This window comes from Salvia hispanica, chromosome 1, assembly GCF_029641045.1.
Source record: "Salvia hispanica isolate PSC_SH4W2 chromosome 1, Shi_PSC_v1, whole genome shotgun sequence".
NCBI lineage: Eukaryota > Viridiplantae > Streptophyta > Magnoliopsida > Lamiales > Lamiaceae > Salvia > Salvia hispanica.
In genome coordinates, this window is record NC_142692.1 from 37,379,395 (window position 1) to 37,490,495 (window position 111,101).

Sequence of the window (111,101 nt, forward strand, 5' to 3'; positions counted from 1 at the left end):
CATAATATTTAGTTGTTGTCGTCTCATATGCAAAAGTGTCTTTCCCATCAAATTTTTTTCGGCTCAGCGCATCCATCCTGAAATGGGGTTGAGTTGAGATGGGATTAAAGGATTTTTAAAAAAAAAGGATAATAGCCAATTAAATCATAAAACTGAAACTCAATATTATATCACAAAGATTCTATTTTTTAATCGTCTCCTTTATATAAAAAATGACTGGCTTTTTGTGATGCTCGAAATGTCATTGTTTAATTAAAATGAGGAATTTTTTTTCCCCATTTCTTCTCTTATTTTAACTAAACAACGTGATGTTGAACATCACTAGAAACATAATCGAATACTCCAGTACTTATAATAATGAAACAAGTGATAAAAACGGAAAATTTGCAATTTAACATTCTATTTTTCAAATTTCAAGGGACTAATCACAAAATTTGCTCAATCGGCTCCTCACTCATCTCCCCCCGTATGTAGTTGTGTAATAGGAAACACGCCATGAATAATTGGGACTGGGTCTGGATTGGGTAAAAGCTAGCGCTGCGAAGTATTCCCCAACGCATCTTCACTATTGCAAAGGCACGTTCAATTACATTATGTGCCATAGTATGGCGCAGATTGTACAGTTCGCGAAGAGTGCTCGGACGCTGCTGTTGCGGACCCTATTCCTTTAGATGGTATCTAACCCCCTTGTAAGGGGTCAAAAACCCCTCGCTGTTGGCGTATCCGTTGTCGCACAAATAGTAACATCCTGTGGTAATGCCCTCCCCAATTAAAGTAAACAAACAAATTCAAGCATGGGTTTTGTCAAATGGTGCTTACCTTTAGGAACTTTGAGACCATTGGGATGACTCACAGCATCACGAAGCACACGGGAATCAGCAACCGATCCTTCCCAGCCCGGTAAGACATACACAAAGCATAGGAACCTGTCGCATACTGCAAGCGTGTTTGTAGATATTTGCCCTTTGCGTGATCTGTACCGAGGTGCATCAACAGTGCTAACACAGACGTTTATGTAAGTCTCGTCCAGCGCGCCAAGGCATCCCCGAGGACGTGTGATATTCACCGTTAGAGAAATAATAATAACTACAAAATGTGAAATAAAAAGTTACCTGAAACCATTTCCAGCGCGAGTCATCACATGTTTCATCAACTGGGGTAGGCTTCACCAGTAGCACGTTGTGGAGATGTATAACCGCACGCATGACCTCGTGCACGTAGTGGCTGACGTTATAGCCCGACCTAATGAACTCGAACCCAACAATTCTGTTCTTCTTGTGATGGGCAAGTGTACTCAAGAACATGGCTACCGTTCCTCAACGGTCACATATCGTTTGTCAGCCAGCCCCGACCTGTCTCTGAGGATGCGACAGAGCTTACCAAAGGTGTTTCGATCCATCCTCAGGTTACTTATGCAGTCGGTGTCGGACACACCGAACAATCTGTCCATGCGCTTCATTTGTACAGGGACTTTGTCGTTGAGGCTGTATCCGATTGCAGCCCGACCACCCCATCCCCTATTTTTGGACGAAATCATGAGCCGAACCATGTTCAATAACGCAACCAAAGCCTGTTGTTGATTACGGACCGTCTCCTCAACCGTTATTATTACAGCCTCGCACTCCTTTCTTTTACGCTGCCTGTCGTTCACCATCCTAAAACAACAAACTTTGAGGAAATTCTAAAGACTGGAGGTAACTTATTGACCGACAAATCCAAATGATACCCTCCTAAAAAGTACACACACATCTCAGTATGAAACACGCACGAAGCAACCGTAAAATGTTTTATTGGAAACCAGCCAAAAACGAGCAGAATAGACAAAGGGTGTTCAAGAATACAGAGGCTTGAGCCGGGTGGGTGTGAATAAGCAGTAGAGTGACAAATACTAAAAAGCGACACCATTAACATGTAAACTACTCGGCAATGGCTACAGCTCGAGAAAACCCTATTACAACAACCACAGATTCCCCAATACTGAAACAAAATCTGCACTAAATATTGAAAAAAAATCGGAAAATTATTCCAGAAAAAACTGAAAATCTGTCACCGAATTCGTGGAGTTATTCCGCACAAAATTGAATACATAATTCTGAAATGGACACATAGAACGCAGGTTGCTATTTCGTACCTGGGGAATCTGAAATGCTGCAAATTGGGTTATCGATTTACCGACCTTGATGAAGTTCCTGCGCAAATCGATTTACCAAAGTATGGTGGTCTTCCTCAACTGCCGCTGTGCAGATGCCAAAGAAAAGTGAGAGGGCAAATTGGGTATGTAGAGGCAAAGAACGAAGACAGAGATTTTGAGAAAATATAATACCTCAAGTTTTGTGAGATAGTGCAATGCTACGATCCGCGAATCTTGTATGAAATTCCACGAGATCCGGAAAATTTGTGCCAGGTCGGCCGATTAAATCACCTTCTACCAAACTGTGGACAGTCGGAGATAACCACAGACTAAATCCCCTTTTGCGAGGCTGTAAGAATTTATACGCCCTACCAAACGAGCACTTACAATATAAAGCAGCATGCATACTATATAGTCCATTCTTTGACATTTGTCCAAAATAAGATTAGTGGCACTATTAACTAGTGACCACGTACATACTAGCACATTTATATTTCAAGATAAGCTAGTACTATTATTTATATTGTTTAGTTTTGATCACTATCATTATCTATTTAATTAATATCTATATATAGAGTCCTATTCTAATACTTATAGCACCCTAATCCAAAATTAAGACTAAATCTTCACCCTTGGATTTTAAAATGAGTGGATGAGATTAAAGCTCACAAATCTCAATAAATAGTAGACAAAATATCAACAAAATGGTAATATCGTCATTATGTTATCATATGATAATTTTCGTGGGTGTTCTTTTATATCAATTACAAATATCAACAATATGACATTAGAATATCAACACAAGGACAAGAAAATATCAACACATTTTTATTGAGATTGGACATGCATAATATTGAGATTTTGCCTACAATATATTGAGATTTTTTGTTGCATTTGTTGATAAAAGCTGCTTATCAACATGTACGAAAATTGAAATATAATTTATCAAATTTCGTCACCCGAACATCATCGGAACATATGCAATTGAGATCTCGTTGGAATCCTTATTAAATTATCTTTAATTTGATATATTTTTTGCGAAAAAATAATTTAAATTGAGAGAGTTACGTAAATTTAAAGATTTGAGATGATTTTGAGGAGAGAGAAAGTAGTTAGTTATAATTACTACGTAGAAGATTTGACATTAATACCCTTTTAATTTAATTAATAATTATTTAAATTTAAAATATATTACACTTGACATTATATCAACCACAAGATCTTATAATCTAATGGTTAAAAATTGGTCTCAATTTTGGATTGATAATTAATTAACAATTGATCACATCCCTATATATATATATATATATATATATATATATATATATATATAGGGATGTATTCATATCAAAATGCTAAGTATGAGTAAAACTTAAAACACTTGCAGTCCATTGGATCGTGTGATCTAACGGTCAGATTAATGCCATGTGTCATCTAATAATGTAGATTTTTAGCATAATAATGTACATATGATAATAATAATAATGTAACATTTTAGTCTAATAATGTACATTTCCATTCTAATAATGTACCTCGGCGAATAATGTACATTTTTAGTATAATAATGTAGCTTATCACAGCCATCCAATCTAAGGATCCAAGGGCTGTGATTTGTGTTGTGTTTTACACTGAGATGCTGTTATGACCCTAACATACCCCTATATATATATATATATATATATATATATATATATATATATATATAGAGAGTTGTGATCAATGTCGAACCATTCTTAAGGGCCGAACTAGAGACTTAATTATGGCCCTCCATTTTTTTTATCTTGTGGTTAGGATTAATTTACCATTATTTAATTATTTTATTTAAAAAAACCTTGTTGAGGGGTATTTTAGGAAATCAATTTATTAACTCTCCTAAAATAAAATACGTGTTTCATCTCTCCCTCAAATCTTCGATCTCGGTTTTCTTCAATCTTCGTCGATCTCCATCGATTTTCATCGATCTTCTTCCTGTAATCTACTTAAATCTTCATTTATCTCCATCGCCGGACAATTTTGCTTCCTCAATTCACGATCGTTTTGCAATTTCATCAATCCACGATCTGCATCGCCGGACAATCGCGATCTTCATCAAATTCTCGATCGATTTGGAGGTGCGGAGGAGCGATTAGGAGAAGCGTTGTGGCGGAAACGGAGGCTTCATCAGATCAGCCGGAACGGTCCTCTTGCGGGTGATCTTCCGGTAGAGGACGACGGATACAAATATAAGCGCCAGCGCCGCCGCCGCGGCGAGCAGCGGCATGAGAAGGCGGTGGTGCGGCAACGGCAGCATTGTCGTGAATCTGGATACAATCGGATAGAAGCAAAAAAGAGTATATAGAGGTTTTCGACAGAGACTAGTGAGAGAAGAAAGATGGCATTGTGTTTTTCACAGAGAAGGGGGTGGTGAAGCAGCTCATATTTTGACATTGTAAACATGGATCAAACAAGTAAAGGGATCATGTCACATGGTTGTATGTTGTGTGTAGTAGGGTGATAAAGATTTTTAGTCATGTAATTTAGATTTATACCTTGGTTCCATCATCCTTTGGCTCATTATCTATATGCGATCTCACATTTGATCCATGTTGAACAACACATAGTGTATTCAAACCCTGATATTGATTTAGAAAATGATTCATTACAAGGACAAGCTATTTCATTGTTTGAGCTGTATACTTCTGAAAATTCTGATTTTACCTTCTCCATTATATTAGCTTTTAAGTTTTCCATAAGACCTGCGTCAACACTGAAGTTTGATGACGATGTAACATCTGCCATTTGTACATGAAGACCCTGCCAGTAGTATTATATAAAAAATAGTTCATTCAGTAAGATAGTTACTTCATCATACTGAAATATTACTTCAAACAGAGTCTATAAAAGGCAAGGTAAAAAATAGTTCATTCAGTACGATAGTTACTTCATCATGCTGAAATATTACTTCAAACAGAGTTAATAAAAGACAAGGTAAAAGATAGTTTATTCAGTACGATAGTTACTTCATTATACTTAAATATTACTTCAAACAGAGTTAATAAATAGTGCATTCAGTACGATAGTTACTTCATCATACTGAAATATTACTTCAAACAGAGTTAATAAAAGGCAAGGTAAAAAATAGTTCATTCAGTACGATAGTTACTTCATCATACTGAAATATTACTTCAAACAGAGTTAATAAAAGGGAAGGTAAAAACCGTTTAAACAATATGTGGAAGTTGTAAACCAAATCATCCTCACTATATAAACCCCATAACCAATACAAACTCTCCATTACAAAAAAAAAGGAAAAAACACAAACTTGTCCAATACAAGAAATCATCCAAAATTGACACACAAGCACATCTCAATCGGCTGAGCCGTGATTCTGGGCACCACCCATTTGTTAGGCGTGGGAACGGACTGCACAAATGTCCTCATCAGCATGTTACCATGACTCAACTACATCTCCCGAAACTCTTTATCTCACTCCTCAAATTTGATTTCTCACCCAACTGTGAGTTAGAGGACCCCACTGTTTTCTTCACCTATATACAAGAAACACATAACAACAATTCAACATTTGAAACATAGTTTATGTTACATCATTAAAATAGTTCGGAACTTCATGATTTAGGTTCTTTAGTTCATTAAAGGTATAATTCACAACTAAATGTACATACAAAATAGGTCAGTTTATATTACTTCATTCCATGAGATTATTACTTCGTCAAATAGCTGAATTGGTTCATTCAACTGTTATTTCTTCATAAAATATGCATACAACACAGTTACTTCATCCTCTGAATACTACTTCATCAAATAGGTTAGTTAGTTCATTCAATGTTATTTTCTAGCAAAATATGCATACAACACATTTAATAAAATTTATACTAACATCAGACGAACTTTCCTTTGCGATTTGATCTCCAAATTATGAAGTAATAAATCACATTAAGAAGATGCATATTAGTTTTTGCCACATATTTCAAATGATTCAAGCACCAAACTCATAGCCTCATCAAATGAAGTAGCCTTGTGAAATGAAGTAACATCCTCATGAAATGGACTAAATCGATTTACACAGCCACATTTTTTTTATACATTTTCTCCCAAATATCAAAAGTATTGTGAAGTAATCGATTTACATTACTTCAGTACGTGAGGTTATAACTTCATCAAATAGGTTAAGTTGTTCATACAGTACAGTTAACAAATTCATAAAACACAGCTAACTTCATTCTATGAATTTACTACTTCATAACAACTTATCACTTCATTTACCTTTTGGTGGAGGGATTTGACTTGCAATATTTGCTCCCAACCGACCAGTAGAGAAACTTTCCTCAGGATTTGCTTTCTCGACCAGTTGTGATTTGTCCATCGGCCTATGAGTATATTTGAAGCTTATGTTGACCTTCCTCGGCTCTACTTGATAAACTTATAAGACAAAAATCATAAACCAATTTACAAATAGATGAAGTAAATTAAACTTTTGAACTATGCAAAGCTTCAAAACAGTGTATTACCTGATGCAGTAGAGTTGAGTGTTTGAGTCATTTTTGAATCGTCATTGGATTTGAACTCGTTGGCTGTAGATGTTGAACTCGGCGACTTGAGATGCTGAATCGTTGGTACAATCGATTTCAACTGTCATGAAGATGTTGAATCGATTTCAGTTGATGATGAATCGATTGGAGTGAGATGAATCGATTTGGAGATTTGGAGATTTGGAGAAGAAGAAGTAGCGCAGGAGCAGAGGCGGGAATATGAAATGAGTAAAATTTTTAGGATGGGTTTAACCCTAAATTTTTTATCTCCAATGCGAAAGGACCTAAATACCCCCGCGTTGAAGTAAATTATTTATATAATGAACTACAAAAAATAACCCTTAATGATCTAATCTCATCCATCAAATTTAAGATCTAAGGGCCCAAATTTGGTCTCTAGTTCGGTCTTTAAGAGTGGATTTGTGAATAATGGGACTCTATATATATATATATATATATATATATATATATAATCACACATATAATATTTATTGTGCAAGCAATAATATAAATATGTAATAATAATTGATAAAAATCTGTATATATGTAAAATGATGCATGTTTCCGGTCAAGGATGTCACCCAGCCTATCAAGAGTCGATGGAAAATGAAAATTTTCGCTCAGTTGCATTTCAAGATGTCCGAGCTGAGAAAAAGAACGATGGGTCTGCCGAAAGTATGATGGAAACTGGAAATTTTATCTCGATTGCATCTCTTGATGTTCGAACTGAGAAAAAGCCCAACAAGCCTCACATGATCATGCATATGGTTTTGCATGAGAGCGTGAGATTAAAAATTGCAGTAGCACACAAAAATTCATATACCCACAAAATATTATATATTCTTGTTCCCATATTATTAGTAATAATAATAGCTTCAATCTTAGTTTTGCTTTGCCGTTGCTATTGTTAATTAAAGTGTACATATGGGAGACGTCTTTTCATGATACTTTAACGACGCCGTTTTAGTAAACTAAATAGTATTTTTTTTTCCTTATTTTTCATTTTTTCCTTTTATTATTTTAGTAAAACTATATTGTTTTGAGGATCAAAATACATTATTGAAAATCATAATTTAATTTTCGGTATCAAAATTTGATTAATTTTTATATGATTTAAAATACATCGGTCGGGCTGAAGCATCCTGAATTAGGGGCTGGGTTGAGTTAGAAAGAAAGAGACCCGAAAAATAGAGTCGGAATCTCTAACGCCCCTTGGCTCATCAGGCTATATTATTTCTTAATAAGCTGTCATATAAAATGATTTTCCACCGAATTTCGACAAAGTATATGTCATATAAAAATGATTCTCTATTGTTATTTGACTATTATAATTTCATATCACAAAAGCCTACATCCATATTAACATGCATTATTAGTCAAATAAGAGAGAGACGAGCAAATCATATATTCATAACAATAGCAAATCCCAAATTTAATTAGTTAATAGGAGTATAAGGCCAAGCAAAAGAGTTTAATGGGAAATATGAATTTGTTTTTCGGTTGCATCTCTCCATGTTCGGGTTGAGAGAAAGCCCCAATGGGCCTCACAAGATCATTACTACGGTTTTGTACGAGAGCGTGATATCAAATCACAAAGAGACGGAAACTAATATATCCAAAAATAAGCCAACTATAATAGGATCGGTCTACCCCGCATGCAATATTCATTTGTTCACACCAATCGCTTAGAATAAGAAATATCCGAATCCCAAAATCCAAAATCCAAAATTATGAAACCAAATTGCATTAAATATATATAAAATTCCCAAAATCTAATAAAGAGAATCCGAAAATTACCAAAATCCTAAAATGTAATACTCCTAAATATCATCACAATTGCTCAACCCGAATGTTTAATAAATTTGGTTCGTGAATTATGCATTAATATTAAACATGGCCCCATCCTTTTAAAAATTTCCCACACATACCTAAACTTTGTTATAATATCATTACAACAACTTTTCCACTATTTCTCAACTTTTTTGCCCTTTTTGGTATTTTTTGTATTCAATGGGCATTTTTGACTCGATGGCTCTACTACTCGTTATACAGCTATGAACACTCTCGTTCTTTCCTACGAAGCCTTCTCTTAGAATCAGGCCTACCCCGCATTTTTCGATTCGCAGAGGCTGGACGACCCCTTAATTCGCACCGCGATTGCTAGTTTTGAATGTCAACAAACTTAATGGTAGAGTCACTACTCAACCAACTAATGTTTTGCATATAAATTGGCATTATTTATATATGTATCTACTCATTGTTATGTATAGTTCTTAAGCCCGAGATGGAGAGTGACAATTTGAAAAAGGGTCATAGAGTAAATGGCGGTGGTGGTTTGGATTCTCATGGGGTTAGTGCCACATTGCATGCCTTTTATTTATACTAGAATGCAATATTAGTGAGCATGCTGATTTGATTTTGTAGTAGAAAGTGGAGGTGAAAGTATTAAATGCCCCTTGAATTGAAAAAATGCCAAAAGGATAAAAAAGTTATGAAATAGTATAAAAGTCATTTTAGTGCTATTACATTGAAGATCAGAGCCGTATGAGATATTTTTAAAGAATAGGGTCCGGTTTGATATTATTGCATAGTTTAGGGACTACATTTGTAATTCTCTCTTATGTGTACGTAATATAATGGAGTACTCCCTTCGTCTGCCATTAGGAGTCCCGGTCACTTTTGCACACTTGTTTTGTAAAAATGATAATAAATAGTTAAAATGTAGAAATGTTAAAGTAAGAGAGAGAATAATGTTGATATTCTCTTACTTTACAATTTCTATACTTTAACTATTTATTATTATCATTTTTACAAAACAAGTGCACAAAAGTGACCGGGACTCCTAATGGCGGACGGAGGGAGTATATAATTTTTTGGATTTCGATTTTCAAATATCTGATGTTTTAAACAAAATCCGAACTGAATATACAAAAAATCTAAATTGAATTCTATATTTTGATTTAGTACGAATTAGATTTTCAGATTTCAAATATTTGACTCTCCCCTACACTTTCCGATAAAAAGGCCCACAAGTGTGAAAAGGGCAAAAATACAAAATGAAGCACTTTAATAAATTTATTCTCGTATGGATGCTATGCCACTCGACGTTGGAGCTGAGAAAAAACCTGACGAGGCTGTCAAGAGCCTGGTTGATAATAAAGATTTTCTCTCATGATGTTGGAACTGACAAAAAGCACAACGAGTCTAATAGTGTGATGGATATTAAAGATTTTGCTTCCGATGTTCAGAACAAGGAAAAGCCCAACATGCCTCGCAAGATCATTCATATGGAGAGTGCTATAGACCCGGCGAAAATCACTTCCCTAGTGGGTCTACTCATTTTTTGCCTTTATATTTTTCTCATAACCTTCTTTGTAGCGTTGGTGCTTGCTTCTTGTTCTGGATGTATTAAATTTATTGAACTGCTCAATGAAAATCGCAGCACATTGCGATCACCTCTTATTTGAAATATACCTATTCAATATTTACTATTAAGACTTACCCAATTATCTTGTAATTCTTCTTGGATCTTCTCTAAATTAAATTCATTTGCTTAGTAATTTTAAAACTTTTTTATTTTCTCACATCACTAACGATTTGCACATAGCTAGATTTATCAAGTTACTCATAGTTGATTCCTAAGCTAGTATAATTGATTTATTTATGTTTTTCTTTTTAAATTTTTCATAGCTAAATTAATTCATTTGTTAAATTCTCATTGTTAATTCATTAACTAGTAATTAATTCATTTATGTTTTTATTTTTATTTTTTCACACTAATAATTTTGTATTTATTTTTTCATTTGGGTAAATATTATTAGTATACGATCATAAAATAATGATCTTTATAATCTGATAATAAAAACTCATTCTTTAACTCTATAAATATGCATATATTTCACATAATATTAGTAAATTTAATTTTTAAAAATTATTCTCTTATTATTTAAAATAATATATTCTTCAATTATTTCGACGCCGCATTTTCACAGTATGCATCTTTAATTTATATTGTTCATTCTTAAATTATTTATCACTCATTTTCTATCTCTCTCAATTCTGTATTGTTGATATTGATCGAAATTGTTTCTGATATCGTTATTCGTTAATACTAAAAATATGCAGTTGGCCCCTAGTATCAAAAATCTGGGTTCACCCCCGGTATTATTCGTTCGTATTATTCGTTCTATAAATAAAATAGCAATGAGATATAACAATAGATTTGTTAAGAAGACCTTTGTCTGTGAATAAACTATTATTATTAGATTTTATGTTGTTGTTTGGTTACTTTAGTATATAAGATAATTTTAGTGAAGTGTTTGGTTAATAAAATTAATATTAATTTCAAGTTTAATTATTTGTTATAAAAAATTATTAATCAATATTATTTGTAAATATACGTAGGAGATGTCTTTTCATGAAGCTCAAATAACATTGTTTCATTATTCCTTTTGTTTTTTTAATAAAACAATATTGTGTTTCAGCATCGTCAAAACACGTTAGTCTGCGACAATTGGAAAATTTAAAATTTGGTGATTTAATTTTCCTTTTCAAATTTTATAATATTAACTAAAAATATGATCAGCTCGTGTGATTTATATAACAATTATCCATAATATTTTTTATTAGGCCTGGGCATTTTGAAATGGGGTTGGGTTCAAAGAATATTCTAAGGCCCCCATGGCCTAACAAGGTTCTGACTAAATTATTTAATAGGTCTCATATAAAATTATTTTACATCAATTAATGTGACAATAATATTATTAATAATATAAGTAATGGGGGTAGTACTTTTTGGTACTTAGTTTCTCCAACCATACACCAAACTCAAATCCATTTTTTGTGTTTTTTTGTGAAACAACACCAAATATGGTGTTACTGCAAAAATTTTGTGAGACAAAAACCCAAAAATGGTATAAATTTTAAATTTGATGTAAATGATTAGAGTAAAACTACTTTTTGGTGTGACGTATATTCAAAAATGAGTTTAGTTTGATGTAAATTGTTGGAGATGGTCTAACCCAGATATTTTATATTTGTTAGGTTTACGACTACAAATTTAGTTATTGGACTATGCATTAATATCAAATGTGGGCCCCATTGTTTAAAAATGTTCAAAACATAGCATTTATTTTAAAAAATCTGATCTGAACATCCAAAATTTTTAAAAATATCCGAATCGAACATTTGGAAAATCTAAACCGGATTTTATATTTCAATGCAGTTTATATCAGATTTTCAGATTTCAAATATCCTGTTCACCCATATTTTCCTATAAAAAGGCCCACACAACTGTGAAAATGGCAAAAATACAATAATGACATATTTATTCTCGTATTGATGCTCATCATGTACCCTGCCATGCCACTCGATGTTCGGGCCGAGATAAAGCTCGATGGGCATGTTAAGAGTCTGGTGGAAAATAAATATTTTCTCTCAGTTGCATCGAACGATGTTCATGCCTAGAAAAAGCCCAACCGAACTACCAAGAGTCTAATGGAAAATCAAGATTTCCGCTCTGCGTCAATCGATGATCAAACCGAGGAAAAGCCCAACATGCCCAACAAGATCATTCATATGGAGAGCGCGGGATTAAATGCAGAAAGATACGTAGACCCAAAGAAGATCGAATTATTTTTGAATTTAGGGATTACATGCTTTATTCTTCGTATAGTATATTTCATTTCAAGGGTGTCATATATATAGTTTTTATGCTGGTTGTATAAAATAGAAACCCGATGCACCCAGCCTGGATGTCAATTGACCTATTACATTATTTTCGTTAAAAATAAACCACAATTAATATATTTAATTATTATTTTTCTTTTATTATTATTTTTTAGAACAACAAGTCAAATATACAGGTAGAAAATTCATTAATTGTTGATTTTATTAGTATATATTCATATTTGGGAGTATGTATTTCAATCAAAATTCGGTCAAATTCTGGTCAGTCATATAAGATTTGTAAACGAAATGTTAAATCGTGATGTTTCAGTTTTTCTAAATCGTAAAATCGGGTACATAGAGATGTATTCCTGTCATACACACGATGTTATTTTAGTAATACAATAATATTTTTTCCTTTTATTTTCATTTCTTTTAGTATTATTTTAATAATATAACACGATTTTAACCATTACTAATTTTAAATAAGTTGGATTCATATCTCATACAGAAATTTGAACAAGTCGTACGTTTATATTAGGGTACAAGATTAAAGAACAAACGGCTACATATTTAATGGGGAGCCCAATATAGTTGTATTTTTTGTTAATTTTGTTTTTTACTCTTTATTCCTTTGCTTTCCTTTGTTTGTTTGTTTGACAATTCACAAACCACAAATAGTACATTATTACCATTATAAAAAAAAACACGGCATTTATTGAAAAGCCCACAAAACGTATCTCCCTAAAAGTTTTAAATTTTCTTTTATTTTTAAAACAAAAAAATTGTTTTGATCTAATAAAACTATTAAAGTTGAGAAGGCTTCTCATTCATTTGGCTTGACAAAACGAAAAGGAATGTTAAAGTTTGATTAAATTTTATTCAGTTTCACAAGGTTTGAATACAAATTACTTACAAAGTGTTATTTTTTTAACAATTGTCCTATATGTATACTAAACAATGTACTCCCACCGTACACCAAAAATAGACAATGTTATAAATGACATAGGTATGAATGTATAATTAATAAAATAAAAGAGAGATGGGAAAAAATAAGAGAGAGTGAGAGTGAGGGAAAAGGTAGTGGAATGAGCGTGGAATTCATATTATAAATGAGAGAAATAATATGCTACATACCTTATGTGAGCTTCTTATATGAGCACCACTCTTGTTTGACGCATGTTTAACGTTGTTCGTTTCGAATTATATATTTAGTTTGATTCTAATACATTAAAAATTGTTAGTGAAGTATTTAATTTCAAAATGTTCATAAAAATCAAAGCACGATTTAGTCGTTTATTATTTTATTTGAAATTATAGAGAAAGTTCGATTTAGTCGTTTATTAATTTATTTGAAATTTATATATTTAGACCAGAGAACAGGAGAGATATAATTGGAAATAACCACGACTAATTACAAGTTCCAATCGTTTGTTTATAAGATACTAGCATTTCAGTAGACTGTAATGCACATGTAATCAATCCTATGAGACTACCAACATACTAGTCCCACTCTAAGTTACACTTGCTTCTTGTCAAACCAAAATTTGCATATCATGTTGTGGTGTGGAGGGCCTCTGTCTATCGATTTCATTACAGAATATATTTGTGCTCAGACAAGGAAATCTCGAACCATCAAAGACAACCTCAATTGGATACCTAGAGCAGTTCAATCGAGAACATCTGTTTGCATCGGAACAGACAAGTACTGTCTAACGCATCTTCAAGGTTCACACACACAAAATTGATTAGTATACAAATCTATACTATCTCTTGCAGATGGAACCACTTACCTTGTTTTGTTCTTATGTATACAAAGGTCACAATCTTCCTAAAAACATATCTGAGGCTGCTGCACCAAATTTGTCAGAAAATCAAGAATCAAATCAGTATTTTTCACAACAAAATGTGACAACAGGTGTAGTTATTATATAAAATTATTGCCTAAAATTTACATGAAACTAGTAAACAATCAACATCTACAATAATCCATATTATTACTGATGCCGACCAACCAACTCCTCATGTAACCTACTGAATACCAAGTTAACTGGTATGCAAGCAACTGTCGTGGGCAGATTCCCGGTTTTGATCATCCCGCCCACTTGAAAACTGCTCGTGTCGTTTCTGGGATCGCTCTGATGCTGCTCGTCTGATGCAATCGATGAAAGGCTCCGTATCTTTTGGTTGGCCGACGGGCTGCTCTTCTTGGGAGAGTTTCTTGAGAACTTCCTGTCGATTGGATACTGGGGGAAGCTCCTCTGCGTCATACTCCCCTTTAGGCGAGTGTCTTGGTTGATGAATAGAGAGTGCTGCTTGCTCTCACCGTTCAGGAAAGGGCGGGGGACACGGGAATTTGCTGTCCTCCGACCGGTCCTCCATGCTGAAGGAAGTGCAGGAGTCTCCAGAGGTTCGGGGTGAAAATAATCAGTTGTAGAGACATGGTTCTCGGACAAATCACTTTCAAGAGCTTCGATCTGGATAGGGTGGCCTATAATAGCGTGACCATTTAGCTTGCTCATCAGCGAGATCATTGGGACATCTCGTCGATAGTTGTTGGCCTGGACTTCCAAATCCACGTCTATCAGCATGGCCCGACCACCAAAAGGATGCCTCCCAACAAAGAAAGGATCTACATATTCTTGTGAATCCTCCCAATATCCTCTGGTGATTGACTGATTATTCCAAGCAAAGCCATCCAAATCAGCGGTCTCATGAGAACTGTGTAGTCCTGTCGATCCATATCCGGATGCATGGTTCCTTAAACTTTTATCGATTGGATCAGCCTTGAAACCACCACCACTGCTCCAGTTGGAGTTTCTGCTGTTTGCATATCCTTTGGGAAGCTCAGCATCAGTTCTGTCAGGATACTTTTTCCCAACGTTGCGGTTATTTCTTTTCCTTTTGAGTCGCCACTTGGAAACCTCCACGCTATTTGACATGTAGCCATGGGGTAAATGATGAGGCAAGCCATCGGCATATGTCAATTCATCAAAGTCATCACTACTACTAATGCTTCCATGGTCTTCATGTGTTTCAATACTCCTTGGATATTTCGGTTGTAATTCTATAGAACCCGCACCATCTGTAAATCCAAACATAACAGAGTTATAACACGCAAAAAAATGGGTGGTGAAAGCAACCATGTAAGAAGAAATTAAGAGACAAGAACTAATTTGCAGATCAGGAAAAATAGCCAGGAAATATTTACCGGCTGTATCACCGGGAAGTCCTCTAGTCACAAATACAGTTACAGCACATATTTAGACGGCAAACTTAATTTAAGAAATTGTTATAGGCAGTTCCAAAATGTAGGAATATTTAGACAGTATGCCGGACCACCCCAAAATTGCAATGATGCCATGATACGGCCCCTAGGTTATATTGTAGCTTTGCAATGTTTTCAAGAGCAATACGAAATATCTCACCAGATAGAGCAGCCATTTCTTCATCGGAATCCGACTCCACAGAATCAGTTTCTGAACAATCTGTTTCAGTATCCTCTGTAGACCCAGAAATGTGGTCTTCCCCAGCATCAGCTTGATAGCTGCTTTCGTCAAACTTTGAAACTGGTATTTCCATCTGGGTGGTTAGATTTTGATTATCATTGGAACAATCCCCAGAATCATATGTCAAATAAGCATTTCTACTCCTCTTCACCCGAGATATTGCAACTCCAGAATGCTCCTCTCCTGATCGAACCCAAAACAGAACAATTAGCAACCTGATAAGATACAATGGAAATCTGATACTTAAAGTACTCTTCTAATGGATCTCTGGTCTGCAGCCTAGACAATTTCTTTTATTGTACAGAAAATCACTTATTGAACAGCACAAGCGTGGAGTTAACCAAAACGTAGTTGAGAATATTCGAGAATGCTGAGGGGAGAAGCTTACTCATCGGTGGAGTAGTCCGGAGACCTAAGTCCTGCAACCCTCTCATTCGAGGTAGTGCGCCAGCACTATCATCATCACCGCTAGGTTGACTTACCTCCTTAACCGTCTCTTCGCATGGATGCTGGTCTGTCCCATTCTTTTCTACAACAGCTAAACCAAGCATCTCAGGTAGCTGGTCAGATCTGGAGTCTATTTGATTTCCTGCGCCGTTTCCCAACCTTTCTGAAGAAGTAACCGCATCCGGCGATTTTCTTCTGCCATTAGACGAATTTCCTGATTTTCCATATTTCTTCTCCATCAGTTGTCTCTCCAATTCAAGAGCATGCAATATTGCATCTTCTCTCCGTGCATATTTCTCTCTTTTCTTTGGAGGCATACCCTGAGCAGCTTCAGCCCTTTCAATGCAGTCATCAAACTCCCCACATCGGAAAGCTTTCACTCGTTTTGATTTCTCCAAGTTGTACCAGTCCCTAGTATTACATGCAAGACAAAACATCATATACTACAGTTAAAACTAGACAATGAATCTCAAATGACATCAGATGTAACTCAGATTATAATTCATCATTTAGGAGAGCATCAGAATATAATTCATCATTTATGAGAGCATCAGATGTAATAGTCAAAAGACAAACATAACTAGTCTAGAGGAACAAAATCACCAACATGTTTGTTCTCCATATAGGCTGCAGAAAGAGAGGCTACATGAGCTTGTCGATCAGAGAAAACCTCAGGGCTCATGGTACATACCTATCCAAATTCTCATTTAAGTAATTTGTGAACTCACATTAATGATATAGGCATTTCATTTGTGCGATTAGATGAAGGGCTCAAAAAAATGGATTTGTAAGTCCTTTAGCTTCAGCGTACAAAAATGCAAGAAACTGAGTGATGCAACTTAAGCTTTATACACCTGAGCTGTTGGATTAGAAATAACTAGATTGTTATGATCTTCAATTTCCCTTTCCCTGTTCCTAAAGGAATGATGCCTTTACTGCAGAAGATCTCAGTTAAGTCTTAGAAGCAACAAGTTCTTTATTCATATTCTATACAACAGAAGGCGGATATCATATCAATTACTACAAAATATAAACTTTTAAGTCTCAATTCTTAAGTGAGGCATCCTTTGCTGGTTGATAATAACACAACCAAAGCCATGCAATCGCGCGCGTAGAGTTTCAGAAATTGTCATGCATCAACTACCGGCTTAAGTGTTAAGATCAATGCTTCGACATACTTAGAAGCCTATCGGAAGCTTACAGAAGCTCCTCCATTGATTTTTCGAAAGCACAATGTCAAGTGTGAGACAATACAAAGTATGTGACATAATAACAATCAAGTTAAACACTGATGCCATCCATATTCCATAATGTTAACAGAAGTCACTTAAGAAAAGGATGTGAAATGAATCAATGGTCTTATTTGACCTAATAGCCATCATGAAAGAATATGCGAACTTAAGAAATAGCCATCTCATCCAAATCCATCAAATTGAACAATTAGACATCAAATTGCAAAAAAATTCCATGGCCAGTGCAGTGTTACTCTGAAATTATAAATAAAACAAACCGGAGAAAACTATAAGCATATCCCAAGCAAAGCCTTCAATGGTAGGCCATATTTGTGAACTTGAAAATAATAACACTTGACTTATTCTTTTATGGAAGTTTTGACTAATATAATACTTCATACATGCAAAACTTTCCACAATAATTTGATTACACTAAAGCATGTCTTTTTTGCTTGAAACTTCATACTAACTCTTATCAGTTGTCAATTAATACCTACCAGTAATTTTCAGCTGCATTAAGCACAACTACGAATTCAGCAAATGATTGACCATCAAAATTCCAAATTTGCACCATCATATAAAATCTATTATCAGCTGCATCCACCACTACCATATACACAGACTAATGACAATGCCATTAAAGTTTTCACCATAAACGAAATAAACGCCTTTCGAACTTACACACTAGCATCCTCCCTCCCCAGAAGCTTGACTGGAGTTCCTGATCTCGGCGATGTTATATGAGACGACTGAAGCTCTTCCGGCCCAAGTATCTTCCCCGGCCACCACGAGCCATTTCGTCGCCGCACCCAAACTATACTCCCCACACTACAATCCACCACTCCTCCTGTTTCTGAGCTACACATCCCTTATAGAGAGATATATGACAAAATGTATGTATATATAACGATGATTACAAGTATAAGCCTATAGACAAAACAAATCCTATTTCTCCAACCTAAAACTTAACTGATCTCCACTCTCATGCTCATCGGAAGCTACAGCGCATTTAAGGGCGGATCACTCCATCACATAACTATTCAAAAACGCAGCAATTTAACAAAACAAAATCAATCAACCAAATCAGAGATCCAATGATCGAGAAGCGAATTCGAGCGTCAATTGATCAGCCAGCGGAAAAGAAGAGAGAAAAGAGCGATGATCGAAGCAGAGTAATTGGGCGTGGGGCTAGGGTTAGGGTTAGGGTTTCCATTCAAAATTTTCAGGGGGGTTTCATAGCTGGGGGCGATTGCGGTGGAATTACAGCGATTGATTGGAGGTTTGGATCGAAGAGAGAAGAGAATTTGATGTATGGAGAGGAAAGTGTGTATGTATAGGTGTATGTATAGGTGAGTCGATTTTGTGCTGGTTGAGTGTTGACTCTGCGCTTCAGGTGCACGAGTTGTGTCTATCATAATAAGGCTCTCGTCACCCCCGGCTCACTTTAGTGCTGCCTGCGCACGGAGTAGCTCGTTGTTCGGGTCTTCATGAAAAAAGACAACATTTAGGTGTTTTATAAAAGCACTTGTATTTCTCATTAAATTGCATCGTTAACATTGAGGACCAGGTGTTCTCATTTAATTTTCTTTGCAACTTATTTTGATATAATATGTTTCTATAGTTTTTGGTTAAAGTCAAATAATATGTTCCTAATTTATATGTACATGTAAAATAAGGATAATAACTATTCAAATAGTTAAGTAGTCAAATTATTGTCAATTTCCAAAGGCTTAAACTATCATTGACGTTAGTTTTTTAGTTTTTATTGATGTTATTAATTTTTTTATAAGTAATAGGACACAGATAAAAGCATGATTTATCCATGTTTATGTAGCTTAAAAAATGAATAAAATAATAAATTGTACATTGATTTTTATGTTATTTATAAAATAATGAAATCGGTGATTATTTAAAATATTGAAGACAAACTGAATTGATATAACGGCAAAAATTATTTAATTGGACTAAGCAAAAATGATGATCATATAATATTATATCATAATAATACATTTCTATGTGTATATAATATATATGTGTGAGTGATTTTTTGTGTATATAAAATTGTAGATTTATATATGTGGAAATCCAATTATCCAAACATAACTACCAACTTGACTTTAAAATTTCATAAGTACTATATTTTTTTTCTTACTAAATTCATAATTATTTGATTTAAGGTTGATAGGTATTCCAATGTGATAAAAAATTGATTATGGGTTAAAGTTAACTTAAATGCTAGTACTATATAAATAAAAGTTGAATAATTAAAAATCGTTGTCAATAAAATATTAATGTTCTCACAAAATCCTAAATATCAAAACTTTCACGATTTTATGGACTCTAAAAATATTTAAAAAGTACGCTAAAAATAAATGTATGTAATTAGTTCATTCATAAAATATCTAGAGTACTTTAATCGAGACATTATTCATATATATGTTGGTTACAATTATGATATACTATTTCATAATTGAGAATACTTTTAATAGCTTGTTTGCAAGCCACCCTATCTATCCCATCTAGACTTTATTTCTTGATTTTGAAAACGCTTTTTAATTTATTTTAAAGTTTAAGAAGTACTAGTAGATATATATCATCATTAAATCATAGAATAATATATAGTTGGCAATTAATGCAAATGAAACGTAATATCAAAAGTATACTTTGTTGTGTATGAATAGTTTATATAATAACAAAACAATATAAGATTTTTTAATTGGATTATTAAAATAAAAATTACATAAGCTAGTTTCATCGCATTAATTACAAATTTATTTATAAATTTTAGAAAAAAATAATTTTATTTGAGAGACATTAATGTTATTACTTTCAGATATTTTAATTGTGTCCCTATACACACGCAATGAATTTGCACCCGTAAATGATCAATCCACCATTTGAAATTTTAAATGAAAATGCATACTTTGGGTAACCATTAATTATATCTTTGAAACTTATTTTTAATTCTTTAGTGTGTGTAATGAAACTTTATACGTATTTTATTGGCCTTAAAATTGAAAATGCTCATACTGAATTATTTCAATTATAAAATATTGTTATTGAATAGCAACTTTATATCCCTCCCAAAATAGCCAAAATAATAAAATTAGAAGCCCTGCCAAGAATCGAAAATACCAATTCTTAAAGGAAATGTAGAAGATTAGTGAAAAAAATTAATTGTTCTTAAAGGAAAGAAGATTAGTGAAAAATAAAAAAAATTGTGTTTGTCGGCTCTCAAAATGTGGCTTTACTCAATGCTACGACAAATCTTATTTCTCGATTAATATTATTTATTTCTAAAACGTTTCGCTCGTAATAGCTTGTCTCGACCCCTCTTCTTTGGCCAAAATTACATTATTTTTGGCCGAATGATTTTTCCCATTGATGACCTTCTAGCCACTTGTTGTTGGTCTAACAACGGGAATTAATTTTAATCTTAAAACATAATTTGGTTAATCAAATTAGATAATACACTAATTTAAATTTTTTTAAGTATATCTTTTTTTATCTTATAATTTTATTATATATTGTCTAAGGAATCAAGCCAAGTAGATGAAAAACAATTACTAACAAATTGTTTATAAAATCAAGTCACTTGGTATTTAAGAAAATATTGTACTGATATTTTTTCTCAAATAGGAGTAGTAATAATAATAATTACATTTCCAAAAACAAATAATTTGAAATTCAAATCCTACGCTCGCTCTAACTACAAAGTTGCCGCTTCAACTTTACTCCTTCTCACCGCACACTATAAATACCACTTCACTATCCAAATTCCTAGCCTCATCAACCTGATCCTAAACGTTCCAACATATCTAGATCTTAGGGTTCAAGTGAAAAATGGATTTCCACAGCCTTTCAAGGAGAGAATTGCAGGCATTGTGCAAGACAAACAAGACCCCCGCCAACGTGACGAATGTTGCCATGGCTGATTCTCTCAAAGCTCTAGAGATTGTGAGTAGATCGATCATTTTCTGCTGAAACCGGACTGTTTTGATATTATCCTGTGTTTGATCGCTTTGTAAATATGATTCGGATGTTAACAATGCATTTAATCAGCTTTGATTGATTGATCGATCGATCGATCGATTTGGTTGTGGAAGTAGAGTTACTGGAACGAGGATTACTGTGATTTCGTTTTAGTATGTTTCGATCATTTTTCATTGAATCTGGATTGTTTGATACTGTCATGTGTTTGATCGCTGTTTAATTTTGAATCGTCTGTTAACTTTGAATTATAGTCAGCTTTCATTTGATCGATCGGTTTGTTTATGGAAGTAGAGTTTCTGGAATGAGAATCCATTTTAGTTATCATGATTACGATACTGATGTTTTGATCATTTTCATTGAATCCGGATTGTTTTGATACTGTCCTGTGTTTGATCGCTTTTTAATTATGATTCCGCTTTTAACTTGGTTTATAATCAGCTTTAATTTGATTGATCTATCGATCGGTTTGTTAGTGGAATTAGAGTTATTGGAATGAGAATTACTGTGATATCATCTTAGTGATCATGATGATGAAACTGCTGTTTCGATCATTTTCACTGAATCCGGTTTGTTTTTATTTTTTCCTGTGTTTGATCGTTTTGTAATCATGATTCGGATGTTAATTTTGGATTATAATCAGCTTTTTTATTGATCGATTGATCGGTTTGTTTTTGGAAGTAGAGTTACTGAATGAGAACAGATTCGGATGTTAATTTTGGATTATAATCAGCTTTTTTATTGATCGATTGATCGGTTTGTTTTTGGAAGTAGAGTTACTGAATGAGAACTGATGTTCTTTCATTTTAGTGATCATGTTGACGATACTGAGGTTTCAATCGAACCTTTCGTTTATCAGATGCTAGTCTTCTCTTAGATCACCGCGTTCCTAGTTTGCATCATCAACACTGTTAATGGAGTTGGAATGCTATTGATTGATGAAAATGATGTTTTGAGAATACAGATTTGGCTCAAACATTTCCTTTGTTGTTATCAAGCTAGTTTTTGGTATTGGTTAATAATTCATCCATATGCGATTTTGATCATTTGTGAGTTGAGGACTTTCGTGTTGAAAAGTACTATACCATCATTTTGTTCAATGTAGTGCTTATTAAATTGTTATCTGCATACATTTTCATTATCAAATTTTGATTTCCCCTGTGATTGGCAGGTTGAAGGGGTTGACGAGGTGTTGCAGGCGTTTAAATGTGGAATTTATCAGTCATCAGTCGAGCCACGGTCAAGGACTACAAGGAAGAAGGATCTATTGCTGACCCCTGCTCAGTTAGGTGCTGCTAGCCAGAGGAGAAGAGCTGCTAAGGAAGACAGTACACTTCAGCAAGTTTATGGAACAAGGCGGTCTGCAAGGTTGGCAGAGAAGAGTGCCAAGTTGTTACATGGGATAACTTTGTTTTCGACGAAGGATTTGTTTACTGATGATGTTCAAGACTTCAAAATGAAATTGGAAGAGAGCCTGGATGGTTCGGTTGAAGTCTCGGGAGTTACTGATGTGGAAGAGGCAGAGTGCAAAGATGAAGGACAGGTAGATTCGAGTGATAAACAAAATGTGTCTATTGATGTAGAAGTGGCATCCATAGCTACAGTGGAGGACAATGATGGACATCAATCAAACCTGAAGGAAGTAGAGGTGCCCAAGATTGAGGAGGGACATCATTCTACTAAGGAGGCTAAAATAGAACTGAATGAGAGTAGGGTTGCAGAAATTGATCAAGCCGGTTCTGGTTTCGAGACTGAAGATAAAAAAGCTTCTCATGATGAATCTCAAAAGGCTGATGGTGTGTTTGTCACCCTAGCTGTTTAATAACAATAAGAACCAAAATATATATGTTCTGCTTCATACTTATGTTGTTACTCTTAAACAGGATTCATAGCTGACATTATAGAAGAAGAGAAGACTTCTGAAGATGCAGAATCAGTAGATGAAACAATCGTTGAGAATGGTGAGAGATTAACTGTTTCATTTGCAATTTCATTTTCCCTTTTCTTTGCATTTTGAATCCCTAACACCTTTGTCTGCCATCCTTCTTGTGTTTATGTTCAGAAGATCTTGCATTAGCTGAAGTGCCTTCTGGCACTGTTATCGAAAGTGTTGGTGAAGTGTTCGTTGCAGCTCAAGCTATAGCTTCTGAAGAGAACAAGGAAGATCTTGAGCTAAATAGTATGACTACTTTATTGCTCATTCTTCTTTTTTTTACTTAGTTTGGTTATTTAGATTATATTGGTTGATGAAGCTTCGTTAAAACTTGCAGCTGATTCAAGTGAAACCATATCCAATCCTGATGAATCAGATTCAGACAATCTGGATATCGCAGATGAATCAACCGAGAGTAATGATTCCATGGCTTCCGAAACCAGTTTGAGGAGCAACGAAGATGATGTTTCCGACTGGGATGAACAAGCAACACCAGGAAAAGATGCTGCAGCAAGCCTAGAGAATTCTCCAACTCATCAGCTAACTGCTTTTATCGGGAATGCAGCAGTTCCATCTCTCACCATTCAACCAACTCTTTTCACACCAAGAAGGGCGTCTGATTTCGCAAACAAGGAAACCTCGGACAATAAAGAGAATGAGAATGAGGAAGATCTTGAGCTAAATAGCAGTATGATTACTTATTGTTCATTATTCTTTCTTGTTTTACTTATTTTAGTAGTAATTTAGATTATATTGGTTGATGAAGCTTCATTAAAAACTGCAGCTGATTCAAGTGAAACCGAACCCAATCCTGATGAATCAGATTCAGACAATCTGGATGTCACAGAAGAATCAACCAAGAGTAATGATTCAATGGCTTACGAAACCAGTTTGAGGAGCAACGAAGATGATGTTTCCGACTGGGATGAACATGCAACACGCGGAAAAGATGCTGCAGCAAGCCTAGAGAATTCTCCAACTCATCAACTAGCTGCTTTTTCGGAGAATGCAACAGTTCCATCTCTCACCATTCAACCAACTCGTTCGACACCAAGAAGGGCATCTGATTCTGCGAACAAGGCAACCTTGGACATTAAAGAGAATGAGAATGAGGAAGATCTTGAGTTTAAGAGTATGATTACTTCTTGCTTTACTTAGTTTAATTATTTAGATTATATTGGCTGATGAAGCTTCATTAAAAACTGCAGCTGATTCAAGTGAAACCAAATCCAGTCCTGATGAATCAGATTCTTTGAATCTCACAGAAGAATCAACCATGAGTGATGATTCTGTGGCTTCTGAATATGCTTCTGAATCAACCATGAGTGATGATTCTTTGACGAGCAACGAGGAAGATGTTTCCGACTGGGATGAACAAGAAACAACCCAAAAAGATGAATCAGATTCCTCGGATCTCACAGCAGAATCAACCAAGAGTAATGACTCCTTGGCTTCTAAAATCAGTTTGATGAGCAACGAAGATGATGTTATCAACTGGGATGAACTAGTAACACCCGAAAAAGACGCTGCAGCGAGCCTAGATCATTCTCCCACTCCTTCTATGGAGAATGCAGCAGTGTTATCTCTCACCATTCCTCCAACTCTTTCGACACCAGGAAGGCCGTCTGCAAGCAAGGCGATCATGAGAACGGACAATAAAGAGAACATAGGCAGTGGAAGTAAAAGCGCGCCTGCGAAAGAGAGATCAAAGATTGTCAAGAAAATTGCTGAGAGTGTCCCCATGCTGGATGATCTGAAGGGTGAAAATGAGGTAAAAATCATCTTTTTCTTGTGGTATAAATCTGTTTTAATCATAACTATGCTATGATCTAAGGTTTGTGTGTTGTTAAAATAGGCATCTGCAGCTGCAAGAACTGCTCTCCAAGCCCTGTCGGAAAATCAGAAGGCGAATTAAATCTCATATTGTTTGAGTATTTTCATTCCAGTATGAATATGAGAGAAAACTTTTGTATTGTTTGGATTAGGTCACAAGGGTACATGGCTTCGGTGCATGAGATGTTTACCTTTGCTCTTTAAATTTGAAAATTATTGAAAAAAAGAGCAAATAATCGAACAATCATCTTGGACAATATCTGGTTATTTCCGTTATTTTAAAAAATACTAGTGGTATATTATTGGAATTATTACTGGCATTTATGAAAATATATGAACATGAGTAATTCTTAATAAAATATTTTTCTATGTTTGGAAATATCAAGAAAATTATACTAGAATTTTAATTTTATATTAATTAATCATTTTCACTTAAATAATTGCAGTGAGAATTGAATTAATTAATCGAAGAAAAACATTTTAATTATTTTTTTATTTTAATTGAAAATTACATAATCTATAATTCGAAGTTTATATAAATATTTTTTAGTTATTAATTAATAATTATTATTATTATGGTTAATATTATTATTATTATGTGTCATATTTTACTATTTTTTAGTAAATCTTAATTGATAAAGTAGTACTACAAATAATAAATTATTATTATTATAATTATAATTACAATTATTTGAGATTATTTGTATGATAGAGAACAGATGACATTGTGCGATGCACGACGGAATATTTTTTTGTTATACAATTTTAAATTGTTAATCGATTAATTAAAATAAAAAATAATATAATTATATACGATTTAAAATAGAAAAATATACTACTATGTAATAAAAATTCAATAAATATATACTCCTCAATTCATTTTACACCTAAAGACATTAACTTAAACATATTTAAAATTGAATTGAGACAAACACAATTATTTGGACAATGATAAAGAGACTACATTAAGTGTTGACATTTTTGAAAAATATGTTTAAAACAATCCTTCATATTTCTCTACTAAAAATAATAAATTGTGTAAAGATGAAGATAAATACTATGTATGTTTGAGTTAAGGATGTTACAATTCTTCTCTTTCTAAGAACTGTAAGAAATATTGGGATAAAATTCTGGAACCATATACACGCGGTACTCTAACTTTTGTAATCAAAGGAAAAAAATCAACAATAAATGAAATGGAAATTACAATGAAAATTAGTCAAGAAAAACCATCTTTCCGCAAGACAAATTACATCACGGTTAGTGCTCTCGGATTGACATATTTTCCCCAGAGATGAAAACGACTTCCTCCTAACGTATATAACATCTCAAACCTGCTAGGCACCTATAAACTTGACGGGGCTCCAAAATCGAGCAAAACAATGTTCCTAAAATGTGCAATAAAATGTTGAGAGCTTGAGAGAGAATGAAGAATGTTTTGTTAGTGTGTATATTGTATTTCATCCACAATTCTATGCCTTTTATAGGTACAAAATTAGTAAATGAGAGATCATGGAATTATAACATCATAATTTTAAAATCAAGACAATATAGGTTACAAAATTTGTTAAATGCTCATTATTCTATTTAAATATTTGTAACCACCAATGAATCATTGTAGTGCTTTAAGAATTAGTCAAATGCTGATTAAAATATCTAAATAAATATTCATGAGTTACTTAAAATATTCAAATTGGTCCATAACTTATAAATATTTCAGAATAAGGACAAAACATATAAATATTTCAAAAAAAGGCCAAAACTCGCCTTTTATATATGTATAGATTATTACTGGCATTTATGAAAATATATGAACATGAGTAATTCTTAATAAAATATTTTTCTATGTTTGGAAATATCAAGAAAATTATACTAGAATTTTAATTTTATATTAATTAATCATTTTCACTTAAATAATTGCAGTGAGAATTGAATTAATTAATCGAAGAAAAACATTTCAATTATTTTTTTATTTTAATTGAAAATTACATAATCTATAATTCGAAGTTTATATAAATATTTTTTTAGTTATTAATTAATATTATTATTATGGTTAATATTATTATTATTATGTGTCATATTTTACTATTTTTTAGTAAATCTTAATTGATAAAGTAGTACTACAAATAATAAATTATTATAATTATAATTATAATTACAATTATTTGAGATTATTTGTATGATAGAGAACAGATGACATTTCAACCAGTATTTATTTCATTTTAGTTTTTCCACATTTCATTTCTTTCTTTCTTTTTCCAAATTTTCTTTTTTTGTTTTATACAGTACTCCATATAAATAACATCTCCTAAAAAGAGGGCTTTAGTTTCAATTTTTCCCATTTCCTCTCTTCCAAAATTTCCAACCAAATCTGCGCATGGCGACAGCGCTAAACGAGAATCTGGAGAATTCTTCTGCTCGCGGAGATGCCGCAGTGGAGCAGAATCACGAAATTCCGGATTCTGAAATGCCGAATCACGGGTAAAAAATTCAATTTCTGCCTCTTTTTGTTAGAGTCCAGTTTACTTCGATGTAGTACTGCAGCTTCCAGTAATCTGCAGCTGCTTATAGCTTTGAACTAATGATAGATAGCTTGGAGATGATTTTTGTATGTATGTGTACGGAGTGGAACAGGTGTGTAATCGATGATTGAGCTGTTTTATCGGTGGCTGGAACAATTTGTTCATCGTAGGCAATGTAATGCTTCTGATTTTTCTTATTTTACGATTTTAACCTATGTATTTGGTGGAAATATCGTAAAATCAAGTGAAGGTTAAATCGGTATGATGTGCAGAAATTGACTGCATTACTTGGTATTGATTGTTGAGCGGTTCATCCATTTCGTGAATTTTAGGTATTCTTAAATGAGAAGTTTCTGAGTTGTTATGTATGCATATGGTGAATTGAAAGGGAAATAGATCTGGTGCTGTAATCATAATGCTGAACTTTCGTGATGTATGTTATGTTGCTGAATGGTTGCAACCTCGTTACTCCTCCTATTGTGTAATCTCCGTGTGGATAGCTTTCTGATGGTATGATGATTGCAGAGGATTGGCACCTGAACCATCATTTTCAGAAGAAGAAGTGAAGGGCGCACTGGAAATAAGTGCATCCACTGGGAAATTTTGGTATGTTCTTGTTTATGAAACTCCCTCGTTAGGAAAACAAATCGTGTTTTGATTAGTACGCTCTCTAGGAGTAGGTAGAGTAAGTGGGAACTATCTTTAAGTTTTATTCTAGCAAGTTCGATACATATTTTCCGTTCTCTCTCTTGTTAAAAATAATGATTTAGCTCAGAGATAAATTTTGATATCACCATGCAGTTTAAAATATGTACAAATCATTCCACTTTGCTCAATTTATATATAGAACTGGTCTTGAATGAGCTTTTGATGGTAGTAATCCCACTCCTACAATTGCAGGCTAGATTGGGAAAAACTAAGGAGTATCTTGTCCTTCCATCTTAAGCAGGTACGTGGAGGTATGCTGGATTTTCAGCATAAGATTTCTTGTTATGATCTACTACTATTTATTTTCTTTTCATACCCTCTGGACAAGAGGAATTGGTGGTGGACTAATATTGTAACAGTTTTCCATTGACATTACATGTTCCATCTGTGAGTTTCTCCTAGTATGTAACTCTTTCAAATTCCATCTTAAAGGTCCTCTCAGAATATCCTGAGTCTAACATGACCGCCGAGCAGCAGACTTCTGCATTAGGGGAGACTTTCCAGGAACTGGTGAAAAGGTTGGATGATGGTATTCCCTGTTTCACACCTCTCCCTCTTTTTAACTGTCTTGGGCATATGTCGTGATATTCAATTTTATTTATTTTCCTTAGAGAGTAAGACAGAGGCTTGATATAGTGAATTATGACTGAAGATTATCTTAAATTAGGCACTAAATAGTTTTATATTAGTTATATGTGTAGTCATATCTTGCATAATCGAATAAAGCATTAACAATTGTCTCTGAATATGTATTGTAGCTCTTCATAGCTTTGATGAAGGCCCTCCATTTACCTTACAGAGGCTTTGTGAGGTAATTGTTTTATCTTTCTGTGCTGACATTTTTCTTGGCGTACTTTGGTGCAAGTGTATTCTCTCAAATGATACTTTTCTATCTGATCTGTTTTGTGGAATATTTCTGTTAGAAGATATATACTTATCTTTATTATTAATTTCTTGTTCTAACTGACAAAACAGATCTTATTATCTGCAAGAAGTATCTATCCTAAGCTGTTGAAGCTCTCTTTGGCTCTAGATAAGGTATTTTACCCTCTCTTTCTGAAATCAAGTTTCATACTCCATTTTATTTTGAATGTCGAATTAATGCTCAAATATCTGTTGGCAAACCGTTCACTTTAATTTTATGTATGATCACTATGGACTTGGGAGGTCCTGTTTTATGTATAATCACTATGGACTAGTAAAGGTTCTGGAGATGATTACGTTTCCATCATCTGATTATTGAACATTCTCTATTTCTGGGAATTACCATATCTACCATGCTGCATGGAAAAAATTCTGATTTTTGTTCCACATATATGTGCAGAATATACTTGTCACATCAACGTTGAAAATCTGTACCGATCCATACCCACCCACAACAGAACAAAATTCAAATGGGGCTCACGAAGGAAATGGAAACGCCCTGCCTCAGAACAACGCAGTCGAAAATGGGGGGCTAGAACCCCCGGTTGAGGACCAAGATGAAGTAATGACCGATGCTCAGGAAGCCGAAGTAGTCATCGGTGATGCTCAGGAAGCCGAAGTAGTTATCAATGACAATACGATGATGGACATGGAAACTGCCGAGGACGTGGCCAAATCACCAGAAGCAAATCCTGCTCCGAAGGTCGACTCTTAACATCTATTGATTTACTGTGCTAGAATGATTGATTTACAACGATTGAAGCATAATTTTGTAACATTTTCAAAACGTACAATTATTCGTACATCAAGCACTAGTACTTTAGCATCGTTTTTGAACGTTTAAAACAGGTGCACAATCCAGAATTTTAAGTTTTGGTACATACTACTAGAAACTTATTGTATTTCAAAGTTCAAAAACAAAAGTAGAATTTATATTTATGTAAATAAATCAAAACTGGGAAAATTTTAATTTGCTGAAATTGAGATGGATGAATATGACCCTCGTCACTAATTTTTGCTCTTTCCGTCACATTATAATTCAGGTACTTTTGGATGGAGAATCAGAGATTTGAGGAATAAATGTTTAGTGAGTTTGAATCATAATAAAATTTTAAGTTGAGGTAAATGTTTGATGAATTAATTGAAGAAAAAATAAAGTAAATAATTGAAGACAGTAAATGAGAGTATAAAATTAAAAAGTTTAAGCATGTAGAATTTTACTGCAAAGGAAAATGACTCGATTGGAATGAATCCAAAAATATTATTACAACTAAATTGTAATAGAGTGAAGCACATCAAACTCGACTACTTCCTTTGTAGTTTCATTCTATAAAAATTTATCACTTTTGAAATAACATGAATTTTAATGTATAATTAAAAATAGAAAGAAAAATAATTGTAATATTATTGGTAAATAATGAGACTAACCTATTAAGGAAAAGAGGTTTCTAAAATAGTTGCTATTTTTATGAGACGGACCAAAATGACAAAAATGACCTATTTATAGGGACAAAAGGAGTTTAAAAAAAAGTTATCAAGAACCTCAATTAACAAGACATTCAAGAGAAAAAGGCATAGAAGAAGAAAGTCTATCACAAGATGAGAAACAAACACTGGTTCTATAAATCAACAAAAAAAAGCAGTAATTTTCTACACAACCCATTAATTTTGTATACATTAGAAGCCTAGTAACGCCAAATGGCGGTTGCAAAGGACAAATTCAAAATCGTCCTGCGTTACAACATATACTTCCTAAATTAGAATTTAATATACTCTAGTTTTCTTCAGTAGCTAAGTGTTGCGGCTCGTAGCCTTAGCAGCTTCACTCCGCACTGAAAAATATTTGGGGGGGAGGTGGATAAAATTGAGCAAAAATATAGATGGAAGCTTTAGAAGTGTACGGGTTTGAAAATGGAGTTAAAAATTCCTCAAAATTGCCTTGGCTGGAAATCTGGCAGTTATGAGTCGACCATTTCATCTTGTATCTCGTTGGGAGCGATAAGTCCGGGTATGGAGAGCATGCGTTCTCGTTCTCTTTCCCTCTGGGCAGCAGCTTCCTCGGCATAAAGATCTTTGTTATCCTGCAACAAATATTTAAAAACAAAAAAAAAAGTCAGTTAGGATCAAGTATCCACCATATATTACCTTCAAATTTCAATAATTATAGTAATTTGATTTGGAAATAAGATTTCATAAATACTCCCTCTGTCATAAAAAATAGACTTTGGGGACGACACGAGTTCTAATGCAAAACTGGTAAAATAGGAAAGAGAAAAAAATAGTTGAAGTAGTGTTAGTGAACAGTGAAACTATTTATTGGGAGGCAGAGGGAGTATAAATCAGAGGAACCCTAATGCTATCATCTAACACATCAATATCGAATTAACAGTGAATCCAGAAAATGTCGTAATTTCCGTATCTAGAATCAGGGGAACCGAAAGAAACAATAAGATGCAAGTCGAAATCAAATCCATTTCAAAGGAACATGAAGGCTGACAAGAAGCGTGAACATTATAAAAAAATGTGTGCGCAAACACGTGTTAACTCAGAGCAACACTTTACCTGAGCTGAAAATTCTTTAGATTGCACAAGAAAGTCTCTTATGTGGTTTTTGAACGAGGGCAAATCTGCTCTAGACTCAAAAAGTCCATTGACAAATTGTGTCACCTGAAAGAGCCAAACAAAGTATTAAAAGATGCCATTTGCATCCAAACAATGCACGAAAAAGGGAGAGAAGAAATGAATGTGCTCAAAAGCTTAATTTTGTATTCCCGAATGTTATTACCTCAGCAGCTATCATGTTAGGGAAGGATGTGCTCAAAAGCTTAATTGTGTATTGCCTAATGAACATCCCATTGTTTGGATAAGGATACGGAACAGTGGCAGCATCCCACAGAGGCTCAGTCAACATACCAGATTCAACCTATGAATGTTAGAAGTCATTAGATTTACCTGTAAGAATGTCTACCGGGGAAAATGGGAAAGAAGAAATGAGTGAGAAGGAAGTTATATTACCAGGCAGAATAGGTTCTGTAACACCAATACATGCAACTTAAAACCGGGCTTATGAAAGGTGTCTGTCAAAACAGCAAATATTTCTTGTTCTATTGTCAGAAAGTAAGTCCTGTAGAACTGGTTACAGAACTCGGATGCCTACCAATCAAGCCCATGTAAATGGTAAGCACTTCGAATATTTAAATTACTAACAACCTCAACAGTGAAAAAGAAGAATAAAAAAAGAGCACCTGAAAGTTTTTTAGCATCTCTAACAGAAGGTTGAGTCCAGTTTCAGCAATATTACGCTCAGTGTGACGGAAAGCCCAAATTATTGAATCCATCACAAGCTTCAGTTGCTGCATATCCCAAAAATGTCAGTGTTTTCCAGAAGTGCATAAATGTGGCATGCATCATTCAATAAAACTCAAACCCTTTTAGCTGAATATGAAAGACTAGTTACAGACTGGATGGGCCATTATGAGAAAAACCCTTTTAGCACCGATTATACATACCTCACTGGACAAACGAATCAAAGCAGGAAAACAATATGTAGCAATTGCCCGAAGAAGTGAAAAGAACTTCAGCCGATGCTCTGGATAGTCTTCAAAATTCTTTGTTATCATCTGCAATACGAATAGAGTCAGCAGCACACTCTTAGCTAAAAGCTGTGAGATAGACGAAAAATCAACAAAAACCATTTAAGAACGCATATAAATCAACCTCTAGAGTGCACTGGAATACAGCTTCAAATATCTTAGGAACTTCTTCAAGCATTGCCCCCTTATACCTAAGAGAGAATAGGAATTAATATAAAGCACAAATAAAATACTGCAATTGAATAACCAAGAAAAATGAAATTACAAAAGAGATCCCAGGGCATACTTATTTATTATGGTGGCAAAAAGAGAGAGAACTTCTGACTCCCTTGCATCAGGCAAGTTCCGGGCATAATCACCAAGCACAGGGTCCATCATTGGGGGCACGAACTGTTTTCCAATATGCTGTTGATCTTCAGCTTTGTCAAGAAATGTCTCAATAAGCTTGAGGGTTTCCCTCTTCACAGAGCTGTTGAAAATATACATGGCATAAATATTGATATTCAGATGATTGAGAATCAGATGGCTCGAAAATCTCCAACATACCGCAAAAGTTTCACAATAGACGTTTTGGAAGCATAAGGCCCTCCTTGAGCAATACTGGTTGAAATAAGCTCACTATACATTCTGTTGCAGGGAAAAAAGGCCTAGTGAGAAAAGGTGCAACTGATAGGTATGTACTCAAAAGAAAATGTAATGTGTTAAAAACACAAAAGCAAACAGACCTGTACACATTGAGCATGTCCAAGAAGATTAGACTGATCTGTGTCAGGAAGTATGTTCCAAGGGAGTTTGCAACACAGGTATTTGTCTGCAGCAACCACAACACGCAGAGTTATAGAACACGAAAAACAAAACGAAAGCAAATTAACACCATAAGATAACTAATAAAATGTGATTTCAAAAGTGCACTAAAACCTTTGAGAAAGGGTATCATCAAATCTTGTTTAAAACTATGTTGTTCTCAACTATCTTTCAAAATGAGACCATAATGGTCAAATCCAATATAAGTTAAAAATACTACTGTAAGAAGCAAAAGCTTGAGGAATGTGAAGAACAAGTTAATGTGAAGAGTGAACATCAAGTTGGAAATAAGCAAAGAAATAACCTGTAATATATTAAGAACTGCTCTTATAACATCTGGGTCTTTCAAGAAATCCACACTCTGGCGCGCTTGACCAATGATTTCAGCCCATTTCTGCAATAGATTATGTGTTAGCTACATCTTATGCCAGACAAGCACTGAATGAAATAGGTACCAATCACTATGAAAGAAGCATCGGGTTGAACAACTCAAACAGGCTTCCGTCCACAAACAACAGTAAACCTTACCTGGTTAGGAAGTTCCATCAACCTCTGTAAATATTCAGTCCTCTTGTCAGGATCAGATTCTGCTTGAATCATATTGCCAACCTAAAGAAAAGTAAGGTAACATCAGTAACAAAATGCACGATAGAGGACAAGGTAGTTAGACTGTCAAAGCTAAAGAGAGTATTGGTGACACAAATTTGACTCACAGATTCATAAAAGGAATGGATCTGATGGGGCTCAAGATCTGCAATGGTTGCCGGAAGAGTAGTTAAAAGTTCTGAAACAAATGGTTCGTTCTCTCCAACCTGTACAGAAGGGTCAGGAAACAGATTTACACGTTAGTAAAGCAATAACCACTAAACCACCTAAGTGTGTTAGAATACATATTCTCAAACAACCTAACCTGTACAAGGACAAATTTACGTTTGCACTTCTGAACAATTTTTAAAAAGGTATCGCATGCCATGTCCTGCAAAATACCAGACAAAAGTTAAGAAAATATTGGACATTCAAGGAAATAAAGAGAGCAAGAAAATGTGCACATAACATAGTGAGACCGTTATTGACACCATACACCACGTGAATACCTAAATCATACTACTACAGATATGCAATGGAGTAATTAACCTGAACTCCTGGGTGAGTTTCGTGCATGAACTCAAACAACTTGTTCACAACAGTTTTCAAAAACTTCCAGTGGGCCCTTAAAAATCGAGGGTATTGCCCCACTACATACCTGCAAACAAGACAATCAGATAGAGTTAAAGATTATACCAAAAGAGCTTACATTCTTTCCCTGTCACTTAAACTTCTAATAAAGAGATAAAAATGATCAAATCAAAACGATTACAACTACAAGATATTTAATAAATTTAAATTCGTGGCATCACATGATATTGCTAGCAATGACAGCTTTGTTGTCCTTCCCCTTGGTGATTTCGCATAGGTTCAATAAATCACGAATTACCATCACCAAAAATCTATTTTCCTGCCCAAAGTCAACAAGGTTGCATAAATATTTGCAGTAGAGAAGGTTAAATGACGTAAATATCAAACAAGTAAATTGACCCAATTTTAGTTCTAATGAAAAAATGAGGTACAATAGATGCATGTTTAACATTGAACAAAAAAATTACCTGCTCCTCTCCCATCGACCCCGAAATAGATCCAATGGCCCAACACAAGGTATTGAGATTGTTCCAGGTCCAGTCCTCTCCATTGAGTTGTTTACTCAGTTTCCTGAGCATCTGACACATACAGGCATAAACTTTGTTAATTGTATTGGACAAGAGAAACTGTTTTAAACAAGATACATGCAAGCAAGAAACTGTTATGGTCTGATTTTATTGCATTCAGGCCATAAAAGATTTCTCTATAATCCTTAAGACAGATGGGATACTGAAGAACCCCTTCAATTATCAAAATAGAAGCCTAGAGAAGTGGAGATAATAAACACCTGTTTTTCAGTATCCTCGTGATCAAGGTTAGCCAAATAGATCAATGTTTCCCTCATTATCTGCATGTTAGTAGTGAATGTCATCAATATGAATCCACAGATATCCCAGATTTACAGAAGTTTTGATCAATATAGAGAACCTTATACTGCACAAGCACATCATTATCTTTCATAGTTTCACGGACTATATTCCCATTTTCATCCTCAACAATGAGGACTTCTTCAGGCTTTGCCATGCGGCATATCATTAGTTGCCTTAACTTCGACATAGGAGCAGCATAAAGTTGTCGTCTCTGCATGAGCTGTGAACCAAGTCCTTCAGCCACACCCGAAAGCATTGGCATCTGCTTGTTCAATACATAGGTTAGGACCACCATATGGAATTAATCAGAGATAGACAAAAATTAGGCAGGGCAAGGAAGAGTCTACAACCTCAAACTTTTCATATCATGATATGTTCAACTAGTTCAGTAAAAGGCAAAATTCAAAGTACAGTAGCAGGAATTAAACTCTAACATCACCTGGAAACCCGTCATGTTTCCAGCAGGACTGTCCAAGTTATGGTGTGCTTCAAACAGCTCTAGAACTAAAGAGTTCCAATAGTCCAAGCAAACCTGCATAATGATAGAATTGGTTTATAGCATATACTATTGGAGGCAGCGTACAAACCATAAGGAATTGAATAAACAGACCTTAAAAACTTCAGTATCATCCACGTAAGATATGTTAATAAGATACTCAAGACCAACAAGCAGAAGATTTTTGTTCTCTTGTAAAGATTCAAGGATTCGTATGTGAGCCTGCACCAAGGGAACAAATCAACCATCAATTGTAAAATAAACAATTCAGGAACATGAATATCCCCAGATCTATATATGTGTGTCAGTGTACATGGGGGATATATATATGGGAGGGGGAGCTATTGAAATGACATCTACTGCATAAGTTTAATGAAGTTTCCTAATGCCCCTGACAATCAGACAAAGCAAGTTCTATGCAATCTTAGATCAGATGCACAAGACACAACATTTACATTGATAACATCTGCGTTAGAAAAATGCAAAAGTTAAACCTATAATGACTAAGCTTACTCTACAACTGCAAGACCAAGTTTCCACCAAAAATGGAAACAAGGTCGGGGAATGCTTTTATATTAGATCCTTAATTCACAGATAGACAACTAGGAATACATGCAAACTTTAAATTTATTTTTGTTTCCTCGTTCCATCATGCTAAATTTAAGGTCAGCTTTCCTACTGTTGGAACTTGGATATATCTCCAACCCGCAATATAGCTATCCATTCCAAAATACTCCCTCCGTCCCAGATAGTTTGTCTCATTTTTCCATTTCGGTCTGTCCCGCAGTTTGTCCCATTTCACTTTTTACCATTTTTGGTAGTGGACCCCATATTCCACTAACTCATTCCTACTCACATTTTATTATAAAACTAATATATAAAAGTAGGACCCACATTCCACTAACTTTTTCAACTCACTTTTCATTACATTTCTTAAAACCAGTGCCCGGTCAAAGTGAGATTAACTATCTGGGACGGAGGGAGAAAAAATGAATCACCTTGTAAAATGATGTAAAAAACAACGCCAAGTTTTGAATAAATGCCTGGAAAAATCATATCAGAATGTCAGTGCATCGGCCCAAAAAGAATCAAGAAGAATTATTGTATAGTACAAAAACTGGAAAGTACCTGCTCCTCACTAGTGCCATTTGCATAAGCCTCTAAGAAATTTGTATGAGATGGAAGGATGTTCTGGTAAGCAATAGTGAAATACAAAGAATCAGCAGGCACCCAGGCGTAGACATAGCACAGACATAACTGAAAGAGGCAAAGGCAATATAGAAACTGAGAGATAATATGCAGTACCTGTAATTGAACCATGAATACAGAATACATATTGACATACTGTGCGTTATAAAAATCCCCAAAACTAAGAGCAGCAATCTGTAGAAAACAAAACCATGTAACAGCCAGCCAAAAAATTTAACAAAAGAAAGTATCAATTAGAAAATGATTGCAAAACAGACCTCTGTCAGACATTGTAGAGTAAGATTGCGATAGGCAGGCACAACGAAGAAATTTGGCAGTTTTTCAAGCTGCCAAACAGAAGAATCAAATACTACTTCAGAAACAAGCACATATTCTTACTAAATGTGAGTACAGTATAGCACATTAGCACTGTTCCCTCATCCAACAAGCCACAAGAAGGAATAGAGAAGTACAAACCAGTGGTGATTGAAATATATATCCTAGAGGAATCCAGGAAAGGAAAGCATGCAGTGTAGCCAGGGTAGCCCTGATGAGCTCAGCTCTTAGAGATGCCGACAACACATACAAACATAGTTCGTGAATAAGCTGGAACTCGCTGCAGACAGAAAATTATTCCTTAATTTTGCAAATGAAAAGAGGAATGAAGAATAACAGCTTGAAAATTCATAGAGACAGATAGGTGGAAGTGGAATATACATTAAGAAATGCAAAACCAATTTACCTGTTCAACGATTGTTTCAACTCTTTAATCTTCTGTTGGGTCATCTCACCCCTCGAGAAGTCAAACACCTCTTCACTAAGAAGCTGGCAACAAAATATTTAAGTTAATGACAAGCTGATACAAATTTTATGATTAAAATAAATGTGAAGAAAATTTACTTTCAGAATTGCCATGCAATTCTCACAAATAGTTTCGCTTGTTTTTGCTGCTGCAACAAGGTCAGGGATAAAGCTTTTCCACCGGGCTGGCCACTCATGCTTCAAGATCTGAATATACAGACATAATTGTCAAATTCTATGAGAAATGCAATTCAACGAAAGAGCTCATAAACAAACAGCACTAAGCATATGAATCTTTATAACTTGGTACTCCAATGTAAATATTACCTGGACTAATATAATGTTTAACTTATTAACGTAAAGCCTCTCACGCCGGAAAGATACCTCATCACTAGATAGCTGATAGATATAATAACATGGAAAATGTATTATATCACTATGTATACTTTCCCGAGAACATGAAAAAGACCAAGGAAAACAAGTACAGCAAAATAATTTTTGGGAAGATAAACTTTAAGCACCTTCACAATAACTTCTGAAATATAGTTCTTCATTCCATCGCGCTGTTCAACTGGCAGTGCATTCCATCTGTATTTAATAACACCTTCTAGAACCTGTAAAAAGAAACTCAGCAGTAATCATTTTCATCAGTATCTCCAAACATGCTGTAATAATTGAAAGACCAGAGAAACAACATTTATCATGATCATATCATTTTACAGACCTGTAAAGCAAAAAACTTGGTATTCAAATTCTGTGTACTAGATAGTATGTGAACCACTTGAAGCCACATATCTGGGTTATTTTGCAAATCCCGTAGGATATGGTCTGCAGCTGCCCTCTGCCACAAAAGCAGGAAAAATTTTGAAAGTAAGTTCTTATCCAACGATAGAGAGATAAATATCTAGTGTTCCTGGTGACAATGTAATTGTCATACAACAAGGAATTTATATAGTGAAATTAACAGATAACTAGTGCAACTTTTTTCTATCCAGAGTAATAATACTGTTTCATAATGGCTGGTGACCCTAAGATATCTAGAGAAGAAGCCCCCTGAACAAACGCAAATCAGCACTAACTAGGGTCATAAGAAAGAAGTATGTGCCAAAACGCTAATTATATTTTCCAGCAGTTGAGGGGACAATTGAAAGTAAAGAAACAAACAATAAAGTTTAAAAGTTACAATATACTATCTATTAAATTGACGTGATCCAAGTAAGTTGCCTATAATTGCTTACACGGGCCATTTCCTATAATGAAATGTGAACCAAAAGGCAACAAGTTAACTAATTGCCCCCACAGCTTATCACATACTACTTCAGTAATATCAACAACACCCGAGAAGAAAAGGGGACAGGGACCATTTGCATGCTCTCACAAATACAGTGACAGGTCGCAGTCTTTACAAACTTCAATATTTTTCTAACACCAACACTACCTAGCAAATAAATGAACCAATGTTAACATAAAATGCTAGAAACGTCGCGGGGGACTAAAACGCCGCGCGTAGTATGCAAAGGTATTATTGATCGCTTCCAATAAAGCTCTTAAAATCACATTCTGGAGTACTCTTAAATCACTTCTGGGGTGCCCAGTGTTCCAGGTCGAACTTTCAAAGCCACATAAGAAATTTATTAAAAAAAAAAAAAAAAAGAGCAATCAAAATCACAGGCTTCAGTCGTCCATATTCTACGAACTCTATCTTCCAGCTAATGCCTCACTTAACACAGTGCACTTTAAACGCACTAGATAATGTTTTCCAGACAAGTCGGCATAATGCCACTGTTTCCAATGTCGAATAGCATTGATTAACAACCAATTTCAAGCAACTCAAAACACCACTGGTAGATTAGGGGAAGTTACAAGCCCTTACAACGTTAAATGCATTACAAAAAATACAAATCATCCGGGGTTCAGTACAATGGACTAATTCCATGTAGTGATTTGCATGTCAGGGTTACCAAAATCATTTCAAAACGCCGATTGTTCCTAAAATTCCATCGAATTACCCAATCACACAAAGTCAGCTTAGTTCAATAGCTACACTATCCAAAATGCGCACAAACACTCAACTACATAGACTATCAACGAAATGAAAATTGCTTCAGACCTCCTCCTTGGATCCGGTGCCATAGAAAGCGGCGACAGTGGCGTCCAGCAGTGGAACATCCATCGGCTGACTTAAATCGCGCAGCTTCTCCGCAGCCATGGCGGAGACCAGCAGTTACCTCAATTAAACCCTAACACCCCAAAAAACACTATCCTCGCTTGCACAAAAACCCTAGCGCGCGACTGCGGAGCAAGCCCTAGAATTAGCGCTGAGAGCTCGTGAAGAGAGAGAGAGCACAGCGGCGGTAGAGGTTGGTTGGATATGTAGAGAGAGAGATAGAGTGGTGATTGAGAATGAGAGAGACAGCTTCAATATAAAGCAATAGGGGTTTTAGAGAGAGAGAGACTTTGAATATGTTTTTCTGCCTTCCCTCCCGTTTTATATGCTTAGAGAGACAAGATTATTTCGGATTTAAATAAAAAGGGTAAAAGAGGTTGGGATTCTCTTGAATCATGGGTTGCGTTTCAAATTAAAATTGGGTCGGATCATCCAATACGGCTCCGGGTTTTTTTATTAATTTTAATACTTTATATAGTTTAAATTATTCACTTATTTAATAGTATGATATAAATTAAATATGTACAATTTGCACATAATATTAAATAAGAAAAAATAGTAAGTTTCTGTTGGGGATTTTAATCATGTATTTTTAGAATTTTTAATTATGTACGGAGAATTTTCTTATTTCATTTATGAGTAACTTTTAATTGAAGTTTGTATTTTTTTTAAATTAAATCATATAATATGGCCGTGAAGTAGTATAAAATAATATAGTATGTGATTTTGAAAATATATAAGATCCCGAATAGTAAAACTTGAAGAATTACTATGGAATAAAACTTTCAGATGCTAAGGATCAAATGTAAGTAACTTTAATAAAAATTACTCCCTCCGTCCCCGAATACTTGACACGGTTTGACCTGGCACGGGTTTTAAGAAATGTAATGGAAAGTGTGTTGAAAAAGTTGGTGGGATGTGGGTCCTACTTTTAAAATATTAGTTTTATAATAAATGTGAGTAGGAATGAGTTAGTGGAATATGGGGTCCACTACCAAAAATGGAAAAAGTGAACTGTGTCAAGTATTCGGGGATGGACCGAAATGGCAAACTGTGTCAAGTATTCGGGGACGGAGGGAGTATCATGTCGTGGATGTATCATGTATGGTAAGTACTCCAAAAAGTTACTCCCTCCGTCCCAGATAATTTGGGACACTTTGACTCGGCACGGTTCATAAGAAATCTAATGAAAAGTGAGTTGAAAAAGTTGGTGGAATGTAGGTCCTACTTTTAAAGTATTACTCCCTCCGTCCACGAAAATTTGTCCCATTTTTTTCATTTCCGTTCATCCCCAAAAATTGTCTCATTTCACTTTTACCATTTTTTATAGTGGACATCATATTCCACTAACTCATTCCTACTCATATTTTATTATAAAACTAATATATAAAAGTAGGACCCATAATCCACTAACCTTTTCAACTCACTTTCCATTATATTTCTTAAAACTCGTGTCCGGTCAAATCGGGATGAATTTTCGTGGACGGAGGGAGTAGTTTTATAATAAAATGTGAGTAGGAATGAGTTAGTGGAATATGTGGTCCACTACCAAAAATGGTAAAATTGAAGTGGACAAATTATGTGGGACGAACCGAAATGGAATACTGGGACGAGTTATCCGGGACGGAGGGAGTAGTAAGCAGTACTCCTTAACTATACTCCATATTGAAATGCTTTTTTTCAAACAAAGCATTAATAGTTATCCTAGTTTGATTATCATTTGTTGTGCATTTCTTAATTGTCCAAGTTCGTCAATTATAGTTCGACATGGACTTGCACATCAAAAACTTCTCATCCGACGAGAACTGTTCAAGAAAAACTAGTGTCAATCGGATGCTTAACTCATTGCCCAAGTGCGTAGTTCAACTTTTCTTTAGTCAAATCACGATATTCCTAATCCAATCGAGTAACGTGAAAATTATACTGGGTTATGTTCCTCCTTCGTTAGTGTTGTTCTCCAGTTATTGGGTATAAGTCATTCAACCAAAAAAACTACTCCCTCCGTCCCAGATTTGTAGTAACATTTAGAATTTACCATATTTGTACATAAAATTTTACCTCATTATTCACTAAAATTGCACCCAAATGTCATTATCTATATTAAAATAAATCAAAACAAAAATAAAAATCCAAAAAGTCAAAAAGGGACCCACCTTCAACCAACTCAGTTCATTTATTACACACTCCATCATCTCACTCCGCAATTTCACTCCACCATCTCATTTCATTTATTGCACACTCCACCTCTCACTTCATTTATTACACACTCCACCAATTCCTTAAAACCCGTGCCATAACTAAATGTTAGTACTATAAATGTGGGACGGAGGGAGTATCACTTTAAACTTCAAATTATTATCCCATTAACTAGTGCGACGTGTTGAATTTGCCACAAGAAAACAACATCGGTTGTGTTGTATACGACTTTAAAAACAAGATTAAATAATGTGGCAATTCGACGAGTCACATCAGCTTTTCGAACCCAAAACAGAACAGTGAATATAATTGATTCAAAATTTTTGAAGGTATAATTTGATTGTCTTGGTGGTAGCCCAACGATATACTCCACGTTTACTCTACATGATTAAACGATTAATGTGTATAAACGAGATCGCAGAGAATATGATGTGATCCTCGTCTCGACCCCAAAGCCACGCACGAGAAGAGAGAATAAATTGGCACGAAGTATTAAGTTGGCTGAAAGACGTGGAATTTACGTGCAATAAAGATAGCTATGCATCAAGAAAGGATATTATTCATGGAGGAATACCAAATGCATATATATATTTTATATTGTTTTCCTATTTTATTGGTAATTAGGAACTAACGCATAGTACATGGGGTATTATTTTTGAATTAGTTACTTAATAGTTAGTTGTAGTATATCTAGTAGCGATAATTAGATTTGTGATTAGAGTAGGATTTAATATTTAAATTATGTAGTCTATATTAGTGTTAAGATTTGCGTGAGTTAGGCATTAGCTAGAATTTAGTTAGATAGAATCGGGTTTTTGAGTTTATCTCTTTTGATTTGTTTAGGATTTGATCGTAGGTTTTGATGCCTATAAATAGGCTGGTCTTGTTCTTTAATAGAGAGACGAGTTTTTTTTTATAAATAAAATTGAGTGTGTTTCTTGAGTTTTTTTACTCTTGATTTTTCCTATTCGAATTCTTGTAGCAAAGTGTTCGTTTTCGAATAGTCTATCGATTTATCGATTGAGTTTCCGCCCTCAATCGTGGCATCATTCATTCCATATCCACCTCCATATTTCACGTCGAACTCGTATCCATCCATATTGTGAAGTTGTAGGAATGCCATGTCTACAACGACTTCTTGCAATTTTCATCCATATTCCGAAGCATGTTCGTGTTACAGATGTTACAACTTGCGGGGTGCCATATCGCAGCCCTTTTGCGACCAATATCGCAAGCCATACAGTCGACGAGAGGCTGATTCGTTCAGAGGGGTGTCGCGAGGTCTTGGCGAGCCAGCGAGGCTCACATCAGAATATCTCCTACTCAATGTTCAATTTAAATAAAACAATAAACAGATTTAAAATATTGAAATACTCAATGCTAAATTTAATTCTCATTGCTTTATTATCAAAATCAGTCTTTTTTCATATTTCAGCATCTTAATAAATAGCATTTTCTTTTTCATATTTCAGCATCTTAATAAATTGCATTTCACAAATTCCTTAAAACCCGTGCCATAACTAAATGTTAGTACTACAAATGTGGGACGGAGGGAGTATCACTTTAAACTTTAAATTATTATCCCATTAACTAGTGCGACGTGTTGAATTTGCCACAAGAAAACAACATCGGTTGTGTTGTATACGACTTTAAAAACAAGATTAAATAATGTGGCAATTCGACGAGTCACATCAGCTTTTCGAACCCAAAACAGAACAGTGAATATAATTGATTCAAAATTTTTGAAGGTATAATTTGATTGTCTTGGTGGTAGCCCAACGATATACTCCACGTTTACTCTACATAATTAAACGATTAATGTGTATAAACGAGATCGCAGAGAATATCTCCTACTCAATGTTCAATTTAAATAAAACAATAAACAGATTTAAAATATTGAAACACTCAATGCTAAATTTAATTCTCATTGCTTTATTATCAAAATCAGTCTTTTTTTCATATTTCAGCATCTTAATAAATAGCATTTTCTTTTTCATATTTTAGCATCTTAATAAATTGCATTTTCAGGCAAGCGTGCTACAATTACACAAAAAAGAAGTCTTGGATGAAATCATTACAGGGGTCAAGGACCGAAGGGTCCAAATCAAAATCTCAATAAATTTACGGCATCTTTAATTAGTTTGAATCCAAAATTTTCAAATTTTCTCATTAATCAAACAAGAATGTATTAAAATGCTACTGTTCATATACAGGGCTCACTAGTTTCCTAATTTTGCCAAGAAAAATATCCTTATAAGCTCAACATAGTTATAAAATCAACACAATATCTTATCTTGTCAAATAAAAGGTAACTAACAAATAAAGCATGGATTCTTTGAGAAAACATATACTGTCATTGCACAACAGATTAAATTGTATTGACATCATACACCATAGGCCATAATTTGTAAGGCAAAAGAAAAACTAAAGTAAAAAAAAATAGCTAATACCAAGAACTTAAATCACATAGTATCATGTAGGTTACTCCACCATGGAGTCATTTGATGCTTCTCCAACAGGTTTTTGAGATTTCTTCGTGTTGTTCCCTGCCAAGGAAATCGAACATGAATCAATTTCAGTCTTATGGAGAAATAACAAACAGCCCAAGCATGCTGAACCAATGATGCAAAGATCTGGAGCCGTAGAAAGTTCCACAACCAAAGAGAAAAATATAATCGGAAAATCAATAACCTTTCTTCTTCAATCTTAGTCTGGCAGCCCTCTTCATTGGGAATTTAACGGGAGTCTTTTTAGCATCTTCCGCAGGCTCTGAAGGAGGACGGAAATAAGACAAGTAAAAATTCACATCAAAATACACAAAAATTGGTAGTTTCGTGAATCATGATGAAACACTTGAGACATGTTTGAGAGCCAGAACATAACATGAGTGATAATAATCACAGACCAAAATCATATTTTTATAGCTTGCTTCTTTCAACAATGACACTATCGTTACCATGAATCAAAGATCAACATTCATGTACAACTAATGAGAAATCAGACTATATGAAGTGACAAGACCAAAGGGGAATTCGTATATTTAGATAATTATATCTCAATATACAAAAAAGACCCACAAAGCAACATTTTAAACAGACTCGGCCAACAAGTGGGGGGCATCAAACAAAGAACATGCAACAACATGCTTATATGCTTGCAGTTGCAAATTTAGCTCAGCTGTTACAAATACAAATATTCCTGGTTAAACTTGATGAACGTTAGGGCTTCTCGATAAACCCACATGCTATAAATAAGTCTGACTGTGTTCTACACTTCCACTATCAACTAGGCTATATGAACCGAAAGCAACTAAGAGCATAATATCAAGGCAAACCCATGGAAAGAAACCTCAGGGGCTATGTAACTTACGACCTAGAGGTCTAGAAGAAGACCATACTACTACAATTTTCTTACTTCCATTCAGTAATTAGGAAACAGGCCACTAAGCAACTCATGTCATGGAAAAAGACCATGCCACACCTAGCCTAGCTATAATCCCGATAATCGAACAACTTGCTGTGAGAATCCTATATCAAATTAAAAGAGAAAAAGCTATTCCACGAATATTCTTAGTTCTCTATTTGCATATCAAATTATACAATACTACTATTATCCTAGTTATGAACTCAATTAAAATATTTAGCAGCTAAAAATGAACAGCATACCCTCAGCAGCGGCCATCTCAACATCTTGCATAGTAATTAACCCCTTTTCCACGGCCTCCTTCTGCTCCTGAATTGTTTAATCGACAAAAAAATTTAAAAAATCATAAAAAAAGCTCCTTATACAAAATAAAACGAATCATGAGCCGCGTAAACGAATGAAAACACGCACCCTGCGCCATTTCTTGAGCAGCTTGCGCTGGCGCTTGCCGGAGATGGATTTGGGCTGAATTCTCTGGTGCAGCTTCCCCGACGCCGGGTCTCCGTGAATCCTCCTCTTCTCATTGGCAATGAACGTCCGCCGCTTCTTCTGCACAACGTTGAATTTCGCCATTTCACCGCCGAGAGAAGACAAATTTGTCGCTCTTAAACCCTAGTTTTTAGGGTTCAGAAGTTGGATTGAAAGAGGATTGTGGCAGCCCCAATTTGACGTTTTAAAGGGTTTTCCTCGATTTAATTTGGCTTCCATTTATTTTAATCTTAAATCTTACTAATCATAAAAATTACGATATATGAAAAGCTAAAAACAGAAATTATAAAATACTCTTACTTCTTTTTTTAAAAAACCATTTTATTGTCAAAGCGAAATTCTAGAAATGAAAATACATATCAAAATCAGGAAAAAAAGAGTCCATTGCATCAGCAAAAATCAAAAGAAGAGATTAGGCTACTTAGACAACAAAGTGGATTTAAACTAGAAAAATCATTAAAAGGTCGTTTTGTGATTTAAACGATATTTGATAGCAAAAATTAATGAGCACCGTTCAAGTTTCAAGGTATCGTGCGATTTTCCATTTATCAAAAATGGAAAAAACACAATGTGGATAAAATTTCGAAGACGAATCGAAATTATAAAAGTGAACATCACTTCATGAATGGATGGAATATTTATATGGAACAAAAATTAAGGAGATCCTAAGATCTCCAGTAATTTAAAATGTGTGAATTAATTATCTTCTTGATATAACACTTGTATTAATTTGTTATCGCAGTCTAAGAAGGATCCTAATATGACTAATTACGTGGAAAAGAAGCATGACACAAAGCTCACTATTTAGCATAGAGCCATCCCCAAATGTCTTGTGTACTCATGAAACCCGCTCTTCCTTCGGTTCTGATGCTCCGTCGGCCAATCCTTCTTTGTTGAGCTTTAAAGAGCTCCATTCTTTTTATACTCATTTCGACTCACATTAAAAGTCTATTTTTGCCAATTTTTTATACCCGTATTGGGCCAATATGGATCCTTAATCCGGGATGAGGAAGTATATCTAAACTTTCAGGATTTCTTAAAACGTGTTTTGTCATAATTATGCAAGGGTAATTTACATCAATTTCTGCAATTTATAAACGCATAAAATATGTATACACAAATATATTTATAAACAAAAATCAGAATCAAATTAGGAGTATCTACTGCCTTTTTGTATTGGTCTAAGCCCAATTAAATACGGGCTTCACATTTTTCAGCCCAATTGAAACTGAAGTAAGAATTCACCACCACAAATATCACCATCAGCTGATAAATTCCACTGCAGAAACCTCCATGAATCTAAAATGGAGGCTCTCAAATCCCCATTTCTTCTCCCATCTCCGTCAATTCCACCTCTGAGGACCAGTTTCGGTCTCCGCAAGCAACCGATTCCGCCACCGCGCAGGGTTGTTCGGTGCTGCCTGCATCCGGATCCATGGAGCCTGAGCTCCGGCAACCCTAAAAACATCGGCAAGCCCAAGCCGAGGACCAGAAACCCTAAGAATCCGCTCCCCGACGACAACGCGCGCCGCATCATCAAGGCGAAGGCTCGCTACCTGAGCGTGCTGAGGAGGAACCAGGGCTCGCGCGCGCAGACGCCGAGGTGGATCAGGCGCTCGCCGGAGCAGATGGTGCAGTACATGGAGGACGACAGGAACGGGCACCTCTACGGGAGACACGTGGTGGCGGCGATCAAGCGCGTGCGGAGCACCGCGGAGATGCGCGAGGGGGAGTACGATATGAGGGAGGAGATGTGCTCGTTCGTGGCGAAGCTCAGTTTTAGAGAGATGTGTGTGGTGTTGAAGGAGCAGAGGAGCTGGCGCCAAGTTAGAGATTTCTTTGGTTGGATGAAATTGCAGGTTATCTATCTCTCTCTTCCCGCCAATTTGATGATTTAAAATGTTGTATTTGGAGGCATTGTTGAATAGTTTTTTGATTTTTGATTAAGTGTTTGAGCTGGTTTGGGTTTGTTTTTGTAGGTGAATGCGTGATATTTCTTAACGATATGCTTGAGGAATTGAAACTGTATCAATACAATTTAAATATTTAATCATGATTGAGTTAAATCGAGCATGCGGTTCTTCTTGAGCGATTACAATTGTTAAAAAGCTAGACAACGAGATTGAACCTAGTTAGATTTGTTGCTTTTTTTCAATTTTATTGTTTTTGTTTGTCATAACTTTCATGAGATGGTATTCTAATGGCATGATTGTTTTATATTTTCTTTATTGCCTGCATGGTTTTAGTAATTTATTTTTAGACATTAATTTGGTGTAATGTAGATTTGTGCCATAACAGTTGAGCTATCGGCCAAGCGTTATAGTCTACACAATTGTTCTGAGGTCGTACGGCCAAGGTGGAAAGATCAATCTTGCTGAGGAGACTTTCTTGGAGATGCTTGAAGCAGGGTGTGAACCAGATGAGGTAGCTTGTGGGACCATGTTATGCACGTATGCCAGATGGGGCCGCCACAAGGCTATGCTGTCGTTCTATTCTGCTGTAGAGGAGAGAGGCATAACACCTTCAGTTGCCGTGTTCAATTTCATGCTATCTTCTTTACAAAAGAAATCACAGCATAATGATGTTATATATGTTTGGAGGAAGATGGTCGATAAAAGGGTAACTCCAAATAGTTTTACATATACAGTTGTGATTAGCTCGCTTGTGAAAGAAGGCATGGCTAAAGAAGCTTTGAAGACATTCGGTAGGATGAAAAGTATGGGTTTTGTGCCTGAAGAGTCGACCTACAGCCTTCTTATTAGTTTGAGATCCAAACGTGGTGAGAAAGATGAAGCTCTTCATCTCTATGAAGAAATGAGATCTCGTGGGATAGTACCTAGCAGTTTTACATGTGCTTCGCTCCTTGCGTTGTACTATAGAACTGCTGACTACTCTAAAGCTTGTTCACTTTTCACTGAAATGGAGAGACTTGATGTTACTGCAGACGAGGTGATTTTTGGCTTAATGATTCGGATATATGGTAAATTGGGTCTTTATGATGATGCACAAAAGACCTTTTTAGAAATCAGGAGATCAGGCAAACTCAGTGGTGAGAAAACATATATGACTATGGCACAAGTTCATCTCAGTTTTGGGAATGTTGAGAAAGCTTTAGAGGTGATGGAACTAATGAAAAGTAGTAATATCCCCTACTCTAGATTTGCATATATTGTCTTATTGCAATGCTATGTAGCAAAAGGGGATCTTTCATCTGCAGAAGGTGCGTATCAGGATCTTTCAAAGACCGGACTTCCTGATGCCATGTGTTGTAAAGATATACTCAATTTGTACCTGAGACTTGGTTTGTCTCAAAAGGCAAAGCCATTTGTTGCCCAGATCAGAAAAGATAAAGTTGAGTTTGATGAGGGACTCTTGATGACAGTCATGAAGGTCTACTGCAGGAATGGAATGCATAAAGAAGTTGAACAGCTGATTGAGGAGTTGGGTGAAAGTAAAACATTTGATAGTCCATTCCTCCGGACATTTTCTACGGCATTGGATGGACAATATATCACAGCAACAGAATTTGAAAATTGGTATGCAACCTTGGATCAATCTGGATCAGTGGCAATTGAGTTGGTGCTGACACTTTGTTTGGTAACAGAAAACGAACCGAAGATGAAACAAAAACTTGAGTTTCTACTGAAGTCTAAGATTGGCGAGTCGGTAGCCAACAAATTGATAATCCAGTCCATCAAAGATGGTACGAATTTTCTTTATTAATAGGATTCAACCAGACATATATCTTGATTCTACATTCTATCTGAAGAGCTCATATGAATACCCCTTGTAGGTGACAAGACTGCGGAGTCTCTTTATGAGCTAATGACGAAACTTGGTTGCCAACTAGAGGATACTTCTTTGGCATCTTTAATTAGCATGTATGGGAAACAAAAGAAGCTTGACCAAGTGCAAAAAGTCTTTGCTTCAATGACAGATTCTACTAGAGATGGGAAGCTCATATCTGGTTTAATGATCGATGCCTATATTGCATGTGGCAGAGAAGAGGATGCATACTTATTTTGTAAAGAACAGGCTGCAAGAGGACACAATCTTGGTTCTGTATCTATAAGCATACTTGTGAAAGCTTTGACAAATTGTGGTAAGAGATGATTATACTTTTAATGCTTTTGGATCATTGCTGGGGCTTTTTGGGTTATCGGGGATTGCTTAATGTTGTATCATCTCCTTTATCTTGGCATTCCTGCTAACTCTTCATCCCTAACATTCTGATGTTATGACTAATATTGCATTTAGACTTTTGGCTACCCTACCTTTTACAATCAATGCAGAAGTACTAATATAGTGAGAGCAGTTCTTGTAAACTTATTATGTTTTCTGATGTGTTCGATTGCTTTGTGGTTGAAGTTCAACAACTTATAAGAATGACGACTTGGTTCGAGTGTAAAAGTGGTTTTAGAGTTTTAGTAGTACTATAAGATTACACTTAAAAGATTTGCTGTTTGCAGGTAAATACCACCAGGCAGAGGAAGTTATTCGTCATAGTTTCCGTGAGAATTTAGAGCTTGATACTGTAGCATACAACACTTCCATTCAAGCAATGCTGGAAGCTGGTTAATATTTCCATATTTTATTAATTCCTAATATTTGACATTTATATCTCATGTTTTCTGTAACTAACATAAAAACATTGCAATGTCACAGGAAGACTTCATTTTGCTCTCAGCATATATGAACGCATGCTTTCTCTGCACATTTCACCATCTATTCAGACATATAATACCATGATCAGGTTAAACTTATAACCCTTTGGGGGACTGTACCGGTGGTTTGAATAGTAATGAAGTTTGTTCATGCATCAACATGATTGGCATTCATGATATTGCAGTGTGTATGGACGAAGCCGGAACCTGGATAAAGCATTGGAGATGTTCAACATGGCTCAGGGCTTGGGTGGGGCACTGGATGAGAAGATATGCACTAATATGATTTGCCACTATGGAAAAGCTGGTGTGCCCCTGTCTCTACTAGTGATTTGTGTTTATGTTTAACACAATTTGACTTTTGTTACCAACGCTTAGTGGCTGCTTATTACTGAATTCCCAATTGGCATAAAATTTATTGACAAATAGGTCTGTTTCTGTCTTGCGATTGTATATACGGGAAAGAGAGCTTGAAAACTATCAGGAGACTAGTTCAAAAGTTATATGCATTTACTATGCTTGACTATTATTTTACTTGCTTTGCAGGCAAAGTTCACGAAGCATTAGCCTTATTCCGCAAAATGCAGGAGGAAGGAATAAAACTCGGGAAGGTATGTCCTTGGTGAAAATACCATCTGTGTGGCTCGATTTCTTATATGCGCATATGACCTATTGTTGGTTTCTGATACTTGTTTGGGTGCCGTGAGGTGCAGGTGAGCTACAACGTCATGATCAATGCATGTGCTGCTGCTGGACTATACCAAGAAGCAGAAAACCTTTTGCTAAGTATGCAGAATTCCAGCTGTTCACCGGACTCCCTTACGTACCTCGCCATGATTCGAGCCTATGCTGAGAGTAAAAAATACGCAGAAGCAGAGAAAACCATCATGTTAATGCAGCAAGAAGGAATCTCACCTAAATGTGCCCATTTTAACCTTGTGCTCTCAGCTTATAGCAGAGCAGGATCAATGGTGGAAGCTGATAGGATATACAGGAAAATAGTATCAATCGGATTAAATCCCGACCTCGACTCCAAATCATCAATGCTTAGAGGATACCTCGATTTTGGGCTTGTTGAAGACGGAATCTCATTCTTCAAAAGTGAGTGCTGCTCTGTTGGTCCAGACAGATTTCTTCTGAGTGCAGCAATTCATCTTTTCAGATTAGCGGGCAACGAACCACAGGCAGACGAGCTTTTAAGGACCATGAAAAACTCGGGTGTTCCATTCCTGAACAATCTTGAAGTTGGATCAAAGACGAAAAAACTTGCATAAAATATTGGGAAAGCGCGGTAAGCTGGAAATCTAACTCAAAATAGTCACAGTGGGAACGAAAGAAGGAAACGCGGTAAGCTGGAAATCTCTGAGGGTAGCCCAGAAACATATAAGATAGATTATCCTAGAGTTATTCAATAGTTGAAGATCTTTGTATATTCTTACACTGGGCTGACACAATGATGGATGATGCCCTTCTTTTTCTCTTTGTATATTAGGCTGGAGTTCTATCCAAATTTTCTTGGCCCTATCTAAACAAAATAGAGATTCAGTTATGTTCAAATAGTGTTATCATTTTCAAAATCAATACACTCATACCTACATATTACTCCATATATGTGTAATCTTCTAAATTCCTGTAAATTATTGAACTGTTGATTTGTCAGATTTTGCAGCCATACAATTGATTTATTTTTATTCTAACCAATCAAGATTTTGGTTTTGATGTAGCTTGATATTTTACTTATGTGACATTATCGGATGACAACTATAACATACTACATTTTAAGCAGCTGAACAATGTTGTAGTGTATTAAATTAAATAATTTCATTTGTTAAAATAAGGTCTATATAAAAGAAAGAAAGGGAGAAGAGGAGAAACAATAGTGACACATAAACAAGCCATCGATTTGGTAATTCACTGCCGAATATTTAAGCTCTTATGCAACGAAAGTTTAGAAATTTACGGACAAATATCCCTCAACATATCAATGAACCTTTTCTCTTGCTAGATTTAATCATGGGAGTATTTATCAACAATAAATCTTTCAGAACTCTAGTCAGAATGAACAGTATATGCCATTATTATTTGCTAATGCAAGAAACTGCACCCTTAAATGAAAATTAATCAAATGCTTCCCAGAAATAAAAAAATTCTGGGCAACTTAAACAAGGGCAAATTGGCCATCATATACAAAAACAACTAAGGCTCAGTAAAACAGAGGCTTCATTTGGCAGCATCTTGCCCTTCAGCAAGTTTCTTCCTCTGTTGATGCTCTGCAACTTTATAGTCGACAACTTCGCGGAAAAGAGTGGCGTCCAGCACGCAGTCCTCACTGCCATAGACCGCTGCTTGAACGCTAGCCATGAGCTTCGCGATTTCTCTTCCGGAGAATCCCTCAGTCTTTGCAGCAGCTTCCTTGATGAGATCATCAGTCACACCCTTGATCTCGATTTTCTTCTGCTGTTTCTTGAAGAACTGTGAGAACAAGCCAGGTTCTCTCTCCCCGGCTTCTGCTATGTACTTGCGCAGATAGAGTTTGAGGAGTTTGAAACGCTCCTCTTCACCGGGCAAGGGGAATTCAAGGACCTCATCGATACGATCTGCCACAGCGGAGTCGAGATCACCTGGTCGGTTGGTTGCAAGAGCAAGGACTATATCCTTGGATTGGTCGCCAGTGCGAAATAACAGTGCGTTGAGTGCACTCCTTTGAGCTTCACTCATGTATGTTTTGTTCCGCCTGTTGCAGTGAATTGCATTACTTGCTAGTAATAAAAGACGACATCAATAGCAAGACCGTGGAGGATGCCAACATGCATGTTTATGACGGCTAAACTCTAAAGGAATGCACTTCAGACATTGATTGCTCTTATAGGAAAGTGGAATATCTTACTCGCACAAGAACGCGTCTGCTTCATCGATGAAAAGCAGTAATCCCCTGTTAGACTTCTTAGCCCAGTCAAACAATTGATGTATCTTTGTAACAGCCTGAGAACCCAGTGGAGCAACATCACCTCCAGTCATCAAGGCATAGTCAAGGCCCTAATATAAAACCAGATTATTTCAGAATTACGAGCAGCCACATAAAAACACCATGATGACAAGCTCTTGTAACAACAGGGTCAGGTAAATTAGATGCTAGTGAACTATGAAGAGATATTTATGAACAAGAAAAATAGGAACCCGAAGCATTCCTGAGATTGCCTATCAGATTCACTCAATATTTATGAGCAGTACTTGATTTAGGCAGAAAAAAAGGAAGTTACCCAACTAAGAAACAGTAGTTTCACATTTTATGAGGAGAGATTATGACATCTTACAGATTTACGGGCAAGCTCCCTAGCAGCCATCGTTTTTCCAGTTCCTGGTGGCCCATAAAAGAGCATGTTCCTGAATGGTGCCTGATGAGCTTTAGTATTAGCTGTTGCAGTTGCCAAGTGTTGAATCCGCCTCTGAAGAGAAGGATTCAAGATAACATCGCCAAACCCATTCCCGTTTTGAGAACTTCTATTAGCGCCACTGGTGATGCTTCTCAGGCCACGGGAAAATAGGCCAGACCATGGATATTTCCCTCGCGAAGATTCTCTTATTAGAGACGGTTGTCCCAAAATTCGGTCCACATAACTCCAAATTACCCTGGCACCTTCTCTGAAATGCAAGAAATTCATTCCATTAAGCTAATAGAATATATTGATAATACAGATATGACTATTACATTAATACAGGATTCAGAATAGACACAATTTAGTAAAGAGGAGATAAATGAACTATAGCCCTTATACAGTAGAGGCTTGTTTGCTAGGTAATACTCCATTGGATAAGGCTTACAATATTCAATATTTTATTTATTTGTATGGTTGGATGTAAAGATCTTCATTGTCTTGCAATTTCTGAAATGCCATTTTGTATCAAGACTCATGATGAGGGCAAGAAGAGTGTTTATCTTATTATGTTCCAACTAATATTATGATGAATAGTCTAGTCTAGAAGTAAATTAATACTAACATGTTAGAGGAACATCTTATCTTCCTTAGCTTAAGAATTTAAACTTCCCATTCCAAGTTCAATTCTTGTAAAAATCATTAATTGATGTTTCCTGGCAATAATATTACTTTATCGACATTCCACCGCTAGGATGGAAAAATAATGTCTAAACTCTAACATTAAAATGGCACCACAGAACAAATTCTGCAAACAAATGGCAGGGTAAAAATCTGATCTCTCAATATTTTCCACTACTGTTAAATAACAAAGGGAAAGGTGTTGCACACTGTCAACCATCAAAATACCTCGTTGTGTATACTCCTGCGGCAAGAGCTGTTACACCTCCAACAGCTACAACAAGCTTGTTTTGATCCGTCAAAATTGCATGCAGACCCCCTGTTTTACATGAACAGTCACTAAGGTTAAGATGAGAAACGAACTTGGTTAAATGATTAGGTCAACCTAAATACATTAACAAGCTGACTTGGGGCCAGATTCAGGCTACAAAATGTCAATGCATCCTATATGACATCACATCCACTTTGTGCATCACGTAACAGCAATATTAGAGATACTTTTTCCGTAAGAAAAAGTTAAGGAAGAAGAAAAAACCTCCAACGTGTTCAAAAGTTGTATTAATCGCAGAAACCCATTTCTCTCTCTCTGCATTTGCACGCTCAACCAGCATCCTTTTATTAACTTCCTCGGCAAGCTTGGCTTCATGGGCTCTACCCTCTGCCTCTGCCATAGCCCGCACCCTGATAGTTTCACGTTCAATCTCTGCCTTCTCTCTTTCAGTTTGGCGACGCTGTGCTTGAATTTGCTCTTCAGTTGCTCGTCTGGCAGCCTCCTGCCTCATAGCTGATTCTTCTTGCATTTTCACAAGCTCTTGATTTCTTGCTCTGTGTTGTTCATTCTCTGCCTAAAACACTCGAGCTTTTATTTCCTATGACTACTGGAATACTTTTGCACCTCACATGCATAAATAAAATCATTTACCTGCATTCTTTTCCTTGCCAATTCATCTTCATATCGAGCCATCTGTGATTTTATTTGTGCTTGTGTCTGAGCTAGCTTTTTCTGTTCATCATACACCACTTTTTGTTTCTCCTGCCAAATTAGATGATTCTTTGTCATTTTTGGATATGAAAGTTGGACTCTTTTATATGCAACAAAATGCTAGTGTGAGTATCTAAACAAACAATCAAATCTGGGTTGTGCAGATTTACTAAGGATTCAGTCAAATAATCTACTCTATTAGTTGGGTAAAGAATATTCCATACAAAATGGAAAACTTAACTTTAAATTCATAGGTCTTTCTGTAAATGCTACGATCATAGGATGAGGTATGGCACTTGGTATCGATAAAGCAAATAAGATCGATGAACCATGATGAATTACATGTTAAACTGCTACACAAATTTACATAGAAAGCTGCTACACTATCAACTTCTCCCACAACATAAGAACTTCAGCTCGTTTGAATAAGCCAGGCACCAAACTCTCCTGACAATTGATCTGTCCTATCTAATCATGACTATGATTACAGTAACAATGGCATGTCCTAGTTCATAGCACCAGGGACTATAATAAGTCATAAGTGTCTGAGCAATATTTTCTTTCTAAATCATAGACTACAGCTCAAGAAAATGGAAACAGAACAAATGATCCGAGACCCAACGAAGCTTACAGTTTCAGCTTGAGCTTGTAACGCCTTGAATTCCGCTGCTTTTGCATTTAACTCTTGCTGCCTCGTTTCTTCTTGCTTTTTCATCACTTCAAATACCTATACCAATACAATTGCTCCCATATCAAAATTTTGAGATCCAGAAACCAAATACAACCATTAAGCACAAAGAACTTTCCCTGCATACATGTGGCTGCAATAGCAGTAGCAATTACATGATTTCCCATCATGCCTACTGAGAAAACACATCAAAACATAAAGCCGTGTTCGATTTTCTTATGATTACTATAGTAACTATATTCCCAAATAAAACTACACAAAACCTACTATTCAACCAAAAGTAACACAAAAAACACATCCTCAACAAATTATCTTCAACATTTTGACACAAAACACACAGGTAACCGATAAATCGAAATGCGAACTCGTAAAAGTTAAAAAACCTTTTTAGCATGCGAAGAGCTAGTAATCTCTTTCAACGCTTTCGCGCCCCTCTCCAATGCCTCAGGATCGAAGCCAGAAGATGTCGTCCTAGGATTATCATTCCGAGGACGCCGCTCAGCCGGCTGGTCTGGCGGCTTAGTCGGCTCCGCAGCCGGATCCGGAGCCGACGGGGAGCTGGAGAATGGAGAGAACTTGAATGAGCCATCTGCGTAGGAGTGCTCTGCGCCAAATGCAGCATGAACTATAGCTGCAAGCACCCCTGATGCCCAATTTGTAGCCATTTTCGCCCAAAAAATCGGCCGATTAGCTCAGAGGATTACACAAGACGATGATTTGGGGAATTTTAGGCTCCAGATTGCAAGAGATTTGGGAAATTAAGTTTTACATGACATTGACTTGGGGAAGAAGAGACGAGGGTTTATGTAGGGTTTCTAATTTTGGGGGAAATTGCAGTTTTGGATTTTATTTTTTTTAGTTTATTAGTAGTATGATTATTAATACATAAATTTTACATATTTGGGATAAAATCAATGCACGTATATATGTTTATGATAAATATTATCACTTCTAAAATTAAAGTATTTGCATTTTCAAAAAATATTCAATATTTTCAATGTGAAAAAAATTATACTACTATCATAAATATGTATTGTTATTGAAAGAATAAAGTAATATTTTGGTCCTAAATACATGAACGAAATACGAAATTGGTCCTGAACATTCAATTTTTAAAATCGAGTCCTAAACAAGTGAAGTCGTCATCGTCATCGGATTGGTCTTTTTTTAAGGTTATGTCAAAAACTAACGATTAACGGGCGATTAGTGAAATTTTGACTAAATTATATTAATTCATGATTAATTAAAATAAAATTAAATTAAACTAAAAAAAAATTCACTTTTATTTATCTTCTTCTCTCCCATCCCATCTCTCTCTCATCTCCTTTTTTTTCTATTTTATTTTATTTTAATTAATCATAGATTAATATTCTAATTTAGTCAAAATTCCACTAATCAGCCGTTGACCGTTAATTTCTGACGAAATCGTAAAAAAAGGATCGATACGACGACGATTTCATTTCATTTGTTTATGACTCGATTTTCAAAAGGTTAATACTTTTGACTAACTTCGTATTTTGACCATATGTTTAGGACAAAAATATTACTTTAAATGTTGAATATTAGAGAAAAGAAAATTGAAGTATTATTATTGAGGTTAGGAAGAGAGACAGAGTGTATTGGCTATTCGAACGTGTACTGTTATTGACAATGACGAATATCGACATTAGAAAGAGTAACAAAGTATATTGTCTATAAAAAAAAAGGTGTAAAGTGCGAGTCATAATTGAATATATTTGCTGAAAGGAAGCATTATTATAGTAGTAAACATATTTAATTTCACTATAGAACTAGAACATTTAATAAAATTGATACGCGTTTGAAACAATAATTGTATCACATTGTTTATTAACAGCAAAATTGTTTTTTTTATTAGTACTACAAAATAATCAATTTTCGTTGTGATTATCACATTTTAATGCTAAAATAAAGACTCCAACATAAAAAATCTCAAAATTATGATCGTGCCATTTATTTGGTTAGGCATGCCCAGCAAATAAAATTTTCATCGAACATAATATAAATAGAAGCTCGGATTCAAGTGGCGTTGGTTCGAAGGCACGGCTAAGCTAGTGATTCATGTTGGAATAATTGAGTGAACAATTATATAAAGTTCTCTATGATGATTAACCGAGAACGACGGAGAAGTAGCAGAAACTGTAGAGCGGAAGCGTACCTTGATACATAACGAATTGAAAGGCGGAATTGCTTTGCAGTGGCTATGGATCTTCCAAACGATCAGAGACGTCCTTCACAATAGTCTGCCGAGAGAATACAGAGATATCGAATGTTCTTCTGACGTCTGGGGACCATAACCCTAGCTTATATTATATTAAATATAAACCCCTTTATTTTCTATTCGGTCCCTCATCAAATAGAAAATCCAATATGGTATCTACACTTATTTTCATAACAAATAAATACACTTTAAGCCCAAACTTAATCTTTATTGAATCACTTTAATTGGGCAACTGAAAGATAGCCATACACATTAAATTAGTCATGTGGAAGCCCAAATTTCTAACAATCTCCCACTTGGGCAACACATGACACCAAATAAATGTGTACAAACCGAATGAGCGCTCAAAAGTGCTATCACATAGTGTATTTCCGAACAATCTTATTATCAACCATATCGACATAGGACTAAAGGGGCAATCACCATATTTTTGCATAATTAAACCCATCAGTAATCACATATGCAAACATAATCAACAACAGATCAATTATGGAGTGTAGCATGAAAATTTCATGCAAGGTGATTATACATGCCTATTTCCAACTGGTCCTCCCAAAGTGAGATCAAACAAAAAATAATGGACAAAACATAATACTTTATTTCTGCAGAAAATAACATGAGTTTTATAACTACATGTTCAAAACACAATATAGAGTAATAACCAAAACTACTCCCACTGAACGGAAGTATCCTTAAACAACATAACACTCATTTGGGCTACATGCCCATGAAAGACCTTGGGTGATAGTCCTTTAATGATTGGATTTGTAATCATCAAATCCATCCCATATGCTCTATATGTATTTGTCCATTCCGAACCCTTTATTTAACAACCAGGAAGCTTCTGTTGTTTTAGAATATAATACTGCAGAGTTATTGTCACAACATAACTTAAGTGGTCTTTCAATACCTTACAATATGCAGCCTAGTGACAAAATGTCACAGTCATATTCGTTAACTAGATGCCCAAAACAAGTTACAAATTCTGTTGTCATGGCAGAAGTAGCTACAAGTGTTTGCTCAACACTTCTCCACGAAATGGCTTGAAACGGTACTAGAGTAGACGTGCGAAGCTATATGTATCACTCGATCTAACAGGTCCAGCGGATTCGACTAGACTTCTAAGGCTAGAAGATCATGAAACTATCAGAAAGGGGTCGTTGGGTGCACTCTGTCATTTCAAAAACCTCAACCCACTATACTACAACTAGCACAGGGAAGTAAAGGATCGATCCCACGAGGAAGCAGGTGTTACGGAACTGTATTTGAGGATGTTTTGGGAAAGGGTTGGCTGCTGCCACGCAATTTTTGTGGGTCGAGAACTTAAAACTACTGGGTCTGAGAGATAAGCGAAATTTTAATCTACCTATCGGGTCTAATAGATCAGGAGAACTTTACTCTACCTACTGGACCTAAGAAACAAAAGCGTACGGAACATACATGACTCAGAGAAAATAAGATATTTTTAAGTTCTAAGACAGCTGGGGTAAACTTAACTAGACAGACTTTCCTAATTTGGGCAAACAAGCATAAAGCGAAAAGCAAGACAAGTTTCCTTAAACTACCAGGGTCTGGAAAAGCATGCAGAAAGGTAAAAGAGACAAATTAGATTGTACTGACAGGTCTAGCAGATATGCAGAAAAAGTAAAGTACATGCAGAAAAGTACTGACATAAAGTAGATCTGGTTCTAACTACCAACAACTTCATCTTCTTCAGGAATCAAACGAGAATAACAAAGAAAACAGAGTTTAAAACACCATGAAAACAGAGCAAACTTTAGATCTAGACTAAAAACGAGAATTAAAGCCTAAACTAACAGATCTACGCTACTGGACCTAAAGGATGCAGAAACAGAAAGTAAATAGCCATACTCATGCATACGTAAACATCAAGCACCAAATGTGCGAAACTTCAACTCCAAAATACCACGATTCAACAAATCCAAATATCTCCATATGCAAATCCCAAACCTCCAACGACAAATCAACAGATCTCAGCTCCAAACATTCAACAATAGACAAAGAACAAAGGATAAAAGCAAGAGATAAACATAAACTCAGAGATATCCAACCAAAAGCAAACATAAACTTCCATAACAACTGTAAATAAGTCTGAATCCAGCAGATCAAAGCAAGAAACTAGAGTTGCGAAGCTTAGAAATCAACAAGGTACTAAACGAAAGCAAATAAAATTGTTTCTTCGCCTCCACAAGGCGGTGTTACACAGCAGCAAAATAACAATGACGACGATGAGAACCACGGTGGCCAGAATCCTCCATGTCCAAGTGCGCAGCAGTCGAAGATGAAAATTTTGAAGTAGAGAGCTAGAACTAGAGCTATGAGAGCTTAGAAGTGGCTGTTCATGGATGTCTTGTTCTTCAAGGTCGAGCTCTTTATATATGTGAGGCTCTGATCCCTAGGGTATCCCTCTGGTGATTTTACGCCCTTGCCCTTTAGTAAGACTCTTTTAAAATAATCTGCTCTTGCTCCATTCTGCTCCTGTCGCCAACTTTTGATTCTCCTAGGTCCGAACGACGACTTCTGATTTTTGCTTCAATTTCATCTCTTTTGCATCTGCCAGGTCCGGTAACAACAACTCCTGGGTCCGGCAGATTTACTTCGCACCTGAACTCAATAACGCACATTAGCGCCCCAAATGCACAGAATTTTTACCCTAAACCGATGCATGAAACGAGCCTTATCAAACTGCTCACACTTAAACCATACTTGCCCTCAAGTATGAAGACAAGAAAAAGGAATAAGGCACGTTTCAATGCATGGTTTCCCCTTAACCGACTCTACTAAAACCAACGAAGAAAAAGACTCAAACTACTAGACCTAGACGCTAAGGACTTAGACAAAGAAAGAAGATAAAAACACATATTAACACATAAACACATAAATGCATAAACTGGTTTATTTTCTAGCAGCCATCCCCACAAGATTAAGGTCAATTCAAGAACCTACAGTCTCCGAATCTTCCCCTTCCCTTCTTCTATCTAATCGGCTTGTCAGTTTGTCAAGATAGCCCCTAACTTCACTAACTGTTGGATTCGCTCGATCACTCATTCCTTACCAGGGATGTTAGGATCGTTCGCTCTTTATATGCCATACCACTGATGCCTCGGGTCAGATAGTTCCCCTGTCTTAGTTCTTTTTATAATTTTCTCCTTCCCTCCTGGACTTCGTCCAGCTTATACCTCCCTGGACTTCGTCCATCTTATAACTCCATTTTTTTTTATTTATTTTTTTTTTAATCTGGACCTTGTTCCAGTTTATTCCTCCCTTTTTAGACCCTGGACTTCGTCCAGCTTATACCTCCAGTACCCTTCCCCTAGGCCCGAGAGGTTACTTCTATCACCAAAAATTTTCTCCTTCTAAGTTCTTTCCCTAAGCATCAAGTGGCAGCCCTCTCATTTTGTGTTAGTATGAAGTGTTTAAGGCTTATAACTCACTTTTGTGGAGGGCTTCACAGCTAGATTAGTCGAAGCATATTCTTTCGTCCTTACTTCATCCAAACCGACTTTGATTTATTAAGGAAAAAGGCGTCAAAGTTGACTAAGGGGCTTTGCTTTCTATTCACCAGTTATGCATAAACACATAATTTCCTACTAACTGACTACTACTAACTCCTAGGTCAGTTATGCATAAACACATAATTTCCTACTAACTGACTACTACTAACTCCTAGACCTAGTAAACAGACACATATAATTGACACTAACTTGCACTAACTCCCTCCCCCCTCCCACTTCACCATGCTTGTCCCCAAGCATTTTTTGTGAAGTGGAAAACAGGGCTAAGTTAGTGCGACGCCTAACAGACTCACAAAACACATATTATAAAACAAACAAGCTTTTCACACTTAGACCGAGCATCGGGCTAAGTGGAAGAAGGTACACAAATTAACAGACACCAAAGCATGCTATATAAAAAACAAACTTCTCACACTTAGACCGAGCATCGGGCTAAGTGGGAGAAGATAGCTAACACATTTATACGTAAAGATAACACAAGTATTCACAGACACATAAAAAAAACGGCATGCTTTGTAAAAAAAAAAACGAACTAAAACATAAAAAGACATAATAAAACTGAAATTTAAAATTACTTGGTTGTGGGGGAAGTCAATTCTGGCTCTGGTCCCCCGTGGGACCAGACTTCTTGGGCATCGTCTTTGCTTTCTTCTGGCTGGGCTTGGGTTCATCATCCTTCTTGGCCTTCTGTTCCCCTGGCCTGGGGGTATCCTTCTTCACTGCTACGCTGGTGGTGGTCTCGCTGTCCTTTCTCTTCTTCTCTGGTGGCATTCCTTGGGTGCTGGGGGCTGGCTTTTCTGGGGTAGCTCCTGGGGTCAGCTGCCTAGATTCTGTGGGCAACTTGGGAGGCATGCGCTGCTGTTGGGCCCGGAGGATCTTTTGGTCAACCACAGTGACCATCTTCATCATTGTCTCCACGGCCTGGGCCATCTTGTCAGCTTGCGCGGCCATCATCTCCCTCTGAGCCACCGCCTCTTGGTGCAGCTTCAGCAAGATCTCCTGTTGCTGCACCGTATTTGCTCCCAGTTTCAACATTGTTTCTTCCATCCTTGTTTGCCACCCTTCACTTGTCGTTTTCTCATCACCTTCTTCATCCACCTTCTCTGTTTTTATCTTCACTATGTCAGCTTTCCCTACTTCGTAAAATCTCAACACGCCGTCCTTCATTATCGTCAATCCCTTGTTGAAGAAGAACGGGAGATCGAAGTATCCTGGGTCGCTACACATTGGCAGGTTGATGACCGAGTTGGCTATCTTCATTGACACATTTCTCTGGAGGTATGCTCCCAGCAAGTTGCACGTGTAGAGATGGCGGTCGGAGTGAGTTCTGACTCTCTGGCATGCATAAGCAGTCCAGTACCCGAGGTGGACTTTCACGTTGTTCAGCATGCACCACATGAAATACAGCTCTGGAGTAGTGAGGGTTGCACCCACTTGCCCCAAGAGATTGTACCCGATATATACTTGTGCCAATCGGAGTACAGGGTCTGTGATGTTTATCCCCTTCGATGTGCTTGTCTTGAACTTGGCCACCTTCTTGTGGGCAACCATCCTCCAGGCCTCCTCAGCATCGAAGCCAGCTGTATTCTTGGGCGCGCCGATCTCTCTCTCATTCCACGCTCCTTCTTCCTCCTCCTCGGGTGTCAGTAGTCCCAGTCTCAACGACCACTCCCTTATACTCATCTCCATCTCCTCGTTGAATATCCTGAAGGAGATTGTGTCCGCATCGAGATCCGTAGATTGCTTGAACTTGAATGATGTGAAGAACTCATTGGCCAGAGCCACCGGCACCTCCGCATTGCTGTGGTTGAGAAGCCACTCAAACCCGATGCTCTTGAAGTAGGAGGTGAACTTCTTCTCCACTCCTAGTTCCTCCAGGTCCGATAGGCATAGCTTTTTTCCGGATTTCGCCGATTTTCCATTCGTGGCTCGGCCATCACATGCCTTCTGCAGCTTTGGGTCCTCAAACTGGACCATGGCTTCCAACAACCTTTTGGTCACAAGGACCTCCATCGTCTCAAACGGGCTCTCTTCCACGGCTGGTATCTCAGCCTCCTCTTTGTCTGTTGGATGGGCAAACGGCACACGGATCGCCTTCGGCTCGCTAATCACCACCGTGGTGTTTGCGGGGCGAGATTTCTTCTGCTGGGGCTTAGCAGTATGCTTCCCCTTCCTTTTCCTCTCAGCTTCGTATCTCGTCTCCATAGCCTCTGGAGAGATCTCCTTCTCAGCTGCCACAGTCTCCTGGACCGGGGGGTACCATCCTCAGTCTCCTCTATGTCTTCCAGCCTCAGGCGCTTGGATCTGTCTGCCTCTGCCTCATTCACTTGCTTTCTGTTCAGACGGGATTGCCTCCTCGTCATCCTCTCATCCGTCGGAGTCACTTGTTCATCGGTAGTCGTATCGTCCACCACGACGATGTCAGTCTCGATTCCTTCACAAACATTCTCGGCATCTTGCTCTTCGCCGTCTCTTCCTTCCTCCTCATTCTTTTCAACTTCCTTCTCAGTCTCCTCAACATCAACTTCATCATCAACTCTCTCTCCTTCTTTCTCAGCCTCCTTAACAGCAACTTCCTCATCAACACTCTCACCTTCTTTCTCAGCCTCCTTGTCAACACCCGTCTCACCTTCTTCACCTACGCTACCTTCACTACCCTTCCCATCATCCTCAGTCTCCTCTATACCCTGTTCTTCACTCGCTTCCACCTCCCCTGTTTCTTCTTGACCCACTTCCTCTGTTCTATCACTCTCCCCACCATCCTCACCCTCCTCTTTTTTCCTCTCATCCCCTGACCCAGCGGCCTCTACATCCGGTATTTCTTCTTGCTCTCCTAGACTACCCCCTCCATCCTCTCTCTCTAATTCCTCCAGACCCATCCTATCACCCTCCTCAGCATCAGTTTCTTCTATATTTGCAGAGGGTTCGGCGTGGGGCTCAGTTTCTGTTTGAGGAATAGTGTGTGGGGGGTTCGTCTCTTGAGTTAGGGTTCTAGGTAAAAGTTGGGGGTTTTCTGTGTGTGTGGGTAAGGCTTGTGCAGTGGGTGTTTCGATTAATGTATGGGGTCTTGGTGGAATTGTAAGTGGGGTTAGGGAAGGAATTACCTCTTCTTGTTTCCTGCATGCCTCTGACATTTGTGCGAAGAATTTGCTCGCCTTCGGCCCTTTCCCGTACTTCCTCATGAATTCTTGTATGATTTCCTCGGGATCCGGTTCCGCTTCGTCGGATTTCGCCTCGGCGGGGTTGTCTTGTCCGATGTTTTGCTGTGGTTGCACTTCAGTCGGTATGGGCTGCGGTGGAACTTCCGGCTGAATGGGGTTTTCTTCTGGTGGCGGCGTGGGTGTTTTCTCGGCCGTGGGAGTCGAACTCGTCGCCTCCGTCACCTTCTTTGTGGTCTTTCCTTTTGGCGGGTTCTTCCCGCGGGTTGTGCGTGACACCGGATTTTTCTGCATCTTCGTGTACGGCGGTGGTTAACAGCGGTGGTTAATGGCGGTGGGTTTGATGTTTCTCGGATCTGCAGAGAGAAAAAAAAGTTTGGGAATGGTGAGTTATGAGCAAATAATTTTTTGGTGGGGGACGTTAATTAGTTTTCTTAGGGAAGTTATTTTAGGAAAAAGAAAATAAAAAGAAAATAAAATAATTAAAAGGAAAAGAAAAGGAAAAGGAAATAAAATAGAAAAGGGAATATTATGATTGGCTGCAGGCGAACGGTCGCGTCTCTGACGCGAGCAACCGTACGCATCGCCAGCTCTTTTTTTTAAAATTCAAAATTCAAACTTCCCCCTGATTTTTCTCACTTCCCTCTGACCTGGTAATCCGAAACACTTAGTAAAGATAACGAAATTTGCTGAACGTCTGGGTCAAAGAGATGAGCCCTTCACACTTGTGCATTTCCACAGACGATCAGAATTTTCAAAAATCTTTTTGGTTTTTAGGAGTATATATATATATATATATATATATATATATATATATATATTTTATTTTTTTGTATTTTCATAAAAAACTTATTTATGTTATTTACACCTAAATGTTTAAATATTCTTGGGAATTAACTGGTCCAGTCAGCTGATCGAAAATTTTACCCTATCTACCTGACCCAGTAATTCCCGAAGAATATTTAAACATGGCTTACTAGGCAATAGTGGAAGGTGTGTGGAGTGGAATCTCTTCCACTTCACACAACTTCGAACTATCCCTAAACACTTTCACTCTATGACCATTAACAAGGAACGGAACAGAGTTAGCATTGACTCCCTGAATTTCCACTGCTCCATGCGGTCGAATGCCAACGATGGTGTAAGGCCCTATACATTTTGACTTCAGCTTCCCAGGCATGAGCTTGAGCTTTGATTGAAAAAGGAGTACTTTCTGCCCAACCTGCAGTTCCTTGACCCGGAGGTTTTTGTCGTGCCAGAGTTTGGTCCTCTCCTTATACCACATGGCTGAGTCATATGACTCCATCCTCAATTCCTCCAGTTCCTGCAGTTGCATCTTCCTCTCTTCCTCACAGGCATGAGCCTTCATGTTCATTTCCTTGACTGCCCAATATGCTTTGTGCTCTATCTCCACGGGCAGGTGACACATTTTTCCAAATACCAATCTGTAGGGTGACATTCCTATTGGTGTTTTGTAAGCGGTTCTGTAGGCCCAGAGAGCATCGTCTAGACGTTTGCTCCAGTCCTTTCTCGAGGTATTCACTGTGTTCTCCAGGATGCCCTTTATTTCTCGATTCGAGATTTCAGCCTGCCCATTAGACTGGGGATGATATGGAGTAGATAACCGATGGTGGACTCCATACTTTCTCATCAGCGCTTCAATCGTCCTATTACAGAAGTGAGTTCCTTGGTCTGAGATGATCGCTCGGGGTACGCCATACCGGTTGAATATGTTGGCCTTTAGGAATCTTGAGACTTCCTTTGCGTCGCTCGAACTTGTAGCTTTGGCCTCGATCCACTTGGACACATAATCTACAGCAACCAATATGTACGTATTTCCATACGAAGATGGGAATGGGCCCATGAAGTCCATGCCCCAAACATAAAAAATCTCGCAAACTATTATTGGAGTCTGTGGCATCTCATCTCTCATAGAAATCCCTCCGGTCAGTTGGCACCTACTGCAGTTCTGGCAGAACTCATAAGCATCTCTATTCAGCGAAGGCCAGTAGAAACCGCTATCCAGAACTTTTCTTACCGTCTTTCTTGGGCCGAAATGTCCACCACACGCTAGCGCATGGCAATGGTTTAGCACGTCTCTTTGCTCCCACTCTGGAATACACCTTCTTATTACTTGATCTGGACCCATCTTCCAGAGGTATGGGTCATCCCAAAAGTAATACTTGGAGTCGCTTTTAATCTTCATCCTCTGGGCCCTGGTGATTTCTTGTGCGGTCGGTAATTCTCCAGTGACCAAATAATTCGCCAGGTCAGCGAACCAAGGCTCGTCATTCAGCTTGCCTTTCCATTTCTCTGACTCCTCGGGCCCAGTTAATGCTAACACTGCTACCCATCTGATTGGTCTAGTGGATTCCCCTAAGTAATACAAGTGCTCCTCTGGGAAAGCGTCAGGGACGACTTCCTCGTCTTTTCCCTGGGTAATCCTGCTTAAATGGTCGGCCACTCTATTCTCGGTCCCTCTTTTATCTCTGACTTCCCAGTCGAACTCTTGCAATAGCAGCACCCATCGGATTAGCCTTGGATTTGATTCCTTCTTGGCTAGAAGATACTTAATGGCTGCATGGTCAGTGAACACTATTGCCTTTGACCCCAGTAGATATGGTCGGAATTTTTCAAATGAGTACACCACAGCCAGCATCTCCTTCTCGGTGGTGTCATTGTTCTTCTGGGCCTGGTTGAGAGTCTTCGAGGCGTAAAATATGACATAACTTTTTCCTTCGATTCTCTGGCCTAAAACTGCTCCTATGGCAAAGTCACTCGCATCGCACATTACCTCGAAGGGGTAATCCCAGTTGGGCGAGCGGATTATCGGGGCTTTGACCAAACGATCCTTGAGTAGCTGGAAGGCTTCTTCACATTTATCATCAAATTTAAACTCCACATCATTTTGCAGAAGTCGTGTTAGGGGCTGGGCAATTTTTGCGAAGTCTTTTATGAATCTTCGGTAGAACCCTGCATGTCCCAAGAATCCACGGATTTCCTTCTGATTCGTTGGGTATGGAAGCTTAGAGATTACTTCCACCTTTGCTTGATCTACCTCGATGCCCCTCTCTGATACAACATGTCCCAGCACTATCCCCTCCTTGACCATGAAGTGGCACTTCTCGTAGTTTAGCACCAGGTTCTTCTTCCTGCAACTCTCCAAAACAACATCTAGGTGCCCCAGGCAAGCCTCGAAAGAATCTCCATAGACGGTGAAATCATCCATAAAAATTTCTATGCAATCTTCCAGCAAATCTGAGAAAATGCTCATCATGCATCTCTGAAATGTCCCAGGTGCGTTGCATAGACCAAAAGGCATTCTCCGGTAGGCATAAGTTCCAAAGGGGCAGGTAAATGTGGTCTTCTCCTGATCCTCTGGGTTGACATAGATTTGAAAATACCCACTGTAACCATCTAGAAAGCAGAAGTATTGTTTTCCCGCCAACCTCTCCAGCATTTGGTCGATGAAGGGTAGTGGGAAATGATCCTTGCGTGTGGCTGCATTGAGTTTCCTGTAGTCTATGCACATTCTCCATCCCGTGACTAACCTTGTGGGCACAAGCTCGTTGCGGTCATTCTTGACTACTTGTATTCCTGATTTCTTCGGCACCATGTGGACAGGACTCACCCATTCACTATCGGGAATAGAGTAAATGATCCCCAGGGCTAGCAGCTTCAATATTTCCTTTAAGACTTCCTCCCTCATATTGGGGTTGAGTTTTCTTTGTGGATCTCGGTATGCTTTGGCTCCTTCTTCCAAACGGATGTGATGCATACATAGGTCGGGGATGATCCCCACTAGGTCAGACAGAGTCCATCCTATTGCTTTCTGGTTCCTCCCCAGCACTTCTAATAGTTTGACTTCCTGCTCCTGGGTCAGAAGGCTGTTGATTATGACAGGCAGAGATTCGCCTTCTCCTAGGTAAGCATACTTCAGACCCGGAGGAAGATTCTTCAATTCCTTCTTTGGTGGGGGTACTTCAGGGGGTAATGGATTTTTCTCCATACCTTTCTTGACCAGCTCGTCCAACTCTGGCAACTTTTCCATACTGGCCAGTTGAACTGATTCCTTGGACCCAGGGGATCTTGCCTCACCACAGAAATCCATTATTGCCTTTGTGATCTCTCCGTCAGATAGCCCTTGTCCCATAATTGCTTCACACCATCCTGCAACTTCTTTCCTCATGGATTCAGTCAGTTCCGAGGTGTCCACCTGTTCCTGCAATAGTTCGGTCTCAAGAAACTCCTGGACCATGGGGTTAATGACATCAACAAAATGGAGGTTTTCCACGTCTAGTGGTTTCCTCATAGCTTCATCAATGCTGAAAGTGAATTTCTCCCCATTGTAATCCAAACAGATGGTGCCATCAAAAACATCGATTATAGTCTTAGCGGTCCTCATAAATGGTCTCCCTAAAAGAACGCCACTAGACTCAGCTGTTTCGTTGTCACTCATCTTTATCACATGAAAATCAGCAGGGTATAAAAAATTATGAACTTTTACTATCACATTATCTAATACTCCTTCAGGGCTAATGCATGATCTATCAGCTAGTTGGATTACCACTTTCGTATCCGTCATTCTCGCTCCTACCAGTTTTTTGTATATGGAAAGCGGTAACACATTAATAGATGCACCTAAATCACACATTGCATGCTCAATTCTGACACCTCCTATAGTGATAGGTAAGGTAAACATACCTGGGTCAGTTTGCTTTGAAGGCATTATCCTTTTCTGAATTACTGCAAATACATTCTCCCCGATCACGATCTTCCCGTCAGATTTTGCCTTGCCTGCAACGAATTCCTTAATGAATTTACTGAACGAGGGGAGCTTCAAAGCCTCCAGGAACGGGAGGTTGATCTCCAGCTTTCCAAAGATCTCCATGAAATCCACGGGGTTGTCCTTTTTTTTCTTGGCATCTCCTCAGTAGGGAAAAGGTTTCACCCTCTTTATCGTGTTGGTAGGATCTTCCTTAGAGGGTTCTTCCGCCTCTCCTTCTTCTTTTTTTTCAATTTCTACCTCAGGCTCTGGGTCTAAGAAAAATGGGTCTGCCATCCGAGGTAACGATCCTCCCAAGTCACCGGCTTGAAGATCATCCTCTGCTCTAACTTCTTCTTTTTGCTGGACCGGGTGGATAACATCCTCGCTCCTTGGCACTGACATTTCATCATTTTCCTTCAGCTTGGGTCCTTCATATGCTTTCCCAGATCTCAGGGTAACCTGGCTGATGTTTGCCCTTTCTGGTGGCTTTACTGAGGCTGGAATCCTTCCCTCATTCCCTCGCATATCGCTCAGGGATGTTGCGATCTGAGATAGTTGCTTTGACATTAGATCCATCGCAGCCTTGTGTTCCTGCTGAGCATCCTGGAGCTTGTGGACCACGTCATTATTTGCCAGCAAGTTGTTCTGCATGTGCTGTTGAGAATTCACTAGGTCATGGACCATATCATCCAGGTTCCTCTGGACCCGAGTGTTGGGTTGACTACCACTTGGCCCTTGACCATGATTCGGTCCACCCCCTTGATGCGGGCGAAAATTCCCTTGACCTCCTTGGTTATTGTTGTACTGATTCCCTGACCCCTGATAGTTGTTGTTCCTCTGGTGTGGGGGTACATATGAGCTTCCTTGGTTATTTTGGTTCCTATTGTTCCAGCTGGATTGATTTCCTTGACCTCCTTGGCTCCAATTACCTTGTGCTCCTTGATTCCAGTTGTCTTGCCCCTCTTGACTCCTTCCGGACCAGTTGGGTTGGTTCCCTTGGTTTCCTTGGTTTCCTTCCGAGTTAGTAATCTGGAGTTGAGGGTTTTGATTCCCCTCGGACCACCTGAAGCATGGATTGTCCCTCCATGGAGCGTCTTTGATTCTCCACTGGTTCCAATTGTTGCCTTGATTATTTTGGTTCCAATTTCCTACTGCATTTATATGGGCTGGATAATCCTTCCCTCCTTGAGATTCGCAATAATTGTAACCATCCTCTGGACCAGTGCTTGTTTTTCTTTCTCTGTTGGACCCGGTGAATCGTTCTTCCCTAGGGCAGTTAGGATAGTTTTCTCGAGCTGCTCCATTCTGACATCCATCCTTGCATCCACTCGGGCATCCACCCTTTCTTCATTTTGCACTGTGACTGCATCCGCATTCCCTCTCCTTAGAATGGTACGAGGTGAATCGTATGCCTTTTTTGCATCAATTAATCTTCCCAGTATCTCTCGGGCCTCGCTCACCTTCCTCTTGGTGAAATTTCCTCCACTAGCGGTGTTCATCAGATCTTTGGACTCAGGTCTCGCCCCTTCATAGAATAGATAGTAGGTTTCGGCTTCCATCATCCGGTGGTTTGGACAAGCGTCGAGCAACCCTTTGAACCTGGACCAATACTGACTCAACGATTCATCATATTCTTGCTTACATTCTTGGATCTCCTTCTTGAGAGCATTTGTTTTGTTAGAAGGGAAAAAGTAATCCAAGAACTCAAACTTGAAGTCTTTCCACGTATTGATTGAGTCGGGTGGCAGCCTTAACAACCACGTGTTAGCCTCTCCCTTTAGCGCGAACTGGATCGCGCGTAGTCGATAATCCTCCTCTGTTGCATCGTTGGGCCTCTTTTGAATGCTGCAAAGCTTACTGAATTCATTGAGGAACTCATAGGGGCACTCATTCCTCCGACCCGAGAAAGTGGGGAGAATGCCCAGCACATTAGTTTTGATGTCGATCGCCCTCTGGCGCTGGGTAGAGACGATGGCCTGGGCAGGCTCGCCATCTAAATGGGCAGTGAGCCAGCCGATCTCTGGGTCGTCGTCGCCTGCGTTGGCCATGCTCTCAACGCCTTCCTCCTCTGTTTCTGAGGTTGACTTTAGTTTCTTCTTAACTGACGAAGTTGACTCCTCGTCGCTCTCCGAACTCAGGTGAACTGGATCCCCTGTTGTAAGCCCCGATCTGGTGGTAACTGGGAATATAGTTTCCTTGACCCGCCAACTAGTCTGGGCGCTTCTCCAACCAGGTGAGTTGTTCCAGTGTCCGAACCGGTAGCTCCTGTTCATAAACTGAAAAAAGAAACAACGGCGCCATTTGAAACGGTACTAGAGTAGACGTGCGAAGCTATATGTATCACTCGATCTAACAGGTCCAGCGGATTCGACTAGACTTCTAAGGCTAGAAGATCATGAAACTATCAGAAAGGGGTCGTTGGGTGCACTCTGTCCTTTCAAAAACCTCAACCCACTATACTACAACTAGCACATGGAAGTAAAGGATCGATCCCACGAGGAAGCAGGTGTTACGGAACTGTATTTGAGGATGTTTTGGGAAAGGGTTGGCTGCTGCCACGCAATTTTTGTGGGTCGAGAACTTAAAACTACTGGGTCTGAGAGATAAGCGAAATTTTAATCTACCTATCGGGTCTAATAGATCAGGAGAACTTTACTCTACCTACTGGACCTAAGAAACGAAAGCGTACGGAACATACATGACTCAGAGAAAATAAGATATTTTTAAGTTCTAAGACAGCTGGGGTAAACTTAACTAGACAGACTTTCCTAATTTGGGCAAACAAACATAAAGCGAAAAGGAAGACAAGTTTCCTTAAACTACCAGGGTCTGGAAAAGCATGCAGAAAGGTAAAAGAGACAAATTAGATCGTACTGATAGGTCTAGCAGATATGCAGAAAAAGTAAAGTACATGCAGAAAAGTACTGACATAAAGCAGATCTGGTTCTAACTACCAACAACTTCATCTTCTTCAGGAATCAAACGAGAATAGCAAAGAAAACAGAGTTTAAAACACCATGAAAACAGAGCAAACTTTAGATCTAGACTAAAAACGAGAATTAAAGCCTAAACTAACAGATCTACGCTACTGGACCTAAAGGATGCAGAAACAGAAAGTAAATACCCATACTCATGCATACGTAAACATCAAGCACCAAATGTGCGAAACTTCAACTCCAAAATACCACGATTCAACAAATCCAAATATCTCCATATGCAAATCCCAAACCTCCAACGAAAAATCAACAGATCTCAGCTCCAAACATTCAACAATAGACAAAGAACAAAGGATAAAAGCAAGAGATAAACATAAACTCAGAGATATCCAACCAAAAGCAAACATAAACTTCCATAACAACTGTAAATAAGTCTGAATCCAGCAGATCAAAGCAAGAAACTAGAGTTGCGAAGCTTAGAAATCAACAAGGTACTAAACGAAAGCAAATAAAATTGTTTCTTCGCCTCCACAAGGCGGTGTTACACAGCAGCAAAATAACAACGACGACGATGAGAACCACGGTGGCCAGAATCCTCCATGTCCAAGTGCGCAGCAGTCGAAGATGAAAATTTTGAAGTAGAGAGCTAGAACTAGAGCTAGGAGAGCTTAGAAGTGGCTGTTCATGGATGTCTTGTTCTTCAAGGTCGAGCTCTTTATATATGTGAGGCTCTGATCCCTAGGGTATCCCTCTGGTGATTTTACGCCCTTGCCCTTTAGTAAGACTCTTTTAAAATAATCTGCTCTTGCTCCATTCTGCTCCTGTCGCCACCTTTGGATTCACCCAGGTCCGAACGACGACTTCTGATTTTTGCTTCAATTTCATCTCTTTTGCATCTGCCAGGTCCGGTAACAACAACTCCTGGGTCCGGCAGATTTACTTCGCACCTGAACTCAATAACGCACATTAGCGCCCCAAATGCACAGAATTTTTACCCTAAACCGATGCATGAAACGAGTCTTATCATGACTCTACAGCCAATAGACACACGTAACCTAAAATGGATCCTTTACTGTATTGGTATCTAACAAAATCAAAATCAAAATGCCTAAAGATCTCTCCAAATGATCTGATTTTCTGTATGCGAGCATGTAATGCTTAGTTCTCTATAAATATCTCATAACCCATTTTGCTGCTTCCTAATGATCCATATCGGGTTATTGAAATATCTGCCCAACATATAAACAATTAAAACCAAATTGGGTCTAATACACACTTGAACACACATTAGGCTCCCAATCACCGAAGCATATGTAACCTTCTGCATTTTCTAAATCTCAAGATTTATCTTAGGGCACTTAATGAGACTAGGTTTGTCTCCTTTAGTCATAGGGGTATTTCTTTACTTGCAATTATGCATCTCAAATACTTTATGCACCTTTTCACTATATCCATTCTATGACAATCGAAAATTATTTCTTTCGATTCCAAATACAAAAGAGGCTTCCCCAAGATCTTTCATCTCAAATTTCTTTGCGAGAAAATTCTTGGTGTTAGTGCAACATATCCTTATTGAAAATTATTTCTTTCGATTCCAAATACAAAAGAAGATGCATTTTCTCCCACTGAACTTGTGATACACACAACCATCAATAGCATTCTTTCTGAATCCAAATGAAAGAACTACTTCATAAAATTTGTGGCACCATTGACGAGAGTCTTAATTGAGGTTGTTGAGATTGACTTTAAATGATATCATCCGCATGAGATTGAATGTTTACAACAATATCATCTTGAGGTTCTTAATATGCTTCTTCTTCAATGATAGTAATTGATACCTAATCATTGTTAGAAGCAGTAGTAGGTGTCTATACAGACTCCTCCTCAAAAGTAATGTTCCTTAACACATTCTTCCCCTCAAACTCAACATCCTCAAGGAATACTATATTTCTCGTCCCAAAAATTAGTTCCTTTTGTGGGATCATAAAGTTTAAAAACCCTTAAATTTTTCTGGAAGACCAAAGTGAGAATATATGCTACAGTCTTTAATGTCTCTCCCTAAAGCGAATGCGACAAGGAAGAATGATAAATCATACTCCTTCACATATCTTTAAGAGTTTTATTTCGTCTTTTAGCTACACCACTCATGCTAGGCGATCCCGGCATGGTGTACAAAAGGACGATCCCACACTCTTCAAAATAAAAGGCAAAAGGTCTTTGACATTGTTCACCTGAGCAGTCATTTCTGTCGTAGTATTCGCCACTACGGTCATATTTGACTTTCTTAGTGCCTTTGTTGAGTTGGAGCTCAACATCAACCCTGAATATTTTGAACTTGTCTAAAGCCTCGGACTTTAAATCGATTAAATGTAGGTGCCCAAAACAAGAATATTCGTTTATGAATGATATAAAATATTGTTGATCATTCCAAGAAACCGAAGTGAATGAACCACAAATGTCCGTATATATCAATTCTAAAATGTATATCTTTACTGGCACTTAATTTCTTAAGTTTGGTCTGCTTTGATTCGATACATTAAACACACAAATCAAGTTCTGAAAAGATAAGTGTACTCAATATAACATCTGACACAAGTCTCTCAATCCTTTATTTTGAGATATAACCAAAACACTTGTGTCATAAATTAACAAAATTCTAATTATTTAATTTGCTTAGTCCCTTTTGATTCAACATGTAAAACTTCTGAATATGAAGTAACATAATTGAGCATACAAAGATTGTTATATGCACTTAAGGAAACAGTGCCCACTATACTAGAATTATTTGAAAGAAGAACTTAACTATTTCTGAATGAACAAGAGAAACCAAATTTTGTCTAAAAGACAGTACAATAAGGTATCCTTCAAAACCGTAAAATTCCAGTCTTTAATATCAATCTATAATGCCCAATAGCCTATACTTCCACCGATTTGTCATATCACACTTAGATGTATCTTTCACCATCAATTGACTTTCGGCAGTTCAGACAGCCTTATAACCTTATGTGAGTAGTAGTATCAGAATCTAACCACCAAAATATCATTAGAGACTAAAGTCAAATTAACTCCAGAACAGACCAAAACAAGAATTGTAACTTCCTTTGCACGCCATGCGTGATATTTATCACAATTCTTCTTTTTATATCCAATTACCACAAAAGAAACAACTATCATTATCCTTATGTTGTTTCTTTTGTAATGAACCCTTATCCATAACAGCATTCTCACACACTTTTTCTTAATACCATTTACTTTATTTCTTGAGATACTGACCAGATGTGCAACACCAAATGCACAAGCAAGTTTTTAGAATTCAAGCTTAAGTGAAGCAACGTAAAACATTTTCATAATGTGCTCCCTTATGTTGCCCTTGCCCTTATACTTTATTGAGATCAAGCATGCTTGTCTCGGCCTTAATGTTTTTCGCAAAACATTCCTTAATTTTTGGCAAGGTATTCACTGGCCTTAGTGCTATACTTAGATGCAGTGCCTCAAAAGGCTTCTAGGCTGCTACACCTAATGATCAGTAGACTTACACGATTCAAGTATTCATACTTCTCGTAGTTTCTCATTTGATAAGAAGTACTATCGTCTGTAGGAGAAGTAGGTTGCTCAATCCTTAGTGCGTAATCCATATCCATGCAACCCAGAGCAATCAAAATATAATCTTTGCAATCCTTAAAATTTGACCCATTCAACACTAACACATTGTTCATGTTGGAAGAAACTGCAAAAGCAGACATCACAATTAAATAGAGAACAAAACCAAATTAATTGTCATGCTCACATCATAAAATTCAAACAAAATGGTAGCATCTCGAGGTACCAGCACAACATTCAAATCAAGTCTGTGGACAGTAATATGAACTTGCAAGTGGTAACTGAAAGTATGTTGTGTGTGTTCACGGTGCGCACAGAAGGAATAAACAGGTTCCCTCGGTCCAGCAAATCCACTAGATCACGCGGTCTAGGAACTCGTTGGTCGTAGGAAATCCTGGTCGTCGGACACACAGAACACTTCTTTCAAAAACCCTCAACCACTTTACTAAACCTAGTATAGGGAAGTAGGGATCGATCCCACAGAGAAGGATGCGTAATAATCATGTTCAAGGATTTGGACTTGTTTTTTGTGTTGGCTGCTGCCACGCATTTTTCTTGGGTTGAAGAAACAAATTAAACTTGACTTGGGAATCTTAAAACTCCTATGCTAATAGCTAGACTTAGGCGAAATAACAAGAGAACGTTGCAAGAAAATTAATTGCTCAAGCACCAGATCTAAGAAAACTACTCTAATTACCTAGACCTAGGAAACAAACTGACTGTGGGGACCATGACTGAAAAAGCAGGGTACGGACCAAAATCTGGCAGAATAACTAACTCGGGTTCTAAGTAACATCGACATCATCTTCTTCAACCAAATTGCGTAAAAAAAACTCATAAGAAAAACAACATGAATGAAATCAGAGCAGAGCAAACTAAATCTAAATCAAATTGATGCATAACAATGAAGAACTGAACGGATCTACAGATGCTAGACGAAGTAAAACAGGAAACAAGCGAAAAACTCAAATCTATCTAACAACTTCCTTTTCTCACTTCGGATCCAACCTCAGACGCTAAATCCACTCCGGATCCAAGCGTCCGACGCAAACTCCTCCCTACAGAAACACTTCATCACTTCAGATTTAAACAATAACCTCCAATCAGTCAATAAACCACAAATCTATCACCAAATTCCCAGATCGAGTACCACAACATCAAAATAAAACAGAGATCGACATAAAACTTGTTAAAAAAAACTCTCAGCAGCAAGATATACGTAAATCAACAGCCAAGTCAACTCCCGAAAGTGAAGTTCGACGCAAAAGTGCAAAACAACCGAAATTAAAAAGAGATTGTATCTTCGTCCACACGCGGACGGTGTTGCAACTGAGACCTTCTAAAAAAAATGAACCCTTCGTAACCCCGAACTACCCCAAATCTCTCATTCCCAAGTGTGTGTTATGTGTGTGAGCTAAAAGAGAGTAAAAAAAGTGATATTTTGTGCGTTGCATGCTCTTCTATATATAGGCGTTGGAGTGGGGGCCAGCGAGGTATAGATAGACTTTGTTGCCCTCAACTACTGACTCCCTCCGTCACGCCTTCTTTTCCTTTGAATTCTGCTCACTTCACTCCATTCCTTTGCTAGACCGTTTCCTTCAGCATTTCCTCGATCTAGCGATTTTTTTCACACACCTGGCTTAGGAAACGTGTTAGACCCAGCAAATTATAATGCTTTTCACCATATAACCGATGCACGAAATTAGCCTTATCAGTAACCTTTTGCAATAATCAAACACTGACAATAAGATCATGTCAAGCAATGTCCACCTGTGGGCATCACATTTACTCACACGAAAACTGGATAATCATCACGTATTTATCACCACAGGTATGTGTATATCTCGTGCCAAATATTAATCTTCCTGTGGGCCGACTAATATCCGCATTAAAAATACGCACAAACTTACCGTCCTAACATTCGCAGTAAAGAAGTCTAGACAAGAAAGGTTACTGTTGCAACGTCTTATTTCGACTAATCTATTTTGAACATTAGTAAACCATATCGAGGTACCGAGCACAACATTCACAATAAGTCCTTTGACAGTAATGTGAATTTGTAAGTGATAGCCTATTTACAGTGATCAAACACTGACAATAAGATCATGTTAAGAAGTGTCCACCTGTGGGCATCACACATTACTTACACGAAAACTGAATAATTGTCACATATTTATCACTAAAGATATGTGTGTATCTCGTGTCAAATATTAATTCCTGTGGGCCAACTAATATCTGCATTAAAATACACACATCAATAAAGGAACATGAGATGCACCAAAAAATTTGAATTTAAATTTTAAAACTGAATACAAACGCTTGCAAGCAAGTCTTTGATAACTTTCCGGAACACAGTGGCTAGCCAATGAGTCACTGGGTTCTTCGCATACCTCGCGAACTCAGCAAGTCGCTGAATCCCGACGGTTAGCCCTATAACTCCCCAGCAAATCGCAAATTGTTGACTCCTAATGGGATTCCATATAATTTTTCTAAATTCGATTTTCACTAAAATCGACAAAATCCAAATTTTGATGTTCCCAAGATCAAAATTAACAAACATAGATAACCACAAGCAACATCAAAACAACTAAACAAATCAACAAAACACGAATCCTAAATTTTATGGATTCACATAATAAGCGAGAACAAAAATTAATCGCCTAACAAAAAATACAATTATATTCTCAATATGCAGAATTAACATCATACATAATCAAACACATATAATCATGAGTCCTCAAGATCATGTCCAAAGTGTATATGTACATACATTTGTATATTTGCAATCAACTTCGAAACATAGAATAAAAAAACTGATTGCCAAAAACATCAACCAAATTATGCGTGCATAAGGATTTACCGCAAAAGCAAAACAAATGTTAAGAATTCCTTTATAGCAAGTCAAAAGAAAAAGATTTACTCACCAAATCTTTTCACGGTCGATATTAGCGCATAATTATATATCCATACGCAATTCATTCTTGCTAAAGTTACCTTGAGCATACATAATAACATGAATTGTGAAAAGGAAACAAACCAAATCTCAAATAATTCATCCTAAATAGGCGACGGCCAATTCTTCACAGACAGCCAAATCAATTCCAGTATAATAAGAACTTGGAATCCACCACGTCAGTTAACCAATATGTACATAAACATCAATTTCTCATGAAATCAACATAACTAAACAAATCAATTCATTATTCATATAAAAGTGCATCGGTGGTTACCAAAATTAATTAAACACAAACCCTAATATCAAGAAATTTGAATTCTTGATCCAAAAGACACACGAAAATATAAAACCTTAATTCTCCTTTTCTAATTCTCAGAGAATCATCAATAGAGTGGCTCTGATACCACTTATTGGAATAATTGAGTGAACAATTATATAAAGCTATCTATTATGATTAACCGAGAACGACGGAGAAGTAGCAGAAACTGTAGAGCGGAAGCGTACCTTGATACATAACGAATTGAAAGGCGAAATTGCTTTGCAGCGGCTATGGATCTTCCAAACGATCAGAGACGTCCTTCACAATAGTCTGCTGAGAGAATACAGAGATATTGAACGTTCTTCTGACGTCTGGGGACCATAACCCTAGCTTATATTTATATTAAATATAAACCCTTTTATTTTCTATTCGGTCCCTCATCAAATAGAAAATCAATGTATGATATCTACACTTATTTCCATAACAAATAAATACACTTTAAGCCCAAACTTAATCTTTATTGAATCACTTTAATTGGGTAACTGAAAGATAGCCATACACATTAAATTAGTTATGTGGAAGCCCAAAAATTTCTAACAATTCATCTTTTGCTTTCTTGCCTAGGTGCCCCTTACCTTCTTTTCTCGCGTGTTTTCTTTCATTTTATATGTTGTCGTTTGTTGTATTTCGCTTAGTAGTTGATCTTTCGGACTATGTTGAGCTCGCTAGGGTGATATCTTGAACATTATTATATTTTAATATAAAAAAGGTAAAAACTTTATTTGAAATAAAATGAAAATTTAGTATCCATTTTAATAAATTAATAGATTTAGTAGTACTAGTTTTTTTAAATAGTCAAATTTATCTCAGTTTTTGAAATTGATTAGTTTTTCGCTTTAACATTTCACAATTGTATTAATTCTATCCCATTCGTTTTAATTTATCAACTACTGTAGTTACTAGTATATCTCAATCTTTTCACTTGTTTCAATTTCTATATCGAAATTTCACTTTAATGGTGGAATCGTGGCACAACGTATCAATTCCTAACATTTTAAGAAATAAATAGTTGAAAACGATTGATTAATTAAAAATATTGGAATATAACTGGTAAGTTGAAAAACATGTAATAAAATTGATATAATTACTGAAGGTAGGAGATATAATTGATAAAATCAATTTAAGTCATCAAACTATTTTCGAATATATTTTCAAATAAGGCAATCGATTATTCTCATTGAATATATTTCATAAGATATTATAAATATCACAGAGGAGATTTCAAATTCTTTTATTTCCAAATAAGACAATTTGATTACTATCATTGAATATTGTTCACAAAATATTCTAAAAACGAAAAATTCTATACATCCATACAGAGATCACAAAAATACAAAGAATAAAACATTAAATGCCAAAAAAAGAAAATTACATGTATATATACCTCCACAAATGCACATAAAGCCACAATAATAAAATTATTTTACAGTTAATCTTTCACCACTCGAAGCCGTAGAAAATGAAAGTTAAAAACCATGTGGTGATTTTTATCATTTCTTTTATTATCGCCGTCGCCTCAGTCACCACCGCTTCAGATCCAAGTAAAGATCCAAGTAAATGACTAGTAACTCAAGTTTCTGTTTTTTGTTATAGTGGTAATGGTCATTTTTATTGTAAAATTTGATCCAATTCTGATAAATTTATAAATTTTTTAAATATAATATTAAATTATAAAATTTTATTTTTTCTCAATTATCTTGTACTCCTAGTATATATGGATATGATGGAATGAGAATTGGGAATTTGAATATCATGATTTATCATTATATTTTAAATCTCTTGAGACAGACCATATTTAATTAAATTTTGAGATTTAAATGAGTATTGTCCTTTTATCAGATGTTAAATTGTCAGAAAATCATGAATTTAGGTAAACGCATGGTTCACATCCCACAAAATTAAAAACTTAGCTACTAAATATTAGCTTGGTGGCTTATTTATAATACTTTGTTGACTTAAAATATACTGGTAGTCTCGTCTACATAGAACTTTTGGATGCCGATGTAATTTCTCCCCAGCTAAAATCTATGGAATATTTGATAAAAGTATTGATTTTTACGATTAATTTTTGAGCTGCGGTATACAACAAAATTTGTCTAAAATTCATAATTTTTAAGACAATTTGCACTTCATTGTATACATTGGAATTTTCACCTTTTTTTTATTCCATTTTGGTTTTAAATATTTTTTTTATTGTAGTACCGGTGAATCCATTTTGCTATGAAGTGTGTTCGGACGAATTTGGAAATGATAAATGTTTGGGATTATGTATTAATAGAAGATTTAACTTTGGAGAATGTGGTCAACAACCAGATGGCCCAGATATCCTCTGCTGCTGCCAACCTCATTGACTATTATATTGTTGGAAGTTGAAATAAAAAATATTTATTTGAATGTCTGAATTTCTAGTCATTTTGAAGGGATGTAAATGCAACACCACAATATTATTTATTGATTTTTATTTGCAGTGGCAACCATATAAAATTAGCGATGTTGCAATTACAATTTTTTTTTAAAAAATGTCATAATTATATGGACTGAATCAAATAAAAATGACTTTTGAAAATATAAACTATGTATATCTATCACTTTATTGAATGAATTTATTGTATAACAAACATGGTTAAATGAACTACAATACGATACTCCCGATCTCGAGTACTTTAATTCTGGGCAATGTCACATATAAGGTTATCCCGATCCAATTCAATCTCGAGCAATCTCGAAACATAATTTAAGCAAATGAAGAACCCCGGCTTTCGTACCAAAAGAATGGGTGATCTCTTGTTCAATAACTTGACAATTTATAACACAAACAATCAAAGAATTACACTTGCACCACAACCTTTGATCACCAATAACAACTATGTTTCACCTATGCAGCTTTATCTAAAATTGCAACACATTACCAAATCTGTCTGAAAGAGAACAATCTAACTAGAAAAGAATAGGATCAACACCACAGTGATGCAAACATTATGTCTAGCAATTACACAAGTTGACGAAAACCAAAAAAGCAAAGGGGAGGAGGAAATTACATGGAAAAGGACAATCAAGAGAAGGGTACTGGGCTAGTACTGTTCGGTCGCCTGCATTCGCAACTGCAGATGCTTCTAGATTCTTTCACAACACGTTGCGATCTCTTCGAGTGAAGCTTGATGTTAACCAACTTACCTGCCATCTATTGAAAGTGCGAAGGGAATGAGAATCACTTTAAACATGCATGTCTAATAGTAATAGGAAGAGACAAATTAAGAACAACTCCTGCTAATGCGAAGTAAGAAGTTTTAAAATGAGGCTAAACCAAAGCCGACTGAAGGCCTTCCAAGGACAAAAGACACGCAGGTTGAAGTAGTTTGGGAGTTTAGATTGAATGATTGGCAAATGCAACACCTCTACTAAGTTCAACAACTATACATGATTTCATTAACAGAAAAAACAATAAAATCATGATTAGAAAGATTAACAAAGCTTTCTGAAAGTAAGAGCCACTAACTCATAGTAGATCCAGACATCAGCATTTAGCACTGGGATTTCATTAAAATTAGACTTATTGAAAGGACGGAATACGAACCATTCTCCAAACCAAGTCTTCTGGACCCAATGGCTGTGCAGGATGGGAATATAGAAAATGCCTTGAGTACTGAATGAGTAATAGTTAAGAAAAAAGTGTTAATAGCTGTCCATAGACTCAAAATCAGAAAACATAATTTACAGAATAAACTAAAGATGCAAATACCTTAGCAAGACTTGTTTGTTTCAGTCTTATTTGAGAGGAAGAAATATTTCTTAAATAGGATACGAGCCATCCTGGCTGCATGGCGTCACTAGAGGAGACGAATACAGCAATCTGTCACAGAACAAGGGTCTCAGTCACCAAAAACTGTAGATTAAGTTATAGTTACAGGTAATGAAACATAATCTCTGGCACGTGCTGTACATTGCTTATCGAGGCGGAGTTAGCAATAGACATTTAAATATTCATATGTGAGCAGCACTAACCACCTCATAAATGTTTTTCACTACTTACACTCTAAGACTCAGATTTAGTCCTAGTATGCATTTTTGTAACATTAGTTGCTATTTCAAGGAGATGGAGCAAATAACTTGCATGGTGAAACCTCAAAGAAAAAAATATATACCTTGCGGTAATCAAGAATTCCTTCAAAAGGAAGTTCCAACTCATCACTAACTATAACAGGGATGCAGCCACTAACAATAGCATCAAACAACCTAGCAGATGAAGGAGTATCACCAGCTGGGTTAAGGCAAAAGATAGACCTGATTAACAAGGAACAAACACGTAGATCAGCAGACTTTGTTGGCCATACAAAATTTAATTATGCAGCCGAAGATTACTTGCGCATGCCAATCTGAGCAGCATTCTTTCCTCCCTCTCCAGTAGTACCCTCCTCTATAACGACATCCTTGGAACCATTAAGTTCTGCCACAAGTTTAGCACGAATTTTACCGCCCTGAGAACAAAAAGCAGTATTCTAGCAGACTTAAACACGGAATCAAAATGGGCTATTGGCCTTAGGATCCAATTAAGTTAAAAAATAAACATGTTTATATGTAATGAGATCTTACTGCATTTCTTTTCAGCCTTCCTCGAAAAAATAGCAGTGTAGTCCTCTTTGAATCAGACAAGCATTTGGAATCACACAAATGGACATTGGGAACATATGGAAGTATGAGGTCTTTCTCAAGGTAAACTTGTCCAGGTTTATACCTGAATTGTCAATTCAAGCACACACCAGATATTAGACGTCACATCAGCACTTAATTACTATACTTGATGCAATAACAAAACTTAAGGGAAAACTGACCAATTCCCAGTTGAGTCCATATCTGGAAGGAGCCAGATTGCTTTCTTCATAAATTTTCGAACAGATTTAAATGACCAAGGATGATGAACTGGTAAGATATGATCTCTACCCTCAGACCGGTTCCAAGCTGGTTGGTCTGTGACCCACTTTAGGGCTTCCTACAAATCCAAAACGTAGTAAATATTGTTACAAATCGTACAAGTGATGCACACTTATGAGTCTCCCAGGGCAATCTCATAAACATAGTATGGGATTTGTATCCATATCCAAGATATCAACTACACCAAATCCCATTATCACAGATTGTTAGGTTTCAGATGAATAAAATTAAGTGACGTGCTTCTCCCAGAATAGAGTCGAACAGTTTTAGCATATCCCATCACAATGTTAACAAGTCTCCGTAAGCTTTCCAGAACAGAATAGAGCGCATAATAAACCTAGACATGATAGAACACACTCGAATTTTCAGCAAACTATATCCCATCTCCATTTCATGAGAATATTAACACATGCATGCAGTAGTAGCTGCTAAAAAGATGCTGCAAGCATATATAAGCAAACATCTGAAAATATCAAAGAAAGAAACCTATGGTAACGCACTCACACCCTATAAAGAGCCTTGCATTGCTGTTTCTCTAACAAGAAAAAGCTGATTGTAGTGAAGAATGGAATGTAGAACAAGTCTGCCTCTTCCTGCTTGTGAACTCTGACCACATTCTTCAACAACCTCTCTGATTCCGGTGCTATTAAGTCCGCCCACAGCCAATAGTCAATCGAATGCTACAAACGATAAATCACAATCTAAATTAAAAACAAATCAAGCATAATAAATCACTAACATCGGGTTCAGATCCAATGAATCAAGCTCATCTGATAACAAAATTAGCTTCATCACTAAACTTTGCTTAATCAAAACTCACTTGCTCGATCAATCGATGAACAGGACTGCCATTGGAGGTGAGATTACTGGTCTCTCTATACGTATTGTGAAACAGCCAGAGCAAATCGTAGGTGAATTTCGACGGCATATCATACACATAAACCCTAATCGGCGAGTAAAACGAACTCTCTCCTCCGTAGAGACGTTTCTCCTCTTCCTCCGCTATCAAATCGTCTAATCTCTTCACATTCCGTTCATCGACGGTGTCGTCGCGGATGGAGGGGGATTTGGATTTGTGATTGGTGAGAAACTTCTCTAGTGAGGAGACGAACGAATAGTCGGCGTTAGGGTTTGGAGCTGCGGGGAATGCGGTAGCGTGCAGAGTGGGGAAGGATGAAGAGGAAGAGGAGGCGAACAAGTAGAAGATTAGAGAGAGGAAGATGATGGATAGACCGAAGAGGAAGAGAAGGGATCTCTGCGATTTTGCGGCGGCGGAAGCGGAGGAGAAGTGTTTTCCGGCCATTTTTTCCGACTGCTATTTCAGTTAAACTAAACGGTTATTTCAAAGGAAAATCTGCATTTTGTATTACTTCAATTTGTCATTCGAAATAAAGATTTGTCGGGATGTAATTTTTTTATTTTAATTGTTGTGATAATTTGTTTATTAAAATATATTATAGTACTATTTTGGTCCAAAATATTCACTTTTTGAAAATCGAATTCAAAACATATGTAAATGCGGTCGAATAGGTCTTTTTTTACGGTTTCCGTCTACGGTAACGGTCAACTATCATTTAGCCCAATTTTGACCCAATTTGACTTAATCTGAGGTTATTAGTAGCTTAATACTCCCTCCGTCCACGAATAAGAGTCCCGTTTTTCCATTTTTGTCCGTCCACGAATAAGAGTCCTGGTTCATAATTACCATTAATGGTAAAGAGACTCCACATTCCACTAACTCATTCCACTCACATATCATTTAAAACTAATATATACAAGTGGGAACCTTATTCCATTAACTATGTAAATTATTTTGCTAAATAATATAATTTTTAATATTTTGAATATGAAAAGAAACTATTTAACTCACCTAAAATGAATTGTCACTCTTTCTCGTTTCTATCTTCTCTCTCGTCACTCTCCTAAGAAGAACAAGAACCCTAGTTTAGGATTCCAACCAAGAACAACCCGATTTCGACCGATTATTGTTGGTTTCCATGAGTTGGAAGTCGCCCTACCCTAACTCCCATTCCATCGAAGGTCTCGGCGACGTTAATGAAGCGTATGTGAGGAAGAGGAAGTCCAAACATGGACATCCGCCTGACACCGAATATGGCCTGTCGGCTGATTCGTCAAAGCAAAACAAACAAGACAATGAACAAGGGCCGGTGGCGGTGTCGAGATTTGTGGGTTCTAACCCTAGCTCTCACGAGGAAGAAGAAACAAGGCGGACATTGAACCCTAGTTCTTCACACGGTGACCGTCGAGCTTCCCCAGAAAGTGACTCCGATTTTGAGAGGAGGAAGAAGTCTCGATATCCCCCTCCCCATCTGTTTCCGTCAAAACCGTCGCACCATCTACTTCATCCTACTGAATCGAGACAGCCTCCGCCTCCTCCCCGATTTTTGGGGTTGTATGGTTTTTTGGTGTTGATGATGTTAAGGTTGATGCAGTGCCTTATGACAATATTTTTCTGTTAATGTAATTCGACACCAGCTGTGGTTGTGTTTGAGTTTTGTTGGTGGTAAGATAGATGCAGTACCTTATAACAATGTCTTTTTGATCGTGTAAATGTTCAGAACCAATTCGAAGTAGAAAATGAATATGAAGGACCACTTTGTATTGTATTTTGTTGTCCATTTATTGGCTCAATTTACATTTTCATAATTTTAATTTAACAATCCAAAAAAAAAAAATAGTTAGCTATAGTGATTAAAATTAGCTAATCGGGTCAAAATTGGGCTAAATGACGGTTGACCGTCACAGTTGACGGAAACCGTCAAAAAAGGACTTATTCAAAAACATTTTCATATGTTTTGGATTCGATTTTCAAAAAATGAATGTTTTGGACTAGAATCATAAATTGATCATATGTTTAGGACCAAAATAATACTTTACTCATTAAAATATTACTATTTGAGTAGGTATAAGAATTTAAATTCAAACAAATTTCACTTTATTAACTATCGATAATTATAGCTATTGGTTTTGTATTAGTAATTTAGTATCACCTGCGTTTATTTTCCACTAAAAGTTTTGACATATGAAACTAACGATTTTGTATCAATCGTGCTCTATACATAAGGGCTTCTTAGGGTATCTCCACGGCGCCCCTCTCGGTCGCCCGTCGCCAACGTCCGACCGGACGTCCGCCGTAGGGAACGGGAAGGGCGCCCACGCCTGTCCCGAGTGCCCCTGCGAAGGGCTCGCCCCTCGCGTCGACGTCCGACCGGACGTCCGCCACTGTGGCGAAGGTCGGACATCCCGGTCGGACGTCCGGAATTTTTAATTTTTTTTTTTTTAAAAAAAAACTCTATAAATAGGGCTCCTCCAACATCATTTCATTCACACCACTTGTGTTGACAAGTTTCTCTCTCTAACCTCTTTTTTCAATCATCTATAATGGCGAGTAGTCGTGCGGGTGGTAGTGGCGGAGGCGCTAGTGATAGTGATGGATATAGTAATGATGAATTGGATCTCGCCGTGCAAGAGGCGATTGATCGACGGATCCGGCAAAGGCAGCAGCGGCGGCAGTAGGCGGCGGCGGTCGTGCCTCGGCCGATCCATCGCCGACGGCATGTACCCTGGGACCACATTGCTGCACATATTCGGTTGTATGAAGACTACTTTGCTCCGCAGCCGCGTTTTGGGGATGCCTTATTCCGCCGACGTTTTAGGATGCATCGTCCTCTGTTTATGCATATCGTTGGTGCATTAGAGAGAAGGTACGAGTTTTTCAGGATCAGGGAGGATGCGGCTGGCAAACCCGGACACACGCCAATACAGAAGTGTACGGCCGCAGTCAGGCAACTGGCGTACGGAGGCCCGGCCGACATGTTCGACGAGTACCTCCACATTGGGGAGTCTTCAGCCGTCGAGTGTCTGTTGGAGTTTTGCGCGGGCGTTAGAGCGATATTCGGGGATCAGTATCTTCGGCGTCCGAGCCCCGAAGACTGCCAGCGGCTGATTAATATGCACGGGTCGGTGCACGGGTTCCCTGGAATGTTGGGCAGCATCGATTGTATGCATTGGGAGTGGAGGAACTGCCCCGCCGCCTGGAAGAGGATACACACTTCAGGCTTCAAAGCCAAGCATCCCACGATGATCCTTGAAGCTGTAGCTGACTACCGACTATGGATATGACATGCTTATTTTGGAGTGGCCGGGTCGAACAACGTCCTCCAGTCGTCGCCCATGTTTAACGATCAGTGCAATGGCGTTGGTCCCGCCATCAGTTTCGTCGCCAACGGCAACCAGCACAACATGGGATACTATTTGGCGAATGGGATATACCCAAACTGGCCCGTCTTTGTGATCAAGCATGCGATCGGGCCAAAGAAGTCCTACTTTGCGACCCGGCAGGAGGCAACGCGCAAGGATGTTGAGCGCGCATTTGGTGCGCTCCAGAGTCGATGGACGATGGTGAGGGGTCCGGCACGGCAGTGGTATATTCCCAACATCGGCGACATCATGTACGCGTGTATCATTTTGCACAACATGATTGTCGAAAGTGAAGGGGACGAACTGACTCAGTGGACCAACGAAGATGACACGGGTGCCGGTTCAAGCCACGGCGTGGCCACCGCGAATGTGAACATGGGGGTACCTCATGGAGAGGTTGAGCGGTTGCGCGCATTTGCCGACATGCGGCAAAGAAATGCCCATATTCGACTTCAGGAGGATATCATCGAAGAGGTTTGGACGCGGAGGGGTGGACACTGATGTGGTTGTTTTTTTTTTTTATCTACTATGTAATTTTTTTTTTCGAATGATGTATGTTTTTTTTTTTAATGAAATATTCGTATTTCCCGTTCGTATTTGTGTCGAATTTTAATTCCGTGAATTTTAATTTAATTGTGAATTAATTTAATTGTAGGAAGGGCTAGTGAGAAGAGCTAGTGCAGTGGGAAGGGCTTGTGATGTGGCAGTGGAATGGGAAGGGCTAGTGCTGACGTGACATGCAATTTTTGTGGGAAGAGCTAGTGGAGGGGCGAGTGGGAGGGGCGCCACCGGAAACACCCTTAATATCAATCGTGCTCTATACATTGGCGTTTCTTAAATTACTGAAGTTAACTTTATTTACTTTATTAACTGAATAATAAGTAGATGAAATGTTATTCATTTTTACTATAATTAGTATAATATTCTTTTCTTTTATTATCAATTGAGGTTTCCTTCTACTTTATTTCACTTTCAATTTATTTCCTCTTTATTTTTTCTTTTTGTTTAGAATTTTCATTGTCTATATAAAGGACTTACTATTAGACTAAAAATGTTCATATCAAGCATCATTTTATTTGGTATCATCTGTCACATTTCAATCAAAGTGATTTCTTTATTAATTTTTTCCCTTTCAATTAAAATTTTCAGACAAAGAAAATACAAGAATGAAGCACTATATTAGATTTATTCTCATATTGGTGCTCGCCATGTACCTTTCCATGCTACTCAATGCTCAGGCCGAGAAAAACAATGATGTTCTCTCAGTTTCATCGCATGATGTTCAGATTGAGAAAAAGCCCGATGAAGCTATCAAAAGTCAGATGAAAAATAGAGATTTTCACTCCGTTTACGTGGCTCGCAAGATCCTTCATATGGAGAGCACGGGATCAAATGCAGAAGGCTACATAGGCCCAAAGAAGATCAAATTACTAGTGAATCTAATGCTTATATATTTGTTTATTTCTATAATACTTTTCACTTTAGGGTTTATAGTTGGTTGTTTGCGTTGTTGTACTTTGCTTTTCGATGTGTTTAGTAGCTAATCGCAACTAGAAGGTTATAAGTCTTGTACTCCTGTTGTACTATTATTGTTGAAAATAAACTACAATTAATATATTTAATTATTTATTTTCTTGTTATTATCACATTCTTATTCCGAACTTTTCTACATCTCCAAATATTTGCTGAAAATATTTGAAAATATCAAAATTGTTGCAACAAATTTAGAACAGTTACAAAAATTATTTCAGATGTCAAAAGTATCAACAAGCTCAATATATCAATCATGTCTTAAGTGATCCAAATTACAAGGAGATGAGATCTTCTTTGGGTGGCTGCTGTTTCTTCGCATCTTGTCCGCCGCCGGTCTCCGAGAACATGCTGCCGGACTTCTTGCCGAAGATCATCTCGTCGAGATCGTCCATCATCTCGTCATTGCTGCCTGACGGAGGCTTTCTGACAAGGGATTCTTCGCTGCCGACTGCAGGTGAATGGTCGGGCTCAACAGCGATGGGGATCATGGCGGGCTCCGGCCCCTTTGGCGACCCTGAGGGCGTCTTCATCTCTTCGTATTTGGACAGAACTTTTTGAATCTCATCGTTCACATTCAGCGCTTCAAAGAGCACTGCCTCGTTGTCGCCACCTGTTTCGATGATTCTCTGAACAGTGTAACGGGACTCTCGGCATTGGTGTAAAAGGGTCGTGGCCAATTCATCCTGCAGAGAGTTCGGAGAGTTGAAAAGTGAAGTAGGAATGTAAGCATTGATCAAGAACATTCATGAATAATGAAAATAAGTAAATAACCATTAAAGATCAATGTTGAAGAATATTAGACACGAAATACAGCAAATCCATCTAATTAACAGGTCATGCATCTCCTTCGGCTTTGTGATCGACTCCTTTTCTTATATCATCAAGTAAAACATGTTGAAATTTCCAAATTATGGTGTGATGTACAGCTAAATAGAATGAAGTTGTCCTTCGATAAAACTAACCTTGGAACGAACCAACAAAATTGTAAGAAGATAAATTAGATAATGAAATCACTGCTAAAGTCTCTAAACAGCAAAGTGGTGCAGGCCCTAAAACATTATGGATGATCCAGTATGAATGTGACTGTCTAAATTCTGCACCAGTATCTGAAAATTTCGGGAGAATCTAACGACATGATGATTATCATCCCAAAAAAATTCAGATGTTAATTTGGTAGAACACAGAGGCAAAAAGATTCATTATACTGGTAATTGCAAGAAACAAAGGCAATTGTGCTCCTATACACACCGTCAAGAAGGAAGCACAGTCGAAATGAGAATATGCTATGCAAATATAGAAGAGGTATACTACCTCAATAGCATCTTGCTGAGTGGAAGATGATAAAACGGTGCTTAGAAGCTCGATACTGTTTCTTGCCACGTCCAATGCTTCCTTTATCTGTTCAGCAGAAAAGCTCTGGACAGGGATATGATAATGGATTTGCTGTCCCAGTGTGGCCCTAGGCTCCGTTGCTTCCACAGATCTTTCCGGAGTAAATATTGGAGCTAGACTCTCTTCATCACGAGCAGGGAATCGAACTCCTCTGGATTTTAGACTCTAAATGACAGTGAGAACACAGAGAGAAACCAGGTTAACCATTTCTCAATACAAGGAATAATTAAATTGTGTTCTTAATTCTCAACAACAAGCAGAAATGGACAAAACAACATTGGATCTACGAGGAACAGCAGGTGTACCTTATACGTTTCTTCATAAACAGGCAAATAACGAAGTTCATTACTGGACTCTCCCCACGATTCAATTAACATCAGAGCCTTATTGCGGTTGTTGAACACAGTCTGTGGATCATCAATCAGCTTCACCATCTCATCCAGGACCCTCTCGGCCGCAATCTCTGAGAACGCCTTCTCACAATTCTTCGCAACAGTTTCCAGCAACACAAGGGCCAAATACTGAATCCTAGGGCTTTTCAGCATGATCCGTTTCTTTAGCCCCCTGATCAACTCAACACTGCTGACCCTCTCATGATTGATCATGTCACAAAGTTCGAGATTCGTAGCCCAATCAGGCTCGTCAAGAGTTTCAGCAGTTGCTTCCTCGACAAGCTGATCAGTCTGGTTCGGACCTTGGAAGAACTCCTTCATCTTGAAACTAACAGAGCTCACTCCCGCAGTGATCTTCTGCCCCACCTCAGATCCCCCAATCATCAATCGCTCACCAAAAGCGCTGACCTTCTCCATCAAGTTGTCACTCATATTTCACAGAATGATCAAGAAAAACCTGAAATAGTTTTGATATTCTTAAAACCTTGCGATTTGGATCTAGAATGAAGCCTAATTTGCCAAAATGCTACCAAAATCATTTAAACCAAACAAATAATGTGATCGAATAATTCAGTTCAAATTCAAAATTCATAACAAAATCACACACGCACCTGAAATTCTACATGACAGAACAAATTCTACATAAATTAACAGCCAAAAAAAGCACGATCAACCAATTAAATTCAAATTTCGACAGATCATGAAACAAAGCATAAGCTGTAGATCGAAACGCTACCATTTATCATTTAAACCAAGCAAATAATGTGATCGAATAATTCAGTGCAAATTCAAAATTCATTACAAAATAACACACACCCCTGAAATTCTACACGACAACAAAATTCCACATAAATCAACAGCCAAAAAAGCACAATCAACAAATTAAATTCAAATCACGACAGATCATGAACCCAATTATAAGCTGTAGATCGAGAAAAAATGGATTGCGCATGATACCTTATTATTGAAGGCGAAAAATCTTGGAGAAGAAAACTTCGTTAAGTGAGGTTTATGCGTGTAATGTGTGAGTAGTGGAGACTCTTTCAGTTTTAATATAGACTTTTTTTGCGCGGAATTTTCCAAGTACTGGCTTTAGTCAAACTCCTATATATAGGATTAATTAATTAATTAGTAGAAATAAAGTTATACTAATTAATAAAAATATTATGTTGCACGTGTAAGCCTTATTATTATTTTCAATCATCAAATTACATTATAATTATAGATGTTGATTCTTGGATAATATTGTTAAAGTTGAAAATCCATTTTATTATATAGATCATTACAGAAGTAAATAGGGCATTGATTTTGTAGATATGACTCGTTGCTATGCTTCCACTATAACAAGTAGCACTAATCAACTCAATTAGTTTAAAGTCATCAACTTTCCATGAATTCTGGTTTTTCCCATGAACTTTAAAAAGTTTGTGTAATGTCACGAACTTTATTATCGGTTGCCATTTTCTCATGACAGGTTTTCCGGTCTGATTTAAACTGTTCGTTTCCTATTAAGACAATGTCCAATTTTTTTTATCTTGCTATCGTTATCTTCATCTTTGAAATAGCTTCACGTGGGTACCTTGTACGCCTCAATCGGAACTCGGATGAAGAAGTTATGGCCATTTGATGAAGGCTACGACCTTAGTGCGACCTTGTACTATCATAATGGCCATAACTTCTTCATCTGAGTTCCGATTGAGGCGTACAAGGTACCCACGCGAAGCTATTTCAAAGACGAAGATAACGATAGTAAGATAAAAAAATTTGGACATTGTCTTAATAGAAAACGAACAGTTTGAATCAGACCAAAAAACCTCGTGACATTACATGAACTTTTTAAAGTTAGTGGAAAATCGGAATTCATGGAAAGTTGGTGACTTTAAAAACAGTCACCCCTTTAAAATATTAGAGCATCCGCAATGGTCGGCTAGCGACCGGCTAGCCGATTCGTCGCGCTAGCCGATCGGCTAGCCGAACCATTGCGACCGGCCAGCGCGAAATCGGCGAGCGCATCGGCGTGGGCTGGCCGATCGCTCGTCGCTAGCCGATCCGCTGGCCGATCGGCTAGCCGCCATTGCAGGGGCCCGATCGGCTAGCGATCGGCCAGCGGTGTTTTCCGATTTTTTTTTTTTTTTTTTTTTAAAACCTATATAAACGCGATTTTCGTTTCATTTTCATTTGCACCACTTGTTTTAACGAGTTTTCTCTCTCTCTAACTTTCTGTACAAGAGCATTATCGAGCGGCGATGGATCACAACAACGAGTCCAGCCCAGCGACGAGTGGATCTCAGACTCCCACGGTACCTGTGGGATCTGGATGGGGGCAGATGGGCCCGGGGTTTAACATCCCTTGGAATCAGATGATGGGGATGATGGCTGGTGCGCGGGGGGGGGGGGGGGGGGGCGATGGGGGGGAACCAGGGGGGTATGCCGTGGGGGATGCCGGGCGGCGGGCAGGGGAGCGGCGAGCAGTCAGCGCCCGGGTGGGGGGGTATGCCCCAGATGCAGCAGCAGATGATGCTGCAGCAGATGATGGGGATGATGTGGCAGGGGGGGATGTCGGGGGGGATGCCGCACGGTATGCATCCCGGGATGCCGGGGGGGCTGCAGGGGTCACCAGGAGGGGACGCGGTATATCGGCCCTCGCTTGATTTCTTGACGGCTTCGTCTCACACGTCGACCCCGGTGGAGACGCAGTTCTCTGGCGATGACCTTCTGTCATTGCATGATATGGGGATCGATCTCGGGGACGATGATATTCCCGTTCGAGCGACGCCGGCCGCGCCGAGGAAGAAGACGAGGGGGAAGGGGAAGGGGAAGGCGGTCGGCGAGTCATCGCAGCCCACTGCCACCGGCCGGAGGAAGTGGATGGAGGATGAGTACGCCGCGGTGGCCAAGGGGTGGTTGGAGGTGTGCGACGATCCACTGGTTGCGAACAACCAGCGGGTCGTCAACATGTGGGCGAAGATCAGTGCTGCCTATAAGAGGCACTGCCCGCACGGGAAGGACTTCAGCAACGAGGAGGTCCGGAAGGGGTGGGAGCGCACCAGGGCCGCAGTGGGCCGTTTTGCGAATTTGTACGCCAACGCCCTCCGTCAGCTCAAAAGTGGGCAGACTGAGGACGACGCCCGGAGGATAGCCGCGAGTCAGTTCCCCTTGGAGGGGAAGTATAAGGAGTTCACCTTCTGGGAGTGCTTCTTGTTGCTGAAGGACTCGGAGAAGTTCCGGGCGGGGTGCGACGCTGGGTGGCCGAAGAAGCAGCGACTGAACTATAGCGGCGACTACAGCGGCAGCAGCGGCGGATCCCACGACCTCCCCCCGGATGCTGAGGAGTTTCCATCCCCTCATTCATTTACTGGTCGCCCCCGCCCGGTTAGACAGAAGCGGGCGCAGCGGGCTGCGAGGGGCGGATCCCCCCTATCGCCTCGCGAGGTCCAGTCCTCCGCCCTCCCAGCCGCCCCACTCGAGTACGCTCTCCATTCGCGTAACCAAACGCGGGCTCAGATGTTACAGGTCTTCCGAGAGTGGAAGAACGCCACTGACCCCACGGAGAAGAGGTTTCTTTACGAGATGCTCGAGAGCATGCGTGCTGATTTAGAGATGGCGAGGTCACGGCTGGGGGGTTCCGACGTGGGCTCAGATACCACGGGTGGCGGCAGCGGCGGCGGAGTCGGCGGCGGCGACGAGGAGGGCGACGGCGACGGCGATGAGCAGTAGAGAGTGGCAGGGCTCGGGTGTTGAAGCCCTTTTTTTTAAAAAAAAATCATGTACTTTTTTTTTAAAATCTTTGTACTTTTTTTATGGAATGGATTATTTTTTCCGTATATGTGTCGTAAATTTAATTCCGTATATCGCAATTTTAATTCCGTAAATGTAGTATATTTTGAATTGTTTTTATTGCGGCTGGCCTATGGCTGGCCTAAATCTGACGTGGCAGGTGGTTTTTTTAGTGTTGCTGACGTGGCAGAGGAGAGAATGGCTGGCCTATGGCTGACCTATGGCTGGCCTATTAACCATTGCGGATGCTCTTACTACCAAGATATTTTAGATTGGGCCTCTTTTGAAAGAAATTGAAAATCGACGTGGATAGTCTTTAATGGGCTTTTTATGGAATTGTTCAATTTGGGCCCATTATACTTATAAATAGGCACATTGTGGGTTTTAATTAAAAATAAATATTTTAGTTTATTAGTGTTGGTAATATAAGTTTTACCAAAAAAATAATACAATATGAAAGATAAAAATATTGGCTAAAATAATACTTACCAAATATTGGGAAGTTAGTTTTCTTTAACGAATCAAAATAAAAATGTAAAACTATTGGATTGTGAACAGATGAAATATTATTATATAAATATCTGTAAATTTCGTAGGTTATTATCGAAGAAACAATAAAGTTTCGTCAAATTATAATTTGATCTATAATTTTAAAAAGTACCTAGATAAATCAAGAAGTTTAATTTGCTCTCAATAATTATCTGGTTAAAAAACACGGTCATTTTGTCAAATTGGGTATCCACAGATATTCGATCCGAAATTTTCGAATACCGATCTCGAAATTTCCAAAATCCAATATCTGATACCTGACCCGAATTTAATTTCAGGTACCCGGATACCCAACTTGGGTATCCAGTTCCAATTGTGTTTTCTTCAAAAAAAGTCAACTACAAACTTTTAGAATTTATTTAATATTATTTAGTTCGAATTTGATACAAAGTTGAAGTAGTATTCAAGAGAAAATAACTATAAACTTTTAGAAATATAAAATTCTTGTAGTTGTTTGAATTTAAGAGAAAATAACTTCAAACTTTTAGGAATACAAAATTCTTGTAATAGTTCGAATTTAAAAGAAAATAACTACAAACTTTGAAAAATACAAAATTCATAAGTTATTACTCCATCATCCACAATAAGTCAATAACCATCACAATTCATAAGTTCAAACATTCATCCCCATATAAACATCACAATTCAATAATGCATAAGTTTAATCACTTATCCACAATATCACAATTCATAAGAATCAAGATCTAACAATAACATCATCAAAGACTCAAAATTCGAAAGATCACATATCAATGAAATTAAAATGTACTTAAGAAATTAAATTACATATCTTATACGCAAACTATTAAGTACTATTAACTAAAATATAATTAAGAAATTAAATTATATTTAATTATAATAAAAACATAATTTATTAATTTTAAAAAATAAAACGGATAATTCGGGTATACCTGATCGGATATCGGGGGTAACCCGATACCCGATAATCCAAAATTTTCACTACTCGATCTCGATCAGATACTCGAAAAATTGTGTTTCAGGTATCCAATTATATGACTTTTTTCGGGTTTGGATATCGGGTGTTGGATTGACAGGCCTAGACTCATTTACGTGTATTATATTAAAGATAATTTTTAATCGGACACCATTTAATTTAATTTATGTGTAAATGACATCATTTAAACGTTTAGCATGATTTTTCTACTCCCATATCGGAACCAATTTCACCTAAAATTTTCGCTGAGCAAATGATTGAGAATGAATTCAAATTTAAAATTTTAAGATTGTTAAGTATTCTATAATTGCGAATAAACTAAAATTAGAATTTTTTAGATAATTTGCTCATGTTCTTGCTACACAAAATTTGAAAAAAAAAGCAAGTAAAGGCCAAACAGAGCCCTATTCCCAGCCTGGTATCTGTGTAACTTCCAATTCCAATACTTCTCCGACTCTTCTCTCTCATAGGCTAAAACCTCCCTCTTCAATCCGAGACGCCGCGTATCTTCCTCCTCTCGACCTCAGGGAACTCTTCGATGCAGCTTCTCACAGGTCTCGCTCTCTCCATCTCCCTTTTCCAGTCGATTGTGAATAGTCCAATTCTGTTTATAATTTTTTTTTTCTTTCTGTATGAATTTCTCACTGTGCAATGTGACAGAGTGTGTTAGTTGTAGAAATTTGTCTGACAAATTGGTGAATTGAATGCAGTGCAGAGTGCTGCTCTGGGGTTTGATATGATAGAGATGACTTGGCTCAGCGCATTTTTGATTGGGGCGGGTTGCTTCGCTCTAGGATGCCTAATTGGATTGAGGCGTTCTTCCCGGCGCTCGTCGAAAGGTTCTGAGGTTAACGAGGAGGGGAGGAAGAAGGTTAATCGAGGCAAACCGCTGCTGGAGGTTGAAAAACTAGCTGAAATTATCGACGATTTCAAGATGGTATTGTTTGTAGTTTGTGTGTGTGTGTGTGTGGTGTTGTGTGGTATGAATCATGATGGTTGAGTGTAGGTTTTGGTTGTGCGGAATGATTTGAAAATGGGGAAAGGGAAGATTGCTGCCCAATGCAGGTGAGTGTTTCCATGATGATTGCTGTAAACATGATGCCTTTTGCTTTCTTTTCTCTTCTATTGATTGATTATTTGGTGGTTATCTTGTCTTTGACTAATAGTGTCTTTGTATGATGTTGTAAGTTTGTTGAGTATTAGAGGTACTACCTATATAAAGCAATTGCTTAAGTTGAACAGGTAAAAGGGAATAAAAGAATCTGTACACGGTGGTAAACTAACTGAACATTTAAGTACTGGATTTCTAGTGTGTATTTAATGTCAATTGGAGGTTATAAGCCTTGATTTCGAGGCACGAAAGGTTAATGTCTGCATTGTCTAGGACGTCTCAATATACCAGCTTCCCTGGAAAGTGTGGACTACTTACTGTATGATGTATTTTGGACGAGTGTGTGTGTATATTATTTTTCTTGAAAAAGTAACTAATGGCTTCTATTCTTACTAATTGACATTGGTATCTTACAAGTATCACCTGGTTTATTGTTCATATAGAAACCTGGCAACTTGAATCGGGTTATGAAGACAAGCATATAAAGATCATTGAAGCATTCACGCCGCATCATCATTATAGTATATGGGAAATATATTACTAGAAATTAATATCGTGGAATCTGTTGGTATATCTAGATATTCATTTAAGTCCCGTTGAAATCTTGTGGCTCTTTTTTTCTGGTCCGTCTATGTCTGAAAGAACTTTGGCGTGCAATTACCATTACTTTTGATATACGTACATAGATTATTACTGTGGCCCAAAGTAGAGTAACTTTCCTCTGGTTTTAGCCATGCGACTTTGGGGCTGTACAAGAAAATCCTGAACCGGGCACCAAAATCTTTAAGCAGGTACATTTTGACCTATTGAAAATGATTCTCATGGTTATTATGTAAACATTTATTTACTGCTTAAATTTGATCTTGATACAGATGGGAGATGTGTGGGCAGGTTAAGGTGGTGGTGAAAATTGAAAGCGAGGATGATATGCTTGTTCTACAGGTCAAACCATTGCATTTCCTTTTTATGGAATGCATTTGTTTTAGCTTCTATGACTATACCATCACCAAGAATAGAAATATTAATGCTGCATTATTTTGTTAGAGTCAAGAATGACTGTTGGCAATGGTTATATTATCATTTATCAGTTATACATTGTTATTAATGTTGTGAAGCATGTTGTAGTGCCCTATATTAAGTACCAACATAAATATACTTTGTATATGATTATTTACTTGTTCCAGAAAAGAATAAGAAAGTCAAATAAAAACGATCACATCTACATTTCATGAATCAATATGTCCCATCTGCTCATGCATTTTCTCATAGGAATAAGGGACAGTGTAGTTAATCATAGAATCGCATGTTGGACTAGAAAGAGATATAATTCGAGATGGATAAAATGATTCAAATTACTTTGATCTTTTGCGTAAATACTTAACTGCTACTGGATATATTCTCAATTACATCTCACAAAGAAGTTGAAGTTCTAATACCAGTAAGCAGCTATATTTAATGTCTAACCCCGTTGTGTTACTCATGCAGGAAAGGGCAAAATCGCTGAACTTACCAACACATGTTACAATTGATGCTGGAAGAACACAGATTGCTCCAAGTGAGTAGTGACAAAAAACTTTGTTTCCTGATGTAGTTCTTGTGTTGGGAATGTTGAAATGATTATATTGATTTTATGTTCAATTTGTTTTGAGATGAAGAGAGAATATGCTTTACACTCATCCCTTTTCGCGATAAGATGATCACCCTGTTCCAGAATCCAGATTAACTTCATTGTCTAACAACACTCATCTATTTCCTGTTTTTTCAGATTCAAGAACTGTCATGGCAGTCCTAGGTTAGCTCTCTCTCGTACACACGCATAATAATAGACGAATAAGCAGAATCGACTTCTAATTCGAAGTTTTTGTGCAGGACCAGCGGAGCTAGTTGATGATGTGACTGGTGGATTGAAACTTTTATAGTCAGCTTGAAACAGGAAAATGTGAAAAAAAACGACAATGACGACAACAAATTTGATCTGCAGATGCGATTTTGCCAGGATTATATTGATCGTTTCTTCAAAATTTTCAGCAATTGAACTATAGAATGAGATCTCCCATGTTGCTACCATATTAACATCAAACGTTTTGTAGTTTTCTGAATCACTGAATGATCTTATGATCAGCACCCTTTGCATCACTTTGATCATACATCTCCCCTATGTGCTTGTTCATGGATTTTATATTTTTATTAGTATTATTTATCGCGTGTCATGTAAATTTGAATTCAAATTGAATCCAGTAAGATCAATGATTTAGTCATCCTAATTCCTAAATATCCAGCCTACCCCACCTTGCTTAATTTAAGTGGTTTTAATTTTAAGCATATACACCATTTTTTAAAGTAGACAAAACACACTAGAGTACTACTCCTATTATTTAAATTATAGGAGTATTTGAAATTCCAAGTAATTGACTACTGGGAAATACAAACCTCAAAAAATAAAGCAAAAAATCCGACCTGCCGGATTCGAACCAGCGACCTAAGGATTATCTGCAAACCAACTACAGTCCTCCGCTCTACCAACTGAGCTAAGATCGGATCATGCTATAACGTTGTGTTTTATAAAACATAACTTAATACTACAAATAAAAAAATGATAAGAGATGCACATAATTCCCAAATGAATCTTTATATTTTCTGTATTTTCTAAATTAGAATGTGGAAAACACAAGAGCTAAACCATCTCCATTTGTTTTACCAAAAATATGTGCAAATTAATTTACTTTGGCTTATTTGTCTATGAAGTTGATTAGGTACATTACAATAATAGACTACCAATCTTAGGATTACAAAAAAAAACAAATGTTAACCTTTGCCTGATTTTTCAAATTTGAGTAGAAACACGCATAACTTAATTTGAAACAAATACTTTCTCCGTCCTACTTAAAGTGACTCGTTTTCCTTTTTGAGACATCCCAATTTCCAAAACATCTCTCTACATTATTCTCTTTCTAACTCACAAAACAACATATGCATAATCCCGTTCTGAAAAGGAAATGCTGCACTTTAAGAGCGGGACAGAGGGAGTATATATGAAGCTGTAATGCTATCGAATCATATAAATATACTACTAGTAAAATCAAAGATGGTAAGTGCTTGTCAATGACTCAATATCTAAGAAGTAATTTCTTATTCAAAAAGGCAGTCACAAAATGTTCAAAAGGAGAGGTAGTTTCTAGCTAAACGATTCAAGCATCAGAAAGCATGTAGTATGATATATACACAAATTATTCTCACCTCATATAGTTCAGAGAATCAATCCCTTTGGAGAGTCGGGTTTTTGGTCGCTTGGAGTCGGAGTCGGAGTCGGATTTGTTGTAGTCGGAGCAGCATTGGGCGAATCAGTTGTGTCGAGCTTAGTGTAACCTTGAGCTTCATTTCTCCCCTGCTCTTCCTCCGCGACTTTCTCCATCGTTTTCTGTCCAACATCCTCGGCCGCCTTCTGAACCCGGCTGAAAGCACCGGTTACCCACGTAGCGCCAGTCAGGATGTATCGGTTTTTCATGACGGCCGTTCCTGCAGTACTGACGGTCTGTCCAGCAGCAGCAAAAGCTGTCTTAGTCTTCTCGGAAACCTGGAACTTCTGGTCTACTTCCTTCACTTTATCATTGACTATAGTTGCTCCGACAGTGATTTTCTCACTCAGTCCGATCTTCTGATCCAGCGATGCTACTGTGGCTGAAGCAGTTGATGTGAGTTGGTGCCTCTCATCGAAAGACTTTGCCCTGTTAAGGGCGTCTTTCCCTAATATGAAACCCTTGGCTACCATGCCGCTGACAACGTCCTCTGCCTTCTGCGCAGCAGCTGCAACACCACCACCTGCATTATCGCCTTGTGATGCCTGGAAAAAAATATATGTTTAATAAATCCACACAAGAGGTTGCATTTGAAAAAATGATGAAACAAAAGTTTCAATACTGTAGCTGCTGCTGCTGCCGATGCTGGCAGCGTATAGTTTGGTTCAAGGGAAATGGAGACTGTCTGGTCCACTATTGTAGCTCCCTGCAATAGATCAGAAAGCTTAAAAGTTTGCCTTCTACAACGAAACAGGAGTTTCTTCCTATATTTCACGTTTCTATAATTCATAGCAAATACTCAGAAATCAACCTGCATTTGGCTGAAAACAAACCTCAGTAATCAGTATTTAGAAAGTCTATATGATGGAGTCTCTTTATGACAATCACTGGTGGACATAAACAATTAAGGGATTAAGGAAAGGAAGGACATTCAACTGTGAGGAGAAAACAAAATTTTTAATCAGAAAGAATGATCAATTTTTGGCTCAGCCAAAGTCTCGAATTAAATGTCAATTATTACGGTAAAACAAAATGTTAGGTCCCATCAGTTAGTCCAAATAGTTTGGATTTGTGAGCAGTTACATACTAAACGGTTAACAAATAAATGTCATTTTCCTAAAACCAAACAAAACCCACTCCCAAGTCTAGCAGATGTGGGAAAAAATCATGTACAGTTTCATATAATCTATTTCCCACAGATTATCGTCCAGGCTCAACAACACATAGGATAAGAGCATTGTGAAGGGTACCGAAAGAAGAACAGCAGTCTCTGCATTCTGAGCATCGGCGAAAGTGACATATGCAGATTGAGATCTCTCATTTTCACTGAAAAACAAGAAAACGCAAAATGAGAATTTCCAACCAAACATGGAGCAAGAGTCCGAGCATCTAAGGATCTGTCACGGAACCTTTTCATTTCAACGTATTGGATTACCCCAGTGAAGGAAAAGAACTCCTGGATGTCTTGTTCTGTTGCACTCAGTGAGACATTGCTCACTTTCACAGTCTTGGTCTGCCATGAACAAAGAAGCTGACAAAATGAGAGAGAGAGAGAGCTAGGGAATTGTAGAGGCGCGAGAGGTCTTCAAATATACAATTCAAGTTCAACGTTACTAACATCTATCATTGATAAATAATCACATTCCAACTCAAATAACTGAATGTAATAACACATCAAAATATTAGTCCCTACCCCCAAAAGGTTGTAAGGTAGTACATATTAATCTCTTTGCAGATTTTGTTTTACGATAGATAGGATTCAGAGAGAGGGAAAGAGAGAGCTAGGGAATGGTATAAGCGTGAGGATTTTAATTTGACAATTTCAGTTCAACATTATGAACATCCATCCTTCATAAATAACCCCATCCAACTCAAATACTGTATGTACGGTGCACAACATTAACATTTAACATTTCAAGTGGGACTGTTAACATTTAACCATTGATTCTCTTCTTTCTAACAATAATACATCAAAGTAATACCCCCTAAAGGTTGTATGGTGCACATTTAATATTTTTGCAGATTTTGTTGTGTGTGTGTGTGTGTGAGAGAGAGAGAGAGAGAGAATAGGCACCAATATACACCAAGGAAACAACCTTCCCATACAAAAATTAATAAAGCATTCTTAATCTTAGCTCGAACCATCAAGTTAGTCTCCATTATTGTCAATAGTTGATGAACAAAACTAATGAATTGAGCCACCGATATAACAAATTCAGCTTAGTAGCTATGTTCCAAATATAATCACCAGCTCATCTATCAATCTCATGGCGATAAAACAGTTACTGTTATATCTATGAACACACACACAATCGCATCGATGATTTATGAATAACCTCAATTCCAGTTTAATAGTGATATTCTCACGTGAAAACATCCAAAAATGCTCAACAAATTGAAAACCAATCAGGAAAAAATAGCTATAATCTCATCTCGATCCACTTAAGCAGCACAGTACCAAATCTGAAATCGAAACCAAATATTCACGGGAGCCTAAATTTCCATTAAATCTTGCTCAACAATCAACATAAGTACCACGAAAAAAACGGGAAGAAAATTGAAAATTCCAACGCTATTCGATAAATTCGTGCCGAAAATGAAAAAAAAGTGAATCAATCAGATAAATGCTCACCGTCATTGCATGCGCGTGCGTGTGATCAGAGGAGAGATGCGAGAGGGATTTGAATCTGTGAATAAACTGTAAAATTCCGTGCGAAGAGTTTGCGAGAGAAGTTGGAGATTTGAGTTATGAATTTTGTTGGTTTAGGAAATTAAGGTTCCATTTTTCTCTACACTTCAATGACCGATGCGACTATCTTAAAAAGTTAATTTTGCATGGCAATTTTAGGTGGATCAAAGCAGTGATAAACGTACGTATACGTACGTACATAACCGAACTTTTTTAAACATTTTACATTGAAAATCATTTTATAAACATTAATTGATTTAAAATAAATTTCATACTAATCATTTTGCAACACTTCAAGAAAGATTTAAAATTTATACTTAAATATTTGTATATTTAATAAAATATATATTTTCTACTAAATATTGTATATTAATTCAAATCATAGTCGAAATCATGCTACGATTCAATATAAAATTTCTATATCACTTCTTTGTTATTGCTACATATATTACAATAAATAACAAAATTAATTTTTAATTAAATTCACTTAAATCTAAATTTTTTTAAAATATTATGTACATGTACAATTATGTACGTTTATCTTTTCCCAATCGGAATAATAGGCAATTTTATTTTGGGCCGATTGATAAAAAAAAATGACCAAATTTCCCGCACATTAAAAATGGCCCTTATAATTATGAAGTTTAACATTATTCATATTCTCTTATTAAGCTTTAATTTTGATCAAGTTGTATTTGATATGTAAATCAAAATTTTGAGCTTATATCTCAATTTTAATCATTTTCACCAGTTTGGCAATGCATAAGTAGTAGGAGTACTATATTATATCAACAATAATATAGTACTACTTTACATATTAGCAACCTGCATATTTTATTGTGTGATAATTGCTAACAATGTTAAACTATGACTTTTCGAGCTGATTTTCATCTGAATTTTCATATTCAAGATTGTTTCATTTTGGGATAATTGCAAGATTTCTCAAAGTCACTTAAACGTACATGCAAAATCGTATCCAATGTTTTAGAATCAAACTAAATTGAGCACGAACCAATGTGCTATCTGATCCATCGTAGGAGCCGCAAAGGAGTGCGCAGACGCCGGCAGGAGGCGCAATAAGACAGCATCAGAGGAGCCGTGAAGGAGCGAGGAGGCACTCAAGCGCCTTGTCGGAGATGCGTCAAAGCAGAGAGGCTGGAAAACCATAGCACAAAGACAGTCGCAAAAGTGAATGCAGTTGCATACAGATCTTAAAAGAAAATTGATCCAAATTTTGCAGATACACACACTATGAACATGAAGAAAATGTATAACGAAGCTTAGAAACATTGTTTCGAGACTCAAAATGATTCACACATTTTGCGTCAAAACATATTCTGTCTATATATAAAAAAACAGTATATCAGACGGATGCAGTAGAAAAAGGCTTCTTCTGACTGCAACAAATCGTCCACACTATTTAGTAGAGTATCTTTGTATCCAAGCCTGATGCTACACCCACCTGAACAAAGGCAAAATCTTCAATTTTCCACATCCTATTTTACAAAATTCTACAAATCTCAAACGGTTTCATGTGAAAATGTGGAATAGCATATAAGTGGGAGTCGACTCTGTTATCGTTTATCATGGTTTTGGGTTAGTTAGGACACATAGCTTATCAATTTGGTCCGACCAGTCGGATCCGGACAACCTACAGGGCTACCCGAAGATGTGACCAAAGAAGATGTAGGCCAAACGGGCAGCAAATGGATTGCCGTCTGGTTCGAAAGAGGGATGGACTGATAAGAATCCCACACCAGTCCCACATGAAAATGTGTATTGTAGCATAAGTAGGAGTCGACCTATACCTTTTATCATGGTTTTGGGTTAAGTTAGGGCTCATATGCTTATCAATTTGGTCCAACCAGACGACCTACAGAAAAGGGCTACCCGAAGGTGTGACCAGAGGGGTGCCACTGAGGATGTGGGCCCAAGGGACGCAAATGGATTTGTCATCCGTGGACGGGGGTTGGATCGATATGAATCCCATGTCAAGTCCACATGAAAGTGTGGAATCACGTATAAGTGGGAGTCAACCATTTACCTACGATTGTCCAAGAAGTGACAACGGATCCACCATAACCGTCAGTGTATCCATATTCCATAAAAAATGATGGATCCAACTGCCACGTGTCGGACAATCAATGGACTCATTTGTCAAAACTTTGATGTCATGTAGGTAAGCATATATGGTACATAGACATTGAGGAATGTGGTAAAATGGGCTATGATTCATCTCTAGTAAGCTGAAGATAAATATACCTCTGAAAAGGGTGGTTTCTGTGGACAGATGCTTCGTTAACCGATCTTCGCAGATGATGTGAGAAGCCCCATCTGTTCGGTAAGATTATTCAAACTCTTCAGCCTGTCCCATTCACTTTCTAGTTCGGTGAACTGATCCGTGCTCATTTCATGTCCCATATCGACAGCATTTATCTCATCTGTTTTCTCAATAAGGGAGGGGCTCTCAGGAAGAAACTGTTCCCAGAATACATCATTTATGCTCGGAAGCTTGGGAATATCGTCACTTGCACCCGGCAGCTTATGGATATCATCACTTATACCAGGCAGCTTATGAATATCATCACCCATACCTGCCAGCTTATGAATGTCATCGAGCAAAATGTCAACATCGTAGTCTTCCAAAGGTTCATCTGACGGTGGAGGTATAGGGGCATCGACAAACCCAGGAAGTACATCCACAGAACTGAAATTTGTAGGCTCGGACCCCTTAAATGGCTCATTAGGAAGGTCGATGCTATTTCCTGGACTGATTCCTTGTGCGAGAATGAAATCAGGTACCCCTGTGCTTGCCTCCGGAAAGAGGGTATTGTGAGCACTAGCATGCGTCAGACAAGAGGAAGATTGGACCTCAGACAGTGCGGACGTATTGGGTAAAACCTCTGAAAGAGTCACTCCTGATATTCTACTGGTTGAACTACTACTATCTAATAAATCCGAGGGAGAATGTGCACTGTCAATCAAGAAACCATTAGGATTGCTCAGTTTAGACTCGGACCTATTTGACGTATCCATTTTCATGATTTGTCTCAGCATTGCCTTTGCAGCTTCATTCATCAAAGGCTGGTATTTGACAATCTGTCCATCGGGCGATGTAATACTCAAATTGTGAGCTAAACTTTCTTCATCCTGACTCGGTAGCCTCCTTTTCTTGTTAGCACCAGAAATATGTCTACCACTATCATTCTGCTGATGTACCATCTGTGATACAAAGCCAGGGCTTTGCATAGCTTTGGCGAGGAAGGACATCATTTGTGTTTGTCGTTGCTCCATTACATGAACACGCTGACCAACAGTCTGCAATTGACTGTCGGTTGTTTGTTGCTGCTGCCTCAACCTAACAAGTTCTTGCATGAGAAGATTCTTATCTCTCTTCAACCTTTCAACCTCTTCCTCCATCCCAAATTTGCCAACCTCAATGCAAGACGGGACAGGGGGATTCTGAACTTGAACGTTTTGCTGTTGGCCTTGTGCGTGGGATGATTTACGCCTGTTTATGGTCTTCAGTAAATGCTTGCGACCTTTAAGAAACCCCTCATTAGCAAACTCCCAACGGTCGGGATCAACTTTCCTGAATCCCTGATTGACACCAGAAGGGGGCAAACTATAAAAGAATTACTGAGGCTCGACATACACAAAAAAACACAAGATGATAGGTGCGCAACATCCTTAAGCACTCGATCCCTAAAGCTTTTTATAAACTAAATTGGAGTACCAAAAAAGCAGCCTCATCAAATGCTTTCACAGCAGTTCAAATTATTTTGCAAACAGGAATCTAAAGTAGCAACTAAAATCATTCGTTGGCTCATACACTCGATAAACATGAATTTACCGCTTCTACACTAAACCAAAGCAGTTCGATATAATTTTGCAAACCGGAATCTAAAGAAGTAACTAAACTCCTTTGTTTATACAAGATGCAACCTCAATCAACAAGTAATCTATTGCTTCTATACTAAACCAAGGGGGATCTGTTTGTACACAAAGCCAAAAGCAGAGCTAACAATCTGATATGGTATTTTCACAAAAAATCATTACCAAATTCCAAAATCTTCAATCATCTTTTTATATACCACAGTTTTTATTCATAGCAGTTCTAGAAGATGCTTATCCAAATATATTCTGTAAAAGTAAACCTAATCATTTGTACCTCACAATCAAGCAACTTCAATGAAGGTAACAATTACTACTACTTCTACATTCAACCACCAAAGAGCAGAACTGTTAGGTCACAAAGCAGAAAGCAGAGCTCACACTCTAATGTCTTTATACTGAGTTCGAACACCAAAAATCACTATCAATCTCAAAAATCTCGATCAAATTTAAGAGTTTTATGCATTTTGTGAGCATCTAACTTCAATTAAAAATACTTGAAGCAAGAAAAAACAGTAGAGAAATAACTAACATAAGTATTCAGCTGGCGAACGAAGCTGGAGAAATTATTATGCTTGAAATACTTAGGCAAAAGGTCTCTAGCGAACTCCGGCACGTTCCAGACAACAAAGCTGTTGCTGTTCTTGCTCCACGATACCACCGCATCCGTCGCCGGATCATCCACCATGTCGTAAGTCTTACTCAGAAACGGTGGCGGCGACGTCGCCGCCGTTGAGATTCCTCCTCCTCCAGCCTCCATATCTACTGAATCACAAAGTGCGGAAGATTTCGAGAGCGAGAGAAAGAAGGGGGAGGGATGGGGCGGGAGAGAAGAGAGAGGAAAGCGCTAGAGATGGGTCGAGACTCGAGAATGTGTGTGTGTGTGTGAGAGAGAGAGGTGGGGGTGGTTGCGGGGTGGGGTAAGGGGTAAGGGGTAAGGGGTGGAGTGATGGGCTTGATTTTTTACTGATAGTAACGGGATCGAGAAAAATGGAAACCCATAACACGGTTCCCTTTTATCAAAGAAATTGTCGATAGATTATTGATCTGATAAAATATATACAAAAAATAAAATATGGACTAATTACTACTACTACTATATTTTATGAATTATAAATGAAATAAAATTATATAATTTTGATATAATAGTAATATATTAACTTTATTTGTTACTATGATTTTATTAAACATACATCTAACCAATAGTTTTATTTAAATTTGACCAATATTTTATTATTCATAGTAGTATAGCTGGAATTTTGACAATGGAAACTCAGACAAATGTTAATCGTTGTGGGTAGTAAGCCATATTGGTGTCGGCTAAAGCTGCAACAGTATGAGTGGTGAAAAATTATGAGATATAGATGATGAATAATGAGTGACAAATAATAAGAGAGCTAGTGAAAAAACATTACAAATGTATATAGTGATTTTTATTAAATGAGCGTTGATGTGAAAAAGTTGGCCGTATTAGGAGAGCGATTGTGGAACTACATAAACGCTACTAATAACCTTTTTTTCTAATAAGTAGGATTAATATATATCACCAAATGAAGTACTCTCCGTATAACAGGAGTATTTCTCAACTATTCACTAATTAATCAAATTCCATGACATACATGATAAAGAAAGGAATCAAATAACACACTTATTATTTTTAATGAAGATCATAATTTAAAATTCTAATTTACTGATATTATATTACTATATTAATATATTTAAAATTGTCAAAATTTATTAAGAGTTTTACATTGATTATGAAAATATTTAGCATTTTATAAAATATAAAAAAATTGTAATGTGGACTAGCAATATTGAAAACAGGTTAATTAATT

At 37.5% G+C, this 111,101-nt stretch overlaps 12 protein-coding genes, 1 long non-coding RNA gene and 1 other non-coding gene across 21 annotated transcripts; 4 read left to right on the plus strand and 10 right to left on the minus strand.

Moving 5' to 3' along the window:
- Nucleotides 1-367: 367 nt before the first annotated feature.
- Nucleotides 368-2,472, minus strand: LOC148933721 (uncharacterized). 3 transcript variants are annotated; one of them, XR_016132868.1, is made up of 5 exons: nt 2,324-2,472; nt 2,132-2,236; nt 1,113-1,655; nt 820-974; nt 368-748 (listed from the first exon to the last, which is right to left on the minus strand). It is a non-coding gene; the product is annotated as an uncharacterized LOC148933721 (long non-coding RNA). The 3 variants fall into 3 exon arrangements; XR_016132871.1 differs by having other exon boundaries at nt 820-998; XR_016132872.1 differs by having other exon boundaries at nt 820-1,655; nt 2,177-2,236.
- An 11,717-nt stretch (nt 2,473-14,189) lies between these two features.
- Nucleotides 14,190-18,970, minus strand: LOC125222045 (uncharacterized protein At1g51745-like). 2 transcript variants are annotated; one of them, XM_089063013.1, is made up of 4 exons: nt 18,197-18,970; nt 16,225-16,694; nt 15,756-16,019; nt 14,190-15,412 (listed from the first exon to the last, which is right to left on the minus strand). In XM_089063013.1, the coding sequence occupies exons 1-4, from the start codon at nt 18,379-18,381 to the stop codon at nt 14,325-14,327; spliced, it is 2,007 nt and encodes a 668-aa protein (XP_088919139.1). In that variant the 5' UTR covers nt 18,382-18,970; the 3' UTR covers nt 14,190-14,324. The 2 variants fall into 2 exon arrangements, with proteins under 2 accessions (XP_088919139.1, XP_047980399.1); XM_048124442.2 differs by lacking the exon at nt 18,197-18,970 and adding an exon at nt 16,891-18,182.
- Nucleotides 18,971-21,323: 2,353 nt separating this feature from the next.
- LOC125220778 (uncharacterized) lies at nt 21,324-25,556 on the plus strand. Of its 2 annotated transcripts, none has more exons than XM_048122917.2 (8): nt 21,324-21,472; nt 22,677-23,301; nt 23,389-23,466; nt 23,568-23,684; nt 23,776-24,126; nt 24,223-24,570; nt 24,647-25,209; nt 25,294-25,556. In XM_048122917.2, the coding sequence occupies exons 1-8, from the start codon at nt 21,359-21,361 to the stop codon at nt 25,351-25,353; spliced, it is 2,256 nt and encodes a 751-aa protein (XP_047978874.1). In that variant the 5' UTR covers nt 21,324-21,358; the 3' UTR covers nt 25,354-25,556. The 2 variants fall into 2 exon arrangements, with proteins under 2 accessions (XP_047978874.1, XP_088918513.1); XM_089062387.1 differs by having other exon boundaries at nt 23,571-23,684.
- A 2,035-nt stretch (nt 25,557-27,591) lies between these two features.
- On the plus strand, nt 27,592-30,304 carry LOC125222148 (serine/threonine-protein phosphatase 4 regulatory subunit-like protein). The gene is made up of 7 exons (XM_048124625.2): nt 27,592-27,752; nt 28,319-28,399; nt 28,694-28,742; nt 28,934-29,030; nt 29,260-29,312; nt 29,477-29,539; nt 29,826-30,304. The coding sequence occupies exons 1-7, from the start codon at nt 27,649-27,651 to the stop codon at nt 30,138-30,140; spliced, it is 762 nt and encodes a 253-aa protein (XP_047980582.1). The 5' UTR covers nt 27,592-27,648; the 3' UTR covers nt 30,141-30,304.
- Nucleotides 30,305-31,025: 721 nt separating this feature from the next.
- Nucleotides 31,026-40,830, minus strand: LOC125222147 (protein EXPORTIN 1A). Its single transcript, XM_048124622.2, has 32 exons — nt 40,463-40,830; nt 39,077-39,193; nt 38,874-38,966; nt 38,680-38,751; nt 38,452-38,559; nt 38,294-38,376; nt 38,029-38,167; nt 37,830-37,898; nt 37,669-37,746; nt 37,492-37,554; nt 37,362-37,406; nt 36,478-36,585; nt 36,307-36,399; nt 35,926-36,129; nt 35,786-35,845; nt 35,466-35,576; nt 35,220-35,317; nt 34,957-35,065; nt 34,733-34,798; nt 34,536-34,634; nt 34,351-34,431; nt 34,127-34,216; nt 33,744-33,829; nt 33,565-33,645; nt 33,305-33,487; nt 33,143-33,209; nt 32,935-33,045; nt 32,671-32,778; nt 32,441-32,578; nt 32,211-32,348; nt 31,988-32,092; nt 31,026-31,506 (listed from the first exon to the last, which is right to left on the minus strand). The coding sequence occupies exons 1-32, from the start codon at nt 40,559-40,561 to the stop codon at nt 31,384-31,386; spliced, it is 3,225 nt and encodes a 1,074-aa protein (XP_047980579.1). The 5' UTR covers nt 40,562-40,830; the 3' UTR covers nt 31,026-31,383.
- Nucleotides 40,831-45,046: 4,216 nt separating this feature from the next.
- LOC125219173 (uncharacterized) lies at nt 45,047-46,803 on the minus strand. The gene is made up of 4 exons (XM_048121076.2): nt 46,550-46,803; nt 46,381-46,447; nt 45,407-45,484; nt 45,047-45,261 (listed from the first exon to the last, which is right to left on the minus strand). Exons 1-4 carry the CDS (start codon nt 46,709-46,711, stop codon nt 45,197-45,199), a joined length of 372 nt encoding a protein of 123 aa, XP_047977033.1. The 5' UTR covers nt 46,712-46,803; the 3' UTR covers nt 45,047-45,196.
- A 1,098-nt stretch (nt 46,804-47,901) lies between these two features.
- EMB976 (Tetratricopeptide repeat (TPR)-like superfamily protein) lies at nt 47,902-52,872 on the plus strand. Its single transcript, XM_048124645.2, has 8 exons — nt 47,902-48,486; nt 48,926-50,330; nt 50,421-50,729; nt 51,097-51,201; nt 51,293-51,380; nt 51,477-51,598; nt 51,838-51,902; nt 52,005-52,872. Exons 1-8 carry the CDS (start codon nt 47,932-47,934, stop codon nt 52,563-52,565), a joined length of 3,210 nt encoding a protein of 1,069 aa, XP_047980602.1. The 5' UTR covers nt 47,902-47,931; the 3' UTR covers nt 52,566-52,872.
- A 398-nt stretch (nt 52,873-53,270) lies between these two features.
- LOC125224428 (uncharacterized) lies at nt 53,271-57,831 on the minus strand. Its single transcript, XM_048127830.2, has 8 exons — nt 57,400-57,831; nt 56,960-57,055; nt 56,269-56,379; nt 55,882-56,191; nt 55,575-55,665; nt 54,606-54,933; nt 54,179-54,327; nt 53,271-54,025 (listed from the first exon to the last, which is right to left on the minus strand). Exons 1-8 carry the CDS (start codon nt 57,679-57,681, stop codon nt 53,512-53,514), a joined length of 1,881 nt encoding a protein of 626 aa, XP_047983787.1. The 5' UTR covers nt 57,682-57,831; the 3' UTR covers nt 53,271-53,511.
- Nucleotides 57,832-83,285: 25,454 nt separating this feature from the next.
- Nucleotides 83,286-86,818, minus strand: LOC148933722 (putative arabinosyltransferase ARAD1). Its single transcript, XM_089068068.1, has 9 exons — nt 86,278-86,818; nt 85,964-86,137; nt 85,358-85,515; nt 85,119-85,260; nt 84,888-85,003; nt 84,671-84,809; nt 84,268-84,378; nt 84,103-84,171; nt 83,286-83,709 (listed from the first exon to the last, which is right to left on the minus strand). The coding sequence occupies exons 1-9, from the start codon at nt 86,758-86,760 to the stop codon at nt 83,581-83,583; spliced, it is 1,521 nt and encodes a 506-aa protein (XP_088924194.1). The 5' UTR covers nt 86,761-86,818; the 3' UTR covers nt 83,286-83,580.
- A 4,583-nt stretch (nt 86,819-91,401) lies between these two features.
- Nucleotides 91,402-94,065, minus strand: LOC148933723 (TOM1-like protein 1). The gene is made up of 4 exons (XM_089064524.1): nt 93,953-94,065; nt 92,909-93,452; nt 92,523-92,768; nt 91,402-91,894 (listed from the first exon to the last, which is right to left on the minus strand). Exons 2-4 carry the CDS (start codon nt 93,425-93,427, stop codon nt 91,484-91,486), a joined length of 1,176 nt encoding a protein of 391 aa, XP_088920650.1. The 5' UTR covers nt 93,428-93,452; nt 93,953-94,065; the 3' UTR covers nt 91,402-91,483.
- A 4,606-nt stretch (nt 94,066-98,671) lies between these two features.
- LOC125218805 (Peptidyl-tRNA hydrolase II (PTH2) family protein) lies at nt 98,672-101,534 on the plus strand. Of its 3 annotated transcripts, none has more exons than XM_048120577.2 (8): nt 98,673-98,830; nt 98,987-99,213; nt 99,283-99,341; nt 100,119-100,178; nt 100,260-100,329; nt 100,873-100,942; nt 101,153-101,179; nt 101,257-101,534. In XM_048120577.2, the coding sequence occupies exons 1-8, from the start codon at nt 98,815-98,817 to the stop codon at nt 101,304-101,306; spliced, it is 579 nt and encodes a 192-aa protein (XP_047976534.1). In that variant the 5' UTR covers nt 98,673-98,814; the 3' UTR covers nt 101,307-101,534. The 3 variants fall into 3 exon arrangements, with proteins under 3 accessions (XP_088925060.1, XP_047976534.1, XP_047976536.1); XM_048120579.2 differs by having other exon boundaries at nt 98,676-98,830; nt 98,992-99,213; XM_089068934.1 differs by lacking the exons at nt 101,153-101,179; nt 101,257-101,534 and adding an exon at nt 101,043-101,125 and having other exon boundaries at nt 98,672-98,830.
- A 304-nt stretch (nt 101,535-101,838) lies between these two features.
- TRNAY-GUA (transfer RNA tyrosine (anticodon GUA)) lies at nt 101,839-101,925 on the minus strand. Its single transcript is given in 2 exon segments — nt 101,839-101,874; nt 101,889-101,925. It is a non-coding gene; the product is annotated as a tRNA-Tyr (tRNA).
- A 546-nt stretch (nt 101,926-102,471) lies between these two features.
- On the minus strand, nt 102,472-105,567 carry BPA1 (binding partner of acd11 1). The gene is made up of 5 exons (XM_048127538.2): nt 105,316-105,567; nt 104,093-104,196; nt 103,934-104,009; nt 103,306-103,389; nt 102,472-103,228 (listed from the first exon to the last, which is right to left on the minus strand). Exons 1-5 carry the CDS (start codon nt 105,319-105,321, stop codon nt 102,635-102,637), a joined length of 864 nt encoding a protein of 287 aa, XP_047983495.1. The 5' UTR covers nt 105,322-105,567; the 3' UTR covers nt 102,472-102,634.
- Nucleotides 105,568-106,256: 689 nt separating this feature from the next.
- HSF3 (heat shock factor 3) lies at nt 106,257-110,161 on the minus strand. Of its 2 annotated transcripts, none has more exons than XM_048124661.2 (3): nt 109,799-110,161; nt 107,635-108,972; nt 106,257-106,527 (listed from the first exon to the last, which is right to left on the minus strand). In XM_048124661.2, exons 1-2 carry the CDS (start codon nt 110,024-110,026, stop codon nt 107,671-107,673), a joined length of 1,530 nt encoding a protein of 509 aa, XP_047980618.1. In that variant the 5' UTR covers nt 110,027-110,161; the 3' UTR covers nt 106,257-106,527; nt 107,635-107,670. The 2 variants fall into 2 exon arrangements, with proteins under 2 accessions (XP_047980618.1, XP_047980617.1); XM_048124660.2 differs by lacking the exon at nt 106,257-106,527 and adding an exon at nt 106,625-106,834 and having other exon boundaries at nt 109,799-110,160.
- Between the last annotated feature and the right edge of the window lie 940 nt (nt 110,162-111,101).

What these genes read in the sequence shown, in the direction of transcription:
- LOC125222045 (XM_089063013.1), bottom strand. Translation starts at nt 18,381, where the DNA reads ATGTGTAGCTCAGAAACAGGAGGAGTGGTGGATTGTAGTGTGGGGAGT. An exon ending in GGGAGGGAGGATGCTAGTGT is followed by an intron (nt 16,695 to 18,196) that starts GTAAGTTCGAAA and finishes ATGTAATACTAG; the next exon opens with GGACTGGTACAACTTGGAGA. An exon ending in CCGGACTACTCCACCGATGA is followed by an intron (nt 16,020 to 16,224) that starts GTAAGCTTCTCC and finishes GGGTTCGATCAG; the next exon opens with GAGAGGAGCATTCTGGAGTT.
- LOC125220778 (XM_048122917.2), top strand. Translation starts at nt 21,359, where the DNA reads ATGGATTTCCACAGCCTTTCAAGGAGAGAATTGCAGGCATTGTGCAAG. An exon ending in GGAAGATCTTGAGTTTAAGA is followed by an intron (nt 24,571 to 24,646) that starts GTATGATTACTT and finishes TAAAAACTGCAG; the next exon opens with CTGATTCAAGTGAAACCAAA. An exon ending in ATCTGAAGGGTGAAAATGAG is followed by an intron (nt 25,210 to 25,293) that starts GTAAAAATCATC and finishes TTGTTAAAATAG; the next exon opens with GCATCTGCAGCTGCAAGAAC.
- LOC125222148 (XM_048124625.2), top strand. Translation starts at nt 27,649, where the DNA reads ATGGCGACAGCGCTAAACGAGAATCTGGAGAATTCTTCTGCTCGCGGA. An exon ending in GCATCCACTGGGAAATTTTG is followed by an intron (nt 28,400 to 28,693) that starts GTATGTTCTTGT and finishes CTACAATTGCAG; the next exon opens with GCTAGATTGGGAAAAACTAA. An exon ending in TCTCTTTGGCTCTAGATAAG is followed by an intron (nt 29,540 to 29,825) that starts GTATTTTACCCT and finishes ATATATGTGCAG; the next exon opens with AATATACTTGTCACATCAAC.
- LOC125222147 (XM_048124622.2), bottom strand. Translation starts at nt 40,561, where the DNA reads ATGGCTGCGGAGAAGCTGCGCGATTTAAGTCAGCCGATGGATGTTCCA. An exon ending in TTTTTACATCATTTTACAAG is followed by an intron (nt 36,586 to 37,361) that starts GTGATTCATTTT and finishes CCCTTGGTGCAG; the next exon opens with GCTCACATACGAATCCTTGA. An exon ending in TGATGGAACTTCCTAACCAG is followed by an intron (nt 34,217 to 34,350) that starts GTAAGGTTTACT and finishes AATCTATTGCAG; the next exon opens with AAATGGGCTGAAATCATTGG.
- LOC125219173 (XM_048121076.2), bottom strand. Translation starts at nt 46,711, where the DNA reads ATGGCGAAATTCAACGTTGTGCAGAAGAAGCGGCGGACGTTCATTGCC. An exon ending in TGAGATGGCCGCTGCTGAGG is followed by an intron (nt 45,485 to 46,380) that starts GTATGCTGTTCA and finishes GTCCTCCTTCAG; the next exon opens with AGCCTGCGGAAGATGCTAAA. An exon ending in ACTAAGATTGAAGAAGAAAG is followed by an intron (nt 45,262 to 45,406) that starts GTTATTGATTTT and finishes TTTCCTTGGCAG; the next exon opens with GGAACAACACGAAGAAATCT.
- EMB976 (XM_048124645.2), top strand. Translation starts at nt 47,932, where the DNA reads ATGGAGGCTCTCAAATCCCCATTTCTTCTCCCATCTCCGTCAATTCCA. An exon ending in TCAAGCAATGCTGGAAGCTG is followed by an intron (nt 51,202 to 51,292) that starts GTTAATATTTCC and finishes GCAATGTCACAG; the next exon opens with GAAGACTTCATTTTGCTCTC. An exon ending in ACATATAATACCATGATCAG is followed by an intron (nt 51,381 to 51,476) that starts GTTAAACTTATA and finishes ATGATATTGCAG; the next exon opens with TGTGTATGGACGAAGCCGGA.
- LOC125224428 (XM_048127830.2), bottom strand. Translation starts at nt 57,681, where the DNA reads ATGGCTACAAATTGGGCATCAGGGGTGCTTGCAGCTATAGTTCATGCT. An exon ending in GCTCTTCGCATGCTAAAAAG is followed by an intron (nt 57,056 to 57,399) that starts GTTTTTTAACTT and finishes GTATTGGTATAG; the next exon opens with GTATTTGAAGTGATGAAAAA. An exon ending in TGGCAAGGAAAAGAATGCAG is followed by an intron (nt 56,192 to 56,268) that starts GTAAATGATTTT and finishes CGAGTGTTTTAG; the next exon opens with GCAGAGAATGAACAACACAG.
- LOC148933722 (XM_089068068.1), bottom strand. Translation starts at nt 86,760, where the DNA reads ATGGCCGGAAAACACTTCTCCTCCGCTTCCGCCGCCGCAAAATCGCAG. An exon ending in TTCATCGATTGATCGAGCAA is followed by an intron (nt 86,138 to 86,277) that starts GTGAGTTTTGAT and finishes TATCGTTTGTAG; the next exon opens with CATTCGATTGACTATTGGCT. An exon ending in AACAAACAAGTCTTGCTAAG is followed by an intron (nt 84,172 to 84,267) that starts GTATTTGCATCT and finishes TTACTCATTCAG; the next exon opens with TACTCAAGGCATTTTCTATA.
- LOC148933723 (XM_089064524.1), bottom strand. Translation starts at nt 93,427, where the DNA reads ATGAGTGACAACTTGATGGAGAAGGTCAGCGCTTTTGGTGAGCGATTG. An exon ending in TTTATGAAGAAACGTATAAG is followed by an intron (nt 92,769 to 92,908) that starts GTACACCTGCTG and finishes ACTGTCATTTAG; the next exon opens with AGTCTAAAATCCAGAGGAGT. An exon ending in CTCAGCAAGATGCTATTGAG is followed by an intron (nt 91,895 to 92,522) that starts GTAGTATACCTC and finishes AACTCTCTGCAG; the next exon opens with GATGAATTGGCCACGACCCT.
- LOC125218805 (XM_048120577.2), top strand. An exon ending in GCACCAAAATCTTTAAGCAG is followed by an intron (nt 100,179 to 100,259) that starts GTACATTTTGAC and finishes ATCTTGATACAG; the next exon opens with ATGGGAGATGTGTGGGCAGG. An exon ending in AACTGTCATGGCAGTCCTAG is followed by an intron (nt 101,180 to 101,256) that starts GTTAGCTCTCTC and finishes GTTTTTGTGCAG; the next exon opens with GACCAGCGGAGCTAGTTGAT.
- BPA1 (XM_048127538.2), bottom strand. An exon ending in CAATACGTTGAAATGAAAAG is followed by an intron (nt 104,010 to 104,092) that starts GTTCCGTGACAG and finishes CTTGTTTTTCAG; the next exon opens with TGAAAATGAGAGATCTCAAT. An exon ending in CGGCAGCAGCAGCAGCTACA is followed by an intron (nt 103,229 to 103,305) that starts GTATTGAAACTT and finishes ATTTTTTTCCAG; the next exon opens with GCATCACAAGGCGATAATGC.
- HSF3 (XM_048124661.2), bottom strand. Translation starts at nt 110,026, where the DNA reads ATGGAGGCTGGAGGAGGAGGAATCTCAACGGCGGCGACGTCGCCGCCA. An exon ending in TTCGCCAGCTGAATACTTAT is followed by an intron (nt 108,973 to 109,798) that starts GTTAGTTATTTC and finishes GGTGTCAATCAG; the next exon opens with GGATTCAGGAAAGTTGATCC.